The sequence below is a fragment of the Ranitomeya imitator genome, chromosome 1, assembly GCF_032444005.1.
Source record: "Ranitomeya imitator isolate aRanImi1 chromosome 1, aRanImi1.pri, whole genome shotgun sequence".
In the NCBI taxonomy this organism is placed as follows: domain Eukaryota; kingdom Metazoa; phylum Chordata; class Amphibia; order Anura; family Dendrobatidae; genus Ranitomeya; species Ranitomeya imitator.
This window is the reverse complement of record NC_091282.1, coordinates 522,386,914-522,531,092: the sequence shown is the minus strand read 5'-3', so window position 1 is coordinate 522,531,092 and position 144,179 is coordinate 522,386,914. Positions and strand designations below refer to the sequence as shown.

General features: G+C 46.8%; 1 protein-coding gene across 1 annotated transcript; it reads right to left on the bottom strand.

The window, feature by feature from the left end:
- Positions 1 to 49,313: 49,313 nt before the first annotated feature.
- ANP32B (acidic nuclear phosphoprotein 32 family member B) lies at positions 49,314 to 131,905 on the bottom strand. Its single transcript, XM_069766875.1, has 7 exons — positions 131,489 to 131,905; positions 88,099 to 88,248; positions 78,675 to 78,797; positions 77,615 to 77,810; positions 62,275 to 62,411; positions 61,617 to 61,680; positions 49,314 to 50,033 (listed from the first exon to the last, which is right to left on the bottom strand). The coding sequence occupies exons 1-7, from the start codon at positions 131,540 to 131,542 to the stop codon at positions 49,960 to 49,962; spliced, it is 798 nt and encodes a 265-aa protein (XP_069622976.1). The 5' UTR covers positions 131,543 to 131,905; the 3' UTR covers positions 49,314 to 49,959.
- Between the last annotated feature and the right edge of the window lie 12,274 nt (positions 131,906 to 144,179).

Genomic DNA, 144,179 nt, shown 5'->3' with positions numbered 1-144,179 from the left:
TTTGTTTTTTTCTGCTTGCTGGAAGCTCTGGGACGCAGAGGGTGTACCTCCGTGCCGTTAGTTCGGTACGGAGGGTCTTTTTGCCCCCTTTGCGTGGTTTTTGTAGGGTTTTGTGTTGACCGCAAAGTTACCTTTCCTATCCTCGCTCTGTTCAGAAAGTTGGGCCTCACTTTGCTAAATCTATTTCATCTCTACGTTTGTCTTTTCATCTTAACTCACAGTCATTATATGTGGGGGCTGCCGTTTCCTTTGGGGTATTTCTCTGAGGCAAGGTAGGCTTATTTTCTATCTTCAGGCTAGCTAGTTTCTCTGGCCGTGCCGAGTTGCATAGGGAGCGTTAGGCGCAATCCACGGCTGCCTTTAGTGTGGTTTGAGAGGATTAGGGATTGCGGTCAACAGAGTTCCCACGTCTCAGAGCTCGTTCTTGTTTTTTGGGTTATTGCCAGGTCACTGTATGTGCGCTGACCTCTATGTCCATTGTGGTACTGAATTACCTTTCACAACAGTACTGGAGGCCCAAAGTACTAATGATTCCCAATAGAGGGAAAAAAGAAGTTCTGAGACCATTTTTTTTTCTTTGCACTGTGTTTTGCCTTTTTTTTCCCCTAGACATTTGGGTGGTTCAGGACACAGGTGTAGCAATGGACATTAAAGGTCTGTCTTCATGTGTGGATCAGCTCACGGCAAGAGTACAAACTATTCAAGACTTTGTGGTTCAGAATTCTATGTTAGAACCGAGAATTCCTATTCCTGATTTGTTTTTTGGAGATAGAACTAAATTTCTGAGTTTCAAAACTAATTGTAAACTATTTCTGGCTTTGAAACCTCGCTCCTCTGGTGACCCAGTTCAACAAGTTAGGATCGTTATTTCTTTTTTGCGTGGCGACCCTCAGGACTGGGCATTTTCTCTTGCGTCAGGAGATCCTGCATTGAGTAATATCGATGCATTTTTCCTGGCGCTCGGATTGCTGTACGATGAGCCTAATTCTGTGGATCAGGCAGAGAAGAATTTGCTGGCTCTGTGTCAGGGTCAGGATGAAATAGAGGTATATTGTCAGAAATTTAGAAAGTGGTCCGTACTCACTCAGTGGAATGAAGGTGCGCTCGCAGCTATTTTCAGAAAAGGTCTCTCTGAAGCGCTTAAGGATGTCATGGTGGGATTTCCTATGCCTGCTGGTCTGAATGAGTCTATGTCTTTGGCCATTCAGATCGGTCGACGCTTGCGCGAGCGTAAATCTGTGCACCATTTGGCGGTATTACCTGAGCTTAAACCTGAGCCTATGCAGTGCGATAGGACTTTGACCAGAGTTGAACGGCAAGAACACAGACGTCTGAATGGGCTGTGTTTCTACTGTGGTGATTCCACTCATGCTATCTCTGATTGTCCTAAGCGCACTAAGCGGTTCGCTAGGTCTGCCACCATTGGTACGGTACAGTCAAAATTTCTTCTGTCTGTTACCTTGATCTGCTCTTTGTCATCGTATTCTGTCATGGCATTTGTGGACTCAGGCGCTGCTCTGAATTTGATGGACTTGGAGTATGCTAGGCGTTGTGTGTTTTTCTTAGAGCCATTGCAGTGTCCTATTCCATTGAGAGGAATTGATGCTACGCCTTTGGCCAAGAATAAGCCTCAGTACTGGACCCAGCTGACCATGTGCATGGCTCCTGCACATCAGGAGGTTATTCGCTTTCTGGTGCTGCATAATCTGCATGATGTGGTCGTGTTGGGGTTGCCATGGCTACAAGTCCTTAATCCAGTATTAGATTGGAAATCCATGTCTGGTTCCAGCTGGGGTTGTCAGGGGGTACATGGTGATGTCCCATTTCTGACTATTTCGTCATCCACCCCTTCTGAGGTTCCTGAGTTCTTGTCTGATTACCGGGATTTATTAGATGAGCCCAAGTCCGATACCCTACCTCCGCATAGGGATTGTGATTGTGCTATCGATTTGATTCCTGGTAGTAAATTCCCAAAAGGTCGACTGTTTAATTTATCTGTGCCTGAGCACGCCGCTATGCGGAGTTATGTGAAGGAGTCTTTGGAGAAGGGGCATATTCGCCCGTCATCGTTGCCATTAGGAGCAGGAGTTTTTTTTGTAGCCAAGAAGGATGGTTCGCTGAGACCTTGTATAGATTACCGCCTTCTAAATAAGATCACGGTTAAATTTCAGTACCCCTTGCCATTGTTATCTGATTTGTTTGCTCGGATTAAGGGGGCTAGTTGGTTCACCAAGATAGATCTTCGTGGTGCATATAATCTTGTGCGTATTAAGCGAGGCGATGAGTGGAAAACTGCATTTAATACGCCCGAGGGCCATTTTGAGTATCTAGTAATGCCATTCGGACTTGCCAATGCTCCATCAGTGTTTCAGTCCTTTATGCATGACATCTTCCGAGAGTACCTGGATAAATTCCTGATTGTGTACTTAGATGACATTTTGATCTTCTCGGATGATTGGGAGTCTCATGTGAAGCAGGTCAGAACGGTATTTCAGGTCCTGCGTGCTAATTCTTTGTTTGTGAAGGGATCAAAGTGTCTCTTTGGTGTTCAGAAGGTTTCATTTTTGGGGTTCATCTTTTCCCCTTCTACTATCGAGATGGACCCTGTTAAGGTCCAAGCCATCCATAATTGGACTCAGCCGACATCTCTGAAAAGTCTGCAAAAGTTCCTGGGCTTTGCTAATTTTTATCGTCGCTTCATCTGCAATTTTTCTAGTATTGCTAAACCATTGACCGATTTGACCAAGAAAGGTGCTGATTTGGTCAATTGGTCTTCTGCTGCGGTGGAAGCTTTTCAAGAGTTGAAGCGTAATTTTTCTTCTGCCCCTGTGTTGTGTCAACCAGATGTTTCGCTTCCGTTCCAGGTCGAGGTTGATGCTTCTGAGGTTGGAGCAGGGGCTGTTTTGTCGCAGAGAAGTTCTGATTGCTCGGTGATGAAACCATGCGCCTTCTTTTCCAGGAAGTTTTCGCCTGCTGAGCGAAATTATGATGTGGGCAATCGAGAGTTGCTGGCCATGAAGTGGGCATTCGAGGAGTGGCGTCATTGGCTTGAAGGAGCTAAGCATCGCGTGGTGGTCTTGACTGATCATAAGAACTTGACTAATCTCGAGTCCGCCAAGCGGTTGAATCCTAGACAAGCTCGTAGGTCGTTGTTTTTTGCCCGTTTTGACTTTGTGATTTCATACCTTCCGGGCTCTAAAAATGTGAAGGCGGATGCTCTGTCTAGGAGTTTTGTGCCCGACTCTCCGGGTGTATCTGAGCCGGCGGGTATCCTCAAAGAGGGAGTAATTGTGTCTGCCATTTCCCCTGATTTGCGGCGGGTGCTGCAAAAATTTCAGGCTAATAAACCTGATCGTTGCCCAGCGGAGAAACTGTTTGTCCCTGATAGGTGGACGAATAAAGTTATCTCTGAGGTTCATTGTTCGGTGTTGGCTGGTCATCCTGGAATCTTTGGTACCAGACAGTTAGTGGCTAGATCCTTTTGGTGGCCATCTCTGTCGCGGGATGTGCGTACTTTTGTGCAGTCCTGTGGGATTTGTGCTCGGGCTAAGCCCTGCTGTTCTCGTGCCAGTGGGTTGCTTTTGCCCTTGCCGGTCCCGAAGAGGCCTTGGACACATATCTGTATGGATTTTATTTCAGATCTTCCCGTCTCTCAAAAGATGTCAGTCATTTGGGTGGTCTGTGATCGCTTCTCTAAGATGGTCTATTTGGTACCCTTGTCTAAATTGCCTTCCTCCTCTGATTTGGTGCCATTGTTTTTCCAGCATGTGGTTCGTTTACATGGCATTCCAGAGAATATCGTTTCTGACAGAGGTTCCCAGTTTGTTTCGATGTTTTGGCGAGCCTTTTGTGGTAGGATGGGCATTGACTTGTCTTTTTCCTCGGCTTTCCATCCTCAGACTAATGGCCAGACCGAACGAACCAATCAGACCTTGGAAACATCTGAGATGCTTTGTTTCTGCTGATCAGGATGACTGGATGTCCTTTTTGCCTTTGGCTGAGTTCGCCCTTAATAATCGGGCCAGCTCGGCTACCTTGGTTTCACCGTTTTTCTGCAACTCTGGGTTCCATCCTCGTTTCTCTTCAGGGCAGGTTGAGTCTTCGGACTGTCCTGGTGTGGATACTGTGGTGGACAGGTTGCAGCAGACTTGGACTCATGTAGTGGACAATTTGACTTTGTCACAGGAGAAGGCTCAACGTTTCGCTAATCGCAGACGCTGTGTGGGTCCCCGACTTCGGGTTGGGGACTTGGTTTGGTTATCTTCTCGTCATATTCCTATGAAGGTTTCCTCTCCTAAGTTTAAACCTCGTTTATTGGTCCGTATAGGATTTCTGAGGTTCTTAATCCTGTGTCTTTTCGTCTGACCCTTCCAGATTCTTTTTCCATACATAACGTATTCCATAGGTCATTGTTGCGGAGATACGTGGCACCTATGGTTCCATCTATTGATCCTCCTGCCCGATTTTGGTGGAGGGGGAGTTGGAGTATATTGTGGAGAAGATTTTGGATTCTCGTGTTTCAAGGCGGAAACTCCAGTATCTGGTTAAGTGGAAGGGTTATGCTCAGGAAGATAATTCCTGGGTCTTTGCCTCTGATGTCCATGCTCCCGCTCTTGTTCGTGCCTTTCATATGGCTCATCCTGGTCGTCCTGGGAGCTCTGGTGAGGGTTCGGTGACCCCTCCTCAAGGGGGGGTACTGTTGTGAATTCTGTGGCAGAGCTCCCTCCTGTGGTCACAAGTGGTACTTCGGCTGGTTCTCTCTGTGAGCTTCCGTTGGTGGAGGAAAGTGGTACTGCGGCTTCTGAGTTTCCTTCCTCAGGTGATGTGGTGAAGTCGTTAGGTGCTGCTCTATTTAACTCCACCTAGTGCTTTGATCCTGGCCTCCAGTCAATGTTCTAGTATTGGACCTGTTTCCCCCTGGATCGTTCCTGTGGCCTGCTGCTCTGCATAGCTAAGTTCCTCTTTGCTATTTGTTTGCTGTTTTTTTCTGTCCAGCTTGTCAATTTGTTTTTTTCTGCTTGCTGGAAGCTCTGGGACGCAGAGGGTGTACCTCCGTGCCGTTAGTTCGGTACGGAGGGTCTTTTTGCCCCCTTTGCGTGGTTTTTGTAGGGTTTTGTGTTGACCGCAAAGTTACCTTTCCTATCCTCGCTCTGTTCAGAAAGTTGGGCCTCACTTTGCTAAATCTATTTCATCTCTACGTTTGTCTTTTCATCTTAACTCACAGTCATTATATGTGGGGGCTGCCGTTTCCTTTGGGGTATTTCTCTGAGGCAAGGTAGGCTTATTTTCTATCTTCAGGCTAGCTAGTTTCTCTGGCCGTGCCGAGTTGCATAGGGAGCGTTAGGCGCAATCCACGGCTGCCTTTAGTGTGGTTTGAGAGGATTAGGGATTGCGGTCAACAGAGTTCCCACGTCTCAGAGCTCGTTCTTGTTTTTTGGGTTATTGCCAGGTCACTGTATGTGCGCTGACCTCTATGTCCATTGTGGTACTGAATTACCTTTCACAACAGATATCTTGACTTCGGATACCCAGACATCAGCATGTGTGAGCCCTAAACCCTTGATGACGGCCAAAAGGGCCCCCAATCTACGTGACATATTAACAAAGAGTCATTCTTCACGACCAGTCACCAGATTGAATCGGGGTATCCGCCTCAGGGGATCATTTCCTTGTAGCGACTGTACCATTTGTTCGTATATGCCCACCACAAAGGATCGTTTTATTAGTCCTCTTGATGATCAGGACTTCCCGCTTTACCATTATATCAATTGTAAAACAAGTTTTGTGGTTTATGCTATTGTTTGCCCATGTCATAAAATTTATGTTGGGCAAACTTCTCAAGAACTTAGACGACGTGCGCAAAAACATCTATCTACAATTAATTTGGCCCGCTCTGACTCTAAAAAGGGCAAAGCTCTGACTCCCGTAGCAGCCCACTATCTTCATTGCCATGACGCTAAACCTACTAACACACGTTTCTTCGGTCTACAGAGGATCCTTACAAATGAGGTGGAGATCGGCATAGGCTACTGCTACAGAATGAAGCCCGTTGGATTTTTCGTCTCAAATCCCTCTCACCTATAGGCTTAAATGAGGAACTCGTATATACAGGCTTCCTAGGATAACCTCCAGAATGTTGGAAGCCCAGGATTTATCACCATCCAGTGAAGATTCCTGGATAACTTGATTGGATCCAGCTACATCAGTATTACTTTATTGTTGACATGGACTTTGGGTGTTTTCACAAGAACTATTGGGTTTCCTTTGAGGATATTGAAGAGATTACATTTTCATGGCTATGAACCCTGGGACTACTTTTGTGATGGGGGGATTGTATGTCCTCTTCAAGGACTGGGTAGATATTGATATATATATAGTTATCTCAAATGCCCTAAAATAATCATTTCTGGGAAATATGGATATTATGTTATTCTATTTTTTATTTATGGACTGTTTAGATTTGAGAATTACCTCCCTATAAATATATGGCAGTTTGTTGAGTCATATTCCCACATACATGACTTGAGCTATTTGGGATTCTCATGCCTTCTGTATTATTATATTATATATACGTGACTATGTACTATATATTAATCTTTAGATATAACATGTAGCAACACTATACCATTATATATGCCCCAATTGAGATATATTTGTCTGTATGCTATATCACTGTCCGGACACATTATATATCTGTATCATGATTGCTGGGTACAGTTATGTCTTTCATGATGTCATGTGGTTAATACAGGATCCATGTCGGTTTTCCTTATATGCTTTTGGGATCCCCCCAGATCCTTTTGCCTCTCTTTATCCTCTTGGTATATATAGATCACTTTATCTTGAGAGCGCATGCGCTTTGCCCTCTAGCTCTGTGCGGCCGCACACAACGCTTATTTTGAGCGCTCTCTCTTATTCCTGATCTTCTGCGCAGGCGCCGTTCTCCCTATCTGGAAAACGCTTCTGCGCCTGCGTCTCTTGCTTCCCTCCCTCACTTCCGGTCTGAGATCAGCAATTGCAGACACCGGTGAGCTTTCATTTTCATTATTATCTTGCTATATAAGACGGACACCGCTTGTAAGTACTCACTTTCCCTGACGAAGCCGCCCAGGAGCGGCGATACGCGTGGGACTCATCCACACCCTCCTTTTTCTTCCCTCTCTCCCCCTCAGTCCTTCTACTGGGGCCGGATCATCTAGAGCCTCTCTCTGCACACCAGCAGATTGTATTCCATTGTGGGCTTTGAGTTCTATGAATGCTCGGCACTTAGGACAGGCTGGTCTGTATGTATATCTAGCCCAATTATATTATGCAGAGACCATTGATTTTCAATACTGGTGCATTCTTTAGGTCTTGCATTTACTAGACACAAACTCTACATTGTGCCTCTTCCATGACTCCAGTAGGGACTTCAATTATATCTACTTTCCTACATATTTACATGTGTTGTGACCACTGTCCTTTAGCAAATTTGGGGACGCCCTTATTTTGCTCTCTTACATAGTATTACAGTTTTGGTCATCCATATATTATGGTATAATTGTTTTGGTATATTGTCTTCAGGGGGAGTTTGTATACACATGATTGTTATTATAGTACAATTTGGATTATTTTCCTGTGTATTGTAACTCTAACATGTATGTACTTAGAGGGCATTATATTGCATATCTTTACATGGGGAAGGGTGTATTGTTGTGGTTTTATATTCTTGTGTCTTCTTGGTGTTCATACAAATAAATTTATATATTTTCAGTATTTTTGGAACAGGTGTGCACATTTTTATGCATGGGCTTTTTCTTTCCTTGGTCTAACTCTGCGAACCACGCATGGCGGGGCCAATCGGGAGCGACCAGGATCACTGGGACTTCTTCTGCCTTGATCTTCCTGATTACTCTGGGGAGTAACGGTAGAGGGGGAAAATGTACGGAAGACAGAAATGGCGCCACGAAAGAACCAGAACGTCGACACCGATAGCTCTCAGATCTCAAGACCTCACTATAAACTGGGGAACCTTGGCATTCAGTCTGTATGCCATGAGATCCACATCTGGGATCCCCCAGTGAAGACAGATTTGGTTGAAGACTTCCGGATGAATGTTGTGAATTCTGTGGCTGAGTTCACTTCTGTGGTCACAAGTGGTATTGCAGTCTCTGGGCTTCCTCCCTCAGGTGTTTTGGTGAGCTCGTTGGCTGCCTTGCTATTTAGCTCCACCTGAGTCTGTCTTCCTTGCTCCTTGTCAATGTTCCAGTGTTGGATCTGAGCTACTGCATCTGTCCTTGGGCCTGCTGCTCTGCTAGATAAGTGCTTCTAGTTTGTTTTCTGTTTTTTTCTGTCCAGCTTGCTATTGTCTTTTTCTGGAAGCTCTGAGAAGCAGAGGGGTGCACCGCCGTGCTGTTAGTTCGGCACGGTGGGTCTTTTTGCCCCTTTGCGTGGTTTTCGTTTTAGGGTTTTTTGTAGACTGCATAGTTCTCTTTGCTATCCTCGCTCTGTCTAGAATATCGGGCCTCACTTTGCTGAATCTATTTCATTCCTACGTTTGTCTTTTCATCTTGCTAACAGTCATTATATGTGGGGGGCTGCCTATTCCTTTGGGGTATTTCTCTGAGGTAAGTCAGGCTTGTATTTCTATCTTCAGGCTAGTCAGCTCCTCAGGCAGTTCCGAGTTGCATAGGTAGTTGTTAGGCGCAATCCACTGCTGCTTATAGTTGTGTGAGGATAGATCAGGTACTGCAGTCTACAGAGATTCCACGTCTCAGAGCTCGTCCTATTGTTTTTGGTTATTGCCAGATCTCTGTATGTGCGCTGATTACTGCACGCTGTGTTGCCTGATTGCCAGCCATAACAGTACAAGGAGCCACACCAATGATTCCCAATAGAGGGAAAAAAGAAATCCTGACATCATTTTTTTTTCTTAGCTCTGTCTTCAGTCTTTTTTTTCCCCTAGACATTAGAGTGCTTCAGGACACAGCTGTGGACATGGATATTCAGGCTCTGTGCTCCTCAATGGATAATCTCGTTGTAAATGTACAAAAGATTCAAGATACTATTGATCAGAAATCGATGCTAGAACCAAGAATTCCGATTCCTGATTTGTTTTTTGGTGACAGAACTAAGTTCCTGAGCTTCAGAAATAATTGTAAGCTATTTTTGGCCTTGAAACCTCATTCTTCTGGTAATCCTATTCAACAGGTTTTGATTATTATTTCTTTTTTGCGCGGCGACCCACAGGACTGGGCGTTTTCTCTTGCACCAGGAGATTCTGCATTGAGTAATGTTGATGCATTTTTCCTGGCGCTCGGATTGCTTTACGATGAGCCTAATTCAGTGGATCAGGCCGAGAAAAATCTGCTGGCTTTATGCCAGGGTCAGGATGATGTAGAAGTATATTGTCAGAAATTTAGGAAATGGTCAGTACTCACTCTGTGGAATGAATCTGCACTAGCGGCTTTGTTCAGAAAGGGTCTCTCTGAAGCTCTTAAGGATGTAATGGTGGGATTTCCTATGCCTGCTGGTTTGAATGAGTCTATGTCCTTGGCCATTCAGATCGGTCGTCGCTTGCGCGAGCGTAAATCTGTGCACCATCTGGCGGTACTGCCTGAGAGTAAACCTGAGCCTATGCAGTGCGACAGGACTATGACTAAAGTAGAACGGCAAGAACACAGACGTCTGAACAGACTGTGTTTCTATTGTGGTGATTCTACTCATGCTATTTCTAATTGTCCTAAACGCACTAGGCGGTTCGATAGCTCTGCCGTTATTGGTACTGTACAGTCCAAATTCCTTTTGTCCATTACCTTAATGTGCTCTTTGTCATCGTATTCTGTCATGGCGTTTGTGGATTCAGGCGCTGCCCTGAATCTGATGGATTTGGATTATGCTAAACGTTGTGGATTTTTCTTGGAGCCTTTGCGGTGTCCTATTCCGTTGAGAGGAATTGATGCTACACCTTTGGCCAAGAATAAGCCTCAGTACTGGGCCCAGCTGACCATGTGCATGGCTCCTGCACATCAGGAAGTTATTCGCTTTCTGGTACTGCATAATTTGCATGATGTGGTCGTGTTGGGGTTGCCATGGCTACAAACCCATAATCCAGTATTGGATTGGAACTCTATGTCGGTAACCAGCTGGGGTTGTCAGGGAGTACATGGTGATGTTCCATTTTTGTCTATTTCGTCATCCATTCCTTCTGACATCCCAGAGTTCTTGTCGGACTTTCAGGATGTATTTGAAGAGTCCAAGTCTGATGCCCTACCTCCGCATAGGAATTGTGATTGTGCTATCGATTTGATTCCTGGTAGTAAATTCCCTAAGGGTCGTTTATTTAATTTGTCCGTACCTGAACACACCGCTATGCGCAGTTATGTGAAGGAGTCCCTGGAGAAGGGACATATTCGCCCATCGTCGTCACCATTGGGAGCAGGGTTCTTTTTTGTAGCCAAGAAGGATGGTTCGCTAAGACCGTGTATTGATTACCGCCTTCTTAATAAGATCACTGTTAAGTTTCAGTATCCCTTGCCATTGATTTCTGACTTGTTTGCTCGGATTAAGGGGGCTAGTTGGTTTACTAAGATTGATCTTCGTGGTGCGTATAATCTGGTGAGAATCAGGCAGGGAGATGAATGGAAAACGGCATTTAATACGCCCGAGGGTCATTTTGAGTATCTGGTGATGCCGTTCGGACTTGCCAATGTTCCATCTGTTTTTCAGTCTTTTATGCATGACATTTTCCGTGAGTATCTGGATAAATTCTTGATTGTTTACTTGGATGACATTTTGATCTTCTCAGATGATTGGGAGTCTCATGTGAAGCAAGTCAGAATGGTTTTCCAGGTACTGCGTGCTAATTCCTTGTTCGTGAAGGGATCAAAGTGTCTCTTCGGTGTGCAGAAAGTTTCATTTTTGGGGTTCATCTTTTCCCCTTCTACTATCGAGATGGATCCGGTTAAGGTTCAGGCCATCCAGGATTGGACTCAGCCGACATCTCTAAAAAGTCTGCAGAAATTCCTGGGCTTTGCTAATTTTTATCGTCGCTTCATCTGTAATTTTTCTAGCATTGCCAGACCATTGACCGATTTGACCAAGAAGGGTGCTGATTTGGTTAATTGGTCTCCTGCTGCCGTGGAAGCTTTTCAGGAGTTGAAGCGTCGTTTTTGCTGTGCCCCTGTGTTGTGTCAACCTGATGTTTCTCTTCCGTTCCAGGTCGAGGTTGATGCTTCTGAGATTGGTGCAGGGGCGGTTTTGTCACAGAGAGGTTCTGGTTGCTCAGTGTTCAAACCATGTGCTTTCTTTTCCAGGAAATTTTCTGCTGCTGAGCGTAATTATGATGTGGGCAACCGAGAGTTGCTGGCCATGAAGTGGGCATTCGAGGAGTGGCGTCATTGGCTTGAGGGTGCTAAGCATCGCGTGGTGGTATTGACTGATCATAAGAACTTGACTTATCTCGAGTCTGCCAAGCGCTTGAATCCTAGACAGGCCCGTTGGTCGTTATTTTTTGCTCGTTTTGATTTTGTGATTTCGTACCTTCCGGGCTCTAAAAATGTGAAGGCGGATGCTCTGTCTAGGAGTTTTGTGCCCGTCTCTCCGGGGTTATCTGAGCCGGCGAGTATCCTCAAGGAAGGAGTCATTGTGTCTGCCATCTCCCCTGATTTGCGGAGAGTGTTGCAGAAATTTCAGGCTAATAAACCTGATCGTTGTCCGGCCGAGAAACTGTTCGTCCCTGATAGGTGGACTAGTAAAGTTATCTCTGAACTTCATTGTTCGGTGCTGGCCGGTCATCCAGGAATCTTTGGTACCAGGGAGTTGGTTGCTAGATCCTTCTGGTGGCCATCTCTGTCACGGGATGTGCGTGCTTTTGTGCAGTCCTGTGGAATTTGTGCTAGGGCTAAGCCCTGCTGTTCACGTGCCAGTGGGTTGCTTTTGCCCTTGCCGGTCCCGAAGAGGCCTTGGACACATATTTCGATGGATTTCATTTCTGACCTTCCCGTTTCTCAAAAAATGTCGGTCATTTGGGTGGTCTGTGATCGCTTTTCTAAAATGGTACATCTGGTGCCCTTGGTTAAATTGCCTTCCTCCTCTGATTTGGTGCCTTTGTTCTTCCAGCATGTGGTTCGTTTACATGGCATTCCTGAGAATATTGTTTCTGACAGAGGTTCCCAGTTTGTCTCGAGGTTCTGGCGAGCCTTTTGTGGTAGGATGGGCATTGACCTATCTTTCTCCTCGGCCTTCCATCCTCAGACTAATGGCCAGACCGAACGAACCAATCAGACCTTGGAAACATATCTGAGATGTTTTGTTTCCGCTGACCAGGATGATTGGGTGTCATTTTTGCCGTTGGCTGAGTTCGCCCTTAATAATCGGGCCAGCTCGGCTACCTTGGTCTCTCCATTTTTCTGCAATTCTCGGTTCCATCCTCGTTTCTCTTCAGGACAGGTTGAGTCTTCGGACTGTCCTGGTGTGGATTCTGTGGTGGACAGGTTGCAGCAGATCTGGACTCAGGTAGTGGACAATTTGACCTTGTCCCAGGAGAAGGCTCAGCTTTTCGCTAATCGCAGACGCCGTGTGGGACCCCGACTTCGTGTTGGGGATTTGGTTTGGTTATCTTCTCGTCATATTCCTATGAAGGTTTCCTCTCCTAAATTTAAACCTCGTTTTATTGGTCCGTATAGGATTTCTGAGATTCTCAATCCGGTGTCTTTTCGTCTGACCCTCCCAGACTCCTTTTCCATACATAATGTATTCCATAGGTCGTTGTTGAGGAGATACGTGGCACCTATGGTTCCATCTGTGGAGCCTCCTGCCCCTGTTTTGGTGGAGGGGGAATTGGAGTTTATTGTGGAGAAGATTTTGGATTCTCGTGTCTCTAGACGGAAACTCCAGTATCTGGTCAAATGGAAGGGTTATGCTCAGGAAGATAATTCCTGGGTTTTTGCCTCTGGTGTCCATGCCCCAGATCTTGTTCGTGCCTTTCATGTGGCTCATCCTGGTCGGCCTGGGGGTTCTGGTGAGGGTTCGGTGACCCCTCCTCAAGGGGGGGTACTGTTGTGAATTCTGTGGCTGAGTTCACTTCTGTGGTCACAAGTGGTATTGCAGTCTCTGGGCTTCCTCCCTCAGGTGTTTTGGTGAGCTCGTTGGCTGCCTTGCTATTTAGCTCCACCTGAGTCTGTCTTCCTTGCTCCTTGTCAATGTTCCAGTGTTGGATCTGAGCTACTGCATCTGTCCTTGGGCCTGCTGCTCTGCTAGATAAGTGCTTCTAGTTTGTTTTCTGTTTTTTTCTGTCCAGCTTGCTATTGTCTTTTTCTGGAAGCTCTGAGAAGCAGAGGGGTGCACCGCCGTGCTGTTAGTTCGGCACGGTGGGTCTTTTTGCCCCTTTGCGTGGTTTTCGTTTTAGGGTTTTTTGTAGACTGCATAGTTCTCTTTGCTATCCTCGCTCTGTCTAGAATATCGGGCCTCACTTTGCTGAATCTATTTCATTCCTACGTTTGTCTTTTCATCTTGCTAACAGTCATTATATGTGGGGGGCTGCCTATTCCTTTGGGGTAAGTCAGGCTTGTATTTCTATCTTCAGGCTAGTCAGCTCCTCAGGCAGTGCCGAGTTGCATAGGTAGTTGTTAGGCGCAATCCACTGCTGCTTATAGTTGTGTGAGGATAGATCAGGTACTGCAGTCTACAGAGATTCCACGTCTCAGAGCTCGTCCTATTGTTTTTGGTTATTGCCAGATCTCTGTATGTGCGCTGATTACTGCACGCTGTGTTGCCTGATTGCCAGCCATAACAGATGAAGCTCCCACACCTCCGAGGTGAAACCCTGATAGCTGAGGAAGTCCGCCATCCAGTTTTCCACTCATGAAATTTGCACCACTGAGATCAGAGTAGTTGTTCTCTGCCCATCGAAGGATGTGAGTTACCTCGGACATGGCCGCCCTGCTGCGGGTATCCTCTTGATGATTGATGTATGCCACAAGCGTGGCATTGTCTGAATGAATACAGATGGGGTGACCCGCTAGAAGATGATGGAAGGGCCAGCCGAATACGGATCTCCAGAACGTTGATCGGTAGCTTCCATTCCTGAATTGATCAGTGGCCCTAAGCAGTGTGGTGGCGGAAGACTGCTTCTCAGCCCAAAAGGTAGTCACCACCAGCCATTGAACGAGTAGAAAAGACTTCCCCCAATTGAGGGAAGAGTTCAATGTCAATCCCCTGAGAGCCTGTCTGACCTGCAGGGACAAGTGGCACCTGCGGTTGAGAGGAAATGGGTTTCTGTCCCAAACTGCCAGAAGGGCATGTTGTAGGGGATGAAGGTGCAGCTGGGCAAAACAGACCGCTTCCATTGCAGCCATCATCTTTCCTAGTACTCTCATTGCATACCGGATGGAGTAAGGGGAAGACTCACAAAGTGCTCAGGCTCCTTGTTGAAGGGCTAAGATCTTGTCTGGAGGGAGAATTACCAACTCCTGAGACGAGTCCACGGACATTCCTAGAAAGGAAATCTGTTGGGCTGGGAGAGGAGAGGATTTGCTTATGTTTATCAGCCAGCCCAGGCGAGAAAGGGTATCTATCACAAGTAATGCGAACGGACTCCGCAGTCGTGGAAAGACGGACTGAGAGTGCAGGATGGACATGGTGGCCGCTATGACCTTTGTGAACACTCTGGGGGTCGTAGCGAGGCCGAAGGGCAGGGCCTTGAATTGAAAATACTGGTCACGATTGGCGAAGCGCAGGAATCTCTGGTGAGGGGGAAAAAATCGGAATATGTAAGTATGTGTCTCGGATGTCGATTGAGGCCAAGAATTCTCCCTCTTAAAGGGAAGTGATAACTGAGCACTGAGATTCCATGCGGAAATGACGGACCTTGGCAATCTTGTTTAGAAGTTTGAGTTCTAGTGTGGGTCTTACCTTTCTGTCGTTTTTTGGGACAACAAAAAGTTTTGAATAGAAACCCTGAAACCTTTCGCATTCAGGGACGGGGACAATGACCCCATCGTGACACAATGCATCTATGGCCCGGGAGAAAGCGTTTGCCCTTGTCTCTAAAGAGGACGGGAGGGAAATAAACGTGAAGGGGGGCGCTTAGCAAAGTCGATCTTGTATCTAGAAGACACCAGATCTCGGACCCTCTCGTCGGAGACAACGGAAAGTGAGACCTGACGAAAGAAGTAGGCGGCCGCCTACCCTGCTGGTGTCGACCGGATAGCGCTGGTAGTCAGCGTGATGAAAATTTCTGAGACCTGGGACATTTAGGTCTAGAGTGCTTGGGTCGGGACTTCCAATGCTGGTTAGGTCTGTACGAGACCTGAGCTCCTCCATCCCTTCGTGAACGTACTGAACCGGACGAAGTAGTGGCCCAGCCTGGAGTGGAACGAAAGGAGCGGAAACGGATTTGTTGCTGTCTCTGAAAGGGATACCTAAGTCTCTGTTGGGGAAGGAATTTACTCTTTCCTCCCATAGCATCGGAAATAAGCTGATCTAGCTTTTCTCCAAATAAGGGACTGCTTTGATAAGGGAGGAGAAAGACTTTTTTTTATGCAGAGTCCGCATTCCACTCTCTGAGCCATAAAGTTCTTCTGATAGTGATGGTGTAGTGAGCTGGCCGGCTGTGACTGTTCTGTTATCATTGACATAGAATCTGTGACAGACACTGCCCCCGTGTGGCCAGAAGTTATACCTATGCCAAATGTGATTACAGAGGGACAAACTGTATTGGCAAAACTTCCCCCTGTGATGTCATGTGAACAGGAAGGGGAGGAAAAGAGAAAGCCCGGGAAACTGGTGTGTGCAGAGAGAGGTCTGTGTCTGCTGGTGTCCTCCTGTAGAGGCGATATAGAAGATTGCCTGGATGACCGCTATCTCTTGGAAGCTGACATCCAGATTGTTCCCAGCTCCCACACTGCGGAGCACCCAACGGTGACATCTTCACAGACCCTGGAGCCCATGAACTGTAAGCGGGTCCTCTGTTGAGAGGCCGAACATTCCACCCTTACCTGTTGAACCCCAAGGACTACAGTCTGGACCTGAGAGACGGAGTTTTGTTCAATCCCTGTTGTTTTTCTCTTCGGCTGGAGCGTCCCCCTGCAGTGACAGACAGGCCTGCGACGTGGGAAGATAACCTCTTGGGACAAAGGAACTGGTAACGTGTGGATAGGGAAAGTGAGGGACAGTTTGTTATTACACGTTATCTCTGTGAATAGGCATATTTTGTACTGTATATTATTGTGTTCCGCTGTGTTAAAGAAAATGTATAACAGTAAAGATACGATTGTTAAAATAGAATCTGAGTGTGGAAGTTTTGCTGGGCCAGATCATGGATATACATGGGCGACCTTGCCCTCGGTCACTTCATCTGGCGTAGTCGGCAGGATCTGTGCCCAGCAGGATTCCCACCCAGTGTACAGTCAGAAACCGCCGCCGGTGTCCATTGTAAACCAGGTCAGGAAGTTTGGCGGGCGAAACTACCCCGTACCAGAATGGGCGGAACAAGTGCGGATACTGGGAGAAATGTATAATATTGACCCTAAGACCTTGGCAGAAATGGCGGTACTGACGCTAGAGGGGGAGGCATGGACGACAGTCAGACTGGAGACGGTCAGGGGGCAGCGTACGTTGGAGGACTTGGTGCGGGTGCTGGAAAAGACCTATGGACCTACTACGTACCAGGGAACACTGCGATACCTGTTCTTTAGACGGACACAGCTTGAATGGGAAGACATCCCCCAATATGCAAATGCCCTTCAGGTACTCCTTGAACAAGTCTGTGCAAAAGGGGAACAACTGACTACTATAGCTCCTCGTGACCTGGTACTGAGAGACCAATTCGTTATAGGGCTGAGAGACCAGTATCTTAACCGTACGCTACAGGACTTGATTCGGATGACGCCGACTCTCACCTTCGCTGAAGTCAAGCAGGAGGCCATAGAACGTTCTAGGGGACCCGTCATGGATGTGGTGACTCAAAGCGCTGCGTGCAGATCCATATTAGACGTTAAACAGCCCAACAGTGACACCGAGGAGCTGAAACAGATGGTAGCAGATTTACAGCAACAGGTGTCACAGTTAACACTAGAACGACAGAGAGACCAGCGGATGCAACCTAGCCGTCCCGCAGGACCGTGTTGGTCATGTGGTGATCCTCGTCATAGGGCGAATCGTTGTCCTCAACGAACAAACCATCAGTTACCACAACGAACAGAATATCAGCTACATCCACGAGCAGAGCAGCCACGCCAGGTCTCACCACAATGGCCGCCGTTAAACTAGACACCCCTGCAGCTGAGGTTCGAGCAGCAGGGGGGGACAGAGAATGGGGTGTAGAAAAACAGAGCCAGCAACGGAGTACTCTTGCCTCGAGTAGTCCTACACTTGAAGTTATTCTGGAGGGAGTTGCAGTACAAGGATTGATGGACACTGGGTCGCAAGTGACCACGATCTCTGAACAGTTTTATGAAAAGTACCTCAAACCAAGGACTGCTTGTGATCCAGATACCGCCATTAAGATAATTGCGGCTAATAACCTACCCATTCCAGTAACCGGAGTCGCCTGGATGGATACGAAGGCCTGCGGACAAGACCTAGGGAAACGAGGAATCGTCATTGTCAAGGAAGGCTTCGGCTCCGAGACCCCAGTAACAATCGGAATGAATATCTTGAAAGACCTGGATCTTATGCTGTTGACAAGAAAAGGGCCCAAGTACTGGCAGAAAGTTACGAAACATAAACCGACTCGTCTGGCGTTCCAGCGCGTAATCCGGACCGTTGGACTCCAACAGATGGCAAAGGAACAACTACCCCTAGCAGCCATTAAAGTGCCCCGCTGTACCCGGATTACTTTGCCCGCTGAAAAAGAGACAGTCATTTCCCTGCCTCTTAACACCAACCGACAGCTTGAAGGAGTTGAAGTGTTAATTGAGCCGAGGGCTCCAAGTGGGGGTAAGCTAAACCCACTGGTCGCCCGCACCCTAGCCGTCGTGAGGAACGGAAGAGTCCCTGTCCGGCTGAACAACACCGCAGACGTAGGTGTAGCCCTCGAAGCTGGCACGCAACTTGCCAGAGTATATGCTCTACCCACAGAAGTGAACCCCATGGGGCCCTTACAATTCACCCCGTCTACAGAAGATGGCTGGACGGTAACTGTCTCAGCCATAAATGCTCAAGCAGATGATGAAGATATTGGGCGAAAATTACTGGAAAAAGTGCAACTGGACCCGTCCCAGTACACCAAACAGGAAGTGTCTCAAGTGGAGGGACTACTGCGAGAACACCAAGACTCCTTTGCAAAGCATGACACCGACTTCGGGTACACCACCAGTATCCAACACGAGATTCCCACGGGCGATACTGCCCCTATTCGCGAGAGGTACCGACAAATACCACCTCAACAATACCAGGAGGTGAAAAGCCTCTTAGAATCTATGCTACACGCTGGAGTGGTGCGGGAGAGCCAGAGCCCATGGGCTGCACCCGTGGTGATAGTCAAAAAGAAAGATGGGTCCCTGAGATTTTGCGTAGACTACCGTCGGCTGAACGCGTGCACGATCCGGGACTCCTATCCACTCCCCCGGATCGAAGAGTCACTGACCGCCCTGAAGAAGGCCAAATATTTTTCGTCTCTAGACTTGGCCAGTGGATATTGGCAGGTCCCCATGAGTGAGAAGGACAGAGAAAAGACCGCCTTCATCCTTCCCATGGGCCTGTACGAGTTTGACCGGATGCCATTCGGCTTGAGTAACGCACCAGGGACCTTTCAGAGACTGATGGAACGCTGTCTGGGAGATTTCAACTTCGAATTCACTCTGATATACCTTGATGACATCGTGGTATACTCCGCCACCTTTGAGGATCATCTTCACAAGCTTGGCAAAGTGCTCCAGCGCTTGAAGAGACACGGCTTGAAGTTGAAGCCCAGCAAGTGCCGTCTATTCCAGCAGGAGATCGATTACCTGGGACACCGGATCTCAGCCGAAGGTGTCCAACCCTCTCCAGAGAAGATAGCAGCTGTCCGAGAGTGGCCACAACCAACTACCATCAAAGAAGTCCAGGCTTTCCTGGGACTAGCGGGCTATTACCGCCGATTTGTCAAGGACTTTGCCCGGCTTGCGGAACTACTGCATGAGACTCTCCGAGGGACCGCGAACAGTCCCAGAGGACGACGCATCAGCTGGGGGCCCGACCAAGAAAAATCCTTCCGGGCGCTTCAAGCTGCTTTGACATCGCCCCCTAGTCTGGCATTTGCAGATTACACCCTGCCGTTCCAGTTATACACAGACGCCAGCCTTCAAGGTCTCGGGGCGGTCCTCTCCCAAGTCCAAGATAACAAGGAACGCGTAATAGCCTATGCCAGTAGATCCCTCCGTGACACCGAAAAGAACCCCGTCAACTACAGCTCTTTCCGCCTGGAACTCCTGGCCCTGACCTGGGCTATGACAGAGAAATTTGCTGGCTACCTGACAGGGGCGGAGGTGCTGGTCGTGACAGACAACAATCCTCTTGCCCACCTAGAAAATGCCAAACTAGGGGCAATGGAACAGCGCTGGATGGCAAGGCTCTCTAGATTCCAATACAAAATTAAATACAGAGCGGGGACGGAGAATCAGAATGCTGACAGCCTTTCCAGAGTGACATCATCCTCGCCAGTGGGGGACCGGGATGAAGAGTTGGAGGAAGATGAACTGCCCGACTTTGCCCGGCTAGCTAAACAAATAGAAGATAGCCGCCAGTATGCTGTAGGCGGGATCGAAGCCATAGTGGGGTCCCCCCTGTCCCAACAAGAATGGGCCAAGCTTCAAGATCGAGACCCTGAACACGTCTTACTGAAACAGTACGTGAAGACACAAGAGAAACCACCCTCCGAAGTAAGAGCCCGACTCTCAACCAGGACCTCTGCCCTACTTGCCCAATGGGATCGGCTGATCGTGAAGGATGGAGTCTTGTATCGCAGGGCCCTTTTATCCCATATGCTGGAAGAATGTTTGCAGATTGTCGTCCCGGTGCAGCTGGCCCATGAGATGGTGGCTGAAGCCCACAGAAGGAACGGCCACTTCGGCATAGACAAGACCCTCCGGTGGACCCAGCAATTCATTTTTTGCCCAGGACTCCGTAAGCTGGTTGAAAACGTCTGCCTGGGATGTCGTACATGTGAACTCCACAAGTCTACTGAGCAGCGTGCACCCATCCAGACTATTAGCACATCCAGGCCCCTCGAATTGTTGATGGTGGACTATCTGTTGATTGGAACGGCGAATAGTGGCTACCAGTACTGTCTGGTGATGGTAGACCACTTCACGAAATTCGCCGTCGCTGTTGCTACCAAAGATCAGACTGCCGAATCAGCTGCACAGGCCATCTGTCAGCACTTCGTTCGGGTCTACGGGTGTCCGGAGCGGCTACACTCTGATCAGGGGGCGTGTTTCGAAGGGCGAGTCATTGAAGAACTCCAGCAGATGTATGGAATCAAGAAGTCCAGGACCACCCCGTATCATCCGCAAGGGAATGGCGCGTGTGAACGTTTCAACCGGACCCTCTTACAACTGATCCGAACCTTAGCAGAAGACAAAAAGCCCGACTGGCCTCGATTCCTCCCAGAACTGCTGTGGGCCTATAACAATCAAGTTCATTCTGTCACCGGATACACGCCTTACACCCTCCTTTTTGGCCGCCCAGGCAAAGGCATCCATGAGCTACACCTGTCTAACTCTGATGAAGACACCTGTGGTACCTATCCTTCCTGGCTACAAGCACACCGTCAAAGGATGGAAACTGTCTACCGGCTGGTGGAACAGCAGATCCAGGACCAGGTCCACGCTGATCCACTTCCAGTACAAGAAGACCTACTGAGTGTGGGTCAACTGGTCCTAGTTCGTATAAAGAAACCGCAAGGAAAACTCCGGCCCAAGTGGGAGACCGAAGTCTATCGAATAATTGGACACCCGTACCCGGGTGGCCCCGTCTACCAAGTACAAGGCGAAGACAGCGGCAGCCTCCGCACCCTGCACCGCAACATGTTGCGCCCCTGTCGTTCTCAGCCTGACTCCCCTCCTGTGATACCTAGAGAGATGGATATCACTAATACTGTGGGAGACACCGATACCGGGGATGTAGAGGTGGAAGACATCCCTACCCCTGCTCGCCTGACTGAAGCGTCTGAACCCCTTACCTCCTCGACTGACTTACCGACTGGGGCAGAGAGTGGGGTGACTGATCGGGAAGAGAGGTTAGCACCCGTTAGGCGGACAACGAGGACCACCGCAGGAGTGCCCCCGGGACAGTCCTACAGAGACCAATATGTGTGGCCCTTTTCGCAGCCGGGTCCTACAACCTCCACAGCCATCGCCGCCCTGGAGACAGTCGTTGACAGGGACTGCCAACCTTTAAGCGGGGGGGCGTGTAGTGAGCTGGCCGGCTGTGACTGTTCTGTTATCATTGACATAGAATCTGTGACAGACACTGCCCCCGTGTGGCCAGAAGTTATACCTATGCCAAATGTGATTACAGAGGGACAAACTGTATTGGCAAAACGTCCCCCTGTGATGTCATGTGAACAGGAAGGGGAGGAAAAGAGAAAGCCCAGGAAACTGGTGTGTGCAGAGAGAGGTCTGTGTCTGCTGGTGTCCTCCTGTAGAGGCGATATAGAAGATTGCCTGGATGACCGCTATCTCTTGGAAGCTGACATCCAGATTGTTCCCAGCTCCCACACTGCGGAGCACCCAACGGTGACATCTTCACAGACCCTGGAGCCCATGAACTGTAAGCGGGTCCTCTGTTGAGAGGCCGAACATTCCACCCTTACCTGTTGAACCCCAAGGACTACAGTCTGGACCTGAGAGACGGAGTTTTGTTCAATCCCTGTTGTTTTTCTCTTCGGCTGGAGCGTCCCCCTGCAGTGACAGACAGGCCTGCGACGTGGGAAGATAACCTCTTGGGACAAAGGAACTGGTAACGTGTGGATAGGGAAAGTGAGGGACAGTTTGTTATTACACGTTATCTCTGTGAATAGGCATATTTTGTACTGTATATTATTGTGTTCCGCTGTGTTAAAGAAAATGTATAACAGTAAAGATACGATTGTTAAAATAGAATCTGAGTGTGGAAGTTTTGCTGGGCCAGATCATGGATATACATGGGCGACCTTGCCCTCGGTCACTTCATCGGCATTGGCTGCTAACTGAGCGGCACAACAGGACGCATCCAAGAATGCATGTACCAGGTAATCACCTGCCCGGAAAATTTGGTTGGCAAGGTGTGCCGCCTCAGGAGAAAGATTACTGCTCCGAAGTGAAGTAGCGAAGTTCTCTGACCAGAAAACCATTGCCTTAGCTACCCTTGCTGCGGCAAAGGATGGATAGAGAGCCGAACCTGAGGCTTCAAAGACAGAGCGAGCCAAAGTTTCTATCTGATGGTCCGTGGGATTTTTGATGGATGAGCCACTAGGCACAGACAGGAGAGTTTTGGATGCTAGGCGGGATACTGAGGGATCTGCCACCGGAGATTAAGCCCATTCTTTGTTCAGATGAGCTAAAAAAGGATACTTTGCTTCAAGAGGCCTTTGTCATGTGACGCGTTTATCCGGGCGTTCTCTGTGCCTATTAACTATGGCTCTAAATTCAGGATGAATAGCAAATGCCTTATGAGAGTGTTTAGTCCTCTTAAAGGACACGGTTTGATCCGGAGCAGAGCCGGAATCTTCCTCAACCTTTAAAGCCTGGTTGATAGCCTCAATCTGCGAATCCACTGTTTTCTGAGAATCTGATGAATCCGGATCTAAGGAACCATCAGATTCACGCTCAGATTCGCTTTCGCTATTGACCTCTAGAAAGGGAGAGCGAGACGTTTTCTAGGTGTCTGAGGGCTTCTAGAGTGCTTTCAACCCCTGCTAACCGACTGCTCTCGGCTTGGGGAGGATCCGTCTACATCAGTCCTGCAAACGCTCCAGCCCTCCGAAGGATCACGGAGAGATTCACTCGCTTTGGCCAGTGAAGCCATGGATTGAGACAATGATGAAGCCCTCTCAGGGGGACTAGGTACACTGGGCTCGGTGGCAGCGGAGGGCTCAGGGATACTGCTGAGAAAAGGGGTTACAGCAGGGAGGATGTATAATGTAGCGCTCCCTTGCCCAGGTCTGAGTCCCCGCTCCTCCTGCGTTTCTCCAACTGCGTGGCCCCTCGCTGAGAACACTTGCTGTCTTTCTGTCCTTCCTGATGGCAGTTACTGTGTCCTGAAGCGGTCTGGGGGAGAAAGATGGCCCTGAGATCTCAGAGACACTTCTCCTGCTGTGTGAAAAGCGCCAGAACCGGTGTGCAGAGCCTCCGCATCGCATGGGCGGAGATAGGGGTTGCGGCCAGTACAGGGCCGATGCCGGGGACTAAATTAGTGGCTGATGCAGGAAGGGACCGAATACACACCCCCTCAGTCAAAATGGGTCTCAGTTAACCAGCGCCGCCAAAGAACGCCCGAAAGGCCTCCAGCCCTGGCACTTACCCGGAGAAGCTGCCGGGTGGCAAGTAAAGGCAGCTTGCTGCAGGTCATCCTATGCTGCTGCTGCTGGTCTGGACGGTGCAGGGATAAGGGGGAAAACCCTCAATCCACCATCCCTTTAGAAGGGAGGTGGAGAGGGACCGTCCACCTCCTTGTACCATCCGCTTTAACAGTGGTGGTGCAGTGGGGGCTGCTCAAATGCCAAAAAAGGGGCCATTGTACATCCAAGGGGTTAAATCCCCTAGGATGGGACAGGGCTAAATGTTCGGCATTAGGCTTGGCTGCATAAGAGGATATGTGGAGGCAACACTCCATGTGTTCGTCCATTAGGGGTGTGGGGAGATTGGTGCCCTAGAGGGAACCAGTCGCCCAAAAAATTCAGCCCCGGCTTGGCATCCCACGTCGCAGGAGAGGATACAGAGAGGTAGCACTCTCCGTCCGTGCTTGCCTGTTGATGGTTCGGATAGATCTGAACCTTGAAAGGATCCGTTGCCCCTTCATTCCGCTTGGAAAAAAGTAAAAATTGGTAAAAATATAAAATAATAAAGATCTTTCAGTCTGAAGACCAGACCCGTATGCTTCCTACAGACACTAAGCATGAACTGTTTCTCTGGGAGCCAGCACAAGGGTGTATACTGCAGAGGAGGAGCTAACTTTTTTTGCGTTAACTTAAGAGTCAGCCTCCTAGTGGCAAGCAGCATACACCCATGATGTGTCCCCCAATGAGGCGAAGGAGAAAATTACATTTTTACCACAAAAAAAAGTTTCAGACCCAGATTTTTACATTTTCACACAGGGATATGGGTGAAAATGGAGCCAAAATGTGTCACTCAATTTCTGCTGAATGTGGCCATATGTGGCTGTACAGTACTGCTTAGCCATACGGCGAGACTCGGGAGGGACGAGCACTATTTGACTCATGGAGAACAAATTATAATAGTTTCCAAACTCCATATACAGAGACCCTAAATGCCAGAAGAGCAAAATCCCCCATCAAGTGATCACATTTTGGGAATTACACCCCTTTGTGAATTTATAGATGCAGTGACGATTTTGACTTCATAGGTGTTTTCCAAAAACAAGCAACAGTGGATGTGGCTGAGTGAAAATTGCAAACTGCTGTAGTGACCAGTACGCTGTAGTGCCCGGTACGTTATGCACATTCATGCTTCTGGAGACACGCACCCGTAAATTAGGCGGGCTCTCATCGCTACAGAAATGCCAAACATGTGGATGTTAAATGTGGAGTAAGCACACTGGGGCTCAGAATGGAGGGGGGAGCATTTGGATGCGCAGAACTCGCTGAATTTCGTTTGGAGGGTGAAGAGCCATTTTGCTTTTCCAGAGACTTTGAACTATCAGTAACTTGGAAGCCACTATATATCCGTTAACAGATGTGAGGGACCTGAGTGGGGACTTGCTTTTTTTGTAGATTGCATTGACACTTTTATTGGTAACATTTTACGGTATTTATTCTGTGCTCTATGCCAAGCACTTACTTTGGGGTTTGGAACCAAATCTCAGAGTGACGGGATTCAGATTAAACCTCTATTCACTATAATGAGGCAGCAGAGTTAATCTCGCCTCCGCCTGACCTCTGTTCATCTTTTCAGGCGTACAAAACTGGCGGACCTTGCTTTTTTGTATGACTAAAAAGACAGACACCGCCGGATCACAGGTCAGACAGCGTCAACAGTGCCTCCCGCCAGAGGTTCCATCCGAATCACGTATTTCAGAGATTTACATGGAAACCCCAATGTAAACGCTCAGGATAAATGTGAACCAAGCTTTACTGTGATCTTTGTTAGGCAAAATGAACAAATCAACAGTAGGTGAAGAATTCGTTTTATTTATTTTTTATGCCATTCCTCATACGGTATGTGATTAGGCAACCTTATTCTTCAGCTTGGTGCGATTCCAGATTCCAGACTTACATTTGAGTTTTTCGGTTTGGCTGCTGTCACACACTAAACAAACGCTTTTTGTATTTTTTTTGACAAAAACAAGTTTTTGCATCACCATATTTTGAGAGCTATAATTTTTCTATATTTTGGCCCACAGAGTCACATGAGAGCTTATTTTTGCAAGACGACTTAACGTGTTTATTGGTACCATTTTCGGGCACGTGACATTTTTTGATTGCTTTCTATTCTGGTTCTTGGGAGGCAGAATGAACAAAAACGAGCAATTCAGGATTTTTTTTTCTATTGCCGTTGCGCGCGTTGTGAAAGTGATAAGGCACCTTTATTCTTTGGGTCAGTACGATTACAGCAATAGCACATTTACAGTTAGGTCCATATATATTTGGACAGAGACAACATTTTTCTAATTTTGGTTATAGACATTACCACAATGAATTTTAAACAAAACAATTCAGATGCAGTTGAAGTTCAGACTTTCAGCTTTCATTTGAGGGTATCCACATTAAAATTGGATGAAGGGTTTAGGAGTTTCAGCTCCTTAACATGTGTCACCCTGCTTTTAAAGGGACCAAATGTAATTGGACAGATTCAATAATTTTAAATAAAATGTTCATTTTTAGTACTTGGTTGAAAACCCTTTGTTGTCAATGACTGCCTGAAGTCTTGAACTCATGGACATCACCAGACGCTGTGTTTCCTCCTTTTTGATGCTCTGCCAGGCCTTCACTGCGGTGGTTTTCAGTTTCTGTTTGTTTGTGGGCCTTTCTGTCTGAAGTTTAGTCTTTAACAAGCGAAATGCATGCTCAATTGGGTTGAGATCAGGTGACTGACTTCGCCATTCAAGAATATTCCACTTCTTTGCTTTAATAAACTCCTGGGTTGCTTTGGCTTTATGTTTTGGGTCATTGTCCATCTGTAGCATGAAACGACAACCAATCAGTTTTGCTGCATTTGGCTGGATCTGAGCACACAGTATGGCTCTGAATACCTCAGAATTCATTTGGCTGCTTCTGTCCTGTGTCACATCATCAATAAACACTAGTGACCCAGTGCCACTGGCAGCCATGCATGCCCAAGCCATCACACTGCCTCCACCGTGTTTTACAGATGATGTGGTATGCTATGGATCATGAGCTGTACCACGCCTTCGCCATACTTTTCTTTTTCCATCATTCTAATAGAGGTTGATCTTGGTTTCATCTGTCCAAAGAATGTTCTTCCAGAACTGTGTTGGCTTTTTTAGATGTTTTTTAGCAAAGTCCAGTCTAGCCTTCTTATTCTTCATTCTTATGAGTTGCTTGCACCGTGCAGTGAACCCTCTGTATTTACTTTCATGCAGTCTTCTCTTTATGGTAGATTTGGATATTGATACGCCTACCTCCTGGAGAGTGTTGTTCACTTGGTTGGCTGTTGTGAAGGGGTTTCTCTTCACCATGGAGATTATTCTGTGATCATCCACCACTGTTGTCTTCCGTGGGCACCCAGGTCTTTTTGCATTGATGAGTTCCCCAGTGCTTTCTTTCTTTCTCAGGATGTACCAAACTGTAGATTTTGCCACTCCTAATATTGTAGCAATTTCTCAGATGGGTTTTTTTCTGTGTTCGCAGCTTAAGGATGGCTTGTTTCACCTGCATGGAGAGCTCCTTTGACCGCATGTTTACTTCACAGCAAAACCTTCCAAATGCAAGCACCACACCTCAATTCAACTCCAGGCCTTTTATCTGCTTAATTGAGAATGACATAATGAAGGGATTGCCCACACCTGTCCATTAAATAGCCTTGGAGTCAATTGTCCAATTGCTTTTGGTCCCTTTAAAAACAGGGTGGCACATGTTAAGGAGCGGAAACTCCAAAACCTTTCATCCAATTTTAATGTGGATACCCTCAAATGAAAGCTGAAAGTCTGAACTTCAACTGCATCTGAATTGTTTTGTTTAAAATTCATTGTTGTAATGTCTATAACCAAAGTTAGAAAAATGTTGTCTCTGTCCAAATATATATGGACCTAACTGTATATCATTGTTTTATGTTCTGCTGCTTTTTACACAAAAAAAACTATTTTATAAAAAAAAAAAATTGTTTTTGCATCACTTTAATCTGAGAGCTATAACTTTTTATTTTCCCGCTGTTGGAGCTGTATGGCGGCTTGTTTTTTGTGGGACAAGATGACGTTTTTATTGCTACCATTTTAATTTCGATTTGACTTTTTGATGGAGTCCTTTCAACTTTTTGTTTGGCAGCATGATGAAAAAGCAAGGGTTTTTTGCTCCTTTTTTTTAACAATGTGCACTGAAGGAGTTAACCAGTGTGACAGTTTTATAGGTCGGGTTCTTCCAGAGGAAAGGATACCAAATACACTGCTCAAAAAAATAAAGGGAACAATAAAATCCCACATCCTAGATATCACTGAATGAAACATTCCAATTGTAAATCTTTATTCATTACAGGAACACTAAAATCCCACATCCTAGATATTACTGAATGAAATATTCCAATTGTAAATCTTTATTCATTACATAGTGGAATGTGTTGAGAACAATAAAACATATAAACTATCAATGTAAATCACAACTAATATCCCATGGAGGTCTGGATTTGGAATGATACTCAAAATCAAAGTGGAAAATCAAATTACAGGGTGATCCAACTTCAGTGGAAATGCCTCAAGAAAAGGAAATGATGCTCAGTAGTGTGTGTGGCCTCCACGTGCCTGTATGACCTCCCCACAATGCCTGGGCATGCTCCTGAGGGATCTCCTCCCAGACCTGGACTAAAGCATCCGCCAACTCCTGGACAGTCTGTGATGCAACGTGACGTTGGTGGATGGTGCGAGACATGATGTCCCAGATGTGCTCAATTGGATTGAGATCTGGAGAACGGGCGGGCCAGTCCATAGCTTCAATGCCTTCATCTTGCAGGAACTGTTGACACTCCAGCCACATGAGGTCTGGCATTGTCCTGCATTAGGAGGAACCCAGGGCCAAGAGCACCAGCGTATGGTCTCACAAGGGGTCTGAGGATCTCATCTCTGTACCCAATGGCAGTCAGGCTACCTCTGGCGAGCACATGGAGGGCTGTGCGGCCATGCAAAGAAATGCCACCCCACACCATTACTGACCCACTGCTAAACCAGTAATGCTGAAGGATGTTGCAGGTGGATCGCTCTCCACGGCGTCTCCAGACTCGGTCACGTCTGTCACGTGCTCAATGTGAACCTGCTTTCATCTGTAAAGAACACAGGGCGCCAGTGGCGAATTTGCCAATCCTGGTGTTCTGTGGCAAATGCCAAGTGTCCTGCACGGTGTTGGGCTGTGAGCACAACCCCCATCTGTGGAAGTCGGGCACTCAGACCATCCTCATGGAGTCGGTTTCTAACCATTTGTGCAGACACATGCACATTAGTGGCCTGCTGGAGGTCATTTTGCAGGGCTGTCCGTGCTCCTCCTGTTCCTCCTTGCACAAAGTCTGAGGTAGCGGTCCTGCTGCTGGGTTGTTGCCCTCCTACGGCCCCCTCCACGTCTCTTGGTGTACTGGCCTGTCTCCTGGTAGCGCCTCCAGCCTCTGGACACTGCGCTCACAGATACAGCAAACCTTCCTGCCATAGCTTGCATTCATGTGCCATCCTGGATGAGCTGCACTACCTGAGCCACTTGTGTGGGTTATAGACTCCGTCTCATGCTACCACGAGTGTGAAAGCACACCCAACATTCAAAAGTGACCAAAACATCAGCCAGAAAGCATTGGTACTGAGACGTTGTCTGTGGTCCCCACCCGCAGAACCACTCCTTTATTGAGTGTGTCTTGATAATTGCCAATAATGTCCATCTGTTATCTGTTCCATTTGCACAACAGCATGTGAAACTGATTGTCAGTGTTGCTTCCTAAGTGGACAGTTTGTTATATTCTGTTGTTTAAGTGTTCCCTTTTTTTTTTTGAACAGTGTATGTGTACTTTTTTTGTTTTTACATAAATATACGTATTTATTGGTTTAATATTTTTCTTTTTTTTTTATTGTGATTTTTTTTAAATAGTTTTAAAACATTTTTTGACTTTTTTTTATCCCTGTATGGGACTTCTATTTTTATTTCTCTGATCACTGATCTCATGCAATGCAATACACATGTATTGCTTTGTATGAGATGTGACAGTTTTGCACAGTCAGATCGCTTGTTAGACTGAAATGTTAGCTGAGTCTAACAAGCCACTGTAACTGGCAGAAAACTACAATTGCGGGATCTAGAAGATAGTAAAGGGTTAACATCATTGGGCTCTGATCCAATCAGATCCTGATTATGTCACTTGTCAGAGCTACCAATCTGCACAGGAAGCGTAGTGCTTGCAGGATCCTAGTGGTCATGAGCGCTGCCAGACCACCGACTGCTCAAACGTTGGCGCTGCAGAGCCCAGCAAGCGCTCACGTTTATGTACAGTGAGCGGTTGGGAAGCGGTTAAATTGGCCTCGGTTTATTGGTTAATTGCAAGTAGAAGTTTGTAAATTTTGCTGATAAACCCAATTTGCACTGAGGGTTGTAGAATTTTAATTGCAATGTTATCATGCGGTATCGGACAACAATGTGAGGCATACTTCTTAAAGATTCTAAAACCGTTCTAAAAAAACATAGTGCTTCCCAAGTAATAGATGGCAGCATACAGTGGCGTAACTACCACGGTCGCAGCAGTCACCACTGCGACCGGGCCCGGGGGAAGTCAGGGGCCCCGGCAGGTCAGATGCACGCCGACACCAGCAAAAAGTTAAAAACTGTTGCCGTGCAGGTGATTCCTCCCGCACGGCAACAGACAGACCGGCCCTCCACCTGACCTGCCGGGCGCACACATCAGATCAGCAGCCGACGCCTGATCTGAAAGGAAGAGCTGAAGATCCTGTGGTGACGTCATCACTATCATAGGGCTTTCACCATTTATCAGCTCCGCCTCCTGATCACATGACGATGACGTCACCACAGGTCCTTCAGCTCTCAGCAGCTCAGTCCTGGTTGTGTGCAGCTCGTGTTCTCTGGTATCAACCAGCAGCAGATTTCCGGTTCCTGCTGTTCTGGTGAGATGTGGAGACAGGGGCAGAATGTGGAGACGGATGGGGCAGAATGTGGAGACGGATGGGGCAGAATGCGGAGACGGATGGGGCAGAATGCGGAGACGGATGGGGCAGAATGCGGAGACGGATGGGGCAGAATGCGGAGACGGATGGGGCAGAATGCGGAGACGGATGGGGCAGAATGCGGAGACGGATGGGGCAGAATGCGGAGACGGATGGGGCAGAATGCGGAGACGGATGGGGCAGAATGCGGAGACGGATGGGGCAGAATGCGGAGACGGATGGGGCAGAATGCGGAGACGGATGGGGCAGAGTGAGGAGTCGGATGGGGCAGAGTGAGGAGTCGGATGGGGCAGAGTGAGGAGTCGGATGGGGCAGAATGAGGAGTCGGATGGGGCAGAGTGTGGAGTCGGATGGGGCAGAGTGCGGAGTCGGATGGGGCAGAGTGGGGAGTCGGATGGGGCAGAGTGAGGAGTCGGATGGGGCAGAGTGGGGAGTCGGATGGGGCAGAATGCGGAGACGGATGGGGCAGAATGCGGAGACAGATGGGGCAGAGTGCGGAGTCGGATGGGGCAGAGTGAGGAGTCGGATGGGGCAGAGTGCGGAGTCGGATGGGGCAGAGTGAGGAGTAGGATGGGGCAGAGTGAGGAGTCGGATGGGGCAGAGTGAGGAGTCGGATGGGGCAGAGTGAGGAGTCGGATGGGGCAGAGTGAGGAGTCGGATGGGGCAGAGTGAGGAGTCTGATGGGGCAGAGTGCGGAGTCTGATGGGGCAGAGTGCGGAGTCTGATGGGGCAGAGTGCGGAGTCGGATGGGGCAGAGTGCGGAGTCGGATGGGGCAGAGTGCGGAGTCAGATGGGGCAGAGTGCGGAGTCGGATGGGGCAGGAGCATGGGCAGGATGTGGATTTGGGTGAAAAATATTTTGGCGGGGGGGGCCCCATTTGAAAGTTCGCACCGGGGCCCATAACTTTGTAGTTACGCCACTGGCAGCATATACACACTTTTGTATATGCAGAACAATAATTACAAAGCACATTACAAGTACACGATCAGGAGTCATTTACTTCTTATTCAGAAATGTAATCATACAACTAGGATTTACTAAATAGTAACATGTTTATTTCACTCATGTTGTTAAAAATAGTTCATCTGCAGTTGTCGCAAAAACATCCTACTGTAAAAAAATATTGAACTGTTAGGAAAAGAAAGCAAAGCAGGAAAAACAAGACCCAAAATGTTAAGACTTTATTTACAAAGTTTTTTTTTCCTTTTTTTTGTTATACAGAAAGTAAAAATGGTGCTCTGATGTCTATTTAATAGGTAGCCATTGACAATCATGACTCGCCAAACACTAAATGTTCTAGATTGTTAACCCTTAAGAACCCCAATGCAATAGTAAAACCATTGACTCAGTTTTATTAGCCGAAAGTTTTGTATATATATTTTTTTTCTCTGTTTACATATATATATATATTTCTTTTTCCGTGATTTTTTTTTTGCCTTTTTGAGACTTAATTATAAACCAGGATGTAAGTTTCCAGTAGGATTTATTGGCTGTAGGAATGTCACAGTAACAACTCTTTGGCTCTTTTTGGGTGTTCAGGGAGAGGGCTTGTTTTAATTGTTAAATTTCCATTTGCAGCTTGTTTTCAGTAATCCATGGATGGGGCCAGTTCAATCAATACTGTGTAATCCAAAATGTCCTTTTTGATTTTTTTCTCTCTTTTTTCTCTTACAGAAATCTAATCATCCTCTTCATCACCATCGTCATCTGTGTCCCTCTTTCTCTTTTCTCCTTTTCCAGTTTCCTCCTCATCTGTTGAAAGAGACAGATAATGGATTTAGTTATTATAAAACACAACAGCACTAACAAACAAGGAAAATTAGCATTCAAGTCTGAAAATTATTGTTAGTAGCAAGCATTAAATTAAACAACCAGAAATGACTGTAATAGACAGGTAACAAAAGTTCAAGTTATGGTTCGAGCAGAAGTACAGTCATGGTCAAAAGTTTTGAGAATGACACCAAAATTATATTTTCACATGATCTCCTGCCCTCTGGTTTTTATTAGTGTTTGTCTGATGTTTATATCACATACAGAAATATAATTGCAATCATATTATGAGTACCAATAGGTTATATTGACAGAATGAGTTAATGCAGCAAGTCAATATTTGCAGTGTTGACCCTTCTTCTTCAAGACCTCTGCAATTCTCCCTGGCATGCTCTCAATCAACTTCTGGACCAAATCCTGACTGATAGCAGTCCATTCTTGCATAATCAATGCTTGCATTTTGCCAGAATTTGTTGGTTTTTGTTTGCCCACCCGTCTCTTGATGATTGACCACAAGTTCTCAATGGGATTAAGATCTGGGGAGTTTCCAGGCCATGGACCCAAAATCTCTATGTTTTGTTCCATGAGCCATTTAGTTATCACCTTTGCTTTATGGCAAGGTGCTCCATCATGCTGGAAAAGGCATTGTTGGGCACCAAACTGCTCTTGGACGGTTGGGAGAAGTTGCTCTTGGAGGACATTCTGGTACCATTCTTTATTCATGGCTGTGTTTTTAGGCAAGACTGTGAGTGAGCCGATTCCCTTGGCTGAGAAGCAACCCCACACATCAATGGTTTCAGGATGCTTTACAGTTGGCATGAGACAAGACTGGTGGTATCGCTCACCTCTTCTTCTCCGAATAGGCTGTTTTCCAGATGTCCCAAACAATCGAAAAGTGGATTCATCAGAGAAAATGACTTTGCCCCAGTCCTCAGCAGTCCAGTCCCTGTACCTTTTGCAGAATATCAGTCGGTCCCTGATGTTTTTTTTTGGAGAGAAGTGGCTTCTTTGCTGCCCTCCTTGAAACCAGCCCTTGCTCAAAGAGTCTCCGCCTCACAGTGCGTGCAGAAGCACTCACACCAGCCTGCTGCCATTCCTGAGCAAGCTCGGCACTGCTGGTAGTCCGATCCCGCAGCTGAAACAGTTTTAAGATACGGTCCTGGCGCTTGCTGGTCTTTCTTGGGCGCCCTGGAGCCTTTTTGACAACAATGGAAGCTCTCTCCTTGAAGTTCTTGATGATGCGATAAGATTGTTGACTGAGGTGCAATCTTTGTAGCTGCGATACTCTTCCCTGTTAGGCCATTTTTGTGCAGTGCAATGATGGCTGCACGTGTTTCTTTAGAGATAACCATGGTTAACTGAAGAGAAACAATGATACCAAGCACCAGCCTCCTTTTAAAGTGTCCAGTGATGTCATTCTTACTTAATCATGACTGATTGATCGCCAGCCCTGTCCTCATCAACACCCACACCTGTGTTAATGGATCAATCACTAAAACGATGTTAGCTGCTCCTTTTAAGGCAGGACTGCAATGATGATGAAATGTGTTTTGGGGGTTAAAGTTCATTTTCTGGGCAAATATTGACTTTGCAAGTACAGTAATTGCTGTTAAGCTGATCACTCTGACATTCAGGAGTATATGCAAATTGCCATTAGAAAAAATGAAGCAGTAGACTTTGGAAAAATTAATATTTGTTTCATTCTCAAAATTTTTGTCCATGACTGTACATCTTGAATACTAAATAATATATGCACAGTTCTATCTGGAGAGTCACACCAGCCATGCTATTCATTCACAGAGAAGTTAAAAGGGTTGATCCAAGTGAATATTATTTATCACCTATACATGGGATAGGCAATAACAACGATTAGTGGGGCACTGAGTGCTACGACTCACACAGATCGGCAGAATGGGGCAATTTTATCCTTGCTAGAATGGATGACACTACATCATTCTCTCGGGGACTGCCAAGCACTGCGCTCAGCTATTTCCAGCAACCCCATAGAGTTATTTTTGTAGAAGCAATATGTTGCTAGTATGATGATACACTTTTTTTGCTACTCGTGCCATTTAAAATACTGAAGAGTTCATACACAGCTGCAGCATTATTCTTCTATTTGCTGCAACGACTGCATACCAGCTGCTTAAATAGGCTATTGGGATAGTACATTATGCGTATAATTAGTTTGCACTCTATCGTGCTAAAGCATGTCAATGTGAAATATATGAAATATGAATAGCTATATGGATTTTGAATATTAGAAAAAAATGAATGAGACGCTTTGCACAAAATTTGGCCATATAATGTCTGCCCATCAACCATCGTCAAGGAGGTCCCATTAGTCTGATGGGGCCCTATCCAGAGGCCGGAGGTTACACTAGAGAGGAATACGGACGAGTGCTATGCATAGCACTCGGACCAATGTTAATCTATGGGGCAGCTCCCATCATCCGTTGGTTTCTCGGCCGTATTATACGTGCGAGGGAAATCGCAGCATGCTGCGATTTGCACCGTATATTGGCCGAGACTCGCCAATGAAAGTCTATGGGTGCAAGAAAAAAAACGGAGAACACACGGTTCATCAGTGTGACTTGCAAGAAATACGCACTGGTGTTCTATAGAAAAGTCGGCAATTTAAAATCACACTGACGGGTTAGGATAAAAAAAATAAATGTCTACACCGGGTGGCGAGCATTTATATTAGTATATGGTCTCCATCCTGTCATGTGCTGCACCCATCCTGCACCCCCATCCTGTCATGTGCTGCTCTCATCCTGCGCCCCATTCTGTCATGGGCTGCTCCCATTCTGCACCCCCATCCTGTCATGTGCTGCTCCATCCTGCGTCCCCATCCTGTCATATGCTCCCATCCTGCGTACCCATCCTGTCATGTGCTCCCATCCTGCGTCCCCATCCTGTCATGTGCTCCCATCCTGCGTCCCAATCCTGTCATGTGCTCCCATCCTGCACCCCCATCCGGTCATGTGCTCCCATCCTGCACCCCCATCCTGTCATGTGTGCGCCCCCATTCTGTCATATGCTGCTCCCATCGTGCACCCCCATTCTGTCATGTGCTGTTGCCATCCTGTGCCCCCATTCTGTTGTAATGTGCTGCACCCATTCTGCCTGTTCCTGTTTCCATTCTGCCATATGTTGCTCCCATCTTTCTCTCTCCGGCTCTACTGCCCGAGTGCGGGTGGCTGTGCTGGGGGCGGCTGTGCGTGGCTGTGTTGGGGGCGCTGTGTGTGGCTGTGCTGGGGGAGGCTGTGCGTGGCTGTGCATGGGGCGGCTGTGTGTGGCTGTGCATGGGGCGGCTGTGCTGGGGGCTGCTGTGTGTGGCTGTGCTGGGGGCGGCTGTGCGTGGCTATGCTGAGGGCGGCTGTGCGTGGCTGTGCTGGGGGCAGCTGTGCTGGGGGCTGCTGTGTGTGGCTGTGGCGGCTGTGCTGGGGGCGGCTGTGCGTGGCTGTGCTGGGGGCGGCTGTGCGTGGCTGTGCTGAGGGCGGCTGTGCGTGGCTGTTCTGGGGGGCGGCTGTGCGTGGCTGTGCTGGGGGCGGCTGTGCGTGGCTGTGCTGGGGGCAGCTGTGCTTGGCTGTGCTGGGGGTGGTTGTGCGTGGCTGTGACTGTGCTGGGGGCGGCTGTGCTGGGGGCGGCTGTGCTGGGGGCGGCTGTGCGTGGCTGTGCTGGGGGCAGCTGTGCGTGGCTGTGCTGGGGGCAGCTGTGCGTGGCTGTGCTGGGGGCGGCTGTGCGTGGCTCTGGCTGTGCTGGGGGCGGCTGTGTGTGGCTGTGCTGGGGGCGGCTGTGGCTGTGCTGGGGGCGGCTGTGCGTGGCTGTGCTGGGGGTGGCTGTGGCTGTTGCAGGGGTGGCTGTGCTGGGGGCGGCTGTGCGTGGCTGTGGCTGTGCATGGCTGTGGCGGGGGCGGCTGTGCGTGGCTGTGCTGGGGTGGCTGTGCTGGGGTGGCTGTGCGTGGCTGTGCTGGGGGCGGCTGTGCGTGGCTGTGCTGGGGTGGCTGTGCTGGGGGCGGCTGTGCGTGGCTGTGCTGGGGGCGACTGTGCGTGGCTGTGGACGGCTGTGACTGTGCTGGAGGCGGCTATGCTGGGGGCGGCTGTGCTGGGGGCGGCTGTGCTGCAGGCGGCTGTGGTGGGGACGGCTGTGATTGGCTGTGCTGGGGCGGCTGTGCATGGCTGTGGCTGTGCTGGGGGCGGCTGTGCGTGGCTGTGCTGGGGGCGGCTGTGCGTGGCTGTGCTGGAGGCGGCTGTGCTGGGGGTGGCTGTGCTGGGGGTGGCTGTGCTGGGGCGGCTGTGCGTGGGTGGCTGTGCTGGGGGTGGCTGTGCGTGGCTGTAGCTGTGGCTGTGCTGGGGGCGGCTGTGCGTGGCTGTGGCAGGGGCAGCTGTGCGTGGCTGTAGCTGTGGCTGTGCTGGGGGCGGCTGTGCGTGGCTGTGGCGGCTGTGCTGGGGGCGGCTGTGCGTGGCTGTGCTGGGGCAGCTGTACGTGGCTGTGTTGGGGGCGCTGTGATTGGCTGTGCTGGGGGCGGCTGTGCATGGCTGTGGCTGTGCTGGGGTCGGCTGTGCGTGGCTGTGCTGGGGGCGGCTGTGCGTGGCTGTGCTGGAGGCGGCTGTGCTGGGGGTGGCTGTGCTGGGGGTGGCTGTGCTGGGGCGGCTGTGCGTGGGTGGCTGTGCTGGGGGCGGCTGTGCGTGGCTGTAGCTGTGGCTGTGCTGGGGGCGGCTGTGCGTGGCTGTGGCAGGGGCAGCTGTGCGTGGCTGTAGCTGTGGCTGTGCTGGGGGCGGCTGTGCGTGGCTGTGGCGGCTGTGCTGGGGGCGGCTGTGCGTGGCTGTGCTGGGGCAGCTGTGCGTGGCTGTGTTGGGGGCGCTGTGTGTGGCTGTGCTGGGGGAGGCTGTGCGTGGCTGTACATGGGGCGGCTGTGTGTGGCTGTGCATGGGGCGGCTGTGCTGGGGGCTGCTGTGTGTGGCTGTGCTGGGGGCTGCTGTGTGTGGCTGTGCTGGGGGCGGCTGTGCGTGGCTGTGCTGGGGGCGGCTGTGCTGGGGGCAGCTGTGTGTGGCTGTGCTGGGGGAGGCTGTGCGTGGCTGTGCATGGGGCGGCTGTGCTGGGGGCTGCTGTGTGTGGCTGTGCTGGGGGCAGCTGTGCGTGGCTGTGCTGGGGGCAGCTGTGCTGGGGCGGCTGTGCGTGGCTGTGCTGGGGGCGGCTGTGCGTGGCTGTGGCGGCTGTGCTGGGGGCGGCTGTGCGTGGCTGTGCTGGGGGCGGCTGTGCGTGGCTGTGCTGGGGGCGGCTGTGCGTGGCTGTTCTGGGGGCGGCTGTGCGTGGCTATGCTGGGGCAGCTGTGCGTGGCTGTGCTGGGGGTGGTTGTGCGTGGCTGTGACTGTGCTGGGGGCGGCTGTGCGTGGCGGCTGTGCGTGGCTGTGCTGGGGCGGCTGTGCGTGGCTCTGGCTGTGCTGGGGCGGCTGTGTGTGGCTGTGCTGGGGGCGGCTGTGGCTGTGCTGGGGACGGCTGTGCGTGGCTGTGCTGGGGCGGCTGTGCCTGTTGCGGGGGTGGCTGTGCGTGGCTGTGCTGGGGGCGGCTGTGCGTGGCTGTGCTGGGGGCGGCTATATATTTTCAGTATTTTTGGAACAGGTGTGCACATTTTTATGCATGGGCTTTTTCTTTCCTTGGTCTAACTCTGCGAACCACGCATGGCGGGGCCAATCGGGAGCGACCAGGATCACTGGGACTTCTTCTGCCTTGATCTTCCTGATTACTCTGGGGAGTAACGGTAGAGGGGGAAAATGTACGGAAGACAGAAATGGCGCCACGAAAGAACCAGAACGTCGACACCGATAGCTCTCAGATCTCAAGACCTCACTATAAACTGGGGAACCTTGGCATTCAGTCTGTATGCCATGAGATCCACATCTGGGATCCCCCAGTGAAGACAGATTTGGTTGAAGACTTCCGGATGAAGCTCCCACACCTCCGAGGTGAAACCCTGATAGCTGAGGAAGTCCGCCATCCAGTTTTCCACTCATGAAATTTGCACCACTGAGATCAGAGTAGTTGTTCTCTGCCCATCGAAGGATGTGAGTTACCTCGGACATGGCCACCCTGCTGCGGGTATCCTCTTGATGATTGATGTATGCCACAAGTGTGGCATTGTCTGAATGAATACAGATGGGGTGACCCGCTAGAAGATGATGGAAGGGCCAGCCGAATACGGATCTCCAGAACGTTGATCGGTAGCTTCCATTCCTGAATTGATCAGTGGCCCTAAGCAGTGTGGTGGCGGAAGACTGCTTCTCAGCCCAAAAGGTAGTCACCACCAGCCATTGAACGAGTAGAAAAGACTTCCCCCAATTGAGGGAAGAGTTCAATGTCAACCCCCTGAGAGCCTGTCTGACCTGCAGGGACAAGTGGCACCTGCGGTTGAGAGGAAATGGGTTTCTGTCCCAAACTGCCAGAAGGGCATGTTGTAGGGGATGAAGGTGCAGCTGGGCAAAACAGACCGCTTCCATTGCAGCCATCATCTTTCCTAGTACTCTCATTGCATACCGGATGGAGTAAGGGGAAGACTCACAAAGTGCTCAGGCTCCTTGTTGAAGGGCTAAGATCTTGTCTGGAGGGAGAATTACCAACTCCTGAGACGAGTCCACGGACATTCCTAGAAAGGAAATCTGTTGGGCTGGGAGAGGAGAGGATTTGCTTATGTTTATCAGCCAGCCCAGGCGAGAAAGGGTATCTATCACAAGTAATGCGAACGGACTCCGCAGTCGTGGAAAGACGGACTGAGAGTGCAGGATGGACATGGTGGCCGCTATGACCTTTGTGAACACTCTGGGGGTCGTAGCGAGGCCGAAGGGCAGGGCCTTGAATTGAAAATACTGGTCACGATTGGCGAAGCGCAGGAATCTCTGGTGAGGGGGAAAAAATCGGAATATGTAAGTATGTGTCTCGGATGTCGATTGAGGCCAAGAATTCTCCCTCTTCCAGGGAAGTGATAACTGAGCACTGAGATTCCATGCGGAAATGACGGACCTTGGCAATCTTGTTTAGAAGTTTGAGTTCTAGTGTGGGTCTTACCTTTCTGTCGTTTTTTGGGACAACAAAAAGTTTTGAATAGAAACCCTGAAACCTTTCGCATTCAGGGACGGGGACAATGACCCCATCGTGACACAATGCATCTATGGCCCGGGAGAAAGCGTTTGCCCTTGTCTCTAAAGAGGACGGGAGGGAAATAAACGTGAAGGGGGGCGCTTAGCAAAGTCGATCTTGTATCTAGAAGACACCAGATCTCGGACCCTCTCGTCGGAGACAACGGAAAGTGAGACCTGACGAAAGAAGTAGGCGGCCGCCTACCCTGCTGGTGTCGACCGGATAGCGCTGGTAGTCAGCGTGAGGAAAATTTCTGAGACCTGGGACATTTAGGTCTAGAGTGCTTGGGTCGGGACTTCCAATGCTGGTTAGGTCTGTACGAGACCTGAGCTCCTCCATCCCTTCGTGAACGTACTGAACCGGACGAAGTAGTGGCCCAGCCTGGAGTGGAACGAAAGGAGCGGAAACGGATTTGTTGTTGTCTCTGAAAGGGATACCTAAGTCTCTGTTGGGGAAGGAATTTACTCTTTCCTCCCATAGCATCGGAAATAAGCTGATCTAGCTTTTCTCCAAATAAGGGACTGCTTTGATAAGGGAGGAGAAAGACTTTTTTTTATGCAGAGTCCGCATTCCACTCTCTGAGCCATAAAGTTCTTCTGATAGTGATGGCATTGGCTGCTAACTGAGCGGCACAACAGGACGCATCCAAGAATGCATGTACCAGGTAATCACCTGCCCGGAAAATTTGGTTGGCAAGGTGTGCCGCCTCAGGAGAAAGATTACTGCTCCGAAGTGAAGTAGCGAAGTTCTCTGACCAGAAAACCATTGCCTTAGCTACCCTTGCTGCGGCAAAGGATGGATAGAGAGCCGAACCTGAGGCTTCAAAGACAGAGCGAGCCAAAGTTTCTATCTGATGGTCTGTGGGATTTTTGATGGATGAGCCATCCAGCACAGACAGGAGAGTTTTGGATGCTAGGCGGGATACTGAGGGATCTGCCACCGGAGATTAAGCCCATTCTTTGTTCAGATGAGCTAAAAAAGGATACTTTGCTTCAAGAGGCCTTTGTCATGTGACGCGTTTATCCGGGCGTTCTCTGTGCCTATTAACTATGGCTCTAAATTCAGGATGAATAGCAAATGCCTTATGAGAGTGTTTAGTCCTCTTAAAGGACACGGTTTGATCCGGAGCAGAGCCGGAATCTTCCTCAACCTTTAAAGCCTGGTTGATAGCCTCAATCTGCGAATGCACTGTTTTCTGAGAATCTGATGAATCCGGATCTAAGGAACCATCAGATTCACGCTCAGATTCGCTTTCGCTATTGACCTCTAGAAAGGGAGAGCGAGACGTTTTCTAGGTGTCTGAGGGCTTCTAGAGTGCTTTCAACCCCTGCTAACCGACTGCTCTCGGCTTGGGGAGGATCCGTCTACATCAGTCCTGCAAACGCTCCAGCCCTCCGAAGGATCACGGAGAGATTCACTCGCTTTGGCCAGTGAAGCCATGGATTGAGACAATGATGAAGCCCTCTCAGGGGGACTAGGTACACTGGGCTCGGTGGCAGCGGAGGGCTCAGGGATACTGCTGAGAAAAGGGGTTACAGCAGGGAGGATGTATAATGTAGCGCTCCCTTGCCCAGGTCTGAGTCCCCGCTCCTCCTGCGTTTCTCCAACTGCGTGGCCCCTCGCTGAGAACACTTGCTGTCTTTCTGTCCTTCCTGATGGCAGTTACTGTGTCCTGAAGCGGTCTGGGGGAGAAAGATGGCCCTGAGATCTCAGAGACACTTCTCCTGCTGTGTGAAAAGCGCCAGAACCGGTGTGCAAAGCCTCCGCATCGCATGGGCGGAGATAGGGGTTGCGGCCAGTACAGGGCCGATGCCGGGGACTAAATTAGTGGCTGATGCAGGAAGGGACCGAATACACACCCCCTCAGTCAAAATGGGTCTCAGTTAACCAGCGCCGCCAAAGAACGCCCGAAAGGCCTCCAGCCCTGGCACTTACCCGGAGAAGCTGCCGGGTGGCAAGTAAGGGCAGCTTGCTGCAGGTCATCCTATGCTGCTGCTGGTCTGGACGGTGCAGGGATAAGGGGGAAAACCCTCAATCCACCATCCCTTTAGAAGGGAGGTGGAGAGGGACCGTCCACCTCCTTGTACCATCCGCTTTAACAGTGGTGGTGCAGTGGGGGCTGCTCAAATGCCAAAAAAGGGGCCATTGTACATCCAAGGGGTTAAATCCCCTAGGATGGGACAGGGCTAAATGTTCGGCATTAGGCTTGGCTGCATAAGAGGATATGTGGAGGCAACACTCCATGTGTTCGTCCATTAGGGGTGTGGGGAGATTGGTGCCCTAGAGGGAACCAGTCGCCCAAAAAATTCAGCCCCGGCTTGGCATCCCACGTCGCAGGAGAGGATACAGAGAGGTAGCACTCTCCGTCCGTGCTTGCCTGTTGATGGTACGGATAGATCTGAACCTTGAAAGGATCCGTTGCCCCTTCATTCCGCTTGGAAAAAAGTAAAAATTGGTAAAAATATAAAATAATAAAGATCTTTCAGTCTGAAGACCAGACCCGTATGCTTCCTACAGACACTAAGCATGAACTGTTTCTCTGGGAGCCAGCACAAGGGTGTATACTGCAGAGGAGGAGCTAACTTTTTTTGCGTTAACTTAAGAGTCAGCCTCCTAGTGGCAAGCAGCATACACCCATGATGTGTCCCCCAATGAGGCGAAGGAGAAAATTACATTTTTACCACAAAAAAAAGTTTCAGACCCAGATTTTTACATTTTCACACAGGGATATGGGTGAAAATGGAGCCAAAATGTGTCACTCAATTTCTGCTGAATGTGGCCATATGTGGCTGTACAGTACTGCTTAGCCATACGGCGAGACTCGGGAGGGACGAGCACTATTTGACTCATGGAGAACAAATTATAATAGTTTCCAAACTCCATATACAGAGACCCTAAATGCCAGAAGAGCAAAATCCCCCATCAAGTGATCACATTTTGGGAATTACACCCCTTTGTGAATTTATAGATGCAGTGACGATTTTGACTTCATAGGTGTTTTCCAAAAACAAGCAGCAGTGGATGTGGCTGAGTGAAAATTGCAAACTGCTGTAGTGACCAGTACGCTGTAGTGCCCGGTACGTTATGCACATTCATGCTTCTGGAGACACGCACCCGTAAATTAGGCGGGCTCTCATCGCTACAGAAATGCCAAACATGTGGATGTTAAATGTGGAGTAAGCACACTGGGGCTCAGAATGGAGGGGGGAGCATTTGGATGCGCAGAACTCGCTGAATTTCGTTTGGAGGGTGAAGAGCCATTTTGCTTTTCCAGAGACTTTGAACTATCAGTAACTTGGAAGCCACTATATATCCGTTAACAGATGTGAGGGACCTGAGTGGGGACTTGCTTTTTTTGTAGATTGCATTGACACTTTTATTGGTAACATTTTACGGTATTTATTCTGTGCTCTATGCCAAGCACTTACTTTGGGGTTTGGAACCAAATCTCAGAGTGACGGGATTCAGATTAAACCTCTATTCACTATAATGAGGCAGCAGAGTTAATCTCGCCTCCGCCTGACCTCTGTTCATCTTTTCAGGCGTACAAAACTGGCGGACCTTGCTTTTTTGTATGACTAAAAAGACAGACACCGCCGGATCACAGGTCAGACAGCGTCAACAGTGCCTCCCGCCAGAGGTTCCATCCGAATCACGTATTTCAGAGATTTACATGGAAACCCCAATGTAAACGCTCAGGATAAATGTGAACCAAGCTTTACTGTGATCTTTGTTAGGCAAAATGAACAAATCAACAGTAGGTGAAGAATTCGTTTTATTTATTTTTTATGCCATTCCTCATACGGTATGTGATTAGGCAACCTTATTCTTCAGCTTGGTGCGATTCCAGATTCCAGACTTACATTTGAGTTTTTCGGTTTGGCTGCTGTCACACACTAAACAAACGCTTTTTGTATTTTTTTTGACAAAAACAAGTTTTTGCATCACCATATTTTGAGAGCTATAATTTTTCTATATTGTGGCCCACAGAGTCACATGAGAGCTTATTTTTGCAAGACGACTTAACGTGTTTATTGGTACCATTTTCGGGCACGTGACATTTTTTGATTGCTTTCTATTCTGGTTCTTGGGAGGCAGAATGAACAAAAACGAGCAATTCAGGATTTTTTTTTCTATTGCCGTTGCGCGCGTTGTGAAAGTGATAAGGCACCTTTATTCTTTGGGTCAGTACGATTACAGCAATAGCACATTTACAGTTAGGTCCATATATATTTGGACAGAGACAACATTTTTCTAATTTTGGTTATAGACATTACCACAATGAATTTTAAACAAAACAATTCAGATGCAGTTGAAGTTCAGACTTTCAGCTTTCATTTGAGGGTATCCACATTAAAATTGGATGAAGGGTTTAGGAGTTTCAGCTCCTTAACATGTGTCACCCTGCTTTTAAAGGGACCAAATGTAATTGGACAGATTCAATAATTTTAAATAAAATGTTCATTTTTAGTACTTGGTTGAAAACCCTTTGTTGGCAATGACTGCCTGAAGTCTTGAACTCATGGACATCACCAGACGCTGTGTTTCCTCCTTTTTTATGCTCTGCCAGGCCTTCACTGCGGTGGTTTTCAGTTTCTGTTTGTTTGTGGGCCTTTCTGTCTGAAGTTTAGTCTTTAACAAGCGAAATGCATGCTCAATTGGGTTGAGATCAGGTGACTGACTTCACCATTCAAGAATATTCCACTTCTTTGCTTTAACCCTCCGTCACATACAACTGATCTGACAGGCGCTTCTTTTTTACTTTCATTTCTCCTTCCTCACCAGATTGTGAGGAAACCCCCTCCCTCCAGGTAGTCTCCTGTCTCTTGAAGGTCTGTGAAACCTGATATCACAGTTGGATTTCAGAGCTTCAGGGGAGAGGATATAGCTGCACAGATCTCTCAGGCTCATTGTATGTGAATACGTCACATTCAGTAAGGTTGGTATTTTATGTTTTTATTCATCACAATAGTTTATTTAGCTTGTTTTATGAATGTATAGCACAAAATGTGAGGATATTTCATAGAAATAAGGGAGATTTTATAAAAGAAAGGGTGCTGCTCAGGCATATACAGTAGTTCCCTAACATATTCCTTCTCTTGCTTCAGATTATCTGCTGAAATGGAGAGGAAAATGTACAATTTATCCAAACAACTTGATGTTGAGGAAGTAACAAACATGCTGTTAGATGATAGAGACCTCACACTGAATGAGGATTTAGGAGAGGAAAGTGAGATTGATTCTCATGATGAGGTGGAAGAATGTGTCCTGGATTCTGAAACAGAGCAAGATGGTGACAGTGGTGAGGATGAAGAAGTTGGATCATATTATATTGGAAAAGATAAAAATACTAAATGGATCAAGAAGCCATTCCAGAAAAAACGTAGGGAACCTTTAAACATTATTATTCACCTTCCTGCAGTAATAGGAACTGCACGTAATGCAAAAACTGCAGTTGAATGCTGGAACAGTATATTTACAGATGACATTCTGGACTCACAAAAGAAGGAGATGCACCACCTGCCAAACGGAAAGCGGAACCAGAAGGCTTTCAAATTATGAATGTCTCAAATGTCATAAAGCAATTTGCCTGACACATGCAAAAACGGTGTGTAATTCTTGCTATTTGCTCTGCAAGTGTGACTTTTCTGGGGAAACCTCAGCATCTACTTCTGATTGAATATGTTTTTAATAGTACTTAAGGTACCTTAAAATTAAGTTTGTGTTCAAAAATTTTCTTTGTACATTTTTTTGAGAGAGTCGAACTGGGGACTATTTGGCGGGAGTTTTGAAAAGTTTGTATTTCATAGTTATTAGTTTTATGTTAAGTAAATGTTTTTTTTTGCAACTGATTATGTGTAGTCTCTTTTATTACATCCCTATGAAGGTCACTGATCACTTTTAGAGCACTGAAATTGCAAACATTAGAAATTATAGGTATTTTTCCAGCAGGCGCCTGACAGGCACATTGTATGTGAAATCGTTAGTCCGAATATTGTATGTGACGGAGGGTTAATAAACTCCTGGGTTGCTTTGGCTTTATGTTTTGGGTCATTGTCCATCTGTAGCATGAAACGACAACCAATCAGTTTTGCTGCATTTGGCTGGATCTGAGCACACAGTATGGCTCTGAATACCTCAGAATTCATTTGGCTGCTTCTGTCCTGTGTCACATCATCAATAAACACTAGTGACCCAGTGCCACTGGCAGCCATGCATGCCCAAGCCACCACACTGCCTCCACCGTGTTTTACAGATGATGTGGTATGCTATGGATCATGAGCTGTACCACGCCTTCGCCATACTTTTCTTTTTCCATCATTCTAATAGAGGTTGATCTTGGTTTCATCTGTCCAAAGAATGTTCTTCCAGAACTGTGTTGGCTTTTTTAGATGTTTTTTAGCAAAGTCCAGTCTAGTCTTTTTATTCTTGATGCTTATGAGTGGCTTGCACCGTGCAGTGAACCCTCTGTATTTACTTTCATGCAGTCTTCTCTATATGGTAGATTTGGATATTGATACGCCTACCTCCTGGAGAGTGTTGTTCACTTGGTTGGCTGTTGTGAAGGGGTTTCTCTTCACCATGGAGATTATTCTGTGATCATCCACCATTGTTGTCTTCCGTGGGCACCCAGGTCTTTTTGCATTGATGAGTTCCCCAGTGCTTTCTTTCTTTCTCAGGATGTACCAAACTGTAGATTTTGCCACTCCTAATTTTGTAGCAATTTCTCAGATGGGTTTTTTTCTGTGTTCGCAGCTTAAGGATGGCTTGTTTCACCTGCATGGAGAGCTCCTTTGACCGCATGTTTACTTCACAGCAAAACCTTCCAAATGCAAGCACCACACCTCAATTCAACTCCAGGCCTTTTATCTGCTTCATTGAGAATGACATAATGAAGGGATTGCCCACACCTGTCCATTAAATAGCCTTGGAGTCAATTGTCCAATTACTTTTGGTCCCTTTAAAAACAGGGTGGCACATGTTAAGGAGCGGAAACTCCAAAACCTTTCATCCAATTTTAATGTGGATACCCTCAAATGAAAGCTGAAAGTCTGAACTTCAACTGCATCTGAATTGTTTTGTTTAAAATTCATTGTTGTAATGTCTATAACCAAAGTTAGAAAAATGTTGTCTCTGTCCAAATATATATGGACCTAACTGTATATCATTGTTTTATGTTCTGCTGCTTTTTACACAAAAAAAACTATTTTATAAAAAAAAAAAAAATTGTTTTTGCATCACTTTAATCTGAGAGCTATAACTTTTTATTTTCCCGCTGTTGGAGCTGTATGGCGGCTTGTTTTTTGTGGGACAAGATGACGTTTTTATTGCTACCATTTTAATTTCGATTTGACTTTTTGATGGAGTCTTTTCAACTTTTTGTTTGGCAGCATGATGAAAAAGCAAGGGTTTTTTGCTCCCTTTTTTTTTAACAATGTGCTCTGAAGGAGTTAACCAGTGTGACAGTTTTATAGGTCGGGTTCTTCCAGAGGAAAGGATACCAAATACACTGCTCAAAAAATAAAGGGAACAATAAAATCCCACATCCTAGATATCACTGAATGAAACATTCCAATTGTAAATCTTTATTCATTACAGGAACACTAAAATCCCACATCCTAGATATTACTGAATGAAATATTCCAATTGTAAATCTTTATTCATTACATAGTGGAATGTGTTGAGAACAATAAAACATATAAACTATCAATGTAAATCACAACTAATATCCCATGGAGGTCTGGATTTGGAATGATACTCAAAATCAAAGTGGAAAATCAAATTACAGGGTGATCCAACTTCAGTGGAGATGCCTCAAGAAAAGGAAATGATGCTCAGTAGTGTGTGTGGCCTCCACGTGCCTGTATGACCTCCCCACAATGCCTGGGCATGCTCCTGAGGGATCTCCTCCCAGACCTGGACTAAAGCATCCGCCAACTCCTGGACAGTCTGTGATGCAACGTGACGTTGGTGGATGGTGCGAGACATGATGTCCCAGATGTGCTCAATTGGATTGAGATCTGGAGAACGGGCAGGCCAGTCCATAGCTTCAATGCCTTCATCTTGCAGGAACTGTTGACACTCCAGCCACATGAGGTCTGGCATTGTCCTGCATTAGGAGGAACCCAGGGCCAAGAGCACCAGCGTATGGTCTCACAAGGGGTCTGAGGATCTCATCTCTGTACCCAATGGCAGTCAGGCTACCTCTGGCGAGCACATGGAGGGCTGTGCGGCCATGCAAAGAAATGCCACCCCACACCATTACTGACCCACTGCTAAACCAGTAATGCTGAAGGATGTTGCAGGTGGATCGCTCTCCACGGCGTCTCCAGACTCGGTCACGTCTGTCACGTGCTCAATGTGAACCTGCTTTCATCTGTAAAGAACACAGGGCGCCAGTGGCGAATTTGCCAATCCTGGTGTTCTGTGGCAAATGCCAAGTGTCCTGCACGGTGTTGGGCTGTGAGCACAACCCCCATCTGTGGAAGTCGGGCACTCAGACCATCCTCATGGAGTCGGTTTCTAACCATTTGTGCAGACACATGCACATTAGTGGCCTGCTGGAGGTCATTTTGCAGGGCTGTCCGTGCTCCTCCTGTTCCTCCTTGCACAAAGTCTGAGGTAGCGGTCCTGCTGCTGGGTTGTTGCCCTCCTACGGCCCCCTCCACGTCTCTTGGTGTACTGGCCTGTCTCCTGGTAGCGCCTCCAGCCTCTGGACACTGCGCTCACAGATACAGCAAACCTTCCTGCCATAGCTTGCATTCATGTGCCATCCTGGATGAGCTGCACTACCTGAGCCACTTGTGTGGGTTATAGACTCCGTCTCATGCTACCACGAGTGTGAAAGCACACCCAACATTCAAAAGTGACCAAAACATCAGCCAGAAAGCATTGGTACTGAGACGTTGTCTGTGGTCCCCACCCGCAGAACCACTCCTTTATTGAGTGTGTCTTGATAATTGCCAATAATGTCCATCTGTTATCTGTTCCATTTGCACAACAGCATGTGAAACTGATTGTCAGTGTTGCTTCCTAAGTGGACAGTTTGTTATATTCTGTTGTTTAAGTGTTCCCTTTTTTTTTTTGAACAGTGTATGTGTACTTTTTTTGTTTTTACATAAATATACGTATTTATTGGTTTAATATTTTTCTTTTTTTTTTATTGTGATTTTTTTAAAATAGTTTTAAAACATTTTTTGACTTTTTTTTATCCCTGTATGGGACTTCTATTTTTATTTCTCTGATCACTGATCTCATGCAATGCAATACACATGTATTGCTTTGTATGAGATGTGACAGTTTTACACAGTCAGATCGCTTGTTAGACTGAAATGTTAGCTGAGTCTAACAAGCCACTGTAACTGGCAGAAAACTACAATTGCGGGATCTAGAAGATAGTAAAGGGTTAACATCATTGGGCTCTGATCCAATCAGATCCTGATTATGTCACTTGTCAGAGCTACCAATCTGCACAGGAAGCGTAGTGCTTGCAGGATCCTAGTGGTCCTGAGCGCTGCCAGACCACCGACTGCTCAAACGTTGGCGCTGCAGAGCCCAGCAAGCGCTCACGTTTATGTACAGTGAGCGGTTGGGAAGCGGTTAAATTGGCCTCGGTTTATTGGTTAATTGCAAGTAGAAGTTTGTAAATTTTGCTGATAAACCCAATTTGCACTGAGGGTTGTAGAATTTTAATTGCAATGTTATCATGCGGTATCGGACAACAATGTGAGGCATACTTCTTAAAGATTCTAAAACCGTTCTAAAAAAACATAGTGCTTCCCAAGTAATAGATGGCAGCATATACACACTTTTGTATATGCAGAACAATAATTACAAAGCACATTACAAGTACACGATCAGGAGTCATTTACTTCTTATTCAGAAATGTAATCATACAACTAGGATTTACCAAATAGTAACATGTTTATTTCACTCATGTTGTTAAAAATAGTTCATCTGCAGTTGTCGCAAAAACATCCTACTGTAAAAAAATATTGAACTGTTAGGAAAAGAAAGCAAAGCAGGAAAAACAAGACCCAAAATGTTAAGACTTTATTTACAAAGTTTTTTTTTCCTTTTTTTTGTTATACAGAAAGTAAAAATGGTGCTCTGATGTCTATTTAATAGGTAGCCATTGACAATCATGACTCGCCAAACACTAAATGTTCTAGATTGTTAACCCTTAAGAACCCCAATGCAATAGTAAAACCATTGACTCAGTTTTATTAGCCGAAAGTTTTGTATATATATTTTTTTTCTCTGTTTACATATATATATATATATTTCTTTTTCCGTGATTTTTTTTTGCCTTTTTGAGACTTAATTATAAACCAGGATGTAAGTTTCCAGTAGGATTTATTGGCTGTAGGAATGTCACAGTAACAACTCTTTGGCTCTTTTTGGGTGTTCAGGGAGAGGGCTTGTTTTAATTGTTAAATTTCCATTTGCAGCTTGTTTTCAGTAATCCATGGATGGGGCCAGTTCAATCAATACTGTGTAATCCAAAATGTCCTTTTTGATTTTTTTCTCTCTTTTTTCTCTTACAGAAATCTAATCATCCTCTTCATCACCATCGTCATCTGTGTCCCTCTTTCTCTTTTCTCCTTTTCCAGTTTCCTCCTCATCTGTTGAAAGAGACAGATAATGGATTTAGTTATTATAAAACACAACAGCACTAACAAACAAGGAAAATTAGCATTCAAGTCTGAAAATTATTGTTAGTAGCAAGCATTAAATTAAACAACCAGAAATGACTGTAATAGACAGGTAACAAAAGTTCAAGTTATGGTTCGAGCAGAAGTACAGTCATGGTCAAAAGTTTTGAGAATGACACCAAAATTATATTTTCACATGATCTCCTGCCCTCTGGTTTTTATTAGTGTTTGTCTGATGTTTATATCACATACAGAAATATAATTGCAATCATATTATGAGTACCAATAGGTTATATTGACAGAATGAGTTAATGCAGCAAGTCAATATTTGCAGTGTTGACCCTTCTTCTTCAAGACCTCTGTAATTCTCCCTGGCATGCTCTCAATCAACTTCTGGACCAAATCCTGACTGATAGCAGTCCATTCTTGCATAATCAATGCTTGCATTTTGCCAGAATTTGTTGGTTTTTGTTTGCCCACCCGTCTCTTGATGATTGACCACAAGTTCTCAATGGGATTAAGATCTGGGGAGTTTCCAGGCCATGGACCCAAAATCTCTATGTTTTGTTCCATGAGCCATTTAGTTATCACCTTTGCTTTATGGCAAGGTGCTCCATCTGTTGTGAATTCTGTGGCTGAATTCACTCCTGTGGTCACAAGTGGTACTGCAGCTTCTGAGCTTCCTCCCTCAGGTGTTCTGGTGAGCTCGTTAACTGCTTCATTGCTTAACTCCGCCTGATGCTGCTATCCTTGCTCCTTGTCAATGTTTCAGTGTTGGATCTGAGCTTCTCCTGATTGTTCCTGTGACCTGCTGCTCTGTATAGCTAAGTGCTTTTTGCTTTTTTTGTTGCTTTTTTTCTGTCCAGCTTGTCTTTTGTTTTGCTGGAAGCTCTGAGACGCAAAGGGTGTACCGCCGTGCCGTTAGTTCGGCACGGTGGTTTTTTTTTGCCCCCTTTGCGTGGTTTTGCTTTAGGGTTTTTTGTAGACTGCAAAGTTCGCTTTACTGTCCTCGCTCTGTCCTAGAATATCGGGCCCCACTTTGCTGAATCTATTTCATCCCTACGTTTTGTCTTTTCATCTTACTCACAGTCATTATATGTGGGGGGCTGCCTTTTCCTTTGGGGAATTTCTCTGGGGCAAGTCAGGCCTATTTTTCTATCTTCAGGCTAGCTAGTTTCTTAGGCTGTGCCGAGTTGCCTAGGTAGTTGTTAGGCGCAATCCACAGCCGCTTTTAGTTGTGTTTAGGATAGGATCAGGTGTGCAGTCTACAGAGTTTCCACGTCTCAGAGCTCGTTCTTGTAATTTTTGGGTATTTGTCAGATCACTGTGTGCGCTCTGATCGCTAAGCACACTGTGTTTCTGGATTGCCTTCATAACACCTGTCATTAGCAAACATAACATCCATCATGCTGGAAAAGGCATTGTTGGGCACCAAACTGCTCTTGGACGGTTGGGAGAAGTTGCTCTTGGAGGACATTCTGGTACCATTCTTTATTCATGGCTGTGTTTTTAGGCAAGACTGTGATTGAGCCGATTCCCTTGGCTGAGAAGCAACTCCACACATCAATGGTTTCAGGATGCTTTACAGTTGGCATGAGACAAGACTGGTGGTATCGCTCACCTCTTCTTCTCCGAATAGGCTGTTTTCCAGATGTCCCAAACAATCGAAAAGGGGATTCATCAGAGAAAATGACTTTGCCCCAGTCCTCAGCAGTCCACTCCCTGTACCTTTTGCAGAATATCAGTCGGTCCCTGATGTTTTTTTTTGGAGAGAAGTCGCTTCTTTGCTGCCCTCCTTGAAACCAGCCCTTGCTCAAAGAGTCTCCGCCTCACAGTGCGTGCAGAAGCACTCACACCAGCCTGCTGCCATTCCTGAGCAAGCTCGGCACTGCTGGTAGTCCGATCCCGCAGCTGAAACAGTTTTAAGATACGGTCCTGGCGCTTGCTGGTCTTTCTTGGGCGCCCTGGAGCCTTTTTGACAACAATGGAAGCTCTCTCCTTGAAGTTCTTGATGATGCGATAAGATTGTTGACTGAGGTGCAATCTTTGTTGCTGCGATACTCTTCCCTGTTAGGCCATTTTTGTGCAGTGCAATGATGGCTGCACGTGTTTCTTTAGAGATAACCATGGTTAACTGAAGAGAAACAATGATACCAAGCACCAGCCTCCTTTTAAAGTGTCCAGTGATGTCATTCTTACTTAATCATGACTGATTGATCGCCAGCCCTGTCCTCATCAACACCCACACCTGTGTTAATGGATCAATCACTAAAACGATGTTAGCTGCTCCTTTTTAGGCAGGACTGCAATGATGTTGAAATGTGTTTTGGGGGTTAAAGTTCATTTTCTGGGCAAATATTGACTTTGCAAGTACAGTAATTGCTGTTAAGCTGATCACTCTGACATTCAGGAGTATATGCAAATTGCCATTAGAAAAAATGAAGCAGTAGACTTTGGAAAAATTAATATTTGTTTCATTCTCAAAATTTTTGTCCATGACTATACATCTTGAATACTAAATAATATATGCACAGTTCTATCTGGAGAGTCACACCAGCCATGCTATTCATTCACAGAGAAGTTAAAAGGGTTGATCCAAGTGAATATTATTTATCACCTATACATGGGATAGGCAATAACAACGATTAGTGGGGCACTGAGTGCTACGACTCACACAGATCGGCAGAATGGGGCAATTTTATCCTTGCTAGAATGGATGACACTACATCATTCTCTCGGGGACTGCCAAGCACTGCGCTCAGCTATTTTCAGCAACCCCATAGAGTTATTTTTGTAGAAGCAATATGTTGCTAGTATGATGATACACTTTTTTTGCTACTCGTGCCATTTAAAATACTGAAGAGTTCATACACAGCTGCAGCATTATTCTTCTATTTGCTGCAACGACTGCATACCAGCTGCTTAAATAGGCTATTGGGATAGTACATTATGCGTATAATTAGTTTGCACTCTATCGTGCTAAAGCATGTCAATGTGAAATATATGAAATATGAATAGCTATATGGATTTTGAATATTAGAAAAAAATGAATGAGACGCTTTGCACAAAATTTGGCCATATAATGTCTGCCCATCAACCATCGTCAAGGAGGTCCCATTAGTCTGATGGGGCCCTATCCAGAGGCCGGAGGTTACACTAGAGAGGAATACGGACGAGTGCTATGCATAGCACTCGGACCAATGTTAATCTATGGGGCAGCTCCCATCATCCGTTGGTTTCTCGGCCGTATTATACGTGCGAGGGAAATCGCAGCATGCTGCGATTTGCACCATATATTGGCCGAGACTCGCCAATGAAAGTCTATGGGTGCAAGAAAAAAAACGGAGAACACATGGTTCATCAGTGTGACTTGTAAGAAATACGCACTGGTGTTCTATAGAAAAGTCGGCAATTCAGTGCGGTGTAATTTAAAATCACACTGACGGGTTAGGATAAAAAAAATAAATGTCTACACCGGGTGGCGAGCATTTATATTAGTATATGGTCTCCATCCTGTCATGTGCTGCACCCATCCTGCACCCCCATCCTGTCATGTGCTGCTCTCATCCTGCGCCCCATTCTGTCATGGGCTGCTCCCATTCTGCACCCCCATCCTGTCATGTGCTGCTCCATCCTGCGTCCCCATCCTGTCATATGCTCCCATCCTGCGTACCCATCCTGTCATGTGCTCCCATCCTGCGTCCCCATCCTGTCATGTGCTCCCATCCTGCGTCCCAATCCTGTCATGTGCTCCCATCCTGCACCCCCATCCGGTCATGTGCTCCCATCCTGCACCCCCATCCGGTCATGTGTGCGCCCCCATTCTGTCATATGCTGCTCCCATCGTGCACCCCCATTCTGTCATGTGCTGTTGCCATCCTGTGCCCCCATTCTGTTGTAATGTGCTGCACCCATTCTGCCTGTTCCTGTTTCCATTCTGCCATATGTTGCTCCCATCTTTCTCTCTCCGGCTCTACTGCCCGAGTGCGGGTGGCTGTGCTGGGGGCGGCTGTGCGTGGCTGTGTTGGGGGCGCTGTGTGTGGCTGTGCTGGGGGAGGCTGTGCGTGGCTGTGCATGGGGCGGCTGTGTGTGGCTGTGCATGGGGCGGCTGTGCTGGGGGCTGCTGTGTGTGGCTGTGCTGGGGGCGGCTGTGCGTGGCTATGCTGAGGGCGGCTGTGCGTGGCTATGCTGGGGGCAGCTGTGCTGGGGGCGGCTGTGTGTGGCTGTGGCGGCTGTGCTGGGGGCGGCTGTGGCGGCTGTGCTGAGGGCGGCTGTGCGTGGCTGTTCTGGGGGGCGGCTGTGCGTGGCTGTGCTGGGGCGGCTGTGCGTGGCTGTGCTGGGGGCAGCTGTGCGTGGCTGTGCTGGGGGTGGTTGTGCGTGGCTGTGACTGTGCTGGGGGCAGCTGTGCGTGGCTGTGCTGGGGGCGGCTGTGCGTGGCTGTGCTGGGGGCGGCTGTGCGTGGCTGTGCTGGGGGCAGCTGTGCGTGGCTGTGCTTGGGGCGGCTGTGCGTGGCTGTGCTGGGGGCGGCTGTGCGTGGCTCTGGCTGTGCTGGGGGCGGCTGTGTGTGGCTGTGCTGGGGCGGCTGTGGCTGTGCTGGGGGCAGCTGTGCGTGGCTGTGCTGGGGGCGGCTGTGGCTGTTGCGGGGGTGGCTGTGCTGGGGGCGGCTGTGCGTGGCTGTGCATGGCTGTGGCGGGGGCGGCTGTGCGTGGCTGTGCTGGGGTGGCTGTGCTGGGGCGGCTGTGCGTGGCTGTGCTGGGGGCGGCTGTGCGTGGCTGTGCTGGGGTGGCTGTGCTGGGGGCGGCTGTGCGTGGCTGTGCTGGGGGCGACTGTGCTGGGGGCGGCTGTGCATGGCTGTGGCTGTGCTGCGGGCGGCTGTGCGTGGCTGTGCTGCGGGCGGCTGTGCGTGGCTGTGCTGGAGGCGGCTGTGCTGGGGGTGGCTGTGCTGGGGGTGGCTGTGCTGGGGGCGGCTGTGCGTGGCTGTAGCTGTGGCTGTGCTGGGGGCGGCTGTGGCAGCTGTGCGTGGCTGTAGCTGTGGCTGTGCTGGGGGCGGCTGTGCTGGGGCAGCTGTGCGTGGCTGTGTTGGGGGCGCTGTGTGTGGCTGTGCTGGGGGAGGCTGTGCGTGGCTGTACATGGGGCGGCTGTGTGTGGCTGTGCATGGGGCGGCTGTGCTGGGGGCTGCTGTGTGTGGCTGTGCTGGGGGCTGCTGTGTGTGGCTGTGCTGGGGGCGGCTGTGCGTGGCTGTGCTGGGGGCGGCTGTGCTGGGGGCAGCTGTGTGTGGCTGTGCTGGGGGAGGCTGTGCATGGGGCTGCTGTGTGTGGCTGTGCTGGGGGCTGCTATGTGTGGCTGTGCTGGGGGCGGCTGTGCTGGGGGCGGCTGTGCTGGGGGCAGCTGTGCGTGGCTGTGCTGGGGGCAGCTGTGCTGGGGCGGCTGTGCGTGGCTGTGCTGCGGGCGGCTGTGCGTGGCTGTGCTGGAGGCGGCTGTGCTGGGGGTGGCTGTGCTGGGGGTGGCTGTGCTGGGGGCGGCTGTGCGTGGCTGTAGCTGTGGCTGTGCTGGGGGCGGCTGTGCGTGGCTGTGGCAGCTGTGCGTGGCTGTAGCTGTGGCTGTGCTGGGGGCGGCTGTGCTGGGGCAGCTGTGCGTGGCTGTGCTGGGGGCTGCTATGTTTGGCTGTGCTGGGGGCGGCTGTGCTGGGGGCGGCTGTGCTGGGGGCAGCTGTGCGTGGCTGTGCTGGGGGCAGCTGTGCTGGGGCGGCTGTGCGTGGCTGTGCTGCGGGCGGCTGTGCGTGGCTGTGCTGGAGGCGGCTGTGCTGGGGGTGGCTGTGCTGGGGGTGGCTGTGCTGGGGGCGGCTGTGCGTGGCTGTAGCTGTGGCTGTGCTGGGGGCGGCTGTGCGTGGCTGTGGCAGCTGTGCGTGGCTGTAGCTGTGGCTGTGCTGGGGGCGGCTGTGCTGGGGCAGCTGTGCGTGGCTGTGTTGGGGGCGCTGTGTGTGGCTGTGCTGGGGGAGGCTGTGCGTGGCTGTACATGGGGCGGCTGTGTGTGGCTGTGCATGGGGCGGCTGTGCTGGGGGCTGCTGTGTGTGGCTGTGCTGGGGGCTGCTGTGTGTGGCTGTGCTGGGGGCGGCTGTGCGTGGCTGTGCTGGGGGCGGCTGTGCTGGGGGCAGCTGTGTGTGGCTGTGCTGGGGGAGGCTGTGCATGGGGCGGCTGTGCTGGGGGCTGCTGTGTGTGGCTGTGCTGGGGGCTGCTATGTGTGGCTGTGCTGGGGGCGGCTGTGCTGGGGGCGGCTGTGCTGGGGGCAGCTGTGCGTGGCTGTGCTGGGGGCAGCTGTGCTGGGGCGGCTGTGCGTGGCTGTGCTGGGGGCGGCTGTGGCGGCTGTGCTGGGGGCGGCTGTGCGTGGCTGTGCTGGGGGCGGCTGTGCGTGGCTGTGCTGGGGGCGGCTGTGCGTGGCTGTTCTGGGGGGCGGCTGTGCGTGGCTGTGCTGGGGGCGGCTGTGCGTGGCTATGCTGGGGCAGCTGTGCGTGGCTGTGCTGGGGGCGGCTGTGCGTGGCTGTGCTGGGGGCGGCTGTGCTGGGGGCAGCTGTGCGTGGCTGTGCTGGGGGCAGCTGTGCGTGGCTGTTTTGGGGGTGCTGTGTGTGGCTGTGCTGGGGGAGGCTGTGCGTGGCTGTGCATGGGGCGGCTGTGTGTGGCTGCTGTGTGTGGCTGTGCTGGGGGCAGCTGTGCGTGGCTGTGCTGGGGGCAGCTGTGCGTGGCTGTGCTGGGGGCGGCTGTGCGTGGCTGTGCTGGGGGCAGCTGTGCTGGGGGCAGCTGTGCGTGGCTGTGCTGTGCGTGGCTGTGCTGGGGGCGGCTGTGCGTGGCTGTGCTGGGGGCGGCTGTGCGTGGCTGTGCTGGGGGCGGCTGTGCGTGGCTGTGCTGGGGGCGGCTGTGCGTGGCTGTGCTGGGGGCGGCTGTGCGTGGCTGTGCTGGGGGCGGCTGTGCGTGGCTGTGCTGGGGGCGGCTGTGCGTGGCTGTGCTGGGGGCGGCTGTGCGTGGCTGTGCTGGGGGCGGCTGTGCGTGGCTGTGCTGGGGGCGGCTGTGCTGGGGGCGGCTGTGCTGGGGGCGGCTGTGCGTGGCTGTGACTGTGCTGGGGGCGGCTGTGCGTGGCTGTGCTGGGGGCGGCTGTGCTGGGGGCGGCTGTGCGTGGCTGTGCTGGGGGCGGCTGTGCGTGGCTGTGCTGGGGCGGCTATGCTGGGGGCGGCTGTGCGTGGCTCTGGCTGTGCTGGGGCGGCTGTGTGTGGCTGTGCTGGGGACGGCTGTGCGTGGCTGTGCTGGGGGCGGCTGTGCGTGGCTGTGCTGCGGGCGGCTGTGGCTGTTGCGGGGGTGGCTGTGCTGGGGGCGGCTGTGCGTGGCTGTGCTGGGGGCGGCTGTGCATGGCTGTGGCTGTGCTGGGGGCGGCTGTGCGTGGCTGTGCTGGGGGTGGCTGTGGCTGTGCTGGGGCGGCTGTGCTGGGGGCGGCTGTGGCGGGGGCGGCTGTGCGTGGCTGTGCTGGGGGCGGCTGTGATGAGGGAGACTGTGCGTGGCTGTGGGCGGCTGTGGCTGTGCTGGGGGCGGCTGTGCGTGGCTGTGGCGGGGGCGGCTGTGCTGGGGCGGCTGTGCGTGGCTGTGCTGGGGGCGGCTGTGCTGGGGGAGACTGTGCGTGGCTGTGGGCGGCTGTGGCTGTGCTGGGGGCGGCTGTGCGTGGCTGTGCTGGGGGAGACTGCGTGGCTGTGGGCGGCTGTGGCTGTGCTGGGGGCGGCTGTGCGTGGCTGTGCTGGGGGCGGCTGTGGTGGGGGCGGCTGTACTGGGCGGCTGTGCTGGGGGCGGCTGTGCGTGGCTGTGCTGGAGGCGGCTGTGCGTGGCTGCTGTGCGTGGCTGTGCTGGGGGCGGCTGTGCGTGGCTGTGCTGGGGGCGGCTGTGCGTGGCTGTGCGTGGCTGTGCTGGGGGCGGCTGTGCGTGGCTGTGCTGGGGCGGCTGTGCCTGTGCTGGAGGCGGCTGTAGCTGTGGTTGTGCTGGGGCGGCTGTGCGTGGCTGTACTGGGGGCGGCTGTGGCTGTGCTGGGGTGGCTGTGCTGGGGCGGCTGTGCGTGGCTGTGCTGGGGCTGCTGTGCGTGGCTGTGCTGGGGGCGGCTGTGCTGGGGTGGCTGTGCGTGGCTGTAGCTGTGCTGGGGCGGCTGTGCGTGGCTGTGCTGGGGGCAGCTGTGCTGGGGGCGGCTGTCCTGGGGCGGCTGTGCGTGGCTGTAGCTGTGGCTGTGCTGGGGCAGCTATGCGTGGCTGTAGCTGTGCTGGGGCGGCTGTGCGTGGCTGTGCTGGGGGCGGCTGTGGGTGGCTGTGCTGGGGCGGCTGTGCTGGGGGAGACTGCGTGGCTGTGGGCGGCTGTGGCTGTGCTGGGGCGGCTGTGCTGGGGGCGGCTGTGCGTGGCTGTGCTGGGCGGCTGTGGCTGTGCTGGGGGCGGCTGTGCGTGGCTGTGCTGGAGGCGGCTGTGCTGGGGGTGGCTGTGGCTGTGCTGGGGCGGCTGAGCTGGGGCTGCTGTGCGTGGCTGTGCTGGGGGCGGCTGTGCGTGGCTGTGCTGGGGGCGGCTGTGCGTGGCTGTGCTGGGGGCGGCTGTGCGTGGCTGTGCTGGGGGCGGCTGTGCGTGGTTGTGGCGGGGGCGGCTGTGCGTGGCTGTGGCGGGGGCGGCTGTGCGTGGCTGTGCTGGGGGCGGCTGTGCGTGGCTGTGCTGGGGGCGGCTGTGCGTGGCTGTGCTGGGCGGCTGTGGCTGTGCTGGAGGCGGCTGTGCGTGGCTGTGCTGGGGCGGCTGTGCGTGGCTGTAGCTGTGGTTGTGCTGGGGCGGCTGTGCGTGGCTGTACTGGGGGCGGCTGTGGCTGTGCGTGGCTGTGCTGGGGTGGCTGTGCTGGGGCTGCTGTGCGTGGCTGTGCTGGGGGCGGCTGTGCGTGGCTGTGCTGGGGTGGCTGTGCTGGGGTGGCTGTAGCTGTGGCTGTGCTGGGGCGGCTGTGCGTGGCTGTGCTGGGGGCGGCTGTGCTGGGGGCGGCTGTGCGTGGCAGCTGTGCGTGGCTGTGCTGGGGCGGCTGTGCGTGGCTGTGCTGGGGGCGGCTGTGCTGGGGGCGGCTGTGCGTGGCTGTGCTGGGGACGGCTGTGCTGGGGCGGCTGTGCGTGGCTGTGCTGGGGGCGGCTGTGCGTGGCTGTGCTGGGGGCGGCTGTGCGTGGCTGTGCTGGAGTGGCTGTGCTGGGGCGGCTGTGCTGGGGGCGGCTGTGCGTGGCTGTGCTGGGGTGGCTGTGCTGGGGGCGGCTGTGCGTGGCTGTGCTGGGGTGGCTGTGCTGGGGGCGGCTGTGCGTGGCTGTGCTGGGGGCGGCTGTGCGTGGCTGTAGCTGGGGCTGTGCTGGGGCGGCTGTGCTTACTGCTTGAGTGCGGCGCTGGCTATAAGGCCGGTTTCACACGTCAGTGGCTCCGGTACGTGAGGTGACAGTTTCCTCATGTACCGGAGCCACTGACACACGTAGATATATAAAAATCAATGCATCTGTTCAGATGTCATTGATTTTTTGCGGACCGTGTCTCCGTGTGCCAAACACAGAATGATCACAAGAACGGTGAGCAAAAATCCCAGAACCACGCGGAGGGACCTAGTGAATGAACTGCAGAGAGCTGGGACCAATGTAACAAGGCCTACCATAAGTAACACACTACACCACCATGGACTCAGATCCTGCAGTGCCAGACGTGTCCCACTACTTAAGCCAGTACATGTCCGGGCCCGTCTGAAGTTTGCTAGAGAGCATTTGGATGATCCAGAGGAGTTTTGGGAGAATGTCCTATGGTCTGATGAAACCAAACTGGAACTGTTTGGTAGAAACACAACTTGTCGTGTTTGGAAGAAAAAGAATACTGAGTTGCATCCATCAAACACCATACCTACTGTAAAGCATGGTGGTGGAAACATCATGCTTTGGGGCTGTTTCTCTGCAAAGGGGCCAGGACGACTGATCCGGGTACATGAAAGAATGAATGGGGCCATGTATCGTGAGATTTTGAGTGCAAACCTCCTTCCATCAGCAAGGGCATTGAAGATGAAACGTGGCTGGGTCTTTCAACATGACAATGATCCAAAGCACACCGCCAGGGCAACAAAGGAGTGGCTTCGTAAGAAGCATTTCAAGGTCCTGGAGTGGCCAAGCCAGTCTCCAGATCTCAACCCTATAGAAAACCTTTGGAGGGAGTTGAAAGTCCGTGTTGCCAAGCGAAAAGCCAAAAACATCACTGCTCTAGAGGAGATCTGCATGGAGGAATGGGCCAACATACCAACAACAGTGTGTGGCAACCTTGTGAAGACTTACAGAAAACGTTTGACCTCTGTCATTGCCAACAAAGGATATATTACAAAGTATTGAGATGAAATTTTGTTTCTGACCAAATACTTATTTTCCACCATAATATGCAAATAAAATGTTAAAAAAACAAACAATGTGATTTTCTGGATTTTTTTTTTCTCAGTTTGTCTCCCATAGTTGAGGTCTACCTATGATGTAAATTACAGACGCCTCTCATCTTTTTAAGTGGTGGAACTTGCACTATTGCTGACTGACTAAATACTTTTTTGCCCCACTGTATATACTGTATATCTGTATATATGTTTTCACGAATATTTGAAGCCATGGATCCATTATATGTCCATTTTGCAAGCAGACGGGAGAATCTCGCCATACGGATGTCACACGGATACTTTGATGCGAGGAAATTGCATCCTCGCATTGCACACAGATGACATAAGGATCACTGTTCAGGGAACATTTCTGTGATTCTCGTCCTTGAAAAACGGACCGATTTTTTATACGCTGTGTGTGACTCCAGCCTATGGCTGATGTCTGAATTCCTGGGTGAATGTGACACTTCTCTCAGCAATACCTGCATTTAAGGGTAGGTGCGAACCTGCTGTAATTAAAATCACCACATGGTGAAGGGCGCAGTGCTCAGTCAGTAAGCGTCTCATTTTTTTTTCTAATATTCAAAATCTGTATGGCTATTTATATTTCATATATTTCACACTGACATGCTTTAGCATGATAGAGTGCAACCTTTTTTTGGATATTGTATATGGAGGTAGCTGCTCTTGGTATGCACCTTTTCACACTAGTTTGGATGCACCAGTCAGTTTTTTTTGTTATTTCTATGATTAGTATGCATACCAGGAATTAGACAGATTAAAAGTTATGTAACAGGTATAGCAAAGCAACGCCAATAGTGACTATGTGGAACCACAAGCCTGAGGGATGCATAGTTTGACTGCCGCATTTCAGAACATAATGGTCTTTAGTCAAAGCCATAGTGACTCTAACTAAAGACTAAGGTCTGAAATGCAGTAGCCAGACTGATCTGGGGACTTGTGGTTCCACATGGACACAAGTGACATATTGTTATACCTGTTTATGGCTTTTAGAGTGGATTTAAAATTAATGATATTGCATTTTATTGCATAATACAGGAGTCTGAGAAACTGTGCACATATTAAGAAGTGATAGACTACTCTTATTATACAATAATGAATAGGACAAACCTTCATCTTCCTCTTCATCTTCCTCCTCTTCATCTACCTCTCCATCATGTCCAAATTCCTCATCCTAAATAAAAGAAAAAAAAAAAACAACAGCAAAAAACTGAAGTTAGAACAGTAGCGCAGTTTACATTACATTTCTTCGGTAAGGCTGCATGCACACTATTGTTGGAAAGTTCTCCTGGCCATCGTTATGCGAGTTTATCACAGCACAAATTGGGAAGTAAGTATTTGGGAGAATTCACCCATATAAGCACCTCACCAGATATGCAGATTCTAAGGGCTCAAACCTCAGGAAATATTTTGTGCAATAGAACACTTAACCAACCAATTGATACAGTGCAGATTTATTTCGACGAAAATGTGTCCCATAAATAGCATTTGTGCATCCACAGAAACACACACAACAAAACACTAAGGAATCAGTCATATGACTGTATGTGCAATGGGCCGCTACACACACACAACATTTGAAGCCCATTTACCTACACTCGAGTGGTTTTACACATGGAAATCGCGGCATGTATTATTCTGGTCGGTTTTACACACAAGAATATTTTATGCATATATAATAGCTGGCACTATTCTACATTTGTAGACGTCACTGGTCGTCTCAACGTGGCCTCACACAAACAGCAAAAATTAAATATTCTCCACTAACTTCTTCTTCTCCACTACCATCCTCCTCTTCATCTTCTTCTCCAACCTCTTCCTCATCCTCATCATCTTCCTCCTCGTCATCTATATCCTCTTCCTCTTCACCTTCCTCTTCGTCATCATCTTCTTCCTCTTCTCCTTCTACAAAAGTAGATATAGTGAGTAAACATGATTAATATTACATGCACAAATTAGCTCTATACATACAGAATCTAATGTAAAATCAATGTCAACACTTACAAGAAACTGCATTTCAAGGGGTACACAGCTGATGTAGATTTAAAAAGGGGATCAAATTAAACATGGGATCTTAAAGGGAACATATCATAAAAAAAAAAAAAGAGAAAACCCTTTTTAAATATTTTAGTAGATTTTTATGCTATAAAATATGATTTAAAGGGTTTTGATCATTTCAACTTTTAAACCCTAGGGGGGAGCAGCTGCTGACATTAGCCATGAAAGCCTAGTGTACAGCTATCTCCCATTACGACTGCAGTAAATGTGGGTGGGGTATGTGACATCACTCCTCTCCGCCCCTTCTGGGTGTTTGTAACAGAACGCAGAATGAAATTTTGGATCAGAGTAGCACCGTATTGTTGGTGACAGCAATGTGATATAGACTTGTGGAAAGTGTCACGGAGGACTGACTGAAGGGCAGATTCTAGCTTTAATCCTAACTTAGACAAACCTTGTAGTGGCGCCCTTCCCCACAATGCAATACAAATGTGTAGTGGATATATACAATTACTCCTTTGTTTTCTGGGGTTTGTTTTTTTTCAGTTTTTAAAATATGCTGTAAAAATTACCTGGGAACCCCATTCATCAGATCAGTAGGATGACAGCATTCCCAACCTTGTATATTTATTTTACTTTTTCAAAGGAAAATAAATGGTTTGTGTCGCCCTTTTCCGAGTCCCCCTCGCGGTTTTACTTTTCCGTCGATGGATACCACTTTGGGGTACATATGATGTTTTGATCGCTTTTTCTTGCATTTCTTTAGTGAGGTGAGGTAACTGACAAACCACAATTGTGGATGTTCGATTATTTTTCTGCTCATGCCATTTCCCATAAGGGTTAAATAATTTAATATCTTCCTGGATCAGACTTTTTTGGATGTGACAAAATCAAATTTGCTTATTTTTTTTGTTTACGTTGTATATTTTTATAGGGAATTTGATTTTATTTTTAGCGATAACCAGGGACGGTGTTCGGGAAAGTGTGAGGGGTTGGAGATGTGCACAAGCTACACTACTCCCCCTCCTCCTCCTATGTAATTAGGTTCTACAGCTGCTGTTTATTGCATCTGTTCCCAGGAAAGTTGGGTGAGTGGGTACATTGTTCATGGGAAAGCCTCCCAGGAAGAGATACAACCAACAACAGTTGAAGAACCTAATAACACAGAAGAAGGCATTTAAAAAGGAGGACAGTTATCTGATCCTGGTCACTGCTCACCGATTCCTACAGTGATCAGAGTGCAGCAGTCAAATCTTTGCAATCTGTAGCGCTCTGATCACAGTAGTTAGCGGTGAGCAAAGATCCAGGCACCAAAGCTAAGGGCTTGGCTTCACCTAGTGACCTGTTCTGACCGCTGGATGAAGTCACGACTGCAGCTACGGCACCTGGACCTGTGCTCACCGCTAACTACTGGGATCGAAGTGCTGCAGATGGCAAATATTTCACAGCTCCGCTTTGATCACAATAAGTACTGGTGATAGACGGAAATTATAGCTCAGCGCACTTCACTGGGTTATAATAAAAAAGGTACCAGGGTCCATCTACAGATGTGAACTGGGAATACCACAGGGTGTGCACAGTTCAGCTAAAATAATCGCAGTATAGGCTGCCATCACACTAGCAGTATTTGGTCAGTATTTTACATCAGTATTTGTAAGCCATAGAGGAAAAGTATTACAGAAATATGTCACCACTTCTGTATTTATCATCCACTCCTGGTTTTGGCTTACAGATACTGAGGTAAAATACTGACCAAATACTGCTAGTGTGATGGCAGCTTAAGAGATAGGATCAAACGCGGCCACAGTCTCCAATGAGTGGTGTCTGCCATAAAAGTGTCGTGCTCTGACATTTTCACAACCAGGAAATAAAAATGGCAGCCCCAAGTGGCTGAAGTAATAAAAATAAAAACAATTAACAGTCAATTTTATACACTTATAAACCTTTATGTAAAACGTAAGAATAAATAAATAAAACATTATGATACATTCCCTTAAAAAAATAACCTGTCACCATATGAAAACTGTCCAGTTTTTGTGCTTATTTTATTCCCTTGAGTATTCTGGCCATAAAAAATAGCACTAAGTAAATAGGACAAAAGCACTAAGTAAAATCATAGTGGATTTAAATAAAAAACTAAACAAAACAAAACAAAACTTCATACTCAGATATTCAGGATGGCAGTTAGAATAAAATAAGAGCACAAACTGGACACTTTTCACCTCCGGACAGGTCCTCTTTATAAAATGAAAAAAATCTTGTCAGGTTTTTTTTTTGCCTTTTTTTAACTTGAAAATAATAGACAGAACTACTGTATTTTTCGGACTATAAGACGCACTTTATCCCAAAAATTTTTGGGGGAAAATGGGTGCGTCTTATAGTTGGAATATACTTACAATTAATGTGGCTGCAGCAGGAGTCGCGCGATTCTGCGGTGGTCCCGGTCCGACGCTGCAGGACGAGGATTACACTCCCTTCCCAGGCTGCTGCGGCAGGTTCGCGGTGCTCTGTGGTTCGAGGGCTAAATGGCATTTTATGAAAGCCCGGAGGCCCCCGAACATCCATTGCTGCGATGCGGTGGCCTCCAGGAAAATGGCCGCAGGGGGCGAAGCATGCTCAGATTGAGATCTCGCCACGAAATTTTGTAGCTGAGATCTCAATCTTAGCATGCGCCGCCCTCGCAGCACGAACCTGCCGCAGCAGCCTGGGATGGGAGTCAAATCACCGGACCACCGAACACCCCCTGTGACCACGCTCCCCTGGTAAGCTGAATTTGGACTGTAAGACGGACCCCCATTTGACACATTATTTTTTTCCCCTATTTTTCTTATGAAAATGTTGGGTGCGTCTTATGGTTCGATGCGTCTTGTAGTCTGAAAAATTTGGTAAGTTCACACCTAATAATAGTTTCAATTTTAAAAAGGACACACAAAAAAAAGGCTCCACGGCAAAAATCGGTACACAATATCATGGGAATTTTTTTTAAACAGAACATTCCATAAAAGCAATGAAAGTAGCATTTTGATATAATATTGTAGGCTCAAATTGTTGCATACAATTTCAATACATATCATATTTCTCTATTTTCTAATGCAATTACATTTGTATGGTAACCAATTTGTTTTTTTCAGTTGCTGAGGAGCTCAGCTCTAACTTTACAAAGAGATCCTACAATACAGTCATGGCCAAAAATTTTGGCACCCTTGAAATTGTTCTAGAAAATGAAGCATTTCTCCCAGAAAAGTGTTGCAATTACACGTTTTGTTATACACATTTATTTTCTGTGTGTTTTGGAAGAACACAAAAATAATGAAAAATTTGGCAAATTTTACATAATTTCACACAACTCCAAAAATGTGCCGGACAAAATTGTTGCCTCCCTCAACTTAATATTAGGGTGCACACTCTTTGGAATAAATAAATGCAATCAATGGTTTCCTAGAACAATCAACAAGCTTCTTACACCTCTCAATTGGATATTTGGACCACTCTTCTTTTGCAAACTGCACCAGGTCTCTCAGATTTGAAGGTTGCCTTCTCCCAATAGCAATTTTAAGATCTCTGCAGTGTTCAATTGGATTTAGATCCAGATCCATCACTGGGCGCTTAAGGATTCTCCAGCGCTTTGTTTCCATCCATTTCTAGGTGCTTCTTGTAGTATGTTTGGGGTCACTGTCCCGTTAGTCCATGTCCTAGGACTCAAACACAGTTTTCTAACAATAGGCACTACACTGTGACCCAAATTCCTTGTGTAATCTTCAGATTTCATGATGTCTTGCACACAGTCAAGGCTCCCAGTGCAAAACAACACAAAAACATCTTTGAACTTCCACCATATTTGACTGCAAGTACGGTGTTCTTTTCTTTGTATGCCTCATTCCATTTTCTGTAAACAGTAGAATGATGTGCTTTACCAAAAAGCTCTCTCTTGGGATTCATCTGTCCACAAGACGCTTTGCCAGAAGAATTTTGGGCTTACTCACGTACATTTTGGCAAACTGCAATCTAGTTACCGTATATACTCGAGTATAAGCCTACCCCGCTAATTTTGCCACAAAAAACTGGGAAAACTTAATGACTCGAGTATAAGCCTAGGGTGGAAAATGCAGCAGCTACCGGTAAATTTCAAAAATAAAAATAGATACCAAAAAAAGTTAAATTAATTGAGACATCAGTAGTTTAAGTGTTTTTGAATATCCATATTGCATCAGGAGCTCCATATAATGCTCCATACAGTTCATGATGGCCCCGTAAGATGCTCCATACAAAATACGCCCCATATAATGCTCCATACAGTTTATGATGGGCGCCATAAGATGCTCCATATTAAAATATGCCCATATAATGCTGCAAAAATGTTGATTATGACCCCATAAGATGCTCCATACAGACATTTGCCCCCATACAATGCTGCACAAATGCTGATTATGGCCCCATAAGATTCTCCATAGACACATTTGCCCCGTATAATGCTCCACAAATGTGGATTATGGCCCCATAAGATGCTCCATACAGATAATTGCCCCATATAATGCTGCACATGGCCCCATAAGATGCTCCAGACAGATAATTGCCCAATATAATGCTGCACATGGCCCCATAAGATGCTCCATACAATGCTGCACATGGCCGCATAGATATTTGTTCCATATAATGCTGCACATGGCCCTATAAGATCATAAGATGCTCCATACAGATATTTGCCCCATATAATGCTGCACATAGCCCCATAAGATGCTCCATACAGATAATTGCCCCATATAATGCTGCACATGGCCCCATACAGATATTTGCCCCATATAATGCTGCACATGGCCCCATAAGATGCTCCATACAGATATTTGCCCCATATGCTGTTGATGCGATTAAAAAAAAAAAAAAAAATCATACTCACATCTCAGGTCCCCGGCACTTGCTATATTCACCTGCTCCCCGTTCCACCTCCAACGTGTCTTCCCGTCCTCTGCACTGACGTTCAGGCAGAGGGCGGCGCGCACTAATCGCGTCATCGTGCCCTCTGACCTGAGCGTCACTGCAGAGGATGCGGAAGACGCAGCGGCGCTGACTGTGGAACGGGGAGCAGGTGAATATAGCACACTAAGTTATACTCACCTGCCCCTGGCGCGGTCCCTACACGTCTGTTCCCCTGTGCCAGCAGCTTCTTCCTGTAGTGAGCGGTCACATGGTACCGCTCATTACAGTAATGAATGTGCGGCTCCACCCCTATGGGAGTGGGGTCCATATTCATTACGGTAATGAGCGGTACCATGTGAACGCTCACTACAGGAAGAAGCTGCCAGCGCCGGGAAACCAGGGACACCGCACCAGGAGCAGGTGAGTATGATTACACAGCTCTGCCCCCCCTCCCCTGCTGACCCTTTGGGTATGACTCGAGTGTAAGCTGAGAGGGTTACTTTCAGCCCAAAAAAGTGGTCTGAAAATCTTGGCTTATACTCAAGTATATACGGTATGTCTCTGTGTCAGCAGTGGGGTCCTCCTGCCATAGCATTTCATTTTATTCACTTGTCGTCGGATAGTTTGCGCTGACACTGAAGCACCCAGACCCTGCAAAACAGCTTTAATTTCTTTGTAACTTGATTGGGGCTTAATATCCACCAGTCCGGATTATCTTGCGTTGCAACCTTTCATCAATTTTTCATTCTGACGTCCACAGCCATTAGCTACAGTTCCATGGGTTGTAAACGTCTTGATTATGGTGCATACCGTTGACAAATAAACATCAAGATCTCTGGAAGTGGACTAGCAACCTTGAGATTGTTGATATTTTTCAACAATTTTGGTTCTCAAGTCCTAAGAACATTTTCTTCACTTTCTGTTCTCCATGCTTAGTGGCATACACAAACCCACAATGCACAGGTAGAGTCAAATTCTCCCCCTTTTTACTTGGCTTCAGGCGTGATTTTCATATTGCCCACACCAGTTACTTGCCACTGGTGAGTTTGAACGAGCATCACATGCTTGAAACAAAGTGATTTACCCACAATTTTGGAAAGGTGCGAAATTATGTGCAGTCTGCTTTTTTTTCTCTTTTTTTGTGTTGTTCCAATAAACACACATTAAATAAACATGTGTATAACAAAATTTGTGCAATTGCAATAATTTTCTGGGAGAAAGACACTTTTGGCCATGACTGTATATATATTACTGTCATCATCTGTGAATCCTACAATTGTGCCATGTTTCAACAGTTTTGTAAAATTTTAATTCACTTATGGCAAATATCAAGACATTTTTTTTATCTCAATTAGAGTGATTTAAAAAAAAATATATACTTTATATTTTTTTAAATCTGTGCATTTAAATGCAAAGATCTGACAGGAGTTGCGATATCTATTTAGGCATTAGAATCACCAGAACCTTTATCACTCTACTTGGGCCCAGCCTGAAAAGTAAAGTAGATAGGTGCCCAGATATATCTATATGCACTGTATTTATATATGTTATTGCTGCTAACTTCCATTACAAGCACTGCACTTTAATTATTCAATATTTACAGGCACTACATGAAATTATTTATACTCAAACTGCTAACATATTCACAGTTAACATCAATTAGTCTATGCATAACCTTCTTGATATTCATTGGGTGTCCCCAGCCAATCACGTTCCTCACTATTGAGGCATTTGCTTTTATTTTATTTTTGTATGTTTGTCTTGGAATTTTCAATAAATTGTAATTTATTTTTCATTTTTCTTGAGCAACTCTGGTCATTTTGCTCTGGATGAGCATATAGGGTGACAGATGGAGATTCATTGTTAAACTTTAAGCACAGGATAATATATGGATCAAAAAGTTATTTGATTTAATTACCTAACTTAAAATAGTAGCAAGTAATGCAAGACAAAAAAACAGAAACATTCCTTCTCCCTTATAGTCTTTGTTCTCCTTGGGCCAGCATGTGGGCAGTCAATCAGTGGTCTAAGTGCTAGTGCAGCGCCCTAGAGTCCTGGTCGTTGCAGTAATGTCTTTCTTCCACCAGGGGGAGTGATGTTACGTCTGATGGCACCAAAGGAGTTCACCCTGCCAGGTATCACAGCCACACACACACTTCACACGCCGGTCCACCAGGGGGAGCTAAGGGTTCTATCTACTAGGCCACTCCTCACATAGGGTAAAACTGGTGGGTTGGTTAGGAAGTCAGGCAGAAGCTGACTGGAGGGAGAAGGAGATAGTCAGTGGAAGGGAGAGGAGAGAAGCAGACTGGGCTCGGCCCAGGGAATTCCTGTCAGGCAGACAGAGGACAAAAGGAAAGAACATCAGCGGCTCAGTGGGAAAGAAGGACACGGAGCTGCGCCTGCAACCCATGCGGCAGCCTCCTAAGAAAGGACACGAAAGGAAGTGTGCCGTAGTGAGTGAGCACAGAAGTCATAGCAACAGGAGTGAAACATCAGTGGGAGACCAGCTAGAAGCAGGCTGCCTCCATCTGAAGCGCAGATCCGGTGGCTGGAACACCGAGGGAGTAATAGACTCTACGCTTTACTTCAGAGACCGGCAAGGCAGTCGATTCCAAGTTGGCTGTCCGACCCAAACACCTAAGCAGACAAGGTGGCAATGCGGAGGAGAGGCGACACTAGGGTCCCTATAAAATAGCCTCAGGCCACCACCGTCATACGGGTATGTCCTATCCATCTGGGGGACAGAGAGAGAGAAGTGACAAGAGTGAGGACCTTATGGTAGCTAATGCAAGTAGGGACCTACTACGTTACTGTGCGCAAGGGGAAGGCTACTGATTTCCACCTGGATAAGGGGACTCTGGAATTGCCATCAGACCGGCCGGACACTGCCTACCCAGTCATCCGGCACTCTGGACTGTGGATGCTGAAGCCTTCAGTAAAGGTAAAAGAGACTGCACCCATTGTGTCCTCGTTATTCACCGCGCCTTGCACCATCCACCATCACCATCTACACTTCTGGGAAGCCCTGGGGATATACTTCACCTGTGGGAAGGTGTACCATCTAGCTGCCATTCCATCACCCCAGTGGACCCCTAAGCAGCGTCGGTCACTCTGACCGAATACCACAGGTGGCGTCACGAACACTACCGTTATCTACGAACTCTGCCTTTTATTGGGCGCCCCTCATAGGGCCATGGTCCAGGTCAGGCCACCGTGACATCCTCGCAGAGGGAACTGAAGGACCCGGTACAGAGTACCCCATTGCCCTTACGTGGGGGCGAGCCATTCAAATGCATGATACCAACAGTATGGCACATCACCGATGACATGCTGCAGTGGTCACCTGGTGATGGCTGTAAACAGACCAGAAGGACCACTGAGCGTCAGGAAACGACTGTCAAAGTAAAGGAGGCGAGTCATTTCTTTCACAACAAAGTGACTAAACCTTGCAATTATGTTTGTAGAGGGGAAAAATATATACTTACATAGGTGAAGTAACCTATAATTCAGAAATTCTATACAGAGGTCTCTTCAGTGAAAAAATTGTTTTGATTAATTTTAAATTAATATGGTCTAAACTATTGAAAATAGAATTAGGCTTACCGGTAATTCGGTTTCTAGGAACCTTCCACGACAGCCACTTTGGAGGTTGTCTTCCCCGCCCTAATAGGGGAAAGGAACACAAAGAGGTTAAATACCCCTCCCCTTCCTGCAACCACCAGTATTCCTGGACACTAGCATGTATAATTACCACAGAAGTGCAGGAATCATCCAATAAAAATATCAGATAGGGAGGGAAATTAGTGCGGTCGTGGAAGGTTCGTAGAAACCGAATTACCGGTAAGCCTAATTCTATTTTCTCTAGTCACCTTCCACGACAGCCACTTCGGAGTAGTACCAACAGCGAATTTCTTTAGGGGGGACCACGGCCTGCAGAACACGCCTGCCAAATGTTAAATCCCTATTGAAATTTAGCCTGTAATGTCTGGTGAACGTGTGGATGGACGACCAGGTGGCGGCTCTGCATGTCTGCTCTGATGAAGCATTCCCCCTCTCTGCCCACGATGTTGCCATCGCCCGGGTAGAGTGTGCTTTCAGTGAAGCAGGTGGATCCAGTCCCTGTGATGAATATGCCAGACAAATAGACTGTTTGATGCAATTTGCGAGTGTTTTTTGCCGCCTTCTTGCCCTTGTTTCGTCCTGAGAACTGGATGAATAAATTTTGATCAATTCGCCAGACCTCAGTCTGTTGTAGGTGAGATAGTACCACTCTGCGAACATCCAGGGTGTGGAAGGTCTCTTCTTTAGGGTTGGAGGGGTTTGGGCAGAATGAAAGTAGTACAATGTCCTGATCCCTGTGGAAATTTGAAACCACTTTAGGTAAAAAGGACTGGTCTAGTTTTAGTATAATGCTATCCGTAGTGAACATTAGATAAGGTTCCTGTATTGACAGGGCCTGCAACTCTCCAATACGTCTAGCCGTAGTGATTGCAACTAAAAAGACTGTCTTAAGAGTTAAGTTCTTTATGGTTATAGAATCCAGGGGTTAAAATGGATCCTGGGTTAGACCATTAAGCACAGAATTGAGGTCCCAGGAAGCCACCTTACTCCGGAGCGTAGGACGAATTCTGGATGCTGCTGTCATAAAGCGCTTGATCCAGCGATGGCTGGCTAAATTTAAATAAAAAAGCTACTAAGGGCCGATACTTGCACTTTGAGTGTGCTAGGGGTAAGGCCCATTTCTAAGCCCTTCTGTAAAAAAAATCTAAGATTCGTGCTATATTAGGATTGAAGGGGTCTGGAGTTTCCGGGGAGCACCAGGACACAAATTTTCTCCATTCCTTAGTGTAGATGGCATTAGTTATAATAATAATAATAATTTTATTTATATAGCGCCAACATATTCCGCAGCGCTTTACAAATTATAGAGGGGACTTGTACAGACAATAGACATTACAGCATAACAGAAATACAGTTCAAAACAGATACCAGGAGGAGTGAGGGCCCTGCTCGCAAGCTTACAAACTATGGGGAAAAGGGGAGACACGAGAGGTGGATGGTAACAATTGCTTTAGTTATTCGGACCAGCTATAGTGTAAGGCTCAGGTGTTCATGTAAAGCTGCATGAACCAGTTACCTGCCTAAGTATGTAGCAGTACAGACACAGAGGGCTAATACTGCATAAAGTGTATGAGAACATGATGCGAGGAACCTTTTTTTTTTTTTTTTTATTATAAATAGGCCACACAGGGATCGTTAGGTTAATGCATTGAGGCGGTAGGCCAGTCTGAACAAATGAGTTTTTAGGGCACGCTTAAAACTGTGGGGATTGGGGATTAATCGTATTAACCTAGGTAGTGCATTCCAAAGAATCGGCGCAGCACGTGTAAAGTTACTGCCTTCCTGCTTTTTTGGAGGGTCTGGATCACCTCATCCGAGAGTCCTTTGGCTTTTAAAATTCTGGCTTCAGTAGCCATGCCACCAAGTTCAATTTGTGCAGGTCCGGATGCAGAAGCGGACCCTGGTGAAGGAGATCGACTTTTTGAGGTAGAAGGTAGGGACCTTCCAGAGTCATGTCTAATAGGGCACTGAACCAACTCCTCCCGGGCCACAATGAGGCAATCAAGATTGTGTTAATTCTGTCTGTCCCGATCTTTTGTAGAGTTTTCTCCAGCATGGGAATGGGTGGAAATTCATATGCGAGGCTGAACCTCCACTGTTGTGAGAAGGCATCTATTCCCTGCGCCCTGTCTGTGTGGTAAAGGGATAAGAATGTTTCCACCTTCACATTTTGCCCGTTGGCAAATAGATCCACCTCTGGAGTGCCTCACTTTGAGGTTAGGGACTGGAACACTGTTTGGTCTAGACACCACTCTCACGGATGTATGTCCTTCCTGCTGAGGAAGTCTGCTTGAGTGTTGTCTAACCCCCTCAGATGTACCGCTGTGACTGACAGAAGGTTTTTCTCTGCCCAGAAGAATATTCTTGCAGCTATTTCCTTCAGACCGGCATATTTAGTTCCCCCCTGGTGTTGTAGATAGGCTACTATGGTCATGTTGTCCGAGTAAATATGTACGTGCTGATTTCTGATCAGTGCAGATGATGCCTTTAGGGCTTCTTCCACAGCTTTTAGTTCTTATAGATTCGAGGAACTGCTGCGGATATTTGATGCCCATCGTCCCTGAAAGTAGAAACCGTCTACTACTGCACCCCAGCCTCTTTTGCTGGCATCTGAGCGGAGTGTTTTTAGGGGAAACTGACCCCTCTCTGAAGATTTTGGTAATCTATCCAACACTTTAGAGCCGATTTTACATGGCCAGGGAGAAAAATTCTTTGATTCAATGGAGTCTGCCGTCTTCTGGAATAAAGGAACACGCAAGTCTGAAGTGTTCGCGTGTGAGCCTGAGCCCAGGAAACCACTTGGATGCATGCGGTCAGGGATCCTAGCACAGACAGACTCTCTGAGGGTCGGCGCTCGCTGACTTCTGAATTTGGCTACTTTACGGACAAGGTTGATCTGATGATCTCTGGGTAGAAACGATGTCCTCTCTTTCGAGTCTAGTAACAACCCCCAAAAATTTCCTCCTTGTGGTGGGATGGACTTCTGATTTTTCTAGATTCGGGATCCAACCCAGGGATTGTAATATCTCCAGGGTTTTTGACACGTCCGTTTCCAGACGAGGGGCGGATGGTGCCATAATAAGAAAGTCGTCCAAATACGATGCATATTCCCTGTTGACTGATGAAGATTATTCCGTCCGCCATAATTTTTGTGAAAACTCGTGGAGCCGATGAGATGCCGAAGGGGAGGAAATTGAATTGGAAATGTTCGATTTGCTGCCCCTGGGAGACTGCGAATCTGAGGAATTTTCTGTGTTCTGGGTGGATTGGTAAATGGTAGTACGCATCCCTCAGATCCACAGTCGCCATCACCCAATTTTGTCCAATGAGAGGGGATTACTGATCTGATTGTTTCCATTTTGAATCTCCTGTATCGGACTGATTTGTTTAATGGTTTCAAGTTTATAATAATTCTGTTCTTTCCCGACGGCTTTGTTATCAGAAAGAGACGTGAATAATGACCACGTCCTTCTTCCAGTTTTGGTACCTGCGAGATCACATTTGATTGGAGTAGTTTTTGTAGATCCTTCAATAAGGAGCTTTGGAGGTGTGGGGTTTGTAGGGAGGTTATTCTTAAGCATTGTGGGGGTGGACTCTCGAATTCTATTTTTAGTCCCTCTCGTATGGTACGAATGTCCCACTGATTTGTGCAGATGGACTGCCACTTGGTGAAAAAGAGTGAGAGTCGACCCCCGACCGGAGCACCGTCATTGCTTATTTGGAGTTTGTTGAGCCTGAGGGGCCAGGATGTTCTTGCCCCTGCCTCCTTTGGGATAACTCCATCTCCGTTTTGCCTTTTCCTCTCTGTGCACATTGGTCATGGGAGGGGCGAAAAAAGTTTTTTTTTTTTTAGGAATTTTCTGTTCAGGGAGAGATTTCTTTTTATCTGCTGCCTTATCCAAGATATCATCCAGAACGGGTCCAAATACATTATGTCCCTGGAAGGATATGCTACACAATTTGGACTTGGAGACAAAATCGCCTCCCCAGGACTTTATCCAAAGTGCTCTCCTGGATGAGTTGGAGAGGACGGCAGCTTTCGCGGCTACTCGGACAGATTCCGCCGAGGCGTCAGCTAGGAACCCAGTTGCTTTCTGTAGCAGGGGGAGGGAGTCTAAGATTTCCTCTCTTGGGGTGCCTTGTGTCAAATGATCCTCAAGCTTGCGTAACCAGACGAACAGGGATCTGGCCACGCAAGTGGAGGCTATGTTGTACTTTAGTAAATTTGTGGAGGTGTCCCAGGACTTCTTTAATAAACTCTCTATCTTTCGATCCATCGGATCCTTGAGCTGAGAAGAGTCCTCAAAGGGAAGGGCTATTTTCTTAGCTACCCTGGACATCTGTACATCCACTTTTGTGGTCTCCCATAAGGAGTTATCCCCGTCCAAGGGACACCGGTTCTTTAGCTCTGACGGAACAGTCAGACCTTTTTCATGGAGGTCCCATTCATGCAGAATTATATTTTGTGTATTCTTATGCACTGGAAAGCCCTTCTGATCTTTGGGCTTTAGACTCTCAAACATCTCATCCTGTACCGTGAGCGTAACTTCTTCATCCTCCACCCCCATGGTGCCTCTTACTACACTGATTAGGTCACCCATGTCCTCAGAATTAAAATAGCAATTTTTGTTCTCTGGTTTAAAGGTGGGGGTAAAAGTGGAGCCCTCATTTTCCCAGGCATCCTCCGAACCCGAGGATTGAATCTCTCCTGAGTCTAGGTCGGATTCTACCGGGGCCTTTTTCCTCTTTTTAGGAGGAGGTGGTTGCGGCACCGGGATCTGGGAGAAGTTAGCCATAGAAGAATGGACCTCATCTTTAATGAGGGATCTGATGCTATCCAAAAGAGAGGGTTGTTCATCCCTACAGGACTGGCAGAGCTTTTTCCCATATGTAGGTGGGAGTCTGGCTGCACACACTTTACATTTGCGGCTTGACCTTTTAGGATCAGAAACCTTTTCTCCCTATAAGAGAGAGAAAAAGGGTTTGCTAAGCCACTTCTATATATATATATATATATATATATATATATATATATATATATATATATATATATATATATATATATATATATATATATATATACACACATACATAATTGTCTAAGGGGCCCTCGGATCGTTAGGGGAGTATGTTTATTTTTTTTAACCTGTGATATACTTGGCTCGGTAATATACTACGTCACTGGGCAATATACTACGTGGCTCTGTGCTGTATACTACAAGGCTGGGCAATATACTACGTCGCTGTGCAATATACTACGTGGCTCTGTGCGGTATACTACGTGGCTGGGCAATATACTATGTAGCTGGCAATATACTGCATGACTGGGCAATATACTACGTGGCTGGACAATATACTACCTCGCTCTGCAATATAAGTGGCTCTGTGCTGTATACTACGTGGCTGGACAATATACTACGCGGCTCTGTGCTGTATACTATGTGGCTGGACAATATACTACCTCGCTCTGGAATGAGCTGTATACTATGTGGCTGGGCAATATCAATAGTAACTGTCAGACAGGCTTACCTTGCCACCTGGATCTCTTTAAATGGATCGTTGGGCCAGCGTCATTGTGCTCCTCCTCCCCACGTTGCCCAATTGACGGGGTCCGCTCCGGAACGCCCCGTTAATGCTGCCTGGTAGTGCCGTCCGCCGCTATTGAGAACGCCGGCCGGCGTGCGTTCCACTGTGGAACGCACCTGGATGACCCGGAAGGGACGCGCGTTCACCCGGAAGCGACTCCGATGGCCGGAGCCTCAGCCTCCGAGACGCGTGCCACCTCCAGCATGCGGCAGGGAAGGAGGAAATCGGGGGGCTGCAAGAGGCCTCCAGTAAGCACGTCACCGCCCCGCATTACCCCCAAAGGAGGCACAGGAGGAGCGGTGAAGGTCCCGAGTCCCGCCAAAGCGAGGAGACGTGAGCAGCGTCCGAGGAGGGGAGCCCGACCTCAGCTGCCCGGCTTATTTAGGTATGTGTGGAGCTCCGATCACCGGCCACGGCAGCCCCTTCAGATCCTCTTCATGCCCCATAGGGGACAGGAAAACACTGGTGGTTGCAGGAAGGGGAGGGGTATTTAATCTCTCTGTGTTCCTGTCCCCTATTAGGGCGGGGAAGACAACCTCCAAAGTGGCTGTCGTGGAAGGTGACTAGAGAAATGATTGGTATTCCATAAAACATACTTTGCACGATTGAAAAAGGAATGATTATTCTACACCAACTTCACATTTGACACTTTGTTTTGAAGGTTTGTACTTGTAGCGATTGAATGAGAACATTCTTTTCTTTTTTTACTTCCAGAAGTTGAAATCTGTCCCTTCATGTGATGTTCATACAGGTACATAACTTGTTACAGATACATCAGAGTTAACTTCGATCCATGCACCTTCTTGATCATCAGATCAAAGATGTTCATTCCATAGAAGTAAACACTGAAGGATTCCATTCAATTATGATAAAGCAGAGCTTTTGGAAACTGTGAAACTTACCCGATTTCAGAATTTATTTTTTTAAAACTGGGAAAAATAACAAAACAAAAACAAATTTAAAGAAGTAAAGATAGCACAACTCACCTTCATCTTCCTCCTCCTCGTCGACACCATCTCCATCAGCCTCAGCGTCAGAATCTGGGGCCTCCTTATCGTCCCGGTCATATCCATCCAGGTATGTCAGCTGAGGGAGGAGTTTGAATACACTTTCTCTGTAGTCATTTAGATTTGTTACTTCACAGTTAAAAAGGTCGAGACTCTTCAAATGTTCCAATTTTTTCTGAAATATAATAAAAATATGATATAATATAATTTTCATGTCAGTTGTATGCTTAACTAGATGCATTCCATAGCACTGCAAGAGCGGTCTCGCTGAAGTTATTTCAGGTGACTTTTCAGGGTAAGCTGCTGTGTGTATACTTGAGAAATAACATTTCTGACAATTATATAAATTGTATCTGGCATTTTCTTTGAACTTTTCTCTGTATGTCTCTTGCTTCTTTTTAACGCTCCCTTCTCCACATACATAGGCAGCGTTCATACGGTCAGTATTATACGTCAATATTTGTAAGCCAAAACCAGGAGTGGAACAATCAGAGGAAAAGTATAATAGAAACAGGTCACCACTTCTGTAAAATATTGACCAAATACTGAATGTGGACTTATGAGTAGCAGCTGAATTCAGGTATGAGGTGTTTGATTAAGTAGGGGAACTTTCATAAGTTATACTCTTTTAAAGAGGACTGCAAAAAAAAAATCACTTTACTAGTATACTGGAAAATTCAGGCATAAATTTCCCTGAAATGTAGCAATAATTTTATACAACTAAGTTGTGCAAAAATGTTTTGACGTTTGGCGTTTTCACATTAGGTTCTTCCAACGCTGACAAAATGGATGAAGTTAGGGTGGGAAAGGAGCGTGATGACAACTCTCTTAATGATCAGGAGGGTCTGACTCCAGCAAGCTCTCTCCCCAAAACTGGGGAGAAAAATCATGGATATTGATGAATAAAGGCCTACAAATCAGATATTTGCTACATACATCTAGATTTGGTTTTCTTAATTAATTTTGCAACATGTAACCAAATGTCAGATTTACTGATGGAGATGGCTGGCAACAAAAGAATAACAAAAAAAATCCATACCAGAGGTTCCAATGTGCTAATGTCTTTTAATTTGTTTCCACTGAGGTTTAGGTGTGTGAGGTTAGGAAGCTTTTCTGCTAATACGTCCAGACCTCCAGAGATTCTGTTGTCACTTAATTCAAGCTGAAAAGAAAACGGAAAAAAAACATTTTTACTTTTTTTTTTTTTTTTTTTTAGGAAAGAAACAAAACACAGAACCATTTTTGATAAAACCATAACTAAGCAAAAGGTTTTTTCAAGTGTATGTTTAACCTGTTACATGTACAGCTCCCATGCGCTTCTCACCTTTTTGAAAAACCTCAGTCCATCTTACCCAAACACACTGCACAAAAACTTCATACAATTCCAAAAACTACTTGCTCTTTATCTTCCTGTTCCTACTGATTTACTGATTTCAGGGGATATCTCCCCCAACCCCGGTCCACCAACCTCAACGCCTACCCTACCTCATATCGAAACCTTAAAGGGAACCGGTCACCCCGTTTTTTGAGATTGAGCTATAAATACTGTTAAATAGGGCCTGCGCTGTGTGTTCCTATAGTGTATGTAGTGTACCCCGATTCCCCATGTATGCTGAGAAATAACTTACCAAAGTCGCCGTTTTCGCCTGTCAATCAGGCTGGTCAGGTCGGGAGGGCGTGGTGACATCGCTGGTTCTTCCTCAGCTTTACGTTGGTGGCGTAGTGGTGAAGACACAGCGCGCGATCTGCGCTGTCATCCCTTTCGTCGGTGGGGGCGGCCATCTTCATGGGGCCGCGCGTGCGCAGATCGAGTGCTCTGCTGCACGGGGCTTCAGGAAAATGGCCGCGGGATGCCGCGCGTGCGCATTAGAGATCGCGGCGGCCATTTTCCCAAAGCCGAGATGCAAACTCGGCTTTGGGAAAATGGCCGCCGCGATCTCTAATGCGCAGAAACGCAGCGGTTTATAACCCGCAGCATGTCACTTCTTTGTGCAGAATCGCAGCGATTCTGCACCCATAGAAATGCATTGATCCGCTTACTTCCCGCATGGGGCTGTGCCCACCATGCGGGGAGTAAGCGGATAATGTGTGGGTTATACCCGGGGTGGAGGAGAGGAGACTCTCCTCCAGGCCCCGGGAACCATATTTGTGGTTAAAAAAAAGAATTAAAATAAAAAATAATGATATACTCACCTCCCAGCGCTGTACGCGGCCGTCCGGTCTGGGTTGCTGTGCGAGCAGGGCCTGCGGTGACGTCGCGGTCACATGACCGTGACGTCACGAAGGTCCTTCTCGCACAGCATCTTTGGAACCGGACCGCCGCCTGCAGCGCCGAGGAGATCGGGACGTCAGAGGGTGAGTATATCATTATTTTTTTTATTTTTAACATTACTATTGATGCTGCATATGCATATGCAGCATCAATAGTAGGAAATCCCGCAGCGGAAACCGCAGGACAAAACGTGATAAATCGGCAGGGATAACCGCAGCGGTTTTGCCCTGCAGATTTATCAAATCCGCTGCGGGAGAACCCGCAGGGACCCGACGCAACGTGTGAACATGGCCTAATTTTGCCCTTCACCTCGCCAAACAGACCTACTTCACCACCCTGATCTCCTCACTATCCAATAACCCCAAGAAACTTTTTGACACCTTTCACTCCCTCCTCAGGCCAAAAGCACAAGCCTCTATCACAGACATTTGTGCTGATGACCTTGCCTCCCACTTTATAGAGAAAATAGACAATATCCGTCAGGAAATCCACTCCCAATCACCAAGTTCAGTGACTCCCATCCCTCCCTGCATTTCCCCTGGCTCACTCTCCACATTCGATCCAATCACAGAAGAAGTCTACAGGCTCCTCTCCTCTTCTCGTCTGACTACATGCACCACCGACCCCATTCCCTCACATCTCCTCCAGTCTCTCTCTCCAGTCGTCACAACTCACCTAACTACAATCTTTAATCTCTCCCTCTCCTCTGGCATTTTCCCCTCCTCCTTCAAACACTCTACCATGACTCCATTACTAAAGAAACCCACCCTCGACCCATCCTGCATAAACAACTACAGACCAGTCTCCAATCTCCCCTTCATCTCTAAACTCTTGGAGCGACTGATATACTCCCGCCTTACCTGTTACCTCTCCACTCACTCCCTCCTAGACCCTTCACAGTCCGGTTTCTGCCCCCTACATTCGACAGAAACTGCACTCATCAAAGTGACCAATGACCTTCTGACAGCAAAACGTAACGGTGATCACTCTCTGCTCATTCTTCTCGACCTTTCTGCAGCTTTCGACACTGTTCACCACCCTCTCCTACTCTGTAGGCTCCAGTCACTTGGCATTAAGGACACTGCTCTCCCTGGTTCTCCTCCTATCTTTCTGACCACTCCTTCAGTGTTCTGTTCTCTGGCTCCACTTCATCTCCTCTTCATCTCACTGTCGGGGTACCTCAGGGCTCAGTTCTTGGCCCCCTTCTCTTCTCTCTCTACACGGCCCCAATTGGACAGACCATCAGCAGATTTGGCTTTCAGTACCATCTTTATGCCGATGACGCAACTATACATATCTTCCCCTGACCTTACCCCCGCTGTACTACAGAACGCCACTGACTGTCTGTCTGCAGTCTCCAACATCATGTCCGCTCTCTATCTGAAACTCAACCTCCCCAAAACTGAACTTCTTCTGCTCCCGCCATCTACTAACCTCCCTAAATCTGACACTTCCCTCTCCGTGGGTGGCACCATAATAACACCCCAGCAGCAGGCGCGCTGTCTGGGTGTTATGTTTGACTCCGATCTCTCCTTCACCTCCCATATACAATCTCTTGCCCGCTCGTGATGCTTACACCTAAAGAACATCTCTAGAATCCGCCCTTTTCTCACCATGGAAACAACAAAAACCCTCACTGTCGCCCTGATCCACTCCCGCCTGGACTACTGTAATACTCTACTAATTGGCCTCCCCCTTACTCGACTTTCCCCTCTCCAGTCTATCCTTAATGCAGCAGCCAGGGTCGTCCATCTGGCTAATCGTTACTCGGACTCGTCCGCTCTTCGCCAGTCGTTACACTGGCTGCCCATTCATTACAGGATACAATTCAAAGTACTTGTTCTCACCCACAAAGCTCTCCACAGAGCGTCACCCCCATACATCTCCTCCCTCATTTCTGTCTATCGGCCTAACCGACCGCTGCGCTCTGGAAATGACTTTCGACTAAACTCTGCACTAATCCGTACCTCCCACTCCCAAGTCCAAGACTTCTCCCGTGCTGCGCCAATCCTCTGGAATGCTCTACCCCAAGATATTAGGAAAAATCCACAATTTGCATAGTTTTAGGTGCTCGCTCAAAACACATTTGTTCAGAGCGGCCTATCACATTCAGTAATCAAAGTTATTTTATGTTTGTGTGTGTGTAGCCCATTCACTATCTTCATCTATCCCCCACCCCCTGAAGATGGCTGGACCATCATTGTAAATACATCATTGTAAATACACACCTGTACTTTGTATCTCCCTCACCTCATTGTAGATTGTAAGCTCTGTGTCGTTTTATTCGCTATAATTATTGTATTGTTAACGTTGTTAGGCTGTGTGCACACGTAGCCGATTTTTCACGCTTTTTCGCTATAAAAACGCTACAAAACCGCAAAAAAAAAAAAAAAAAAACGCTCACAGTAAGCATCCTATTTAATAGAATGCAATCCGCATTCTGCATTTTTTTCCTGAGCGGATCCGCATTCCAGAAAAAAACGTAGCATGTTCATTAAATTTGCGGAATCGCGGGGATTCCGCACACCTAGAAATGCATTGATCTGCTTACTTCCCGCATGGGGCTATGCCCACCATGCGGGAAGTAAGCAGATCATGTGCGGTTGGTACCCAGGGTGGAGGAGAGGAGACTCCTCTACGGACTGGGCACCATATAATTGTAAAAAAAAAAAAAAAAAAAAAGAATTAAAATAAAAAAATCGTGATATACTCACCTTCGATGGCCCCGAAGTCTTCCTGCCCTTCTGTGAAGGACCTGCGATGACGTCGCGATCACATGACCGCGAGGACGTCGTGGTCACGTGACGTCATCGAAGGTCCTGCACACACACACACCATCTATAGGAACGGAAGCCGCTGAGGAGATTGGCTGTTTGCGGTAGGTGAGTATAACCATTTTTTATTTTTTTAAATTATTTTTAACATTCTATCTTTTACTATTGATGCGGCATAGGCTGCATCAATAGTAAAAAGTTGGTCACACTTGTCAAACACTATGTTTGACAAGTGTGACCAACCTGTCAATCAGTTTTCCAAGCGATGCTACAGATCGCTTGGAAAACGCTAGCATTCTGCAAGCTAATTATGCTTGCAAAACGCTAGTTTTCTGCGGGAATATGCATGCTAATTCCGCATGCGATATACCCGCGGCAGGAGGCGCAGAATTGCCGCGGAAATTTCCGCGGCAATTCTGCAACGTGTGCACTTAGCCTTACTGTTTGTGTTCAAACTGTTAAACTGTAAAGCGCTGCGGAATATGTTGGCGCTATATAAATAAAGAATATTATTATTATTACTACTGGACTAGGCAACTTTCTGTTTGGGTGTTTTAATGTTTTTCCCCTTTCTTCCAAGAGCCATAACGTGCTTTTTTTTTTAGGACAAGTTGCAGTTTTGAATGACACGATTCAGCATATTGAGAGAAGTGAAACTGCAAAGAAATTATTGGACAATTTTGTGCTCACAGGGCATCCAGAAACCCCCCAAACCTTATAGGAGGAACAGACCACAAAACCTATAGAAATTCTGATTCATTAAATACACAAAAAATATATAAGTTCAATTTTTTAAAAAAATGAAGTGAATAAAAAGAAAAAGCTACACAAAAACAAATGTGATTACCGTATATACTTGAGTATAAGCCAACCCGAGTATAAGCCGACCCCCCTAATTTTGCCACAAAAAACTGGGAAAACTTATTGACTCGAGTATAAGCACCACCGATCGACCAAACCGCTGCATGACCATCTCTACCCTCACCTACTGTATTCTCACCCATCCCTTGTAGATTGTGAGCCTACGCGGGCAGGGTCCTCATTCCTCCTGTACCAGTTATGACCTGTATTGTTTAAGATTATTGTACTTGTTTTTATTATGTATACCCCTCCTCCCATGTAAAGCGCCATGGAATAAATGGCGCTATAACAATAAATAATAATAATAATAATAATAAGCCTAGGGTGGAAATGCAGCATTTACCGGTGAATTTAAAAAATAAAAATAGATCATTATTTCCCCATAGCTGTGCCATATAGTGCTCTGCACCGTTCATTATTGCCCCATAGCTGTGCCATATAGTGCTCTGCACCGTTCATTATTGCCCCATAGCTGTGCCATATAGTGCTCTGCACCGTTCATATTGCCCCATATCTGTGCCATATAGTGCTCTGCACCGTTCATATTGCCCCATATCTGTGCCCCATATAGTGCTCTGCACCGTTCATATTGCCCCATATCTGTGCCCCATATATGCTCTGCACCATTCATATTGCCCCATAGATGCTCCACATATATCTGTGCCGCTGCTGCAATTAAAAAAAACCAAAAAAAAACACATACTCACCTCTCTTGCTTGCAGCTCCCAGCGTCCGGTCCCAGCATCTCTCCGCACTGACTGATCAGGCAGAGGGCGGCGCGCACACTATATGCGTCATCGCGCCCTCTGACCTGAACAGTCAGAGCGGAGAGACGCCGGGAAGATGGAGCGGCGCCCGGGAAGATGGAGCTGCGCCCGGCAGCTGGAACGTGGACAGGTGAATATGACATACTTACCTAGTCCCAGCGATCCTGGCGCTCCCCGCCTATCCCACGGTCTTCGGTGCCGCAGCCTCTTCCTCTATCAGCGGTCACCGGCACCGCTGATTAGAGAAATGAATAGGCGGCTCCACCCGTATGGGAGGTGGAGCCGCCTATTCATTTCTCTAATGAGCGGTCACACGTGACCGCTGAAGAGGGGAAGGAGCTGCAGCACAGAAGACCGTGGGACGGCAGGGGGAGTGCCAGGATCGCTGGGACTAGGTAAGTATACCTCAGCGCCCTCACCCCACCGCTACCGTGACTCGAGTATAAGCCGAGAGGGGCACTTTCAGCCCAAAAATTTGGGCTGAAAATCTCGGCTTATACTCGAGTATATACGGTATTTATAAGAAAGCATCAGAAATTTTACATTACATGGAGGTTATTCACATAGGTATTCATATAATGGATGACTGCAGAAAGGAGAGTACTCCATGACATCCATATTCCATGATGTCTTTAAGAGGTTAAAGGGAACCTGTCATGTCAAAAAATGCTATTAAAGCAAACCTGTCACCTGAATTTGGCGGGACCGGTTTTTGGTCATATGGGTGGAGTTTTCGGGTGTTTGATTCACCCTTTCCTTACCCACGGGCTGCATGCTGGCCGCAATATTGGATTGAAGTTCATTCTATGTCCTCCGTATTACACGCCTGCGCAAGGCAATCTTGTGAGTAGTGTAGTTTTACAAATCAACATGGCTAACATGACAAGAATCCCTCAGCTCATAATTTCTTTGAATCACCCCATCCTCCTGCCTTTACTGAAATGATGGCATATACTAGCCATCTACTATATAATTGTCTAAGGGTCACTTCCGTCTGTCTGTCTGTCACGGATATTCATTGGTCGCGGTCTCTGTCTGTCATGGAAATCCAAGTCGCTGATTGGTCGTGGCAAAACGCCCACAACCATTGCCGCGACCTATCAGCGACAGGCACAGTCCGGCGGCAAAATGGCTGCTCCTTCCTCCCCGCAGTCAGTGCCTGCTCCATACTCCCCTCCAGTCAGCCCTCACATAGGGTTAATGGCAGCGTTAATGGACCGCGTTATGCCGCGGTGTAACGCACTCCATTAATGCAGCTATTAACCCTGTGTGACCAACTTTTTACTATTGATGATGCGTATGCAGCATCAATAGTAAAAAGATCTAATGTTACAAATAATAATAATAATAATAAAAAGGTTACTCTCACCCTCCGACGTGGCCTGATGTCCTCGGCAGTGCAAGCGGCAGGTTCCGGTGCCAAGGATGCTATGCGAGAAGGACATTCCATGACGTCACGGTCATGTGACCGCGACGTCATCACAGGTCCTGCGATCATACCAACCCTGGGACCGGAAGCTGCCACGTGCACCGTACACAGGCGCCAGGACTTCAATTGGCCTTCTGAAGGTGAGTATATGTTTATTTTTATTTTAAGTGTTTTTTAACCACGCATATAGTGCCCACATTGCTTCATACAGTTATATGAAAAAGTTTGGGCACCCCTATTAATCTTAATGTTTTATAAAAATTGTTTTTTTTTTTGCAACAGCTATTTCAGTTTCACATATCTAATAACTGTTGGACACAGTAATGTTTCTGCCTTGAAATGAGGTTTATTGTGCTAACAGAAAATGTGCAATCTGCATTCAAACAAAAATTTGACAGGTGCATAAGTATGGGCACCCTTATCATTTTCTTGTTTTAAATACTCCTACCTACTTTTTACTGACTTACTAAAGCACTTTTTTTGGTTTTCTAACCTCATTGAGCTTTGAACTTCATAGCCAGGTGTATGCATGAGAAAAGCTACTTAAAGTGGCCACTTGCAAGTTGTTCTGTTTGAATCTCCTCTGAAGAGTGGCATCATGGGCTCCTCAAAACAACTGTCTAATGATCTGAAAACAAAGATTATTCAACATAGTTGTTCAGGGGAAGGATACAAAAAGCTGTCTCAGAGATTTAACCTGTCAATTTCCACTGTGAGGAACATAGTAAGGAAATAGATGAACACAGGTACAGTTCTTGTTAAGGCCAGAAGTGGCAGGCCAAGAAAAACATCAGAAAGGCAGAGAAGAAGAATGGTGAGATCAGTCAAGGACAATCCTCAGACCAGCTCCAGAGAGCTGCAGCATCAACTTGCTGCAGATGGTGTCACTGTGCATCGGTCAACTATACAACGAACTTTGCACAAGGAGAAGCTGTATGGGAGAGTGATGCGAAAGAAGCCGTTTCTGCAAGCAAGCCACAGAGTCGGCTGAGGTATGCAAAAGCACATTTGGAGAAGCCAATTTCTTTTTGGAAGAAGGTCCTGTGGACTGATGAAACCAAGATTGAGTTGTTTGGTCATACAAAAAGGCGTTATGCATGGCGGCCAAAAAAAACAAAGCATTCCAAGAAAAACACTTGCTACCCACAGTAACATTTGGTGGAGGTTCCATCATGCTTTGGGGCTGTGTGGCCAATGCCGGCACCGGGAATCTTGTTAAAGTTGAGGGATGCATGGATTCCTCTCAGTATCAGCAGATTCTTGACAATAATGTTCATGAATCAGTGAAAAAGTTGAAGTTACGCAGGGGATGGATCTTTCAGCAAGACAATGATCCAAAACACAGCTCCAAATCTACTCAGGCATTCATGCAGAGGAACAATTACACTGTTCTGGAATGGCCATCCCAGACCCCAGACCTGAATATCATTGAACATCTGTGGGATCATTTGAAGAGGGCTGTCCATGCTCGGCGACCATCAAACTTAACTGAACTGGAATTGTTTTGTAAAGAGGAATGGTCAAAAGTACCTTTATCGAGGATCCAGGAACTCATTAAAAGCTACAGGAAGCGACTAGAGGCTGTTATTTTTGCAAAAGGAGGATCTACTAAATATTAATGTCACTTTTCTGTTGGGGTGCCCATACTTATGCTCCTGTCAAATTTGAATGCAGATTGCACATTTTCTGTTAGTAAGTACAATAAACCTCATTTCAAGGCAGAAACATTACTGTGTCCAACAGCTATCAGATATATGAAACTGAAATAGCTGTTGCAAAAAAAACAAAACAATTTTTATAAAACATTAAGCTTAAGATTAATAGGGGTGCCCAAACTTTTTCATATAACTGTACTACGTGGGCTGTGTTACATACTGCGTGGGCTGCGTTATATACAACATGGCTGCTATATACTATGTGGGCAGTGTTATATACTATGTGGGCAATGTTATATACTGCGTGAGCTGCGTTATATACTACATGGCTGCTATATACTACATGGGCAGTGTTATATACTGCGTGGCTGCGTTATATACTATGTGGGAAGTGTTATATACTACGTGGCCAGTGTTATATACTATGTGGGCAATGTTATATACTGCGTGGGCTGTGTTATATACTGTTTGGCCTGTGTTATATACTGTGTGGCCACTGTTACATACTGCATGGCCTGTATTAACGCATCGGGTATTCAAGAATATGTCGTGGCCTGTGCTATATACTATGTGGCTACTATATACATACATATTCTAGAATACCCGATGCGTTAGAATCGGGCCACCATCTAGTACACTATAATGTTCTAGGATGTGAAAATACCTTTAAGAAACGGACATTTAAAACCAGAGAAATTAACTTACCTTTTTTAACTTGGGTAACTTTGGAAGGTTTGAAACTGACAGCAACATGACATTTATTAGGCTGAGGAACTCTAAATTAACAAACTCTGCTGTGAGACCCTCAATTTTGCCTTCGCGTGCTCTGCAGTTGTCCAGTACCAGTTCTCGTACCTGTAAAGTATAAATGCACAGCATTACAATGGACTACAATACAAAAGAGGCTGTAACTTACTGAGTGATGGGAAGAGAAGGGTCACTTGCTCATGATCTCTGCACTGTCCTTTTTAAGCACTGGTGTTCTATAATATGCACCCATTTTAAGTTGGAATATGTGCATACAGTGAAGTGTTTACTGATTTACCGATTCTGATAACAGTGATGCACCATTATCTTTCCCCTATACAGCAAGTACTGTGTCGCTAACATAGGATTCATCAAGAAATGGATATTTGCCAGTGGTGCGGCCCTCTATTTATAATCTACAACAGCATGAAGCATTGTGCATAAACAGATATACAGAAACTGGCAGAATACAATATACAGTATTGTGCAGCATTGTATGTATCTATAGAAACAAGTGCCAATCGACTGTATAAAGTTGGTGCTCATTAGGGATGGAAATGCCAGTGTGGACGAGTTATTAAAGAGTAAACCATTGTTTTCAATTTTATTTTATACATGAAAAATGCACATGAAGAAACATTGTAATATTTCTTATCATAGATAATGGGTTTTCTCCTCCTTCACTGATCTTTCAATCTCAGTTCAAGGGCAAAATAAGTATTCAGTGAAGGCAGATTTTTCCATTTCTAAAATAGGAGATGACTACTGGTGCTTTCAAAATTGTATGATGGGAAGAGATAGAGGCAGACACATACATTTTATTGAAAGTTCTGCTTAAAAGTCACTTAAAGTTCTGCATAGAACTTTATGAGCACCAACTCTCATCCATCTCCATAATGGGAAAAACTGTATTCGTTGAAGACAAATTTTAGCCATGAAGTAAGAGTGAAGGATCAGTTCGGGAAATCAAGAAGTAGATTTTTCTTATAAGATATATTACAACATTTCTTATTTTCATATGTACTATGGATTTATGGGGAAAAAACAATGGTTACTCTTTAACCCCTTAGTGACAGAGCCAATTTGGTACTTAATGACCGGGCCAATTTTTACAATTCTGACCACTGTCCCTTTATGAGGTTATAACTCTGGAACGCTTTAACAGATCCCACTGATTCAGAGATTGTTTTTTCGTGACCTATTGTACTTCATGTTAGTGGTAACATTTCTCCGATATTACTTGCGGTTATTTATGAAAAAAACGTTTAGCAATTTTCAAACTTTGTATTTTTATGCCCTTAAATCATGTCACACAAAATAGTTAATAAATAACATGTCCCACATGTCTACTTTACATCAGCACAATTTTGGAAACAACATTTTTTTTTTGTTAGGGAGTTATAAGGGTTAAAAGTTGACCAGCAATTTCTCATATTTACAACACAATTTTTTTTTTAGGGACCACATCACATTTGAAGTCATTTTGAGGGGTCTATATGATAGAAAATAGCAAGTGTGACACCATTCTAAAAACTACACCCCTCAAGGTGCTCAAAACCACATTCAAGAAGTTTATTAACCCTTCAGGTGCTTCACAGGAACTGAAACAACGTGGAAAGAAAAAATGAACATTTAACTTTTTTTTTTGCAAACATTTTAATTCAGAACCATTTTTTTTTTATTTTCACAAGTGTAAAAACAGAAATGTAACCATAAATTTTGTTGTGCAATTTCTCCTGAATACGCCGATACCCCATATGTGGGGGTAAACCCCTGTTTGGGCGCACCGCAGAACTTAGAAGTGAAGGAGCGCCATTTGACTTTTCAATGCAGAATTGGCTGGAATTGAGATCGGACCCAATGTCACATTTAGAGAGCCCCTGATGTGCCTAAACAGTGGAAACCCCCCACAAGTGACCCCATTTTGGAAACTAGACCCCTTAAGGAACTTATCTAGATGTGTGGTGAGCAGTTTGAACCCCCAAGTGCTTCACAGAAGTTTATAACGTAGAGCCGTGAAAATAAAAAAATCGCATTTGTTTACACAAAAATGATCTTTTTGCCGCCAAATTTTTATTTTCACAAGCGTAACAGGAGAAATTAGACCACAAAAGTTGTAGTGCAATTTCTCCTGAGTACGTCGATACCCCATATGTGGGGGTAAACCACTGTTTGGGCGCATCGCAGAGCTTGGAAGGGAAGGAGTGCCGTTTTACTTTTTCAATGTAGAATTGGCTGGAATTGAGATCGGACTCCATGTCCTGTTTGGAGAGCCCCTGATGTGCCTAAACAGTGGAAACCACCCCACAAGTGACCCCATTTTGGAAACTAGACCCCCCCAAAGAGCTTATCTAGATGTGTGGTGAGCACTATGAACCCCCAACTGCTGCACAGAAGTTTATAATGTAGAGTCCATGAAAATTAAAAAAAAAAACAAACAAACACATTTTTTCCACAAAAATGATTTTTTCACCCCAAAATTTTTACTTTCACAAGGGTAACAGGAGAAATTGGACCCCAAAATGTATTGAGCAATTTATGCTCAGTAGGCTGATACCCCATATGTGGGGGGGACCACTGTTTGGGCGCATGGCAGAGCTCGGAAGGGAAGGAGCGCAGATTTGGAATGCAGACTTTGATAGAAAGGTCTGCGGGTGTTATGTTGCGTTTGCAGAGCCCCTGATGTACCTAAACAGTAGAAACCCCCCAAAAGTGACCCCAATTTGCAAACTAGACCCCCCAAGGAACTTATCTAGATGTGTGGTGAGAACTTTGAATGCCCAAGTGCTTCACAGAGGTTTATAATGCAGAGTCGTGAAAATAAAAAAAAAATTTTTCACAAAAGAGATTTTTTTAGCCCCAAGTTTTTATTTTCACAAGGGTAACAGGAGAAATTGGACACCAAAAGTAGGTGTCCAATTTATCCCGAGTACACTGATGCCCCATATGTGGGGGGGGGACCACTGTTTGGGCGCATGGCAGAGCTCAGAAGGGAGGGAGCACCATTTGACTTTTTGAGCGCCAAAATTGACTGTCGTGTTTGGAGAGCCCCTGATGTACCTAAACAATGGAAACCCCCCAATTCTAACTCCAAACCTAACCCCAACACACCCCTAACCCCAACCCGATCCATAATCCTAATCACAACCCTAACGATAATCACAACCCTACCCCCAAAACAACCCTAATCTCAACTCTAACCATAACCCTAATCAAAACCCTAAATCCAACACACCCCTAATCCTAATCTCAACCTTAACCCTAATCCCAAACGTAACCCAAATGCCAACCCTAATACCAACCCTAATCCAAACCCTAATCCCAACTCTAACCCTAACCCTAAATTTACCCCCAACCCTAACTTTAGCCCTAAGGCTACTTTCACACTTGCGTCGTGTAGCATCCGACGCAATCCGTCGCTTTGGACAAAAAAACGGATCCTGCAAATGTGCCCGCAGGATGCGTTTTTTTTCCCCATAGACGTGTATTGCCGACGGATCGCGCCGGATGGCCACACGTCGCGTCCGTCGTGCACTGGATCTGTTGTGTTTTGGCGGACCGTCGTCACAAAAAAAGTTCAATGTAACTTTTTTGTACGTCGTGTCCGCCATTTCCGGCCGCGCATGCGTGGCCGTAACTCCGCCCCCTCCTACCCAGGACATAGACTGGGCAGCGGATGCGTTGAAAAACTGCATCTGCTGCCCACGTTGTGCACAATTTTCACGTGCGTCGAGCCGACGCATTGCGACAGCCCCGTACCGACAAGTGTGAAAGAAGCCTAACCCTAGCCCTAACCCTAAATTTAGCCCCAACCCCAAATTTAACCCCAACCCTAAATTTAGCCCCAACTCCTATAGCTGCCGGCCGGCAGATCATGGCGGGCGCACTGCGCGTGCGCCCGCCATTTTCTTACCGGATGAAGAAGCCGGCGGGCAGGAGGGGATGCAGGAGGACCCAGGGACACCGGTAAGTATGATAGGGTCCCCGAATCCCCCTATTTCTCTGTCCTCTGATGTGCGATCACATTAGAGGACAGAGAATTACACATCGCTTTTTTTTTCTTCTTGCGACCGCCGGTAAACAGTTAATTACTGGCGATCGCAAAACAGGGGTCGGTAAAAACCCACCCCGATCATGTTCTTTGGGGTCTCGGCTACCCCCGGCAGCCGAGATCCCAAAGATCTTCCAGGTGGCGGCCAGCGGGCGCACTGCGACCGCCATTTTTTGCCCGGAACAAGATGGCGGCGCCCATCGGGAGCCACGAGGAGCACCGGGGGAGACAGGTGAGTATCGGGGGGCTATCGGGGACCCCATTTCTCTGTCCTCTGATGTGCGATCACATTGGAGGACAGAGAAATTAAATGGGAAATCGCGTTTTTTACGACCGCCGGTAAAAGGTTAATTACCGGCGATCGCAACCCGGGGGTCGGTAAACCCCCCCGAATCATGTTCTCTGGGGTCTCGGCTACCCCCGGCAACCGAGACCGCAGAGAAAATCTGAATCTGGGGGGCGCTATTCACTTTTTCCACAGCCCCGTTAATTAACTGCCACCGTTAACAGGCATATCGGCGGTCGTTAAATAACAGTATTGTAAATCAGTGAATAAATTAAGTGATTTCCAGCTACCATAAGAGATCCCCCATCAACAGTGTCAACAGTTATAGCTTTAGAATTTGCAAAGGTGATGAAGATCACACTTCTCTATGAAAAAAAAAAAAGTTTCCAAATTTTAACACCAATTCATTTTGCCCTGAAAACAGCTTATATTGTTTAAAACGCTGATCCATGATGACTATATCAGAATATCCATGCGAATTGCAGAATAAATACTGCTTAGTAAACCTTCAGGGCCATATTTGCCACTAGGCACCAGCAGTTCGGTTCCTAGGCAAGTAGTTTGTGGAGGAAAGTGTCGATGTGAAAGAAATAGTGGATGCTTTCCTGAAACGGAAAGTACTTGCAAGCAGCATAATACAAAGAATAGCAGGTTTACCCAGAATCCTTTGCAATAGGCGGAGCTATGCAAATCATCTTCCTGATTATCAGCCATTGCAAACGTACTTTAAGGGTATGTTCACACGTTCAGGATTTCCATCCTTTTTTTTTCAGGACAGTTTTTTTAAAAAACTGCAGCTCTTGGCAGAAAACGCAGGTCCTTTTTTTGGTCCTTTTTTGATGCGTTTTTTTTATCCTTTTTTTATGCAGTTTTCTATGCAGAGACTGTGTGTTTCCTAGGAAGCTTTTTAGGGCTAAAATGGCTGAAAATACCCTAACCCTACCCCTAACCCTACCCCCTATTCTAACCTTAGTGAAAAAAAAAAAAAAAATTCTTAATTTTTTTATTGTCCCTACCAATGGGGGTGACAAAGTGGGGGGGGTGTCATTTACTATTTTTTTATTTTGATCACTGAGATATAACCTATCTCAGTGATCAAAATGCACTTTGGAGCGAATCTGCCGGCCGGCAGATTCGGCGGGCGCACTGCGCATGCACCTGCCATTTTGCAAGATGGCGGCGCCCAGGGAGAAGACGGCCGGACGGACACCGGGACGCCGGGTAAGTATAAGGGGGGGAGATTAGGGCACGGGGGGGGGGGCATCGGAGCACTGGGGGGGGGCATCGGAGCACAGGGGGGCAGCCACACTCCGCCCACGCACTTCCGCCCGCTCCCCCGCACTTCCTGCTGCAGCGGTTCTGCACATCAAATCGCAGTAAAACTCGCAGATATATTTTTGATCTGCGGGTTTTACTGCGATTTTGACCTCACAATGGAGGTCTATGGGTGCAGAACCGCTGCGGTTCAGGAAAAAGAAGTGACATGCTCCTTCTTTTTTGCCGCAGCTATTCTGCGCGGCTTTTTAAACGAAATTACGGATCATGTGCACAGCAGTGACTGTTTTCCATAGGGTTACATTGTTATGTACCCTGCATGGAAAACAGCTGCGGAACCGCAGCGGCAAAACCGCTGCGGTTCCGCAGTAAAAAACGCACTGTGTGAACATGGCCTAAAAGAGAAACTAAACCTCTGGGAAAATTTTTAAAATGTTTAATGAGAATCTGTTCCCCCAAAAAATGCTATTAACCTGCAGATATGGGGGAGAATAAATTTTGCACTCACAGCATAGTTCAAATACAGCAGAAAGTCACGTTTTCTATGCGCTCCTGTCTACTGAGCTGCACAGAGGTCTTTTAACCCCTTCATGACCCAGCCTATTTTGACCTTAATGACCTGGCCGTTTTTTGCAATTCTGACCAGTGTCCCTTTATGAGGTAATAACTCGGGAACGCTTCAATGGATCCTAGCGGTTCTGAGATTGTTTTTTCGTGACATATTGGGCTTCATGTTAGTGGTAAATTTAGGTCAATAAATTCTGCGTTTATTTGTGATAAAAACGGAAATTTGGCGAAAATTTTTAAAATTTCACAATTTTCACATTTTGAATTTTTATTCTGTTAAACCAGAGAGTTATGTGACACAAAATAGTTAATAAATAACATTTCCCACATGTCTACTTTACATCAGCGCAATTTTGGAAACATTTTTTTTTGCTAGGAAGTTATAAGGGTTAAAATTTGACCAGCGATTTCTCATTTTTACAACGAAATTTACAAAACAATTTTTTTTAGGGACCACCTCACATTTGAAGTCAGTTTGAGGGGTCTATATGGCTGAAAATACCCAAAAGTGACACCATTCTAAAAACTGCGCCCCTCAAGGTGCACAAAACCACATTCAAGAAGTTTATTAACCCTTCAGGTGCTTCACAGCAGCAGAAGCAACATGGAAGGAAAAAATGAACATTTAACTTTTTAGTCACAAAATGATCTTTAAGCAACAATTTTTTTATTTTCCCAATGGTAAAAGGAGAAACTGAACCACAAAAGTTGTTGTCCAATTTGTCCTGAGTACGCCGATACCTCACATGTGCGGGTAAACCACTGTTTGGACGCACGGCAGGGCTTGGAAGGGAAGGAGCGCCATTTGACTTTTTGAATTAAAAATTGGCTCCACTCTTTAGCGGACACCATGTCGCGTTTGGAGAGCCCCCGTGTACCTAAAAATTGGAGCTCCCCCACAAGTGACCCCATTTTGGAAACTAGACGCCCCAAGGAACTTATCTAGATGCATAGTGAGCACTTTGAACCCTCAGGTGCTTCACAAATTGATCCGTAAAAATGAAAAAGTATTTTTTTTTTTTTCACAAAAAAATTCTTTTTGCCTCAATTTTGTCATCTTCACACGAGCAATAGGATAAAATGGATCCTAAAATATGTTGGGCAATTTCTCCCGAGTACGCCGATACCCCATATGTGGGGGTAAACCACTGTTTGGGCACACGGCAGGGCTAGGAAGGGAAGGCGCGCCATTTGACTTTTTGAATGGAAAATTAGCTCCAATTGTTAGCGGACACCATGTCGCGTTTGGAGAGCCCCTGTGTGCCTAAACATTGGAGCTCCCCCACAAGTGACCCCATTTTGGAAACTAGACCCCTCAAGGAACTTATCTAGATGCATATTGAGCACTTTAAACCCCCAGGTGCTTCACAGAAGTTTATAACGCAGAGCCATGAAAATAAAAAATAATTTTTCTTTCCTCAAAAATAATTTTTTAGCCCAGATTTTTTTAATTTTCCCAAGGGTAACAGGAGAAATTTGACCCCAATAGTTGTTGTCCAGTATTTCCTGAGTACGGTGATACCCCATATGTGGGGGTAAACCACTGTTTGGGCACATGCCGGGGCTCGGAAGTGAAGTAGTGACGTTTTGAAATGCAGACTTTGATGGAATGCTCTGTGGGCGTCACGTTGCGTTTGCAGAGCCCCTGATGTGGCTACACAGTAGAAACCCCCCACAAGTGACCCCATTTTGGAAATTAGATCCCGAAAGGAACTTATCTAGATGTGTGGTGAGCACTTTGAACCCCCAAGTGCTTCACAGAAGTTTATAACGCAGAGCCGTGAAAATAATAAATACGTTTTCTTTCCTCAAAAATGATGTTTTAGCAAGCAATTTTTTATTTTCACAAGGGTAACTGGAGAAATTGGACCCCAATAATTGTTGCGCAGTTTGTCCTGAGTATGCTGGTATCCAATATGTGGGGGTAAACCACTGTTTGGGCGCACGTCGGGGCTCGGAAGTGAGGGAGCACCATTTGACTTTTTGAATACAAGATTGGCTGGAATCAATGGTGGCGCCATGTTGCGTTTGGAGACCCCTGATGTGCCTAAACAGTGGAAACCCCTCAATTCTACCTCCAACACTAACCCCAACACACCCCTAACTCTAATCCCAACTGTAGCCATAACCCTAATCACAACCCTAACCACAACCCTAACCCTAAGGGGGGGGGGGGGTTAGGGGGGGGGGAGTGGCTGACAGGTTCCCCTTAACGACTAGGGGTATTTTTGGTTTTGCATTTTCATTTTTAGCTCCCCTTCTTTTTTTATTTTTCCATCAATATGGCTATGTGAGGGCTTATTTTTTTGCGGGAGAAGTTGTACTTTTGAACGACACTATTGGTTTTTTCATGTTGTGTATTAGAAAATGGGGGAAAAAAATTCCAAGTGCAATCTCACACTTGATTTTTTTTTTTTACTATGTTCACTAAATGGGAGTGACAAAGTTACGGTAACTAAAACACAACTTTTAATGTGTTTTTTTTAAAGAAAAAAACAACAATGGATAAGTCAAGACAAACAAACCAAATGTCATAAAGTGCGAAGTGCTAAAAGTTACCAGTGCTCAATAATAAATACTTGAACTCACCAGAGGCTCCAAGATAGATTTTACGGTGAGTACCAAAAATCCCTCTTTATCGCTTCATTGGGGCACACAGATAACCGTGGGACGTCCAAAAGCAGTCCCGGAAAAGGGTGGGTAGAAAGGAAGCGAGAAAAGGGCTCAGGTCGGCCGGTGTGCGACCGCCGCCTGCAGTACCTTCCTACCAAAACCTGCATCTGACGAGGTCTGGGTATGAACCCTGTAGAACCTCATGAACGTATGTAAAGACGACCAGGTGGCAGCTTTGCAAACCTGCAAAGCGGAGGCCTGGTGACGAACAGCCCAGGAAGCACCGACAGCTCTGGTGGAGTGAGCCCGTACCCCAGGAGGGGGCTTTGTCTCTCAAGCACAGTAGGATTCCGTTAAAGCAGAACGAATCCAGCGAGAAATAGTGGATTTGGACGCTTGAAGGCCTTTCCGGTGACCCTCAGCAATGACAAACAGAGTCGGATTTGCGAAAATGGGCAGTCCCAGAAAGATAGATTCGAACGGCCCTGACAACGTCAAGCTTGTGAAGAGATTTCTCCAAGAAGTGAACAGGAGAAGGGCAAAACGAAGGAAGAATGATATCCTCATTTATGTGGAAAGAGGAAACTACCTTGGGAAGAAATTCGGGGACAGGTCTTAGAACGACCTTGTTCTGATGAAGACTCAGGAAGGGGGAGCGGCAGGATAATGCTGCCAACTCAGAAACTCTTCTAATTGAAGTGATGGCAATGAGGAAGGCCACCTTCCAGGAAAGAAAGGAAAAAGACGTCCTGAAGCGGTTCAAAAGGAACTGTCTGAAGGGCACTGAGAACCAAATTGAAGTCCCAAGGTTCCAGCGGAGGACGAAAAGAAGGAGCAAGATGAGCAACTCCTTGCAGAAAAGTCTTCACCTGAGAGACGGATGCCAAGTCCCTTTGGAAAAGAATGGACAAGGCAGAAACTTGACCCTTTAGGGTACTGAGGGACAAACCCGAGTCGAGACCCGACTGCAGGAAGCCCAGAAAGTCTGGAAGGAAAAAAATCATCGGAAAGACGTTGTGTGTCTCGCACCACCGGAAGAAAGCCTTCCAGTACCTGGGGTAAATGCGAGAAGAAGCTGGCTTCCTGGCTCTGATCATGGTCTGTATGAGCTGATGAGAAAAACCAGACTCCCTCAGAACCGCGGCCTCAACAGCCATGCCGTTAAATGCAGGGACTGAGAACTCTGGTGGAAGAGTGGGCCCTGTGAGAAGATCTGAGCGGTCTGGGAGTCTCCAAGGGGTATCCACGAGCATGTTGACCAGCTCCGCGTACCAGGGGCGCGCCTTGGCCAGTCTGGAGCTATGAGTATGACCGGAATCCCCTCTAACCTTATCTTTTTTACTACCCTTGGGATCAAGGGAAGTGGGGGAAACAGGTAAGGAAACTGAAACATGGGATTACCAGGGCGTCGTGGCTGATGGCCAGAGGGTCCCGGGATCTGGCGACAAACTGAGGAACCTTGTGGTTCATCTGAGACGCCATGAGGCCGACGTCTGGGGTGCCCCAATGAAGACAAATGTGGTAGAATACTGAGGGATGGAGAGACCTCTCGCCTGCCGCCAGGCCCTGGCGGCTGAGGAAGTCAGCTGCCCAATTTTCGATGCCCGGAATGTGGACAGCTGAAATGACCGGAACGTGACATTACCTGACTGCTGCGCGTCCCGCCCTGGTGGTTTAAGTACGCCACGTTCGTGGCGTTGTCCGACTGCATGCGGGCGGGACGACCGGCCAGGAGTGATTGCCAGTGGAGTAGGGCAAGGAAGATTGCTCTGATCTCCAGTAAGTTGATAGGAAAAAGAGCCTCCTGGTGGGTCCAGCGACCCTGCGCTGTGAGATGTCGGAAGACCGCTCCCCAACCGAGCAGGCTGGCATCTGTGGTGATGACCTGCCACTGAAGCTGATGGAAAGACCTCCCTCTGAGGAGCGATGATGACCGGGTCCACCAGGTCAGTGACTGCCAAACCTGCCGAGGCAGACGAACGGGGCGGTCCAGTGAGGTCGTGGATCTGTTCCAAGTGGAGAGAAGAAACAGTTGGAGGGGACGTGTGTGGAATTGGGCAAAGGGAACGGCCTCCATGGAGGCAACCATCTTTCCCAGGACTGCCATGCAGAACCGAAGCGAGCGAGGAGCTGGGTGTTTGAGAGATCGGGCTGCCTTGCGGAGACCGGAGAACTTGTCCAGTGGGAGGAAGACCCGAGACAAGTTCGTGTCCAATTCCATGCCCAGGAAGGACAGACGCTGGCAGGGAATCAGAGAGGACTTGTCCCGGTTGATGATCCACCCAAGGCGAATCGGTGTCCAGAGAGATCTGGAGGCTTCGTGCACAGTCTCGATGAGAAGAACCCCTGATCAAAAGATCGTCCAGGTAGGGGATGACGAGTATCCCTCTGGAACGAAGGATGGCCATGACTGCCGCCATGATCTTGGTGAAGACCCTGGGGGCCGACGCCAGGCCGAACGGGAGGGCCGTGAATTGGTAGTGCTCTTCCTGGATAGCAAACCGAAGGTACCTCTGGTGCCGTACGCACTTAGGAACATGAAGGTACGCATCCTGAATGTCCACCGAACCCAGGAACTCCCCGGGCTCCATGGCGGCAATCACAGACCGCAAGGTCTCTATCCTGAAGTGGCGGAGTCGAACATGGCGGTTCAAAAACTTGAGATCCAGAATTGGACGAAGGGAACCGTCCTTCTTTGGGACTACAAAGAGGTTTGAGTAGAACCCCGAAAAGCTCGTTTGAAGGGACAGGAACGACTACGCCAGCTGTGACCAGGGAAGAGACAGCCTGAAGAAACCCGGGCAGTTGAGACGGTTGCCTTGGTGGACGACAGAGGAAGAAATGAGTTCAGCTGTCATGTGCCGGAAAAGGTGCGGGCTCATCGCCGGAGCCTGCACCAAACAGGAGGAGGTGTCCTGAAGTAATGTAGATGTAGTAATTCTTAATTTGTCATACTTGACAATGGATTACTGCAGGGTCAGTGTGCTGTCCATTGCACATACGGGCAACACAATAGAGTGAAAATACAGCCATCTGAACTAAGCAAAGTATTTCAGCGGAACAAGTGTTAGAATGAAGCTCCCATACATTTTAGATAGCTGTTGGATGAATTACTATTCGGACGATCGTTCGGTCGACAGCCATCTCATCCAACTCCTCCATACACAGGAACAGACGTTCCGCTGAGCCTATTGTGTTCTTTATGAGAGAGTTACTGCCTGAAAACAAAAGGAACTGCAGATCCTTTTCTCCCCTAAACATTCTGGCTGGACCTGTTGATATCGGCTTATAGTAGTCTAAGGTGTATGAGGGCCTTAGTGACTATTTAAAGGCTATGGGCACATATAGGCTGACTTACCAATAGGAAAGCATGACCTCAAATTAAACCTGTCAAGTGAAAACAACACTATTAACCTGCAGATATGGGGTTTAATAGCATTATGAACCTACCTGGTGCCTGCACTTACGGCCCTGGTGCCAGGAGGAAATTAACTTTATTCCTTCTGGCAGTGTTCAGCATTCAGTCATAGGGGTGGCACCATCACAGTTTCAGTCTTCGCACTAAGCACCCCCACATTCTTCTCATGTGATCTATCTTGTATCCCAGGATGTGTTTGACAATCCATTGTATAATCTATATTCATGCCAATTTATTATGTAACTCTATATTTCCTTTTGATCTTTGGGCTTTAAAAAGGCCAGGGCCTGAAAATAAAGACCAGAGACTATTTGGACAGACAACGAGCAGTGTGATTCTCTGATTATTGCTTCATTTCTTGGGTACCCAAGACACAGAACACCTGAGTAGGTTAGAAATCCCGTCTCTAACAATAGAGCAGCACGCCCCCGACACTGCCTGACAGCCGGACCTAATGATGAGCAAGTGAGTAGTCAGCGCTGGGTGAGGTTACAGCTGTCGCTCTCTATACAAAGAGCTTTGACTGAAACTGGGAGGAATAAAGATCATTTCATCCCAGCAGTGGAGCTCTAAATGCGGGTGCTTGGGAGGTTCAAGACACTATTATCCTGCAGATATAGCCCAAATTTGCAGGATGTTTTTTCAAGTGCAGATTCCCTTTAAAGAGCATGAATGACAAATAAGGCCTTGGATACCTGTTTTCTAATAAAAGTAGCCTGAACACTATGGCCCAATTTATTAACAACTTTTTGCATCAATGAACTTTGAGAAGGCAGTTGGTGAGCATTTTATCTAATACAAGATGATTGCTTCTTAGTAAATCTGTTGCATTTGGAAATGTCTGCACCAATTCCTCTTGAAGTTAGCTACAGGCAGCTATATATTTGTGCAACTGGTTTTTAATAATTTTGTAAAAAGAGAGTGCTTTCAAGTGTAGAATCGTAATTATGGATAAGTACGGTATCTATTGATCAAATTTGTACACTGCGCGTTTCTTGATTTAAGACAAGAAATCACTTATGACACTGCAACAGCTTAATAATCAAATAATGGAAGAGGTCGATGTGAAATCCAGGATATGTGAGAAACGGATTGCAGACGTTGTCACTTGTCACAGACAACGTTGTCATTTTTTCTATACTCGGTCCCACTAGGAAGATATTTGCATTAAAGAAATTCAGATGACAGCGCCTGCAATCTGTTCTGGTATTTTCCTTTTTAATTATTTAGATTTTCGCCTTCTTTTTGCACTGCAATGAAAAATGGTCTATTTGTGCAATATTGCATATGACTTTTAATCACCGATTTGTATCATATGTTCCATATGACTGAAAGTACACTTTTAAATGTGCACACATTATTTTCAGACACTAGAGGGCATCCAAAAACCCTTGTTACATCACATTACACACAATCTACTATGTGAAGTATGTGAAATGTCATCCCTGTACAAAGTATCAAAGGTGAATATTGGTGACTCATGGAAACAAGTGTTACGAAGTCACAACAAGCAAAGCATAGGTGACTTCCAATAATAATAATGTAAAGAATATTGGAGATATAATTTCATGGCAATTGTTTGTATCCTATTTGGCATGGGATTATAAAACCTCCTTCAGTGTGCATCTATAACAGAGCACCTAGACCCTCTTCAGTGTGCATCTAGCAGCAGCAGGGGGGCCAAGCCTCAAAGGCTGTAAGTGACAGATCTTACATCTTTAGCAGCTTAGAGCAGGACAAATGCTGGATTGCAATATAGAGTAATGCTGAAGCTGACAATGAACATTCTAGAATCAGGATTTCATAAGGAGTTATGGAGATACTATATGTGCTAGCCGTACATCTGGGGATCTTTGAAATATACACGAACATGGCGAACACCCGCCTGGGTCTCGACCCGTTCTAGCACCCAAGGGTATGAAGATGTGGAGAACAGTTAGTAAAGGCCTCTCTTCTAAGTAGAAATAGATCACTCTGTTTATAATGTAATTATATAATATGTGAGATTCACTTTTTGTATTGAAGAACTGACAAATTAACTTTTCGAAATTCTAATTTTGTGAGGAGCGCCTATAATTTGTGAGTCCAGTGTATTATTCAGGCTTCATTTACATGAGAGTATAAGGGTACCGTCACACTATAACATTTCGATCGCTACGACGGTACGATTCGTGACGTTCCAGCGATATCGTTACGATATCGCTGTGTCTGACACGCAGCAGCGATCAGGGATCCTGCTGAGAATCGTACGTCGTAGCAGATCGTTTAGAACTTTCTTTCATCGATGCGTTCGCTTGTAACCAGGGTAAACATCGGGTAACTAAGCGCAGGACCGCGCTTAGTTACCCGATGTTTACCCTGGTTACAAGCGTTAAACTAAAAAAAAACAAACAGCACATACTTACATTCTGGTGTCCGTCAGGTCCCTTGCAGTCTGCTTCCCGCACTGTGACTGCCGGCCGTAAAGTGAAAGCAGAGCACAGCGGCTGTGCTTTCACTTTCACTTTACGGCCGGCAGTCACAGTGCGGGAAGCAGAGACTGCAAGGGACCTGACGGACACCAGAATGTAAGTATGTGCTGTTTGTTTTTTTTTAGTTTAACGCTTGTAACCAGGGTAAACATCGGGTAACTAAGCGCGGTCCTGCGCTTAGTTACCTAATGTTTACCCTGGTTACCCAGGGACCTCGGCATCTTGGTCGCTGGAGAGCGGTCTGTGTGACAGCTCCCCAGCGACCACACTACGATTTACCTACGATCACGGCCAGGTCATATCGCTGGTCGTGATCGTAGGTAAATCGTATAGTGTGACGGTACCCTAAGATGGCTAAGTGCTATGTGAAGTTTATCAGATAGCACTTGGCCAATGTTATACTATTGGTAAGTGCAGCTCTGCAATTTGGCATGAGAAAACAAAGGCAGCATGCTGCGATTGGCAGCATTCGACTCTTACGGACCCATAAGGGTAAGTTCACACAGGGCGTTTTTGCTGCATTTTTCATGCTAATTTTCAGCTGCTTTTTACAATACCAGCAAAGCCTATGAGATTTCAGAGATCTCATGCACACACATTGTTTTTTTGGGTGATCACAGACATGTGTTGTCTCGAAAGATTGCAATTTGTTACTATCTATTCAGTTAGCCATTAACCCCTTCATGACCCAGCCTATTTTGACCTTAAAGACCTTGCCGTTTTTTGCAATTCTGACCAGTGTCCCTTTATGAGGTAATAACTCAGGAACGCTTCAACGGATCCTAGCGGTTCTGAGATTGTTTTTTCGTGACATATTGGGCTTCATGTTAGTGGTAAATTTAGGTCAATAAATGCTGCGTTTATTTGTGATAAAAACGGAAATTTGGCGAAAATTTCGCAATTTTCACATTTTGAATTTTTATTCTGTTAAACCAGAGAGTTATGTGACACAAAATAGTTAATAAATAACATTTCCCACATGTTTACTTTACATCAGCACAATTTTGGAAACAAAATTTTTTTTTGCTAGGAAGTTATAAGGGTTAAAATTTGACCAGCGATTTCTCATTTTTACAACGAAATTTACAAAACCATTTTTTTTAGGGACCACCTCACATTTGAAGTCAGTTTGAGGGGTCTATATGGCTGAAAATACCCAAAAGTGACACCATTCTAAAAACTGCACCCCTCAAGGTACTCAAAACCACATTCAAGAAGTTTATTAACCCTTCAGGTGCTTCACAGCAGCAGAAGCAACATGGAAGGAAAAAATGAACATTTAACTTTCTAGTCACAAAAATTATCTTTTAGCAACAATTTTTTTATTTTCCCAATGGTAAAAGGAGAAACTGAACCACGAAAGTTGTTGTCCAATTTGTCCTGAGTACGCTGATACCTCATATGTGGGGGTAAACCACTGTTTGGGCGCACGGCAGGGCTTGGAAGGGAAGGAGCGCCATTTGACTTTTTGAATCAAAAATTGGCTCCACTCCTTAGCGGACACCATGTCACGTTTGGAAAGCCCCCGTGTGCCTAAAAATTGGAGCTCCCCCACAAGTGACCCCATTTTGGAAACTAGACATCCCAAGGAACTTATCTAGATGCATAGTGAGCACTTTGAACCCCCAGGTGCTTCACAAATTGATCCGTAAAAATGAAAAAGTACTTTTTTTTCACAAAAAAATTCTTTTAGCCTCAATTTTTTCATTTTCACATGGGCAACAGGATAAAATGGATCCTAAAATGTGTTGGGCAATTTCTCCTGAGTACACCAATACCTCACATGTGGGGGTAAACCACTGTTTGGACACATGGTAAGGCTCGGAAGGGAAGGAGCGCCATTTGACTTTTTGAATGAAAAATTATTTCCATCGTTAGCGGACACCATGTCGCGTTTGGATAGCTCCTGTGTGCCTAAACATTGGCGCTCCCCCACAAGTGACCCCATTTTGGAAACTAGACCCCCCAAGGAACTTATTTAGATGCCTAGTGAGCACTTTAAACCCCCAGGTGCTTCACAGAAGTTTATAACGCAGAGCCATGAAAATAAAAAATAATTTTTCTTTCCTCAAAAATGATTTTTTAGCCTGGAATTTCCTATTTTGCCAAGGATAATAGGAGAAATTGGACCCCAAATATTGTTGTCTAGTTTGTCCTGAGTATGCTGATACCCCATATGTGGGGGTAAACCACTGTTTGGGCGCACGGCAGGGCTCGGAAGGGATGGCACGCCATTTGGCTTTTTAAATGGAAAATTAGCTCCAATCATTAGCGGACACCATGTCACGTTTGGAGAGCCCCTGTGTGCCTAAACATTGGAGATCCCCCAGAAATGACACCATTTTGGAAACTAGACCCCCAAAGGAACTAATCTAGATGTGTGGTGAGGACTTTGAACCCCCAAGTGCTTCACAGAAGTTTATAACGCAGAGCCATGAAAATAAAAAAAAAATAATTATTTTCTCAAAAATGATCTTTTAGCCTGCAATTTTTTATTTTCCCAAGGGTAACAGGAGAAATTTGACCCCAAAAGTTGTTGTCCAGTTTCTCCTGAGTACGCTGATACCCCATATGTGGGGGTAAATCACTGTTTGGGCACATGCCGGGGCTCGGAAGTGAAGTAGTGACGTTTTGAAATGCAGACTTTGATGGAATGCTCTGTGGGCGTCACGTTGCGTTTGCAGAGCCCCTGATGTGGCTTAACAGTAGAAACCCCCCACAAGTGACTCCATTTTGGAAACTAGACCCCGAAAGGAACTTATCTAGATGTGTGGTGAGCACTTTGAACCCCCAAGCGCTTCATAGAAGTTTATAATGCAGAGCCGTGAAAATAATAAATACGTTTTCTTTCCTCAAAAATAATTATTTAGCCCAGAATTTTTTATTTTCCCAAGGGTTACAGGAGAAATTGGACCCCAAAAGTTGTTGTCCAGTTTCTCCTGAATACGCTGATACCCCATGAGTGGGGGTAAACCACTGTTTGGGCACACGTCGGGGCTCAGAAGGGAAGTAGTGACTTTTGAAATGCAGACTTTGATGGAATGGTCTACGGGTGTCACGTTGCGTTTGCAGAGCCCCTGGTGTGCCTAAACAGTAGAAACCCCCACAAGTGACCCCATTTTAGAAACTAGACCCCCCAAGGAACTTATCTAGATATGTGGTGAGCACTTTGAACCCCCAAGTGCTTCACAGACGTTTACAACGCAGAGCCGTGAAAATAAAAAATCATTTTTCTTTCCTCAAAAATTATGTTTTAGCAAGCATTTTTTTAGATTCACAAGGGTAACAGGAGAAATTGGACCCCAGTAATTGTTGCGCAGTTTGTCCTGAGTATGCTGGTACCCCATATGTGGGGGTAAACCACTGTTTGGGCACACTTCAGGGCTCGGAAGTGAGGGAGCACCATTTGACTTTTTGAATACGAGATTGGCTGGAATCAATGGTGGCGCCATGTTGCGTTTGGAGACCCCTGATGTGCCTAAACAGTGGTAACCCCTCAATTCTACCTCCAACACTAACCCCAACACACCCCTAACTCTAATCCCAACTGTAGCCATAACCCTAATCACAACCCTAACCGCAACACACCCCTAACCACAACCCTAACCCCAACACACCCCTAACCCTAACCACAACCCTAATTCCAACCCTAACCCTAAGGCTATGTGCCCACGTTGCGGATTCGTGTGCGATATTTCCGCACCATTTTTGAAAAATCCGCGGGTAAAAGGCACTGCGTTTTACCTGCGGATTTTCCGCGGATTTCCAGTGTTTTTTGTGCGGATTTCACCTGCGGATTCCTATTGAGGAACAGGTGTAAAACGCTGCGGAATCCGCACAAAGAATTGACATGCTGCGGAAAATACAACGCAGCGTTTCCGCGCGGTATTTTCCGCACCATGGGCACAGCGGATTTGGTTTTTCATATGTTTACATGGTACTGTAAACCTGATGGAACACTGCTGCGAATCCGCAGCCAAATCCGCACCGTGTGCACATAGCCTAATTCTAAAGGTATGTGCACACGCTGCGGAAAACGCTGCGGATCCGCAGCAGTTTCCCATGAGTTTACAGTTCAATGTAAACCTACGGGAAACAAAACTCGCTGTACACATGCTGCGGAAAAACTGCACGGAAACGCAGCGGTTTACATTCCGCAGCATGTCACTTCTTTTGTGCGGATTCCGCAGCGGTTTTACAACTGCTCCAATAGAAAATCGCAGTTGTAAAACCGCAGTGAAATGCGCAGAAAAAAACGCGGTAAATGCGCCATAAATCCGCAGCGGTTTAGCACTGCGGATTTATCAAATCCACAGCGGAAAAATCCGCAGAGGACCAGAATACGTGTGCACATACCGAAACCCTAACCCTAGCCCTAACCCTACCCCTAACCCTAGCCCTAACCCTACCCCTAGCCCTAACCCTATTCTAACATTAGTGGAAAAAAAAAATTTCTTTATTTTTTTATTGTCCCTACCTATGGGGGTGACAAAGGGGGGGGGTCATTTATTATTTTTTTTATTTTGATCACTGAGATAGATTATATCTCAGTGATCAAAATGCACTTTGGAACGAATCTGCCGGCCGGCAGATTCGGCGGGCGCACTGCGCATGCGCCCGCCATTTTGGAAGATGGCGGCGCCCAGGGAGAAGACGGACGGGACCCCGGCTGGATCGGTAAGTATGATGGGGTGGGGGGGAAACCACGGGGGGGGGGGGGAAAAAATCGGAGCACGGGGGGGGGGGGGGAATCGGAGCACGGGGGGGGGGGGAATCGGAGCGCGGGAGGGGTGGAACGGAGCACGGGGGGGCTGGAATGGAGCACGGGGGGGTGGAACGGAGCACCGGGGGGTGTGGATCGGAGTGCAGGGGGGGTGATTGGAGCACGGGGGGGGGGGGGGTGATTGGAGCACGGGGGGAGCGGAGCACTGGACGGAGGGGAGCCGGAGCAGTGTACCGGCCAGATCGGGGGGCTGCGGGGGCGATCGGTGGGGTGGGGGCACATTAGTATTTCCAGCCATGGCCGATGATATTTCAGCATCGGCCATGGCTGGATTGTAATATTTCACCCGTTATAATAGGTGAAATATTACAAATCGCTCTGATTGGCAGTTTCACTTTCAACAGCCAACCAGAGCGATCGTAGCCACGAGGGGGTGAAGCCACCCCCCCTGGGCTAAACTACCACTCCCCCTGTCCCTGCAGATCGGGTGAAATGGGAGTTAACCCTTTCACCCGGCCTGCAGGGACGCGATCTTTCCATGACGCCGCATAGGCGTCATGGGTCGGATTGGCACCGACTTTCATGACGCCTACGTGGTGTCATGGGTCGGGAAGGGGTTAAAAGGCATCAACCACTGAGGACTCAATTCTAAATATTTTTCTACCACAAAGTGAAACATCAGTTTGAAAAATGAAGCTTCGTCTTAACAGATTCAGGGCAGAGTCATCATTTGCAATTTATTGTAGTATTCTTTGCAAAATTCTTCAACATGGCGGAAAAAAAATGCTATTTATTTTTATCTACCTTTAAAAAGTTACAGTACACCAAATTGAAAAACTTCTCCAAACATCTTACTCCATGAAGGGGCTGGAATGAGATGCACCCTAAAAATGCAACATTTGATATCTGGATAAGCAAAGTTGTATAGGGAAAAAAAGACAACCTAAAAAGTGGAACAATATGTAGAAAGAACAAGGCACAAATACTGAAACCACTAAAAAGGAGCAAATTACTCAAGTAAAGTGGAGAAACAACGATTAACCCCTTAGTGACCGAGCCAAATTTTTGAAATCTGACCAGTGTCACTTTATGTGGTAATAACTCTGCAACGCTTCAACAAATCCCAGTGATTTTGAGATTGTTTTTTCGTGACACATTATACTTTATGATAATGGTAAATTTTGTTCAACATTTTTTGTGTTTATTTATAAAAAATATCAAAAATTTGAGAAAAATTTTAAAAAATTAGCAATTTTCTAAATTTGAATGATTATCCCTTTAATCCAGATAGTCATACAACAGCAAACCATTAATAAATAACATTTCCCACATGTCTGCTTTACATCAGCACCATTTGTAAAATGTTATTTTATTTTGTTAGCATTTTAGGAGCTTTAAAAATGTAGCAGCAATTTTTCATTTTTTCAAAGAAATTTACAAAATTTATTTTTTTAGGGACTTATCCATGTTTGAAGTGACTTTAGGGGTCCCATATATTGGGAAACCCACAAACGTGATACTATTTTAAAAACAGCACCCCTAAACATATTGAAAACTGCTGTCAGGTAGTTTATTAACCCTTCAGGTGCTTTACAGGAATTAATGCAAAGTGGTATGACAGAAATGAAAATGTGTATTTTTACCACCTAAATGTTGCTAACTTCTGAACAGATTACTACAGCCGTCAGACTCTAAAGCCGCTATTTGGTCATGAATTGCCATCGCAAACATCAGGACAACAAAATCATGATCTGAGGGCACCAATTGTGACAAAGAAGAAGCCCCCACACACTGTCAACCATTTATAATGATGTAGTCACTATTGACAGCAGCATCTAAGGGGTTAAACAGATTTAGATGGTGCAAATACTGATCGTGGCTGGTACAGCAAGTTGTCAGCTATAGTGTACAACCGACAGATGCTGGATTGTCATCTGTATGGGGAGGCTATTCTCTTATATCTCAGGTCAGTTAAAAGACGTATTGGCGGTCATTAAGGGGTTAAATTGGGCCACGGTGTTGACATAACAACTAAAATACAGTGCGTCAAGTTGCAGTACAGCGCAACCTCCACCAGCTTGGGGAGCTTGAGTGAAAAGTGAGACGGCACACACAGAGCAGCAGAACAGACGCCACCAAGTGGCAAGAGAGTGGTCAGACAAACCGAGTCAAAAGCACGAGATAGCACGACAATATAAAAGGATTAGACAGAACGGATAGTTAGGATGTAGCAAGAGATCAGTAAACCAGAACGAGCAATATACGGTACAATAAACAGACAAACAGAGAAACGCTGGGAAAAGGGCAGACTGAGGGAGTTAACAGACACAGGACAAGTCAGCGTTCACAGCAGGACAAATCAAGAGTTACCAGCACGGTCAGGTTCACGTGCGGAAGGCAAAACTATAGCTGACACTGCCAGCAAGATTCATGGGAGCTAAATAGCAAACCTGAACCCATAATGAGGCAGGGCAAAGTTAACCCTTGACATGATCCGCCCGGAAAAATGGAAGACAGGAATAAACCCTGGAATGGATCATGACAGAAAGGAAGTAAGTAGACAGTCTCAGACGTCATTCTCCACTGCTTTCTTCAACATAGCCTTCAAGGTTTTGTTAAACCTCTTCACCAACCCATCAGTCTGGGGATGGTGCATGGAGGTTGTGAGCTGAAAAATTTGCAGAGACTTGCACAACTCCCACATGACCTTCAACATGAAGGGGGTCCCTTGGTTTGTCAATCTCTTTAGGTAGCCCAGTTCGGTAGAAGAAATAGATCAGCTCCTTAGAGATACACTTGATTTTACCAGGGGTCCCACCAGGTCCAACGCTACTCGCTCGAATGGCACCTCGATGATGGGCAATGGCACCAAAGGACTGCGGAAGTGGGCTAATGGGGAGGTCAGCTGGCATGTGGGGCAGGAACAACAATAGTTCACAATTTTTCTATAACACCCAGGCCAGTAGAATCTCTGCAGAATGCGCTCCTGGGTCTTATCTGCCCCCACGTGACCACCCAATACATGATAATGAGCAATGTTTAACACCCTGCGTCTATAGGGCCCTGGTACCAATAGCTGCTTTATTACCTCATCTTTCGGCATGGTTACCCTATAAAAGCAGATCTCCAATCACAGCAAAATGAGGGAACCGACTGTCAGCCCCTGGCTCCTGAGACACACCATTTAACACAGTTACATTGTTAAATGCCCGTTTAAGAGTTGGGTCCCTGAGTTGGGCGGTTCCAAAGTTTGCCCCGGACACTTCCAGCTCAGGGACGTTGGCCTCAGTGGATGCTGCCTCATACTCATCGCCAACAAGTACACAAAATGGAAACCTGTCATCCACAGCCAGCGACGAGGTTTCTTCTGGAGCAACCTGGCTGTCGTCTGGGCAACCACATGTCCTCCCTTTTCCCCACAAGTCCCAATATAACACTAAGTCCCGCCCTATTATAATAGGATGCAATTGGTCCTTGCCACGCCGACCTCATGGGACTTGCTGCCATAGTTTGATTATGACCACAGGGTAGTCCTTCGCATCACCATGGATACAGCGGATGCCCACCCTCTTTCCAGGAATCAGCCAATGGCGAATTGTGGCCCTCACTAGGGTTACCAAACTTCCTGAGTCCAGCAGACCAGTCACTTGCACCCCGTTCACGGGGCATGCCAGCGGCTCCTTTCCATTTGGGAAACAGCACTGCAGGTCAGATATGCAAAGTATGATCAGCGCCGTCCTGTGCTGCAGTTCATTGGCTCGGTGGTCATGGGACAACGGGCGGCTATGTGGCCAGGGTTATTACACCTCCAACAAACTACACTATAGGAAGGGACCTTGGACACTAACTTCGGTGTTCTTGGCCGCCCCCCAGGTCTGGCTCTAGCTACCCTCTTTTGGGTGTCAGTCTCGCTTTGGGAACCCAGTATGGAGATGCTTCGCCCCCTTCCTTCCCCAAGGACCTCTCGACCACCTGGTATCTCTCCACCAAACTCACTAGGTCATCGGCATTACGAGGATCTCCCGGGCCAACCCAGGACTGCACCGGCCTTGGTAGGGAATGTATTAAAGGGAACCTGTCACCCCGTTTTTTCAGTAGGAGATAAAAATACCGTTAAATAGGGCCTGAGCTGTGCTTTACAATAGGGTATTTTTTGTCCCCTGATTCCCTACCTATGCTGCTGAAATACCTTACAAAAGAGTCCTTTGCAGAGTTCGAATCTCGGCTTCAGGAAAATGGCCGCCACGATGTCCATCTGCGCACGCGCGGCATCCCGCAGCCATTTTCCTGAAGCCCCGGGAAGCAGGAGACTCCATCTGCGCACGCGCGGCCTCAGGAAGTTGGCCGCGCCCACCGAGAAACCGCTGAATAGCGGCGAGCGTGCTTTTTCTACAGCTGCGCAGTGCATTCGGCACTTGCGCATGCGAGAAGCCCTACGCCACCAACCGGAACATAAGCAAGATGTGGGGGAGAAACAGAGCTTGTGACCACGCCCATCCGACCTGACCAGCCTGATTGACAGGCGAAAAAGGACACTTTTGTAAGGTATTTCGGCAGCATAGGTAGGGAATCAGGGGACAAAAAATACCCTATTGTAAAGCACAGCTCAGGCCCTATTTAACGGTATTTTTATCTCCTACTGAAAAAACGAGGTGACAGGTTCCCTTTAAATCTGACCAGTGTCACTTTATGTGGTAATAACTCTGGAACGCTCCAAGGGATACCAATCATTTTGAGAACGTTTTTTCAAAACACATGGCAATTTATAATAATGTTAAATTTATGTAAATATTTTCTCCATTTATTTATAAAAATATTAGAAATGTTACAAAAATGTAAAAATAATTGCGTTTCAAAATTTAAATGATTAACCCTTTAACTTAGATAGTCGTACCACACAAAAATATTAACAACACTCCCCTCATGCCGACTTTAAATCAGCATCATTTGTAAAATGTTTTATTTTGTTTGCATTTTAGAAGGTTTTTGTTTCAATGTAGCAGTAATTTTTCATTTTTGAGAACATTAACAAAACTTATTTTTTTAGAGACCTGTTCAGTTTTGAAGTGACTTTGGGGGTCCTAAATATTGGAAACCCCCAAAAGTGATACCATTTTAAAAACCTCACTGCTCAACGTATTCAAAACTGCTGTCAGGTGGTTTTCAAAATGCTGTAGATAAGACCCTGTTGCCGGTGGCCGCAGCTCATATACGATTTTGGGGGTGACAGATTCCCTTTAAAATGCATCCAGGCATTCAGAATTGACAGTTCCCGGGCACAAGGCTAAACCCACCCACACAGCCGCCTGTGAGGTAACAGTCAATTACAGATCTTCAAGTATTACAACAAATGCATTGAGAAGAAGTCTGGAATTAATTCCCTATGCTCTATAAAAGAGGCATTGACTGAAAATAAGAAAGCCCCTCTTAATACCACCATACAGCTTTGGTTTTACCATTCAAGGAATGTGTTATACAAACATAGGTTACTGTTTAAAAGGACTCTGTCACCCCCTGGGGCATATATAACCTATTAATATGAGCAAACAGGTGATAGAAATGTTAAACTAGTCCTACCTGTATGCATCATATTTGCGGTCTTGTTGTTAAGAAATCGTACTTTATTTCTGTATGCTCATGACCGTCTGGGGTTTGATGGGGGGTGGGAGCATTTGCCTGGAAGAAGTCTCTGTCTCCTGTCTTCATTATCAAACCATCCCCCCCCTCCCATCACCGTCAGTGCCATGTGACCCCGGAATCCTGCGCCCTTTAACCCCCATCCCCCCCCCAAAGGTGGTTTGCATGTTAATGATCAGGCCAATTTTTACAATTCTGTCCAGTGTCACTTTATGAGGTAGTAAGGCTACTTTCACACAAAGTTTTTTGTTTCAGGCACAATCCGGCAAGTTTTGAAAAAAACTGATCCGTTTTTTTTTTTTTACGCCAGATCAGTTTTTTCTCAGAGTTCTATTAGCAACGGATTGCGCCTGATGGCCACACGTTTCATCCATTTTTTTCCGAATCCGTCCAACTAGTCGTTTCCGGCGGACAGAGAAAACCGTTCTGGTCTCTCTCTCTTTTTCATGACATATTGGACTTCATGATAGTGGTAAAAATTCTTCGGTACGACTTGCGTTTGTGTAAAAAAAACGGAAATTTGGCAAAAATTTTGCAGCTTTGAATTTCCATGCCCTTAAATCACAGAGATATGTCACATAAAGAGTTAATAAATAACATTTCACCCATGTGTACTTTCAGCACAATTTTGGAACCAAAATTTTTTTTTTGTTAGGAAGTTATAAGGCTTAAAATTTGACCAATGATTTCTCATTTTTACAACATTTTTTTTTTTTTTTTTAGGGACCACATCATATTTGAAGTCATTTTGAGGGGTCTTTATGATAGAAGACACCTAAAAGTGACACCATTCTAAAAACTGCACCACTCAAAGTGCTCAAATCCACATTCCAGAAGTTTATTAACCCTTTAAGTGATTCACAGGATTTTTTGGAATGTGGAAAAAAAACCTAAACTTTTCTTTTCCCCACAAATTTTTTATTTCAGATCCAATTTTTTTTTTATTTTGACAGGGGTAACAGGAAAAAATGGACCCCAAAATTGGTTGTGGAATTTCTCCTGAGCAAGTCAATACTCCATATAAGGTAGAAAACCACTGTTTGGGTGAACAGCAGAGCTCGGAAGGAGCGCCATTTGACTTTTTGAATGCAAAATTTGCTGGAAGAATTGGTGGACTCCATGTCCTGTTTGGAGAGCCCCTGATGTGCCTCAACAGTGAAAATCCCCCACAAGTGACTCCGTTTTTGAAACTAGAACCTCAGGGAACTTATCTAGATGTGAGCACTTTGAACCCTCAGGTGCTTCACAGAAATGTATAACTTTGAACCATGAAAAAAAATAAAAATAAAAAAAAAAAAAAATTTTCCTCACAAAATTGTTATAGCCCCAAGTTTTAATTTTTCTAAAGGCAAATAGAAATTTTTTTTTGCAACAAACGGAAATATTTTTCAGGCACAGCACAAAGCTCAGAAGGTAAGGAGCTCCAGATTTTACTGTTAGGCCGGCGTCACACTGGCGCTTTAAACGGCCGAGTGCAATGTGATTAACCCCTTCCCGACCTTTGACGCCACGTAGGCGTCATGAAAGTCGGTGCCAATCCGACCCATGACGCCTATGTGGCGTCATGGAAAGATCGCGTCCCTGCAGGCCGGGTGAAAGGGTTAACTCCCATTTCACCCGATCTGCAGGGACAGGGGGAGTGGTAGTTTAGCCCAGGGGGGGTGGCTTCACCCCCTCGTGGCTACGATTGCTCTGATTGGCTGTTGAAAGTGAAACTGCCAATCAGAGCGATTTGTAATATTTCACCTATTATAACGGGTGAAATATTACAATCCAGCCATGGCCGATGCTGCAATATCATCGACCATGGCTGGAAATACTAATGTGCCCCCACCCCACCCCACCGATCGCCCCCCCCAGCCCCCCGATCTGTCCGGTACACTGCTCCGGCTCCCCTCTGTCCTGTGCTCCGCTCCCCCCGTGCTCTTGTCCGCTCCCCCCGTGCTTCAATCACCCCCCCCGTGCTCCGATCACCCCCCCTGCACTCCGATCTACCCCCCTCCGTGCTCCGTTCCACCCCCCCGTGCTCCGTTCTACCCCCCCGTGCTCCGTTCCACCCCTCCCGCGCTCCGATTCACCCCCACCCCATGCTCCGATCCCCCCCCAGTGCTCCCCCCCCACCCTATCATACTTACCGATCCTGCCGGTGTCCGTCCGTCTTCTCCCCGGGCGCCGCCATCTTCCAAAATGGCGGGCGCATGCGCAGTGCGCCCGCCGAATCTGCCGGCCGGCAGATTCGTTCCAAAGTGCATTTTGATCACTGAGATATAATCTATCTCAGTGATCAAAATAAAAGAAATAATAAATGACCCCCCCCCTTTGTCACCCCCATAGGTAGGGACAATAAAAAAATTTAAAGAAATTTTTTTTTTCCACTAATGTTAGAATAGGGTTAGGGTTAGGGGTAGGGTTAGGGTTAGGGTTAGTGCACACGTATTCTGGTCCTCTGCAGATTTTTCCGCTGCGGATTTGATAAATCCGCAGTGCTAAACCGCTGCGGATTTATGGCGGATTTACCGCGTTTTTTCTGCGCATTTCACTGCGGTTTTACAACTGCGATTTTCTATTTGAGCAGTTGTAAAACCGCTGCGAAATCCGCACAAAGAAGTGACATGCTGCGGAATGTAAACCGCTGCGTTTCCGTGCAGTTTTTCCGCAGCGTGTGTACAGCGATTTTTGTTTCCCATAGGTTTACATTGAACTGTAAACTCATGGGAAACTGCTGCGGATCCGCAGCGTTTTCCGCAGCATGTGCACATACCTTTAGAATTAGGCCATGTGCACACGGTGCGGATTTGGCTGCGGATCCGCAGTGGATTGGCCGCTGCGGATTCGCAGCAGTGTTCCATCAGGTGTACAGTACCATGTAAACATATGGAAATCAAATCCGCTGTGCCCATGGTGCGGAAAATACCGCGCGGAAACGCTGCGTTGTATTTTCCGCAGCATGTCAATTCTTTGTGCGGATTCCGCAGCGTTTTACACCTGTTCCTCAATAGGAATCCGCAGGTGAAATCCGCACAAAAAACACTGGAAATCCGCGGAAAATCCGCAGGTAAAACGCAGTGCCTTTTACACGCGGATTTTTCAAAAATTATGCTGAAAAATCTCACACGAATCCGCAACATGGGCACATAACCTTAGGGTTAGGGTTGGAATTAGGGTTGTGGTTAGGGGTGTGTTGTGGTTAGGGTTGTGATTAGGGTTATGGCTATAGTTGGGATTAGGGTTAGGGGTGTGTTGTGGTTAGGGGTGTGATTAGGGTTATGGCTACAGTTGGGATTAGGGTTAGGGATGTGTTAGGGTTATGGTTACAGTTGGAATTAGGGTTGTGGTTAGGGGTGTGTTGGGGTTAGGGTTGTGGTTAGGGGTGTGTTGGGGTTAGTGTTGGAGGTAGAATTGAGGGGTGACCACTGTTTAGGCACATCAGGGGTCTCCAAACACAACATGGCGCCACCATTGATTCCAGCCAATCTCGTATTCAAAAAGTCAAATGGTGCTCCCTCAATTCCGAGCCCTGACGTGTGCCCAAACAGTGGTTTACCCCCACATATGGGGTACCAGCATACTCAGGATAAACTGCGCAACAATTACTGGGGTCCAATTTCTCCTGTTACCCATGTGAAAATAAAAAAATGCTTGCTAAAACATCATTTTTGAGGAAAGAAAACGTATTTATTATTTTCACGGCTCTGCATTATAAACTTCTGTGAAGCACTTGGGGGTTCAAAGTGCTCACCACACATCTAGATAAGTTCCTTTTGGGGTCTAGTTTCCAAAATGGGGTCACTTGTGGGGGGTTTCTACTGTTAAGCCACATCAGGGGCTCTGCAAACGCAACGTGACGCCCACAGAGCATTCCATCAACGTCTGCATTTCAAAACGTCACTACTTCACTTCGGAGCCCCGGCATGTGCCCAAACAGTGGTTCACCCCCACATATGGGGTATCAGCGTACTCAGGAGAAACTGGACAACAACTTTTGGGGTCCAATTTCTCCTATTACCCTTGGCAAAATAGGAAATTGCAGGCTAAAAAATCATTTTTGAGAAAATAATTTTTTTTTTTTATTTTCATGGCTCTGCGTTATAAACTTCTGTGAAGCACCTGGGGGTTTAAAGTGCTCAATATGCATCTAGATAAGTTCCTTGGGGGGTCTAGTTTCCAAAATGGGGTCACTTGTGGGGGAGCTCCAATGTTTAGGCACACAGGAGCTATCCAAACGCGACATGGTGTCCGCTAACGATGGAGATAATTTTTCATTCAAAAAGTCAAATGGCGCTCCTTCCCTTCCGAGCCTTACCATGTGCCCAAACAGTGGTTTACCCCCACATATGAGGTATCAGTGTACTCAGGAGAAATTGCCCAACAAATTTTAGGATCCATTTTATCCTGTTGCCCATGTGAAAATGAAAAAATTGAGGCTAAAAGAATTTTTTTGTGAAAAAAAAGTACTTTTTCATTTTTACGGATCAATTTATGAAGCACCTGGGGGTTCAAAGTGCTCACTATGCATCTAGATAAGTTCCCTGGGGCGTCTAGTTTCCAAAATGGGGTCACTTGTGGGGGAGCTCCAATTTTTAGGCACACGGGGGCTCTCCAAACGTGACATGGTGTCCGCTAAAGAGTGGAGCCAATTTTTGATTCAAAAAGTCAAATGGCGCTCCTTCCCTTCCAAGCCCTGCCGTGCGCCCAAACAGTGGTTTACCCCCACATATGAGGTATCAGCGTACTCAGGACAAATTGGACAACAACTTACGTGGTTCAGTTTCTCCTTTTACCATTGGGAAAATAAAAAAATTGTTGCTAAAAGATAATTTTTGTGACTAAAAAGTTAAATGTTCATTTTTTCCTTCCATGTTGCTTCTGCTGCTGTGAAGCACCTGAAGGGTTAATAAACTTCTGGAATGTGGTTTTGAGTACCTTGAGGGGTGCAGTTTTTAGAATGGTGTCACTTTTGGGTATTTTCAGCCATATAGACCCCTCAAACTGACTTCAAATGTGAGGTGGTCCCTAAAAAAATGGTTTTGTAAATTACGTTGTAAAAATGAGAAATCGCTGGTCAAATTTTAACCCTTATAACTTCCTAGCAAAAAAAAATGTTGTTTCCAAAATTGTGCTGATGTAAAGTAAACATGTGGGAAATGTTATTTATTAACTATTTTGTGTCACATAACTCTCTGGTTTAACAGAATAAAAATTCAAAGTGTGAAAATTGCGAAATTTTCAAAATTTTCGCCAAATTTCCGTTTTTATCACAAATAAACGCAGAATTTATTGACCTAAATTTACCACTAACATGAAGCCCAATATGTCACGAAAAAACAATCTCAGAACCGCTAGGATCCGTTGAAGCGTTCCTGAGTTATTACCTCATAAAGGGACACTGGTCAGAATTGCAAAAAACGGCAAGGTCTTTAAGGTCAAAATAGGCTGGGTCATGAAGGGGATAAAAAAAAAAAAAAAAAAAAAAAAAAAAAAAAATCGCATTGCACTCGGACCAATGATAACTTATGGGGCAGCTCCCAGCAGCCGACTTTTTGTCGGCCGTTTTCCTCGGTCCGAGACAATCGCAGCATGCGATTGTCTCGGACCGAGGAAAACTCTCAGCTCACTCGCACACATATAAGCCTATGGGTGCGAGTGAGACAGCGCACACCACTCGGATAACATCCGAGTGATGTGCGCTATAAGCGGACCCCAGCAATGGAGGAGATGGAGAAATTAATTTCTCCGCCTCCTCCGCAGCTGTGCTCCGATCCTCCCTGTGCGAGAGAATCGGAGCACAGACGCATGACACTCGGCTCCTGCTCTGCTGCGAGCAGGAGCCGAGGGTCATTAGCATATTGCATCCGATGCTCTCGCATCGGATGCAATACACCAGTGTGACGCCGGCCTTATGGTTTGCAGGGCCCATGACCCATGAGGTGCCAGAACAGCAGAACACTCCATTTTACAAACTACACCTCTCAATGAATTCATCTAGGGGTGCAGTGATCATGTTGACACCATGGTTGTCACAGAATTTTATACCATTGAGCAGTGAAGAAAAAAATAACTACATTTTTACCACCAAAATTTTCTTTTAGCCCCAGATTTTATATTTTCACGCATGAAGTGGGTAAAAATGGCACCAAAATTTGTCCCACAGTTTCTACTGAACGTGGAAATACCCCATATATAGCTGTACAGTACTACTTAGCCGTACGGAGAGACTCGGAAGGAACGGAGCGCTATTTGCCTCCTGGAGCGCAGATTTTCCTAGAATAGTTTGCAGACTGACGAGGATGAAGATCGTTTCTTATTCGTTCAGTTTCTTATTCGGAGCTGAAGTTGGTTTTTTATTCATCAGTTTCTTATTTGGAAATTTTTTCTTTTCTGTTTTTTATAGGTTTAACAACAAAAAATAAGCATCACAATAATAAAAGACAATGCAGTGAGGTGCCATGATGTGAATACACTTAAAGGGAACCAGTCACCCCCAAAATCGCGGGTGAGGTAAGCCCACCGGCATCAGGGGCTTAGCTACAGCATTCTGAAATGCTGTAGATAAGCCCCTGATGTATCCTAAAAGACGAGAAAAAGACGTTAGATTATTCTCACCCAGGGGCGTTCCCGCTGTTGGTCCGTCGCCTCCCATCTTCATCAGATGACGTCCTCTTCTTGTCTTCACTCTGCGGCTCCAGCGCAGGCGTACTTTATCTGCCCTGTTGATGGCAGAGCAAATTACTGCAGTGCGCAGGCGCCGGACCTCTCTGACCTTTCCCGGCACCTGCGCACTGCAGTACTTTGCTCTGCCCTCAACAGGGCAGACAAAGTACGCCTGCACCAGAGCCACAGCGTGAAGACCAGAAGAGGACGTCATCTGATGAAGATGGGAGGCGCCGAACTCGGACCAACAGCGGGAACGCCCCTGGGTGAGTATAATCTAACGTCTTTTTCTCATCTTTTAGGGAAAAAAAACGCAACATGAGCACAAAAATTGCGGATTGCATTCTAATAATAGGATGCTTAATGTATGCATTTTTTTTTCGCGGTTTTATCGCATTTTTATAGCGAAAAAATGTGGAAAATCCTGAACGTGTGCACACAGCCTTAAAAGGGATTGTCCACTCGGGAATTTTTTTTTTTATATATGTGTATACTTAAATGCAAGCATTTTAGGCTTAAAAAAAAATTTAAATTGCTTTTCATTAAAAATTGTTTGCTTTTAACTGCCTGTGTGACATTGCCTATTGCTAGCTGCAGAATGAGTTAAATTGAGAATCCACTGTTATGGTCTGATGGGGCATTTGCAACTCTTAGGCCGGCGTCACACTGGCATATTGCATCCGACGCGAGAGCATCGGATGCGATATGCTAATGACCCTCGGCTCCTGCTCACTGCAGAGCAGGAGCCGAGTGTCATGCGTCTGTGCTCCGATTCTCTCGCATGGGGAGGATCGGAGCAATGAATTTCTCCATCTCCTCCATTGCTGGGGTCTGCTTATAGTGCACATCACTCGGATGATATCCGAGTGGTGTGCGCTGTCTCACTCGCACCCATAGGCTTATATGGGTGCGAGTGAGCCGAGAGTTTTCCTCGGTCCGAGACAATCGCAACATGCTGCGATTGTCTCTGACCGAGAAAAACGGCCGACAAAAAGTCGGCTGCTGGGAGCGGCCCCATATGTTAACATTGGTCCGAGTGCAATGCAATTTTTTATCGCATTGCACTCGGCCGTTTTAAACGCCAGTGTGATGCCGGCCTTAGGCTACGTCCCCATGGTCAGTAATCAGCAGCGCTTTGGACGCAGCACATGTCCGCTCTGTCCAAAGCGCTGCCAGCTTTGAATGCAAGTGATTCCGCATGTGTTCATTGAACCGTGCGGAATGACAGCGCCCAATACATTGGACTGGTGATATTTACCTTGAGGAGATTGAGTCCCTCCGCAAGATAAATAGACATGCTGTGGTTTGGAAAGAAGTGCCACATGTCCATCTCCACAGGGATGCCGGAGGCGTCTGCGCATGCATAAAGGAGGTGGGATTTCTTGACTCCCATCCACTATGCTGTAACAACTGGCCGCTGCGGAAGTACGCAGCGTTACAACCCGCAGAGTTTACGGACTGTGGGAACATACTCTTATCTTTTTCTGAGCTTCCCTCTGATTTGCAAAAATGATTTTTAGCTCCAAATACATGTATTTAACAAAAAAAGACCTAAAAAACACCTCTTTAACCCCTTTCTGTCATTGGACGTACTATTCCGTCCATGTGGGGTGGGCCTAAATTCCCAAGGATGGAATAGTACGTTCAGGGCGATCGGCCGCGCTCACGGGGGGAGCGCGGCCGAGTGTCAGCTGCCTATCGCAGCCAAGTATTGAGTGCATTTACTGAACATACATTTCAGTAGGCCAACATTTCGGATTTTAAAATAATTTTCAAGCCGGTGTTATAAAGTGTTCTAATTTACTGAGATAATGATTTTGGGTTTACATTGACTGAAGGCCATAATCATCAACATTAACAGAAATAAACACTTGAAATAGATCATACTGTTTTTAATTACTCTATAATATACCAGTTTCACTTTCTGTATTGAAGAACTGAACTAAATTATCTTTTTGAGGATATTCTAATTTTGTGAGAAGCACCTGTAGATATTGCAGCAGGGGATCACAGCTGATTCTGTGAGCTAAAATATTTCTCTGCCCGATTTTAAAAAAAGTTACTCGCGATTCCATGCAGTAACGTATGTTTACTTTTTTTTGCTTCCTCTCCTGCCCAGGAGATGTGGTATGATCAGACACAGACATTACACACAGTACACAGCAGGGGCACATTCATAAAGTCATCTCAGCACAGGAACATTTTCTTTTAAACACATAATGCATAACACACTGCGGGGCTGGGATTCACAAGCTGGGTGGCCGCACAGGCGCAGTCTGCGAGACTGCATCTGAGGTCAGACGGGCAGCGCTCACTGCGCCTGCCCCAGGCAAAACAAAAAAGCGCAGGCGCCGGATTTCATTTGATAACAGCGCGGAGGGGGCGGCGCCCGGCGCCGAAGATGCCTTGAGTGTCGGCTGTATGGCGTGTGCAGCAGGGGGGTTAAGACTTGCCTCCACGACTAAAGCCAGGTATTTTTGCGAAATTATAAAACGCTTTATTTCTGCTTTGACTGCACCAATAACTAAAAGAGCCACCTTGTCAGAATGCAGAAGTACTGCTGCACAAGGTGGCTCTTTTCTAATGGCTGGAGGGGGTGACAGAGTCCCTTTAAATGTCTAAGCATGCACGTTTATTTAAATTTTGAAGATTCTTCCCTCTGCTAAAGGTCTTTGAGCATTTCTTACAGATAACTTTGACTGATCATTCGGATCTTGGTTAAAAAATTGCCACACTGCACTCTTCCTACTATGGAATACCTTTTCAGGCATTGCACGCTGTGCTACGTTCACCGGATGGCCACGCTGCCCTAAAACTGTTTTTTGTTTTTGACAAATGTTTTTGGCCTGATACGGGCCTGCCAGATGACAGCTGTTGCGATGTAGATGGCTGCTGCGGATCATCCTCCTCCGCTTCTGAGCTACTGGCAGCGGCACCCTCTTCCCCCAATGGCTGCCAATCTGGGTCAACAACTGGGTCATCTATCACCTCCTCTTCAATGTCATGTGCACCTTCCTCTGTGTCACAATGTGTAAGATGTTATAGCGTTCGGGACGGGGCACCATAGTCTCATCAGGGTCAGATTCTGGCTCAGTACACTGCGAGGGCAATGTAGTGATCTGAGTCAATGGAACAGCATTATAATCTAGCTGTGGCTGTGCATCAGTGCACTCCATGTCCGATTCATAATGGGCAGTTAATTTCCCGTTCTAACCCAGGCACGGTATGTGTAAAGAGCTCCATGGAGTAACCTGTAGTGTCACCTGATGCATCCTTCACTTTTTGTTTGGGTGAAGGACACAAGGAAACATCTTATTCCTGACCGGGAGCATCCACTGACGACTCGCTGCTTTTGTATTTGGAACTTTCTGAAGAGGAGGCGAAAGAGCTAGAGGCTGAGTCAGCAAGGAAAGCCAAAACTTTTTCCTACTGCTCCGGCTTTAAAAGCCGTTTTCCTACTCTCAGATAAAGGAACCTTCGAGGCCTTGTGTAGCCAGACGATGATGCTGGCTCATCACCTCCAGCCTTAGGTGCTATTGTGCTTTTGCCACTACCACCAGATGCACCACCACCATCAATACCAGCTGGCAACCATCGCCCACGGCCTCTTCCACCGGACTTCCTCATTTTTTGGAAAATCTAACCAAAATAACAACAGTTATATGGTACTGTAAAACAAGGTAGGTGTATATAAACGTGTTGAGATTTTAAATCTCCCTTTTTTTTGGGGGGGGGGGGGGAGGGGAGACTGAACAAAAAAAAAATCAGGCCCTGTGCATAAAACACCACAATGTAAGTGGCAGAAAGTGGCTGGCTGATATACCGCAAACTAACAGGACTGAAATATATCCACTTTGTGATAATTTGAATCTCACTTTTTTTTTGGGGGGGGGGGGGGGGTATATGTGTGGACAAATAAACAAGATAACAGTGCAGAAAGGAGCAACAGGATTTTTGCTTTTAAAAAAGCAGTTGGTTTGCACAGCGGCGTGCAACCAGCAACGCAGCTTTCAGGGAGTCTTATAAGGCAGCCTAAAAAGCTACAGAGCTGATGCACAAAAATATAGCCTCCACTGTCCCTGCAAACAAATGGTGGTGTTGGACAGTGGAATTCGCTACAGCACAAGCAGTTTCGGGGCTTAATCTTCCCTCCCTAACTATATCCCTTCTTCTGATGAAGCTGCGGCAACCTCTCCCTATGCTACGATCGGCAGAAGATGGCGGTCGGCGTGCACCCCCCTTTATAGCCCCTGTGACGCCGCAGAAAGCAAGCCAATCACTGTCATGCCCTTCTCTAAGGTGGTGGGGACCGAGACCTATGTCATCACGCTGCCCACACTCTGCGTCCTCCTTGATTGGCTGAAAAATGGCACTGAACACGTCATACAAAACGCGACTTTGGCACGAAGATCGCCGACCTCATGGCCGATCCCACACTATTATCGGTCGGGTTTCATGAAACCCGCCTTTGCCGAAAGTCGGCGATTTTTGAATTTGTCCGATCCGTTTCGCTCAACCCTACTCATAACATAATGCTAAGTGCTGCGCATTCTGATGGGAATATGGGAATATCATGACCATGGTAGGCACATCAACCGTGCCGGGTAACACCAACCTCTACCTTCGATTGATTTATCTTATAGGTGGATGCACAGAGAATCACTCATGTGCCAACTTTCTTATCAACAGCGCAAGTGCAAGATTTCATTCAAGGAGGAGCAGTTATTCCAGGTACTAAGAGGGACTTCAAGGTTGGTGTGGGATTAGATAAGCCTCCTGTACTAAAGGCCCCTTCACATTAAGCGACGCTGCAGCGATACCGACAACGATCCGGATCGCTGCAGCGTCGCTGTTTGGTCGCTGGAGAGCTGTCACACAGACAGCTCTCCAGCGACCAACGATGCCGGTAACCAGGGTAAACATCGGGTAACTAAGCGCAGGGCCGCGCTTAGTAACCCGATGTTTACCCTGGTTACCATCCTAAAAGTAAAAAAAAACAAACAGTACATACTTACCTACCGCTGTCTGTCCTCCAGCGCTGTGCTCTGCACTCCTCCTGTACTGGCTGTGAGCACAGCGGCCGGAAAGCAGAGCGGTGACGTTACCGCTCTGCTTTCCGGCTGACCAACGCTCACAGCCAGTGCAGGAGGAGTGCAGAGCAGAGCGCCGGGGACAGACAGCGGTAGGTAAGTATGTACTGTTTGTTTTTTTTTACTTTTAGGATGGTAACCAGGGTAAACATCGGGTTACTAAGCGCGGCCCTGCGCTTAGTTACCCGATGTTTACCCTGGTTACCAGTGAAGACATCGCTGGATCGGTGTCACACACGCCGATCCAGCGATGTCCACGGGAGATCCAGCGACGAAATAAAGTTCTGGACTTTCTTCAGCGACCAACGATCTCCCAGCAGGGGCCTGATCGTTGGTCGCTGTCACACATAACGATTTTATTAACGATATCGTTGCTACGTCACAAAAAGCAACGATATCGTTAACAATATCGTTATGTGTGAAGGTACCTTAATGAGAGGATTAGCTGGTCCTGCCAAATATGTTTGGTTTGGCTGACAATAAAGTAATGTATATGGCCATCTTTACTCACCTGATGCAGTCCTCCCAGCAGAAATCAAGACACATGAGACAGTTATAGCATCTCTACACACCCTTTCTATTGTCTATCAGTTATAACTAGGGTTATAAAGATAATAAATGGCAAGATTATGATGGCACACACTTCTGTTTCCATGATTGAGGCTGATAAATCTCAGGTACTCTGTAATAAGCAACAGAGTTCTTTTCCCTCCTCAGTTTTTACCCAAATCTGTGCCGGGATGTTGTGCGACTTCATTATGACATCAAAAATGTCCAATGCCGTACTGATTATTGCCAATCCAAAATAGGGAACTTCTTATTATTTCAGTTCCTTGCCATGTCATTGTCACAGGTTTCAAAACTTTGCATCCATGCAAGAAATTTTGCTAATTTGAATGTCAGGCTGGGTTGTTATAATTAGAGATGAGAGAATTTGCTCGGGTTAATTTTTTATTCGGCAAACTATAGCGCTTGCCTAATAAGCTGCAGAGGGAACCCGGCTTCCTGGATCGCTCCAGCTGATTGACGCCGCAGCTGCATGTGTTGTGGCTGTGTGACAGTCACATCACATGCATGTTTGTTGGGCTCTGCATGAATGTGTCGTGACTGTCACACAGTCGGGTTTCCTCTGCAGCTTATGCAGCAAGCGCTATAGCTTGCCGAATAAGAGGGAACCTGAGCAAATTCGCTTAACTCTAATTATAATTGCATTTTTTTTTTACTTTAGAGGTCTTTAAGACAGGCAAAGCATGACCAAGAGGCCACATCTGGCCTTTTGGCTGTTCTGGTCCGGTGACAGCAAAAGGACTGGAAACAAACCACACGACCATCCCCCACCCGCCATCTTGATTGCTCCAGTATCTACATAGTCAAGATGACCGATATCAGTGGACACGATTGGTGGAGCATGGATCTGTCAGCTCCCGCTTCTACCATTCTGACTGTGTGACTGAGACTCAGTGCAACAGATGCAATGCCAAAAGATAGCGCCTGCTGAGTGGAGCCTCAGTCTGCACGCAGCAAAGACCGATGCAACACCCAGGGGGAACAGGGGTTAGAAGCGAAGTATTTAGTCATTTACTCGTTGGGGGAATATGTAGGACCATCAAACTGTGTTTGGGGAGCTGTGAGATCCATAATACTGTGTGTAGGGAGATATGGGTGAGACTAATAGGTCATGTTTACATGTTGAGAATTTGGCGGTACACGTGCTTATACTTTTCCTCTGACTGCCCCACTCCTGATTTTGGCTTAGAGATACTGAGATAAAATACCGACCAAATACTTAAAGGGAACCTGTCACCCCCAAAATCGAAGGTGAGGTAAGCCCACCAGCATCAGGGGCTTATCTACAGCATTCTGTAATGCTGTAGATAAGCCCCGATGTATCCTGAAAGATGAGAAAAAGAGGTTAGATTATACTCACCCAGGGGCGGTCCGGTCTGGGGCCTCCCATCTTCTTACGATGACGTCCTCTTCTTGTATTCACGCTGCGGCTCCAGCGTACTTTGTCTGCCCTGTTGAGGGCAGAGCAAAGTACTGCAGTGTGCAGGCGCCGGGCCTCTCTGACCTTTCCCGGCGCCAGCGCACTGCAGTACTTTACTCTGCCCTCAACAGGGCAGACAAAGTACGCCTGCACCGGAGCCGCAGCGTAAAGACAAGACGACAAGAAGAGGATGTCATCGTAAGAAGATGGGAGGTCCCGGACCGCGACGCCCATCGGACCAGAACCGCCCCTGGGTGCGTATAATCTAACCTCTTTTTCTCATCTTTCAGGATACATCGGGGGCTTATCTACAGCATTACAAAATGCTGTAGATAAGCCCCTGATACGGGTGGGCTTAACTCACCTTCGATTTTGGGGGTGACAGATTCCCTTTAACATGTGAATGTGGACTTACACTTAGAAGCAATATAATTTATAAAAAGTAAATTCCATATACATATTACAATAAGACCTATCGCATTAGCAGCAAGTCAACAGACTTTAATCTGCTGAATAATCAATAAGAGATATATTATAATAATGAGGATTAATCTCAGCCTATTGGTTCAGTCCTCCACAACAGTCACAGTCTCATGTGCTTAACCTCTTTCTGACCTCGGACAGGATAGTACATCCAAGGTCAGATCTCCTGCTTTGATGCGGGCTGCAGCGGTGAGCCCGCATCAAAGCCGGGACATGTCAGTTGTTTTGAACAGCTGACATCTGCCCGCAATAGCAGCGGGTGAAATCGCGGTTCACCCGCCGCTATTAACTAGTTAAATGCCGCTGTCAAACGCTCTGATCCGATGATCGCTCCTATGTAGCTGAGCCGATCAAGTTGTGCCAGCTTCTAGCCTCCCATGGAGGCTATTGAAGCATGGCAAAAGTAAAAAAAAATGTTTAACCCCTTAAGCCCCAAGGGTGGTTTGCATGTTAATGACCGGGCCAATTTTTACAATTCGGACAACTGTCCCTTTATGAGGTTATAACTCTGGAACGCTTCAATGGATCCCGGTGATTCTGACACTGTTTTCTTGTGACATATTGTACTTCATGATGGTAGTAACATTTATTTGATATTACCTGCGTTTATTTGTGAAAAAAATGTTTTCACAATTTTCCAACTTTGAATTTTTATGCCCTTAAATCACAGACATATGTCACACAAAATACTTAATAAGTAACATTTCCCACATGTCTACTTTACATCAGCACAATTTTGGAACCAACATTTATAAATAAAAAATTTCCACAAAAATTATTTTTTAGCCCCCAGTTTTGTATTTTCCCAAGGGTAACAGGAGAAATTGGACCCTAAAACTTGTTGTCCAAATTGTCCTGAGTACGCTGATACCCCATATGTGGGCGGGAACCACCATTTGGACGTATGGCAGAGCTCGGAAGGGAAGGAGCGCCATTTGGAATACAGACTTAGATGGAATGGTCTGCAGGCGTCACATTGCGTTTGCAGAGCCCCTAATGTACCTAAACAGAAGAAACCCCCACAAGGCAAGTGAGCCCATATTGGTAACTAGACCCCCCAAGGAACTTATCTAGATGTGTTGTGAGAACTTTGAACCCCCACGTGTTTCACTACAGTTTAGGCCTGTCCCACACGTCCAGATAATTCCGGTACCGGAGTTATCCGTGTCCGTGTGCTCACATGGCACATCAGTGTGGCACACGTGCGGCAGCCGTGTGCCGACTGGGTACCACACACACCGTGCAGGAGACAGTGTTAGAGTTAAGCGCTGTCCCCTGCTTTGGGTGCCGAATCCAGAATTAATTCCTTCTTCCCAGCAGCGTTCATTGGAGCGAAGGAATGAAAAATCATTTTTTTTAATTTTTTTGTTGTGAAAATAAAGTTCCTGGTAATCTCCCCCCTCCCTCCCCCTGTGCGCTCACCCACTGGCATTTAAATACTTATCCGGTTCCCTCGATGCTTCCTCCAGCGTTGCAGCTCTTCCTGTATGAGCGGTCACGTGATGCCGCTTATTAAAGTGATGAATATGCGGCTCCACCCCTTCTCTGGAGAGAAGAAATGAATGGGGTTTCAGCACCACAAGCTGGGGGGACAGCGCTTTTTTGCCAAAAAAATGTTTTTTTAGCCCCCCAAATATTTATTTTCCCAAGGTAACAAGAGAAATTGGACCCCAAAAGTTGTTATCCAATTTGTCCTGAGTAGGCTGACACCCCATATGTTGGGGTAAACCCCTGTTTGGGCACACAGGAGAGCTCGGAAGGAGCATGGTTTTACTTTTTCAACGCAGAATTGGCTGGAATTGAGATCAGACGCCATGTTGCGTTTGGAGAGCCCCTGATGTGCCGAAACAGTGGAAACCCCCAATTATAACTGAAACCCTAATCCAAACACACCCCTAACCCTAATCCCAACCACACCCCTAACCATAATCCCAACTGTAAATGCATTCCAAATCCTAACTGTAGCCCAACCCTAACCCTAATAGGAAAATGGAAATAAATACATTTTTTTAAATTTTATTAATTTTTCCCTAAGGGGGTGATGAAGGAGGGTTTGATTTACTATTTATAGCGGGTATTTTAGCGGATTTTTATGATTGGCAGCCGTCACACACTATAAGTGTAAAAAATAGTTTTTGCGTCTGCACATTTTGAGAACTATAATTTTTACATATTTTGGTCCACAGAGTCATGCGAGGTCTTGTTTTTTGCGGGACGAGTTGGCGCTTTTATTGGTATCATTTTCAGGCACGTGACATTTTTTGATCGCTTTTTACTCCGATTTTTGTGAGGCAGAATATCCAAAGACCAGCTATTCATGAATTTCTTTGGGGGGGCACTTGGAATTTTTTCCCGTACACGACATGGTAAAACCAACAATGTCGTTCAAAAGTACAACTCGTCCCGCAAAAAAATAAGCCCTCACATGGCCATATTGACAAAAAAATAAAAAAAGTTATGGCTCTGGGAAGGAGGGGAGTGAAAAACGAACACGGAAAAATCCCAAGGTCATGAAGGGGTTAACTGCCCGACCCTGCTTTTATGTGATACATTTACTTCTACACAAGTTTGCCCTCACTAATTCTTAATGATGGAAACATAACTCATCAATATTATTTCCAACAGTCGGTCATTGGAACGACCAGCTCAGGCACGTCACAATTTGTCATTTGTAGTAATCCACGCGACCTTGACCAAGTCCCTTCACCTATGTGATGCGCTGGCATGGTACAGTGCTGATGATGAGCCCCTGATATGGCACAGCCCTGGCCCCAGTGCTTATAGCAGAACGGCTCCTGCTGATGAGAGTAGTATCATGCACATAATAAGGATGGCACAGTGACCTGCCATGGAGTAATGGATGGCACTGGGTGCGATTTGCATCTCCTGCCAGCCTTCACACTGCTGCCATGATCTACAGGCAATGGAACAGACACACATTATCACACTGGGGTAGAAGGAGTGAAACATTCAAGAACTGGGCTCACAGGGCGTGAGACCAGCCACACAGTGCATGGAGGAGACCCATTCCACCGCCTGGGCTTGGTTTGCACAGTCATGTTGTGCCGACAGACTGCCTGTAACAAGGGAGAGCAGACAAAGGCGCAGAGAGGGAAACCAGGCAGCGCCATGCCGGGGACACATTCACAGACGGCGAGCAGGGCAAAATGGAGGCTGGAAGGCGGGCACTGCAGCTGTCACCACAGAAGGAGCGCACCGACAGCACGACACACACAACATGGAGAGCGGGAGTGAGGAGGAAGACAAGAGGACAACATGGCGACTGCTCCTCTGACACTGCCGGGCTGAGGAGGTGCTGGATAACCGGACATAGCCCAGAGTAACAGCGCGGCGGGGATGGAGCCTCCATACTGACTGACGGTTCATGTATTTATTTCTCTGTCCGTGGGATTTAGCGCCTCCATTTCTCCTCCCCCTCTGCTCTGCTGCGCTTTCCCGCCCGACTCGCTGAGGAGGAGGGGAACATGTCGCCCCGTGTATTTTCGCCTGTTCTATCACACAGACGGTAACTGCACCGGCACAGGGGCGGACGGTGAGGACGTGGACCTGCCAGGCGCTGGGAACTTCCCCACAGAGGGCACACGCTTCTGCCACATTTACCTCACGGTATTGTGCTGGAGTCACGTGACGGCATTTCTAGATTTGGCCGTCGGCGGCAACTTTCCAGTCAGACTTTCCGTCCGCCCGGTGTGACCGTCACCCTGCGTGTCCCTGACTAACGTCTCCTCACAACTCCGCCATAAAGTGCCGCAACCGGGGGGAGACACGCATTTCATCCCCTCCTCGCCACTAGTAACACTTATTTCTAGAAGGGCCCGTCAGGTAACGCCACAACATGGCAGCTAAAGAGGGTGTGAAGGGAGTGGAAGAAAACAAACAATAGAGGAACTGCAAACTTTGAATGTCTAGCTACGTCCATCTCCTTCCCTCACTGCCCGAGCACCGTCCTGGCTATAGCTATACAGGGGACTCCCAAAGTTTAGCATGGCCAGTGGAGGCGGCGGGGTAATGTGGCCAGGTGCCATGACAGAGTTCCTGAAGTGAGGGATGCACGGAGGAAGAGAAAGCTGCTTACATCAGTCGGCGTCCTGTTCCTCAGCTCCAGGTGAATTCGCTTTTTCATGTCCATCTTCTCGCTTTTCGTTCGTCCCTCGCTCTCGTCTATGGCTCTGTGCTAGATCTGTCTCCCCCCGTCCTGGCTGGCTTTTCTAGATGATCCAGCCGAGAAATAAAAGTTTCACAGGGAGGGGGTTGGGAGGCTGCACAGCAAAAAGAGCAGTTCGAGGTGTCTTTAATGGAGGCAGAGAATCCGAGCGCTCTCTGTATAGGAAGAAACGTGTGGAAGCTGCCGAGACCTAACGCCAAGTTCCTCACAAGAGCGAGGAGGAGAAACCATGGAGGGAAAAAAAAACCCGATGGCACCACTGCCTCTCGTGGTTACAGCGAGGTACTGCAGGCGGAGCAAGCAAATGCTGCAGCAGAAAGCGACACCAGGAAAAAAAAAACAGGCTTGCTTAAAAGGAAAGCTACAACGAGGAAGACATGGCATTTCTAGAAGGGTCTCCTCCTCTCTTTCATCTGATCTTCATAGCTAGATCATGAGATGATTGCCCCTACAAGCCCCAGCACCGAGACCAGAGGAGGCTGAAAGGAGTGGCTCAGAGACCATGCCTTGCAATTTCAAGTTTTTGTAGGTGTAAATGAGCGCTGTATAATAAATCTATGGCTCTACGAGAAGTTTAGTAAAGCAGGTAATGATTGCTCAGTTAGGATCATGGGATGATCAGCCAGCATTTCTTCTGTTTACCAGTGATATCATTGCCATCACCATGGCTGTGTAATAGTAATCATCATCTATCAGACCCTCCTAAAACATCAGAACATGACATTATCAGCAGCTTCCCTAATATACTGATGTTCGTGTTTGCATTATTTTTAAATGAAAAAAAAAAAAATGGGGATGGAAAGGGTCCCCAGAGCTGTCACAAGTGGCCCCTGCTATCTACAAAAAGGCTTGCTGGGAGGTGTCAACTGTACAATATTGATAGTATATTAGATGAAGGACATGTCAGCAAGTCTTGTATCCGTTTCATAATGGTATGTTTACGCAGTTTTTGGGGGCAGACAAAAAAAAAAGACTATAATTGACAAATTCACGTTGAATATCAAGAATGATCACTTCCCAATCATATAAGAAATAGGTATGTGATATAAGAAATTGGTTTCTGTGGTATGTCGCTTTAACTGTTTCTGAGCAACTTCAAACATATACATTAAAATAATAAAAACCTTATAAAATATTTACCGTACATTTATGCACTGTAATTTTCTCTGTGTGTGTAGTAATAATGAGTCATTTGGTATTGTCTTGTGTCTGAGTGGCTTTTTCTCGCCAGGATACAGAATGGTAATTATTTATATTCATTTTCACATATGAAGATCCCTGAGTGTTAATAATTGAGAGTGCAGTGTGTAATCGTATGATCACATGTGACTTTTTTCTTGCATGTTTTTTTTTTTTTTTTTTTAGCAAAATACACATTGTTTTTACAATACCAGCATAATCAATAAGATTTCTGAACTCTCATGCATATGCTTTTTTTTTCTTTTTTGAGGTGTATTTTGAGCCCTTCCTTATTTTTTACCATGATGCAGCATGTCAATTTAGTGTTTTTGCAGCACGCTTCACCCATTCAATTGAGTGAAAAACACAAGTAAAAAAAGTGACAAAAACATGCATATTGTATGCAAAAATGCAATGTGTGAACATGCCCAAAATGTGAAAATAAATGACCTTAATACTATTCATATGTCCCATGTGTCATTTACAGTTCTGTGAAAAAGTGTTTGCCCCTTCCTTATTTCCTATTCTTTTTCATGTATGGCACACTGAAATGTTACAGATCACCAAACAAATTTAAATATTAGACACAGATAACACAAGTAAACACAAAATGCAGGTCTTTATTATTAATGGAAAAAAAATCCAAACCTACAGGGCCCTGTGTGAAAAAGTGATTTCCCCCTAAACCTAATGCTGGTTGGGCCACCTTTAGCAGCAACAACTTCAAGCGTATGAAAATAACTGGCAATGAGTCTTTTACAAAGCTCTGGAGGAATTTTGGCCCACTCATCTTTGGAGAATTGTTGTAATTCAGCCGCATTGGAGGATTTCCGAGCATGAACTGCCGTTATAAGGTCACTAGCTATTGAACCCGTTCTATGCCCGGGTGGCGAGCATTTATATTGGTATATGGTCTCCATCCTGGTATGTGTTGCTTCCATCCTGCGTCCTAATCTTGTCATGTGCTGCTACCATCTTGCGCCCCCATCCTGTCGTGCTGCTCCCATCCTGCCCCACCGTTCTGTAATTTGCTGCTCCCATCCATATGCCCCATACGCTGCTCCATAAAGGTTGATGGCCCCCCATAAGATGCTCCATAGTATATGCCTCATATGCTGCTCCATTATGGTTGATGGCCCCCATAAGATGCTCCATAGTATATGCCTCATATGCTGCTGCATTATGGTTGATGGCCCCCATAAGATGCCCCATAGTATATGCCTCATATGTTGCTGCATTATGGTTGATGGCCCCCATAAGATGCTCCATAGTATACGCCTCATATGCTGCTCCATTATGGTTGATGGCCCCCATAAGATGCTCCATAGTATATGCCTCATGCTGCTCCATTATGGTTGATGGCCCCCATAAGATGCTCCATAGTATATGCCCCGTATGCTGCTCCATTATGGTTGATGGCCCCCATAAGATGCTCCATAGTATATGCCTCATAGGCTGCTCCATTATGGTTCATGGCCCCCATAACATGCTGCATGGTATATGCCCCGTATGCTGCCCTATTATGGTTGATGGCCCCCATAAGATGCTCCATAGTATTATATGCCCCGTATGCTGCTACGATATATAAAAAAAAATAACATACCTATCTTCGCTGGGTGCCGAGTGCTGGGGGGCCTGAGCAGGCGGGGACACCGGCGCGCTGTGGAGGTCAGGTGCCGGAGTCGCCGCTTGCTCAGGCCCCCGACACTTGCAATATTGACCTGTCCTGTTCCAGGCTGCGCGCCGCTCCATCTTCCAGGTCCTCTGGCTTGCGGACTGCTGCTCCCGGAATCGGCGTCTGCGCTTTCCAGCGCCATTTTCTTGAAGACACACTGCAGTATCCAAGATAATGGCGCCGGAAAGCGCGGACTGCGCAGGCGCCGATTCCGAGAGCAGGGGGACATTCATACCCCGGAGTCAGGGTGCCTAAGTAAGAAATAGCTGTGGCATGAAGTGCCACAGCGTAATGAGGGCGGGATCGTGTGCACACGCCCCCTGTTTCCGGCTCCTAAATACCCCCTGCTCCCGGAGTCGGCGCCTGCGCAGTCCGCGCTTTCCGGTGCCATTTTCTTGAAGACACACTGCAGTATCCAAGAAAATGGCGCCGAAAAGCGCGGACTTCGCAGGCGCCGATTCCGGGAGCAGGAGGACCAAGAAAATGGTGGCGGAAAGCGCGGACTGCGCAGGCGCCGATTCCAGGAGCAGGGGGACATTCATGGGCCGGAATCAGGTGGCGTAAGTAAAAAATTGCTGTGGCATGAACTGCCACAGCATCATCAGGGCGGGATCATGTACACCGTGTCCCCACGTCCGGGTTACGGTTCATAAATGTCCCCCGGCAGTCGGCGCTTTCCGGCGCCATTTTTTTTCTGACACTGGCTATAATGTAACGCTAGGAGCGTCGCGCCTGCGCAGTCTATAAAGGCTTCGGACAGAGTGCCGCTCCCAGTGTTATATTATAGATGCCTCAGCATCTCAATCGGATTAAGGTAAGGACTTGTTAATTTTGTTTTTCTTAATCCATTCAGGGGTAGACTAACTGGTGTGTTTTGGGTCATTGTCCTGCTGCATAACCCAAGTGCGCTTCATCTTGAGGTCACGAACAGATGGACGGACATTCTGCAGGATTTTTTGGTAGACAGCAGAATTCATGGTTCTATTTACCACAGCAAATCTTCCAGGTCCTGAAGCAGCAAAACAGCCCCAGACCATCACACTACCACCACCATACTTTACTGTTGGTATCGTTTTCTAAAATTCTGTGTTACATCTACTTCAGATGTAATGAGACATAAATAGTCTTGATCAAATAGCTTCAGATAAGTGCTTATCTGAATAGCTATAATGCTTCCCGAATAGCTGCCTCGTTAACTTGGATACCTGGAGCGCTCCTGATAATCAGCTGTTCGGCACCGCATCTGCATATGTCGCGGCTGTACCAACAGACAGAAAGGCATACACAAGCAGGGATCACCATATAAATTAACAAATTTTATTGGTACACACTAAACCACAAAAAAAGTTTTTTAAAAACAAAATCCAAAGAAATAATACAAGCAGCAGGAGCTACGGTTTTGCCTAGAATACTAGAGATGGAGTATATAACTAATTTATATGAATACAACGAAGAAAAAAATGCGGCAGCACTCACCAGATGGCGTGGTTCAATCCTTTATTGGAGATACACAATCCATAGTAGCGTGTTCACGGCTCGGGGGAGTACGGACATAGTGGAAGTGAGCAGGGAAAGACAACAGCTGTTTCGCGCTATACCAGCACTTCTACATATAACTAATTTATCTCCGCAGTTTTAGGCCAGTTTCACATGTCCAGATAATTCCGGTACCGGATAAATCGGTACCGGAATTATCCGTGTCCGTGTGTCCAAGTGCTTACCGTGAACATCAGTGGCACACGTGCGGCAGCTGTGTGCCGCCCGTGTGCCAACTGGGTACCACATGGACCGTGCAGGAGACAGCGCTACAAGTAAGCGCTGTCCCCTGCATCTGGTGCTGAAGCCGCCATTCATATCTTCTTTCCAGCAGCGTTCGCTGGCTAGAAGATATGAAAAATCCTTTTTTTTGTTTTTTTCCGTGTTTAAAATAAAGATCCATGTCCCCACCCCCTGTGCGCCCCCCCGCTGTTACTAAAATACCCGGCTCCCTCGCAGCGTCCTGTCCTCGCCGCACCTCCTGTATGAGCGGTCACGTGGTGCCGCCCATTACAGTCATGAATATGCGGCTCCACCCCTATGGGAGGGGGAGCCGCATATTCATGACTGTAATGGGCGGCCCCACGTGACCGCTCATACAGGAGAAGGTGCGGCGAGGACAGGACGCTGCGAGGGAGCCGGGTGAGTATTTTAGTAACAGCGGGGGGCGCACAGGGGGTGGGGACAGGGATCTTTATTTTAAACACGGAAAAAAACAAAAAAAAGAATTTTTCATATCTTCTAGCCAGCGAATGCTGCTGGAAAGAAGATATGAATGGCGGCTTCAGCACCACGTGGGGGTGGGGGGGACAGCGCTTACAGTAGCGCTGTCTCCTGCACGGCACACGGACAGCGTCCGTGTGCGGTACGTGTTTTACACGGACCCATTGACTTTAATGGGTCCGTGTAATCCGTGCGCTCCCACGAACACTGACATGTCTCCGTGTTTTGCACACGGACACATGGTTCGTGAACACACGCTGACATGTGCAGTGACACATTGATTTCAATGTGTCTACGTGTGTCAGTGTCTCCGGTACGTGAGGAAACTGTCACCTCACGTACCAGAGCCACTGACGTGTGAAACCAGCCTTAGAAATGACTGATGTGAGACACACACATGTACAGGGCAGATTACAAGCTGTTACCAGTGTTGGGTACATAGGATTATTAAGGGTTGGCACCAAATACAATGCAGTAGGAATAAAGAATACAATAATTATAAATAACATCAATATTGATATCTAAAACTGCAACTCTTGGTAAAGGCTCCTCACATTTAGTCAAGGAAAAACACCAAACAAAGCGTGGTCAATGTAGATAAACATACAACATATCTAACAATCTTCAGGGTTTTCATATTTTCAATCAACCCTAGACTATTAAATATAGATCCCCACAAAATACCATGTAAATCATAGAGCTCCCTATTACAATCAATACTGCCCTGTCAATTATGAATTTATATACCAGCCAGGAATATATCCCAGCTAGATAGGCTTATAGAGCAACAAATATAAAGTGCAGTCCACAAGTACAGGCATAGATACCGGCTCCTGTAACAACCCAACACGTGTAGCGTTGTGACTTCACCATGCTCTCCATGCATGCGTTGTGACTGTCACGCAGCCGTGAAAAAATTCCAAATGCAGTGACATTGCAAAAAAAAAGTACAATCCCACACTTGTTTTTTGTTTGGCTTTTTCATATATATATGCATATATATACCCTTTTCCACCATATATTTTATATGGTACTGTGAATAGATGGGGGCTGCTCTTATTGATATTTTTTCCTGTATTTAACATTTATTGTTAAGTCCATGTACACAGCATCGAGCATATTTTTGGTAGTAAGGAGATGTCCATGATCCATATTATTGGACATGGCCTTTGTGGATTTTCAGAACTGTTTTAAATGTTCTTAAAGTGTCATGTTTTTTTTCATAATAAATTGAGTGTTTAATTTGGATGTTCCCTATATATGGGCATTCTTTTTCTTGTGTTTTGCGAGTTCATAGATACCAAACATTTCTAGGTTCTTTTTTTTACCTGAGTGGTGAAAAAAAATTCCAAACTTGCTATAAAAAAAAGAAAATTGCGCCATTTTCCGATACCTGTAGTGTCTCCATTTTTTGAGATCTCGGGTAGAGTGAGGGCTTATTTTTTGCTTACCGAGCAGACATTTTTAATGATATCATTTTGGTGCTGATGCGATCTTTTGATCGCCTGTTATTGCATTTTAATGCAATGTTGCGGCGACCAAAAAAACCTAATTCTGGCGTTTTGACTTCTTCTCGCCATCCCGTTTAGCGATCAGGTTAATCCTTTTTTTATTGATTGGGCAATTCTGAATGCGGCGATACCAAATATGTGTATGTTTGATTTTATTTTTGTTTTATTTTCAATGTGGCGAAGAGGGGTGATTTGAACTTTTATTTTTGTTTAATGTTTTTAAGCACTTTTTTTTTTTTTTTTACTTTTGCCATGCTTCAATAGTCTCCATAGTAGACTAGAAGCTGGCACAACTCAATCGGCTCTGCAACATACGGTAGAGGCGATGGTCAGATCGCTTCTATGTAGTAGAATTGCTGACTTGCTATGAGCGCCAACCACTGGGTGGCGCTCACAGCAATCTTGCAGTGACAACCATAAGGGACTCCAGGAGACCTCGAGTTGTCATGTCGACACAACGGTGACCCGTGATCACGTGACGTGTGCGTATTTCCGGCGCGATTGCTGGAAGCGCCATTTAAATGCCACTGTCAACTTTTAACAGTGGCATTTAACTAGTTAATAGCCTCGGGTGGATCGCGATTCCACCCGCAGCTATTGTGGGCACATGTCAGCTGTTCAAAATAGCTGACATGTGCCGGGCAAAATGTGGGCTCACCGCCGGAGCCCACATCAAAGGGAGGGAGTCCGACATCGGCGTACTGTTATGCCCGATGTCGGTAAGGGGTTAAAATGCAATAATGGGCAATCAAAGATTGTATATGCACCAAAATGGTATAATTAAAAACATCAGCTCAGCCTGCAAAAATAAGCTCTCACTCAACCCGAGATCATGAAAAATGGAGACGCTACGGGTATCGGAAAATGGCGCAATTTTTGTTTTTTCACCACTTAAATAAAAAAAGAACTAAGACATGTGGGGTGTCTATGAACTCGTAATGACCTGCAGAATCATAATGGAAGGTCAGTTTTAGCATTTAGTGAATATGGTAAAAAAAACAACTATGGGATTGCAGTTTTTTTTTTCAATTTCACCACACTTGGAATTTATTTCCTGTTTTCCAGTACACGATATGGTAAAACCAATGGTGTTGTTCAAAAGTTCAACTCGTCCCGCAAAAATCAATCCCTCAGATGACGATTTTGACCAAAAAATAAAAACGTTATAGATCTTGGAAGAAGAATTGCAAAAAATGAAAGTGCAAAACCAAAAATACCTCTTGTCATTAAGGGGTTAAAAAACTGCATTCTGTGTTTACCTGTGTTATCATTGTCTAATATTTAAATTTGTTTGGTGATCTGAAACCTTTCAGCGTGACAAAAATGCAAAAGAATAGGAAATCAGGAAGGGGGCAAACACCTTTTCACACAACTGTATTTGTAACATATAAAGTTTTTTTGTTGTTGTTTTTTTAAAATCTGGATCTGTTAAGAATACTTTGGTTTTGTTCTGTTTGTAATAAATCCATATTTACTAGAGACATCTCTGAACAACCTAAGGCTATGTGCACACGTTCAGGATTTTTCACGTTTTTTTTGGCCTTTTTCCACGGAAAAAACGCTAGAAAACACATTCATAAGCATCCCATCATTTTTAATGCATTCCGCAATTTTTCTGCACATGGTAAAAAACGCAGCATGTTAATTAATTTTGCGGATTTTTTTGCGTTTTTGCCGCTATATTATTGCATTGGGAAGCTCTAGCAAAAAAATGCGAAAATCCGCAAAAAAAGCGAGCAAAAAACAAATGCATATTTCCTGCAGAAAAAGTCCGGCTTTGTTCAGAAAAATTCTGCAGACATTCCTGAAAGTGTGCACATAGCCTTAGTGTTCTGGGCATGGATAGTACTAAGAAACGAATCTGTCATACATTTAACCCCTTCCCGACCTGTGACACAGCGTATCCGTCATGAAAGTCGGTGCCAATCCGACCTGTGACGCATATGCTGTGTCACAGAATGATCACGTCCCTGCAGATCGGCTGAAAGGATTAACTCCAATTTCACCCGATCTGCAGGGACAGGGGGAGTGATGCTTCAGACTGGAGGGGGTGGCTTTGCCCCCCCGTGGCTACAATCGCTCTGATTGGCTGTTGAAAGTGACATTTCACTTTCAATCAGAGCAATCGTAATATTTCACCAATGAAAATTGGTGAAATATTACAATCCAGCCATGGCCGATGCTGCAATATCATCGTCCATGGCTGGAAACCCGTCCTGTGCTCTGCTCCCCTCCGTCCTCCTGTCCGCTCCCCCACAGTCCGATCTCACTCCCCTGCTGTCCGATCCCACCCCCGCATACTTACTGACCTCCGGTGTCATCCATCTTCTGCATGGGCGCCGCCATCTTCCAAAATGGCGGGCGCATGCACAGTGCGCCCGCCGAATCTGCCGGTCGGCAGATTCATTTCAGGTACATTTTGATCACTGGGATAGGTTCTATCACAGCGATCAAAATAAAAAAAAACAATAAATAAGGCCCCCTTTATCACCCCCATAGGTAGGGACAATAATAAAATTAAGAAAATATATTTACTTTTATTTTTCCACTAGGGTTAGGGTTAGAACTAGGGCTAGGGTTAGAACCAGGGTTAGGGTTAGAACCAGGGTTAGGGTTAGGACTAGGGTTAGGGTTAGAACTAGGGTTAGGGTTAGAACTAGGGTTAGGGTTGCAATTAGGGTTAGAATTAGGGTTAGAATTGGGCTATATGCACACAGTGCGGATTTGGCTGCGGATCCACAGCGGATTGACCGCTGCGGATTCGTAGCAGTTTTCCATCATGGTTACAGTACCATGTAAACGTATGGAACACCAAATCCGCTGTGCCCATGGTGCGGAAAATACCGCGTGGAAATGCTGCGTTGTATTTTCCACAGCATGTCAATTCTTTGTGCAGAATCTGCAGTGTTTTACACCTGTTCCTCAATAGGAATCCGCAGGTGAAATCCACACAAAAAACACTGGAAATGCACAGTAAATCCGCAGGTAAAACGCAGTGTGTTTTACCTGCGGATTTTTCAAAAACTGTGCGGAAAAACCCTCACACGAATCCGTGGGCACACAGCCTTAGGATTAGGGTTGGAATTAGGGTTAGGGTTGGAAATAGGGTTAAGATTAGGGTTAGGGGTGTGTTGGGGTTAGGGTTAGGGTTATGGTTGGGATTAGGGTTAGGGGTTTGTTGGGGTTAGGGATGTGATTAGGGTTATGGCTTGAGTTGGGATTAGGGTAGGAGTGTGTTGGGGTTAGTGTTGGAGTTAGAATTGAGGGGTTTCCACTGTTTAGGCACATCAGGCGTCTCCAAACGCGACATGGCGCCACCATTGATTCCAGCCAATCTTGCATTCAAAAAGTGGTGCTCCCTCCCTTCCGAGCCCCAAACAGTGGTTTACCCAAACATATGAAGCATAAGCGTACTCAGGAAAAATTGCACAACAACTTTGGGGATCTAATTTCTCCTGTTACCCTTGGGAAAATAACAAAACGGGCTAAAAACTTATTTTTGTGTGAAAAAAATGATTTTTTATTTTCACGGCTCTGAGTTATAAATTTCTCGGAAGCACTTGGGGGTTCAAAGTGCTCACCACAGATCTAGATAAGTTCCTTGGGGGGTCTAGTTTCCAATATGGGGTAACTTGTGGGGGTTTCTTCTGTTTAGGCACATCAGGGGCTCTGCAAACGCAATGTGACGCCCGCAGACCATTCCATCAAAGTCTGCATTTCAAAACATCACTACTTCCCTTCCGAGCCCTGACGTGTGCCCAAACAGTGGTTTATCCCCACATATGGGGTATCAGCATACTCAGGACAAACTGGACAACAAATTTTGGGGTCCAATTTCTCCTGTTACCCTTGTGAAAATAAAAATTGCGGGCTAAAAAATAATTTTTGAGGAAAGAAAAATGATTTTTCATTTGCACCGCTCTGCCTTATAAACTTCTGTGAAGCACTTGGGGGTTCAAAATGCTCATCGCACATCTAGATTAGTTCCTTGGGAGGTCTAGTTTCCAAAATGGGGTCATTTGTGGGGGAGCTCCAATGTTTAGGCACACAGGGTCTCTCCAAACGCAACATGGTGCCCGCTAACGAGTGGAGCTAATTTTTCATTCAAAAGTCAAATAGCGCTCATTCCCTTCCGAGCCTTGCCGTGTGCCAAAACAGTGGTTTACCCCTACATGTGAGGTATCAGTGTACTCAGGAGAAATTGCCCAACAAATTTTAGGATCCATTTTATCCTGTTACCCATGTGAAAATGAAAAAATTGAGGCTAAAAGAATTTTTTTGTGAAAAAATAAAAGTACTTTTTCATTTTTTACGGATCAATTTGTGAAGCACCTGGGGTTCAAAGTGTTCACTATGCATCTAGATAAGTTCCTTGCGGGGTCTAGTTTCCAAAATGGGGTCACTTGTGGGGGAGCTCCAGTGTTTAGGCACACTGAGGCTCTCCAAATGCGACATGGTGTCTGCTAACGATTGGAACTAATTTTTCATTCAAAAGTCAAATGGCGCTCCTTCCCTTCCGAGCCTTGCCGTGTGCCCAAACAGTGGTTTACCCCCACATGGGAGGTATCGGTGTACTCAGGAGAAATTGCCCAACAAATTTTAGGATCCATTTTATCCTGTTACCCATGTGAAAATGAAAAAATTGAGGCTAAAAGAAATGTTTTGTGAAAAAAAGGACTTTTTCATTTTTACGGATCAATTTGTGAAGCACCTGGGGGTTCAAAGTGCTCTCTATGCATCTAGATAAGTTCCTTGGGAGATCTAGTTTCCAAAATGGGATCAATTGTGGGGGAGCTCCAATGTTTAGGCACACAGGGGCTCTCCAAATGCGACATGGTGTACGCTAAAGAGTGGAGCCATTTTTTCATTCAAAAAGTCAAATGGCGCTCCTTCCCTTCCGAGCTCTGTCGTGCGCCCAAACAGTGGTTCCCCCCACATATGGGGTATCGGCGTACTCAGGACAAATTGTACAATAAGGCCGGCGTCACACTGGCGCTTTAAACGGCCGAGTGCAATGCGATAAAAAATCGCATTGCACTCGGACCAATGATAAGTTAGAAGGTGATATTTAATATTGTACACACTGTGAATTGGTTCTATTACTCCGGCTAATGTAATTTTTTGATACACCGTTGTGGTTCTTTTTCCATAGACATGTGTTTCTCTTTTGCGGTTCACAGGGGGTTAATCTAATGAATGTTCTGATTGCCCACCTGAGTTTTAATCTAAGCACTTGTTCTTTTAGTGTTCTGTGTTGTATAAAATGTTAATATGTGGTTCCATTTTCATGCCATGATTAAGACCTGATGGTCGAAACGCGTCGGCGTTGACCACCTGGGACCCCCATCTCTTTTTTGCAAATGTTTGCATTTTAAAGTGTTTTCAATAAATTGACTTTTTAGAAGATCCATGCTGGAGATTATTTTTTCTTTTTCAATGATAAGTTATGGCGCAGCTCCCAACAGCCGACTTTTTGTCGGCCGTTTTCCTCGGTTCGAGACAATCGCAGCATCCTGCGATTGTCTCGGACCGAGGAAAACTCTCGGCTCACTCGCACCCATATAAGCCTATGGGTGCGAGTGAGACAGCGCACACCACTCGGATATCATCTGAGTGATGTGCGCTATAAGCGGACCCCAGCAATGGAGGAGATTGAGAAATTCATTTCTCCGCCTCTTCCGCAGCTGTGCTCAGTACAGGAGTACAGTACAGGAGGAGTGCAGAGCACAGCGCTGGAGGACAGACAGCGGTAGGTAAGTATGTACTGTTTGTTTTTTTTTACTTTTAGGATGGTAACCAGGGTAAACATCGGGTTACTAAGTGCGGCCCTGCGCTTAGTTACCCGATGTTTACCCTGGTTACCGGCATCGTTGGTCGCTGGAGAGCGGTCTGTGTGACAGCTCTCCAGCGACCAAACAGCGACACTGCAGCGATCCGGATCGTTGTCGGTATCGCTGCAGCGTCGCTAAGTGTGACG

Bases quoted from the DNA above. Each gene is read 5' to 3' on its own strand.
- ANP32B (XM_069766875.1), bottom strand. From the start codon at position 131,542: ATGGACATGAAAAAGCGAATTCACCTGGAGCTGAGGAACAGGACGCCG. The intron at 88,249-131,488 runs GTAAGCAGCTTT...TATACTTTACAG, and splicing joins GGAACAGGACGCCGACTGAT to GTACGAGAACTGGTACTGGA. The intron at 62,412-77,614 runs GTGAGTTGTGCT...CTACTTTTGTAG, and splicing joins CGAGGAGGAGGAAGATGAAG to AAGGAGAAGAGGAAGAAGAT.